General features: G+C 43.3%; 3 protein-coding genes across 3 annotated transcripts; 2 read left to right on the forward strand and 1 right to left on the reverse strand.

Moving 5' to 3' along the window:
- Nucleotides 1-2509: 2509 nt before the first annotated feature.
- ATG10 (autophagy related 10) lies at nucleotides 2510-62264 on the forward strand. The gene is made up of 8 exons (XM_058824067.1): nucleotides 2510-2544; nucleotides 4516-4641; nucleotides 8865-8984; nucleotides 40021-40147; nucleotides 46538-46635; nucleotides 60105-60202; nucleotides 60472-60585; nucleotides 60947-62264. Exons 2-8 carry the CDS (start codon nucleotides 4528-4530, stop codon nucleotides 60957-60959), a joined length of 684 nt encoding a protein of 227 aa, XP_058680050.1. The 5' UTR covers nucleotides 2510-2544; nucleotides 4516-4527; the 3' UTR covers nucleotides 60960-62264.
- A 3361-nt stretch (nucleotides 62265-65625) lies between these two features.
- RPS23 (ribosomal protein S23) lies at nucleotides 65626-67381 on the reverse strand. The gene is made up of 4 exons (XM_058824110.1): nucleotides 67312-67381; nucleotides 66909-67068; nucleotides 66032-66152; nucleotides 65626-65823 (listed from the first exon to the last, which is right to left on the reverse strand). Exons 1-4 carry the CDS (start codon nucleotides 67313-67315, stop codon nucleotides 65677-65679), a joined length of 432 nt encoding a protein of 143 aa, XP_058680093.1. The 5' UTR covers nucleotides 67316-67381; the 3' UTR covers nucleotides 65626-65676.
- Nucleotides 67382-87184: 19803 nt separating this feature from the next.
- LOC131571217 (V-type proton ATPase subunit S1-like protein) lies at nucleotides 87185-100466 on the forward strand. Its single transcript, XM_058823850.1, has 8 exons — nucleotides 87185-87189; nucleotides 88606-88646; nucleotides 89467-89551; nucleotides 90368-90390; nucleotides 92087-92282; nucleotides 96222-96272; nucleotides 97198-97441; nucleotides 100164-100466. The coding sequence occupies exons 1-8, from the start codon at nucleotides 87185-87187 to the stop codon at nucleotides 100464-100466; spliced, it is 948 nt and encodes a 315-aa protein (XP_058679833.1).
- Nucleotides 100467-144179: the final 43713 nt, after the last annotated feature.

Consider the following 144179-nt stretch of genomic DNA (forward strand, 5'->3'; position numbering starts at 1 on the left):
AACCCAACGACTCTTCCCTAAGATAATCCAGAGAGACAGTAACAAAGCTAAAATTAGAAATCAGGAGCTGTAGCTTCCAAGGAAATGCACATTACGTGATGTTTTTTCATTACCACATGCATTTACTGTTAGCAAAAATGGCCTAGAGAGAACACTCTACAGTGAAAAATCCTCCCCTAAAACTCAGGGGTGGGTGACAACATGATGGTTTACTCAACAGATTAAAAAAAAATAAAAACATTTAAAAGAAACAGTAAAGAATCATATAAACAATTCTGATGATTAAATAAGGGCTATAGCATCATAGCCTATAATGGCATCACCCGAACTATGGAGCTGATTTTAAAAATTATGTATGCAGTGAAAATACCGTTCCATGAGGGTACCATAATCTGTTCAAATAATACAATTAATGCAACTAATACACATTATACAAATAATAATTCTCCAGAATAATGAAGTAAAACTTCATTTATATAACCACCTAACGTTGAAAACTGCAAGCTTAAATGGAACATTTCATTGATCACAAGTGGTGAAAATAATCTTTGCACATGAACTCTGGTATTTATTTGAAGGACTTGGCTGCTAATAGGAATTTTAAGAACAAAGAGAGACGCTTTAGTTCAGGAATATGTGAAAAGAAAAGGAAGAAAAAGGAAAAAGGAAAGGAAAAAGGAAAGGAAAAAGGAAAGGAAAAAGGAAAAAGGAAAAGAAAAAGAAAGAGAGAGAAAAAGAAAGAAAAAGAAAAAAGGAAAAGGAAAAGGAAAAGGAAAAGGAAAAGGAAAAGGAAAAGGAAAAGGAAAAGGAAAAGGAAAAAGGAAAAAGCAAAAAGGAAAAGAAAGAAAAAGAAAAAGAAAAAGAAAAAGAAAAAGAAAAAGAAAAAGAAAAAGAAAAAGAAAAAGAAAAAGAAAAAGAAAAAGAAAAAGAAAAAGAAAAAGAAAAAAAGAAAAAGAAAAAACAAAAAAGAAAAGGAAAAAAAAAGACAAAAGCTTTGGCCCTCCTGAGCTCTCCACACCCAGCAAATTACAAGGAAATTTGTAAGTGCACAGTTGGGAAAATGTCACACCACAACCCACCATTTGCATACAGAAGCTTTCCCTAGTAGTGTGGTCTCCAGACTGGCGGGGTAGCTGTGGTTTACTATACACACAGCAATCCTAGAACTGTTAAAACAGCAGGTAAAACAAATATTTTATGTCTATACTCTTGTAGTGCATTCTGTGCACACTACCTTGGACTGCCTAGCTGTGCCAGGCAAGACTTTACCACTGGAAAATATGTTTTAATAGACTCTTTAATTTAAAAATAATTCCAACAGCATTTGCATAGCAGAACGGCTTCAATGCTCCTCCCAAATCCTCAGACCTACAGGCAATTACAGAAACAGCACAGCTGGGAAATGGAAGGAACCCTGGAATACATGCTGGCACCTCCTGGAAATAGCATAGGAATGGCCTAGGAAGTGCTCAGGTGACCCCCCTGCCATGTTAACTCCACACCACCTCCTCCTCAAGGAGTAACATTATATATTTATACAGTGGGGACAGGAAGGTGACTAGGCCTGCTATAGCTGAGATCTTGGTGTTAAAACAACCTGGGCTGGCTGCACGGAGGGCTGGCTGGGCACCCGCACCGCTAACCGGGCTGCAGTCCCCAGCCTCCCTCACGGCCTCCACCCCCCTCAGGCGCCTCCGCCCCGTCCCTCCCTCATGGCTCCCAGCCCCTCATCCCTCAATTCCCGCTGCCCATCCAGCCCTTCATCCCCTCCAGCCCTGCTGCCCCTTGTCTCCGCCACCCTCACCCTACTTGTCCCCTTCTACCCTGCAGCCCCTTCAGCCTTCACCCCCTAGAGCCCCCCATTCCCTCACCCATCTCTTTTCCTTCACTCCTCTCATTCCTTTTATCCCCTCGTATCCCTTTCGTTCTCGGCGTCCCGCCAGTCCATAGTCCCTATCATCCCCCTTGCTCCTTCATTCCCTCATCGCTACCATTCCCCCATTCCCTCATCCTTCACATTCCCTCACTCCTTTATCCCCTCATTCCTTTATCCCCCTCACTCCTTCATTCCCTCATCCCCCCATTCCCTCATCTCTCTCATTCCCTCATCCCTCACATTCTGTCATTCCTTCATTCCACTCCCTCACTCCTTCCTTCCCTCATCACCTCATTCCTTCATCCCTCTCATTCCCTCACTCCTTCCTTCCCTCCTCCCTCTCATTCCCCCATTTCCTCATCCCCCCATTCCCTCATGCCTTCATCCCATTCCCTCACTCCTTTATGCCCCTCAGTCCTTTATTCCTTCACTCACTCATTCCTTCATTCCCTCATCCCCCTCATCCCTTCTCTCCCGCATTCCCGCCCCCACCGACCCGCACGCACGCGCACTCGGCCCCCGCCACCCCCCCGGAGCGGCGGGGCCGCGCATGCGCGGCGGGGGCGGGGCCGGCGCTCGCCGGGAGCGGCGGGAGGAGGAGGAGGAGGAGGAGGAGGAGGAGAAGGAGGAAAAAGAGGAGGAAAAGGAAAAAGGAGGAGGAGCGCACGGTACGTGAGGGGCGGCGAGCGGGGCTGGTCCCTCCCGCTCTCCCCGGCCCTGTCCGCCCGGGGCCGGGAAGACCGTGGAAAGGAGGAAAAGGAAAAAAATCTGTGCGGGTCTCGCCTGGCCTCCAAGCAGCCGGCCTGGCCCGTGTCCGAGCGGGACGGGCCCGTGCGGGTGGCTCGGGGCTCCTTCACGGAGTGTGGAGAAGGGAGCACGGCCAGGGATGCCATCAACGCCCCCAACATCGCAGGGGCTGCCAGAGCACGGGCCAGGCTCTGCTCGGTGCTGCCAGTGCCAGCAGCAGCAGCAGCGGCCATCGAAGAAAGGGCAGCGAGGGGCAGGGCAGCGGGAGGGAGAACTTGTGTGCGTGGAGGGACGGCAGAGCCCTGGAACAGCTGCCCAGGGAGGGCCTGGAGTGTCCCTGTGTGGAGCCATCCCAGCCCCAGCCGGGCACCTTCCTGTGCCCCTGCCTGGCCAGGGCTGGGCTGGGAGCTCCAGAGGGACATTCCAGCCTCAGGGATGTGGGATTCGGTGATTCTTCACAGCTGGGATTTTCCAGAAGCACGCATTTTCAACCCTGTGAGGGAGCTGTGTGCTCTGTACGTTTTTCAATGAGGGCGGTTTGCATCCCTTCATCAGGGCTGGGGCACTTGGGGAATTGCAGAAGCACCTGCACAGAGCCTTGGGTTAACTGCTGCTGAGACTAATGTGTTTCAAGTGCTAATAAATAACTTTTGTCGTGGGCAGGCAGGATGATGATGTGGCTCAGGTTCAGATACTGAAAAATAATGAGCATTGTGTGACATGCTGTGTCACTTGTATTCCTTGTTAAGGAGAGGTGTGATCTGGTTGTAGTAGTTACAGGTTTTTGTTGTGACAGCCACTGACGGGACAAGGGGAATGGCTTTAAAATTGGAAAAAAATATGTTTGGAGTAAACAATGGGAAGAAATCCTTCCCTGTGAGGGTGGGCAGGCCCTGGTACAGGGTGCCCAGAGCAGCTGTGGCTGCCCCTGGATCCCTGGCAGTGCCCAAGGCCAGGCTGGACACTGGGGCTGGGAGCAGCTGGGACATTGAAAGGTGTCCCTGCCCATGGAACAAGATGATTTTATGGTTCTTTCCATCCAAACCATTCTGTGATTCAATGGTTTGTGGTGCTGCCTGATGTCCACGAACTCATTAAACCAACTCTGTTTGAGACACATCCTCATTGAAATGGGCAAGGGGGGGGCGGGCAAAAATGACCAAAGAGAAAAATTTCATCTTCAAAACCCTGTGAGAAAACCCTTTGAGGGACAGGGAAGGTTTTGAAGCCACATTTTTGGGCTGCACTGCACTGCTAAGGAAATAGATGTTAAAAAGTGCAGCTCTGGGCTGCCCAGTACAGGGAAGACACCACAATACTGGAACCAGTCCAGCAAAGAGCCCCAGAGATGATCAAGGGTGTTTGGTGAGGCAAGGCTGGGAGGAATGAGCCTGGAGAAGAGAAGGGGTCAGTGGGATCTTCTGAATGCCCATAAATACGTGGTGAGAGGGAATAAAGAAGATGGAGCCAGACCTTCTTCAGTCGAGGCAACACAAGAGGCAGCAAGCACAAACTGATAGGTAAATGCTTCGAGGTAAATAGAAGACAAAAATATTCCCTGCTGTGGTAATTGAGCAGTGAAACAGGTTCCCCAGAGAGGCTGTGGCTTCTGCATCCTTGGAGATAACCAAAACCCAGATGGAAACAAACCTGAGCAACCTGCTGCAGCTGACACTGCTGAGACCAGGGGGAATGGACCAAAGGTCTCTTCCAGCCTCAGCTGTTCTGCTGATCCATGATTCCCTGATGGAATTGAAGAAAAGTCTTTGACTTATTTAAAACAATAGTTTTGTTTTTTTTTTTTCCCTATGCCTTATTTTGCTATTCAGCTGCTGTAAATTAGTGAAATTTCTTGGTGATCTGCCAGCACTGACCTTTGGTTTGCTCTGCAGGTATCCTGTGGCATGGCAGGTGAGGAAGACTTCTTTTTGGAGGAGAAGAGATTCAGGCAGTTCTGTGAAGAGTTTGTTAAGCATTCACAACAGATAGGAGATGGCTGGGAGTGGAGAACTAGCAAGGTAAAGCAATCAGAGTGTTGGCTTCTAGAGACTCTTGGTGGGCTTTTTGAGCCACCACAACCTGAAACATCCTTTAACTGCACGGGTGTGTTGAGGTGAGGGCTTGGGCCAGTGCAGGTATTGAACAGGGCTGTGGATCTCTGAATCCTGCCCCTTTTTCAGCTCTGGGCAGAACCAGACAATGAATGTGGTGTCGCTGTGAAATAAAGTCCCTCCTACTCTGGGCAACTGTGTGTGGTTTTATATCCAAGGTTCATTTTAACCCTTCAGGCTGAAATAGCATGTGGTCTTTTTCTAGATCCTTGGCTTAGTGCTTTCATTACAATACCTGTCAGTTGCATACAGCAACCAGAAATACCTGCCAGTATTAATGATCAATTCTCATTATTTGCTGCTTCTCCATAACTTTCAAACCTCTGCAATAATAACTACATATTGTTTCTAGGTCATTAATCAGAATTTTAAATAGCACAGGGCTAAGACTAATCCCAAAGGACCCCATTAGAATCACTTCTTTTATGATGATTTACCCATTTTTTAAGTTACACTTTGAGATCTGTGAATTAATAAATTTTCATCCTATAGCATGTGTAAGATCAGTGTGGAATTGTTTTAATTATTTTAAATTTCCACTTGTGGAATCCACAGATATCTTAGGAAATTCTGAGCATGCATTGTTCCAACTTGTATGTTTATCAACCAGACACGTCTTCTGAAATTACACTGACAAATTCTGTTTTCTTTAAGAAGAATGCTTTTGCTATACATATTTTTTCATTTACTGAGTTCTGTATGACTTTTGTTATTTTACTCAGGCTAATGTCAAACTAATATGTGTATAGGTACACAAATTATCCAGTATATGTATTATAGCATATAAATATATATTTATACAGTATATAAAAATTTATTGTTACAGTATATGAAGATGCATTGATACATGCTTGCTTTCTCCAACATGTAGGTTTTCATGTTCTATTATTTGTGTATTCTATCTTTCTGTTGTAGAAAATCTGCTACTCTAGGTTTTGTTTTGTTTTGTTTTTTTAGAGTTTAATGGCTTCAGTGTTTTCCCATGTTTTCAAGAAATTTTTTGGAGAAAAGTCATGCTTTTTCCAATGTATGCCATCATTTTTACATGTGTAGTTGTACATTAATATTTGTAACCCTTCCATCACAGACAATCAGAATTTCAGTAAGAGGGAGAAGAGGGAGGACCTTGGACTTAGATTTGTTCTATTGAGGAGTTTTTATAAGAGTGCAAATATTAGCCAAGTGTTACAATGCACCCTTTCTTACAGAAAACCATTTGAAACTTTAGATTTCAGTTCAAGGCTATATTTGTGAGGATTTATTCAACAAAGAAAGATGCTCTGAGCCTCTACTGGGAATTTAATACATGGGTCAAAGTCTGAACTTTCTGTGAAATAAGAAGCTTTGCTGGAAATAGCAGAATGAGATAGATTTTTGTTCTCATATAAAAAAAAAATTCTAAGAGGGTTGTTTTCTTTTTTTCATGGGCCAAGTTGGTGACTCTGTGATTTCAGTGTGTGATAAAAACCTGGCCATGGAGACCATCCATTTACAGTGTGGAGTCTGAGAAGAAAGTTTTTCCTCAACAAGATGTCTCATTGTCTTTTTTGCCCCCTTTTTTTTTTAACCAGTATATGTGTTGTGGGAAGTTTGGGGCACTCTTAATTTTGCTGATGTAATGCACTTGGATCCCATTCCTCATTCCTGACTCACGTGAATAGACCCATTGATAGCAGTGAGACCACACAAGTGAGCCAGGCTGCTAGAGCTGTGTTCCCGTGTTTTCTGTGGAGATTAAATTTAGATGATGAAATACTCATTGTTCTCGTGGAGCTGGCTCTTGGTGCAAAAGCTCACATGGCCCAGGCAGAACCCTGTATTTATAGCTGTAAGTGAAATGTTCCAAATGATGTTATTTTTATAATGTGTTTTCTTGGTTTGGTTTTTTTTTTCCCACTGGAAGAAAGCTGTAAAAAAGCCAAGAGCACCTCTCCTGCAGGAGCTGGTGGAGCTGAGCTTGGGTGCTGCTGTTAAGGATGAATGGTTAAATCTTGCTGTGGAAGTCGAGATTTAGCTGAGGAAAACAAGGCCCTATTTGCTCTCTGCTTTGTGTTTGTTTCATATTTGGTGAGGTTAATCCAGGTAATCATACCAAAAGCTGCATTAGTTCCCTTTGGCTTTTGGTACAGCTGCAGGAGGAAGGGACTCCCTTAGCACATTAGTGGGATCAGGGTTCTGGCTGCAGTCGTAATTTATAGGGGTATAGAAGAGTGCAGAACACCACTGAGTGCAGCAGGAGGGATGCTGCCACAGAGACTGCTGGCTCCAGGTCTCCATCCATCCATCCATCCATCCATCCATCCATCCATCCATCCATCCATCCATCCATCCATCATCCATCCATCCATCCATCCATCCATCCATCCATCCATCATCCATCCATCCATCCATCCATCCATCCATCCATCCATCCATCCAGTTTTCTCGTGGCACTCACAGAGTGCAAGGGCTGTGAAGTTTGGCTGCACTCTCCTGGGGGGAAGAAGCGGTTCAGGGAGGAGGAGGAGGCTCAGTGCAGCCCTGCTCTGGCACAGCTCACTGTGCCGTGGGGCATTTCCCCTCCGTGGGTGGCTGCAGCCCTTCCTCTGCTGCTCTTGGTGGGACAAATACCTGTGCAGGGATCTGTCCTCCTGCTGGCACTGGTGGGAAGCTCCACGAGCAGCCGCTTGAGAGGAGCGAGGAGATGCTTGAGAGGGAGTTGAGAGTGAGAGGAGTGGATTTTCCATCACCAGTTTAGGCTTAGCTTTTCTTTCACCATTCTCTGCACACTGGGTTCCTCCCTGCACAGGCTGCACTTGGCTCTGCAGCCAAGGCTTGCAGGAACTTTTGGTGGGTTTGTGTTCTTAATGAGATTTGTTGAGAAAATAAGGCATAAAGTAGAAGAAGTGAGCAATGTAATTGGCTATACTGTTATTCATGCTTAAAAATCAATGGGAAAAGTACACGTAGAGTGCATTACCCTTTTTTTAATGTGTGAAACTTGATCAGAACAAAGTAAACAAGTAGCTCATAATAGGTTTTGGAGGTATGTTTAATCTACAGTGTCTTTGGAAAGAGAGAACTAGTGTGTCAGTATAAAACCTGTGGTGGTTTAAAGGTAAAAATAAATGGCATAAACTGTGTCAGCAATGACAAATTAACCAAAGAGTTAAATCATAGTTAAATTTGCAGTCTTGTCTAAAAATTTAGTGCTATGTTAATTAATTTTGTAGTGAGACTGTTTTGAATAGAATCCTTTTCCATCAGATGTTGTGCATATGCTGTTTGTCTAAAATAAAATGTAATGAAACAGCTAATAAACTCCCAATTTATTTGTTTCCTTTGAGGAGTAAATCCTCAACGTGCAACTACTGTTCTTTGTGTTCTGTACTTGCTTTCTTCCTTTCAGAGTGTACCTATTATTAAGCGTTTTCTCTCCTCTTGTTCCTAATTAGGAAAAATAAAATGTGCAGGTAGACAGGCCAGTAATGCAGGAAAACTCCTAAACCTTTCTTCTGCCACTCTGGGATTGTTCAAGGGCACTTAACAATTGTGGGCTGTGTGGCCTGGGAAGCAAAATGATAAAATGGGAACTGGGAGAAGGCACAGCTTCATCTGTTTTCTCTTACATTTCACCTCAGAGGTGATCAAGAGAGGAAACAAGTTGTGACTCTGCATACATAAATTCTGAAGTGGTTTTGTTTTCTTTTGCTTTCAGAACTTTGTAAAGTTAGAGGGGGAAACAGAGCAAAACCAAACCAGCCTCGCAAGAGTTGGGACGTTAATCCTGGCATGAATGCATTGAAATAGGTCAAAATCGTTAATAGCTCCTCATCTCTTCATCACCTTGGTGCACTGCCTTCCCGTTCCTTGGCACTTATCCTGGTCCCCAGGGTGCAGTTGTCTTATTCCATTAATAGCTGTATTAAACTTTGTTTTTGCTGTTGAGGTCTTTGACTTCCTTCAACACCAAGAGCTGGTGTAAACCATCCGTGAGAAGGTGCTGAGGAGCACTGCAGTCATCAGTGCCTATAAAAAGACTTGGAGCCTGTGCCTAAATACCATGCTCTGTTTATTTTCTGGAACAGTGAAGGCATTTACCATTTTGGTTACAGAAAATGTCTTTTTTCTTTCTCTTTTTCTGAACGCAGGACCTTGGTGATGGTTATCTTAGTAAGACACATTTCCAAGTAAGAAACAGACACATCCCACCAGACCTCAAGGAGAAAAACAATGATAACAATGAACAAATATTATTTGCACATGTAGAAGTAAGTACACATTTTTGAATTTATGTGTTTATAAAATAAGTAATAAAAATAAAAACCACTATGCTAGTAAGTCCTTCCAGCAAGACTTCAGATCTGAAGTAACCAGTGGCTTTTAATTAGTTGTCATACAGTTATAGAAAAACTAATTAATACACCTCATTGAGTATTGGTGATGAAAATTGGAAGAAATGAAAAAGATTCCAGCATCCTTTGTGTAGGTGTTCTCCTCATAGGATAGTATTTCTTGGCATTTTTATTCAATAACATTAAAGAAACTTTTTTTTGTGTGTGTGTGTTTGGAAAAAGGTTAATCATCAACATTTATTTATCTTAGAGGTAAATGTTAGTTAAAAGAATAAAGGAAACTTTGAGGTTAATACTCGCTTGAAGTGATATTTATTGAATAAGACTTTTATACTCAATGGTTACTTTTCTGCTGTGGAACTGTAGAAAAGTAGTCATTGAGTATAAAAAGTAGCCTCAGACTTAAAGACTGAGCAATTTCTTAGAACTGGTGGGGGGCAATGAGGTGTTCCTGAAGGAGAATAAGTGTCTTTCTTCCAGAAAATGAAAACTCTGGTTGCACTGATCTGAATTATTATTTGCTTGCTTGAGTTTTCATTAGAGCGCCAAATTATTGACTAATCAGGATATAAATGACAGGGATTCCCTCCCTTTTTGTGTTGTTACCATAAAAAAGAAAATAAATCTTGGATTATAATAGACTGAAAGCAATGTATTGTGTATGCTATAAGCTGTTGAATAGGTGGATGTGGTAAACTTTGCAGTTACCTTTTTCTGCAGTTCCTTTCCTTTTTTCATCAGCACTCTGATTGCATTTTTTTTCCCCACTGAGACTCTGGTACATTTAAGACTTTTCTGGTTTGAAATGAGTATTCTTTTGGCCTGGTTTCTGAAGGAAATGGCACTTAAAACAATTGTGCTATTAGACTGTGATACAGTAATTTCTACTGATTTTTGAGCTCACTCACAGATTTCAGCTGCATTTTAAAGAGGGATAGATATCCAAGTCGTTTAACGAATAGCTGAGGCATTTTTCAAGCTTTTCTTTAAATTGTATTCTCGTTTTTGTAGAAAGAAGGTGGGTATCAGTGCTTCAGGGGTTGTTATTTAATTGTCATTAACAACAGTGTTTGTATACTTCAGTCCTGACTTGTAACAACAGATTACTGTTTATATTGAAAATTGCTTTTGATTATTGTGACCTTTTTTTTTCCCCTTAAATAATGAAGCAAGTCTTCGTTATAGAGTGCATTGTAAAAGAACACCTGTAAAAAGCTATTGAGTCCTTTTCTGGTGTCAGTTACAGAAAATATCATAAAGCAAAAGAGACTTCAGAGTCTCTAACACACTGACATGTTAAATACACTGAAATATTATAACAAATAATACACTGAAATAAGATTCCAGGCCAAGTTTTGTGATTTATCAAGATGCTGAAGTGAGCAGTCCTAGAGATATTTGGAAAGATTTCTTTGTTTTGAGCCACAGTAATGTGCCTGTTGGAAGGACCCTCTTGGAGAAGGAGCCTTTGTACCTGTCGTGTAGGAGCAGTAAAGATGAAGCGTGAAACAAGAGGAAGGTCTCAGAAAATTATGGAGGTTATAAGACCATAAGAAAAATAATTTACTTTCTTCTCCAAAATATTCAATGCCTAATAGATATGATGTAAAATTTACATTCTACATTGAGCTGAAGGGTTACCAGACTGTTAAGGTTATTTAATCTATCAAATAGGAAAATGAAATTTGCTTTGGATATGTACAGTAAAGCTGTGTGTTTAACACTAAGAAATATGAAAATGGTGACTGTAGAGAGGTTACATTTACTTAGGCACAGTAGTTCCTGTGTAAGATGCATGTTCTTTTTCACAGATATTGAGTGCTAGAGACCAATTCCACTCTTAATAACAATCTGTTATTTAAATAGGTGTTAGGTTTTGGTTTTTTTTTTTTTTTTTTTTTAGTTTTAGTATATGTTGTACCCAGGTTTTGGTTTTTTTTTTAGTTTTAATATATGTTGTACCCATAAATCACATGGTGTAATGGAATTACTGCAATCTGTTTGAGTAAGTTATTGAAATACATTCTGATGAAAAGCAAAAGTTGTCATCTTGGTGGAGAATGGAAAGGTTTCTTCTGCCTCTATGCATTCAATATTTACTCTTTTTTTTAATTAAAAAATTTATTTTTATATATTTGGAGCTTTAAAAAGCTCTAAATAGGAAATTAAATTTATTTTGTAAAGAAAATCAGCCATTCACTAATAGTTGCATATTTCACAATTTTCACTTCCAGAGTTACTGTTATGATTTCTCTATATTGTGTCTCTGTTATTTGTATCTTATTGGAATATTTCCATCTGACTAATCTGATCTCCTCCAAGGTGTGGTAGATACGATGCATGGGCATATAATAATATAATTAACCAGGAACAGTAAGAAAGGAAAAATAAGGAAATTAAGATCTGAGTAATCAACATTCATTGTTAGGAACAATCAGTGTTGACACAAATAAAAAAAGAATGTGCTGTGGAATATGCAAGGGCATAAGAGGCCAGAAGATTTTCCTCCCCTCATCCTGAAAATCCAGTTCAAAGGTTAGAAATAGAACATCTGTTTTGGCTGACAAGGTGAAATTTTGGAGGAAAATCAGAAGACAGGTTTTTGAAGTGAAGTTATGGGAAAGTTATTCATAGTGAGGATTTAACTCCTGTGTAAGGGATTGAACCCAAGACACATCAGGAAGGAGGTGATGTAGAATAAATCATAAATATATCCTGTTGTAGTGGGGTACATTTAGCTGTTAAAACTGCAGGGGGGCAAAATTATCATTGAAACCTAATGATACGATAAAGAAAATACACAAATAGCCTGAAGGAACTTCATTCAAATAGAAAATCAATTATCAGTTATCACAGTTTCAAAAATGTTCTAATCTTATGGGATCTACTGGAAACCTGACCATTTTACTTGGAGTTTGTGTCACTTCATTGATTAGCATGGAGGGTTAATGTTTCCAGCCTTCCATCTCATTGATTGGTGTCTAAATATCAGGAGCCTTCCTGGTGAAGGAGTGATGAATAACTTTGTATTCTGGTCTTTTCCACAGAGCGGTCTGTATTATGTGCTGGTTCCTTTTGTACAAGTTGTGTTTTCATCTGAAAACCAAGAATAAAATTCTATGTGGGTTTCTTTCTGCTTATTTTAGATATCTGCAATATAGAGCTTGTCACTTAAATCTTTGTTTCAGCCTGAGGAGGTAAAAAAGCATTTTTGGGTATAAATCAGTTGACCTAATTTAGGTGTCTCCTCTAAGAGAGGATGAGTCTAAAAGTGAGTGTTTTTCCTCGGGGGTGATCAAGGTTAAGCTACACGGCTGTAGATGCCTGCAAGTTGTCATGTGAGCCCCCTACAACAAAAGGTGGCTCTGGGCTCCTCACAGCACTGGGAATTTGTGCTGGTGACTTCACTGGAGCTGAGATTTCACTCTGATGGTGGAGCTCATACTTAGCTGAGGGTTGTGTTTTGTGAAGTAGCAACTTAAAGACAGTTTAAGGAAGTTTGTCTTTTTGTACTTGGCAGTGTCTCAGTTGTCAAGCTGTTTATCTTAATGAGGTGCCTGGGGATCCTGTGTTAGGCAGACCCTATTTTTCCATTTTTCCTTCCTCCTGGAAAAGGATTCACACTGCTCTTCTGGAATGCCATCCTGTGTTTTTTGTGGTTTTAGTTTAATCGAGATGTTTATTTCAACATTCTGATTGGTAAACAGAAACTACTAATGGCATTGTGACTGATAATAAACTTCAGGCCAAGTTGGTGAAGGATGCTCTTCAGACCAGTGAGATGAGATTCAGTTCCTTGGATATGAGCTGAAGAGCCATAAACCTTTTAGAGTCTCTTCCAAAAGAATAAAAATAGCCTGAGATGCAAAGCAGGGGACAGATAGGAACACATGGGCGCCATTTGAAAATTTTTAAGTTGCCATTTTGTTCTGGTTAAATTTTTATTGAATCAGTCGTTGCCTTCTGAGCTGTTCTGACTTTATGCCAGCTGAGTGTCATCTGTACTTTTCCACAGACAGCATAAATCTTGTGTAACCACCATAAAGTGTTCTGGCTAATTCAACAACAATCTTCAGTATGTATTCTTTCTTGATCCAAATCAAATCTGTCCTCCCAGGACATCTGTCAGGGTCTTTATCAGTGAACATGGGACTGTGTCTTCTTTTCTAGCAAGGACAGAACAGTGACATGCATTATTTTATGAATTGTTGATAAGGTGAAAAATACTGTACAAGATTCAAAGTGAAGGTAGTTCTCCTGCCTCAAAGAGCTTATACTCTAAACGAGTAAAATGGGAAAATCTGGATTCACTTTATGCATTCCCTTTGTTTGTTATTCAAATAGCCCAAGGGAAGCAATAACTTGGAGTAATAATTCTCAGTGTGTGGTTTGTCTCAGCTCCTCTGGGTAGTGCAGAAGAAGTGAGTCAGCATGGAACCATTCCTGGAGCTGGAGCCACCGCCACTTTATAAAGGAGTGGGCAGGTTGGGAGTGCTGAAGGTCTGTTCATACCTGATACTGCCTTTGGAAAACGAGCACTGAGCCCCAGCAAAAACTGATGAAGTTGTGCATTTGCTGCATTTTGGGCTCCACCTTTACTGGCAGCTGTTCTTGAGTGTTGGTGAGGTTCTGCCTGATGGGGGATGTGGAAATGAGTCTGACATCTTTCTTAAAGGTCCTGATTCCATGATTTGCTGTTCAGCTGTGCTTTTAAAATTGTAGAAAATAGAAAACTACAATTTTTAGCAATTATTGGTAATTTTTTCTCTAAACAAATCCAGTATTTTTACAATTAGGAACAGGTCCTTTTTGTTTTTTCTGTGCAAAAATAAATAAGGTTAACACAGTGTAAACATTTGCATAACCACAGTATTTGTTGGATGGTTAAGTGAAAACCCAGCAAACAGTGCTTAAGGAGAAAAATGTAAATACATTTAATAGAATCCAGCATTCACTGCAGGAAATAATGGAAGTACCTTAGTAAAGAGGAAGAAAATCAAGTATTGCACACCCAAACCATCAGTTTGTAGTAAATGTGTCGGGCTCAAGAGCAATGAAGTTTCTTGTGTATCAGCACTGTTTTCAAATGTCACAGAAATGAAACCCGAATGGAGACCTGTAAGAAATAAGTCAAGAAACCACTTATGCAGAAGAGTTCTAAAGTGTGTTACAAAAACACACTGAAGATCCTCGTGATTTTGCTTAAAAATCTATTAATCTGAAAGTGGAATTAGCCTTTATTAAACCACAGGAAAATGTTCCAGTGTGGATTTTATTAACTGTTGTCTGTATGGAAAGGCTTGGCAAAATAAAGGCATTGTTTAGAAATATCAGGGCTTTGATGGAGGCATTGCACCCCTTCCTTGAGCTGGAGAGCCTTCAGAAAAAGCAGAATTCCTCAGACAGAAGCCACCTGAGTCCCAGTCCTGCTTTGGGGCTCCTTCTGTGCTGGGATGCCTGAGTCTTCATGGAGGAAGTTTAAATGCTCCTGTGAAGTTCTGGAGGCACGGGAGGTTTTTGTCTCCCACACACAGACCTTTGTGCATCATTTTCTGCATGTCACGTTGGAATCCTGGCAAATCTCGTTAGCAGTAGTTACATTTAGTTTCCAACAGCTTTGATGACATGCTGTTGGCTTGACTGTCGTTGAGGGTGGTGGGACCCTGATCTGAATTCTCTATCTTGCACATTCTCTGATTGCTGTTCTGTTTTACCCACTAATAACTTTCCACAAATCTTAGGAAATGTATCAAAAGCAAGTATATAAGCTAATTATGATGCTTTTTGGAGAGCTGAAGGAGGACTTTGTATGACCCCCAAAAGTGATTCATTTGCTGTTTAGATGTTAGCATGGAGTGATTTCAGCTTTTTATCTGCCATCTTGGTATTCAGAGCTGTCACTTAATATTAGAAAAAAAATGCTACATCAGACACAGGAAAAGATGCTCTAATTAAGGTTTGGTAACTGAATGTGACAGTTGAGTTGGAGTCAGCCTGGTTGAAGGCATGATGTCATTCCAGCACAATGTCTTTCTTCTGCAGCAAATAAAGCTTCATTTCCTGTGGAACACGCTCTGAGGCTGTGGGGAGCGAAGGGGATTTTCCCAGAATCTGAACTTTGAGAGAGTAGCTATGCCAGAGACAGAACTATTTATCAGCTCACCCTTTTGTCCTGGTGATCCTGTGTTTTAGATATCAAGAAGGGGTATTGTTGTTTTGTTTCCATTTGGTGCATTTTCTCATGATGTGTGGAAAGGTGTTTTGAAAAACCTTTACAGTGCTTTTAGATCAAAATCAGATTAAGGTATTTACACTTTTTAAATTCTTCAAGTTAAAAGTTAATGAAATAGTTCTGGTTTGATTTGATGTCATAAATGTACATTTTGCTGGGAGTAATTTATTATTATGAGGTTGTAAAAAATAGTTTTTAAAATTTGTGCCAGAGCAGACTTGAACTGTGGTTGTCTTCACACAGTAAATTAGGTTAATTTACCTTAGAACTGTGTGTAATTTCATATACAGCAGCAGTAGCAGAGATATGTAGGCCACACAGTCACTCACCTATGTGGACTGTGTGCCTCCCCTCTCAACTTGCTGGATTAATATGATTTTTTACAAATCTTGGTGACTCTTCCATCAAATGTTTTGATGCTTGGCATGCCTTGATAGCTGGGCAAAACATCAAGAGATCCCAGCTTCTGCAGTTTTATCAGTGGAAAGGCTTGTGAGAAATTAAAATCTGTTTTTCTGTTTCCAATTTAAAAAATATTACTGCTGTGGTCTTAATAGGAGAGACAGTTTTGAAAAAAAGACTTTTTTCCTTTCTTGTACTGTTCACCTCCTCTCTCTCCCTCCTTTTTTCTCTGCAAAAAATGTTCAAAATGCCGTGAATGGGGGAGATACTGAACTGATGGCCATACCAACAGTGCTTAAGTTGGCACATTTGGCCACAGTTTGGCTTCCTTTTATTTAATATATCGAGCTAATACATGTTGTAACACGGTACCACTGTCACCGTTCCTAAGCAGTGCTGTGTGCCTAGGGATAACAGGAATGAAGGCTTTGGTGGGGATCTAAATTCCCCAACTTTTATGCAGTTTTGATATCAAGACACTTTAGGATGCAGTGGAACATGATTCATATTGGTCATAGTTGCTCACAGTTTTTTTAATCACTGAAATACACACATTGCAGAAGGATTTTGCTCCAAGCACATGCATTGGGTTGTGATGTTTAATATCACAGAAAGATTAATGTTAACATTCTTGCATTCCTGAAAGGAAATCTCCAGTACGTTTGTAACAACCTGACCATGCCAGGTGTGGGTAAATTTTGTAGATAAATACGCATTTTCAATACTTAACGACATTAATTCACGAAGGGGAGGCACGGCACTGTAGTGTTTGTCAATACTGTTTTACCACAATAGAAACAAAATCACAATCTGGTCAATTGTTAGTATTTTACTTTTAATGGTGAACCTCAAAACACTTCATGTTTCCAGTCATGCATATATGCCTGCTTTTGTTTCTCTTAAATTAAAATGTACTGGTTCAATGTTATGCTCTAATTTTCTGGGGATGATGATGCTCATCTGTATTGGAACAATGTTTTTATTTTGGCCAAGTGCCTGTGTTTTTAGCAGTGTCATATGATTATCTTTCAGTGTGTTTGGATTGCTTGCCTGCAGCACACAGGTCGTGTTGGCTCAGAGTGAACATTGCAGATTTAGGGCCTCAGAGTGGCTTCCTGAGAACCAGGCTAAATGGCCAAACTTCCATATGTTGCTGCTTTGTGGAAAATTCATGGTTTTGTCCTTTTAGCTGTGAGGTCCAACTGTGAGTTTTGTTTCCTTCCCAACACCATCTCACTCTCATTGTCTCTCAACTCTCGAGATACATGAAAAAATGCTTTTCTCCCCTTTGTTACAAAGAATGGTTGCAGTTTTCTGCTCTTGAAAAAGATGCAGTCTCATATTTTCTTTTCCCCCCTGCACGATAAGATTTCTTTACTATACATCTTTTGGTTAGCTTTATTAATTAAGAAGCAGCCACTGCGGGTTTGTGTTAATACTGTAAATAAAGCAATTCAGCTTTTTTCTTGAGGTCAGAATGTGGTGTTTCTTGAGAACATTATGGACTTACATTGTGTAATCAGTGTGTGATTTTGAGGTCGGGTCCTTTCTAGATATAACTAAAGAGCATTGACATTAACTGAAACTTAGGAACTTGTGCAGGAAAATGTGTTCTAGAGTTACAAATTACTTTTCATGAATCATAAAAATATCTTTATTTTTCCCCATATAGACCAACACACAGAGAGAAGACACTTCTTTTTTACCTTGTAGGAGTCAAGACTTAATATATATACTTTAAAAACATGTCTATATATAAAGTGTGTAAATAACATAAGACTTTTTTCGTACTGCACTGGTACTCAACATAATGCTGCCAATGCAGAGTGCTAAAATTTGGTACTAACGTGATTATGAATGCCCCAATTCCAAAATTTCTGTTCTAGTATATGGCAGAAATTAATTTGGTTCTGTCAGCTTCCATGATACAGGTGTTTTCCTAAATGAGCAAGACAATAGATCTTTAATACAGAGCAGGGTTTTTTTTTTTTTTCACTTGAGTTAAGTTTGTTAGTGTTGTGTAATCTTTCTGCCCTGGTTTGCCAGGGACTAGTTCAGGCAGCACTTGAACATACTTGCTGACTTCTTAAATGAGACATTCACTTCTCCTGAGTGCAAGATACTGAGAGCACATCCTGAACACAGGGGACATTAATGCTTGGCAGTGGAAAATACTCTTCTTGACCTGAATGGATGTAACTGGGAGTATTTTGCTTAATGGGTGGCTTTCTCACAGATGATCTGTGGTGGTAGCAATGAAAATGAGTTATTTGTGTTGACTCAAACATCTCTTACCACCATTTTTCTCTGAGTTCTGAGGAAGATATAATGTCGTACACTAAATAAGATTTAAGTTTGCTGTTTGAAGAGGAAAACAATAAAGTGTAAGAACTCACTGAGATCATGAGATAGATATTTTTCTGGGATTAGTGATCAATGAAGTTGTGGAAAGGCAGACGTGTCTGGTATGGGAGAGAGGAAGCTGAGAGACAAAAGACTTGTGCTGTAGGTCGTACTTTATAACATAAGCTTTGTGTCCATCTAGTGATTTTTGTAATATGATCATTAGTGTTTCCATCTGTATTTTGTGTTTTTCCCTATTTGATAGCTTGCCAATAAAATTTCTTTCCCAGACAGCTGAACCTAGCTTGCAGACTGACAGGGCACAGAAAAACCCCCCACCTTCAAAGGAAAGCACATTAAAAAGCTCAGAAATCACCCGAAAGCGTTAACGGCTCTGTTGGCTGTTACACGATGGGATGCAGGAATTGCAATAATGTTCTCTTCCATCTGGTGCCTGCAAACTTGCTGTTTTCGGAGGCATTCACTGCTGTAGCAAACTGTTCACTTATTCATTCTTGTGTAGTTGCCCGCTATTCTTTGGAAAGGACTTGGGTTGAAAGCGGCTCGGTTCTTTGTTGCAGAAGTGCTCAGTGTCAAACATATTACAAGGAGATGTCAGTCCAAATGCAAATACCATCAGCTCTCAAAGCCTCTCCGCATGTTGTGTATATTTGGAATGTGCTGTGAAGGTGTAGTCCCAGGAGCGAGGATCTTGACTGACAATACTCAAAGGGAAATCATGCAATATCTGTGCCAAAACGTCTATCTCAGGCTGAAATTTCGATTTCCGCTTTAAATTTCCTGGCTTGTGTTAGCTAACGTTACAGCCTTGGTTCTCCTTATTTTCCTGGGATCTTGGGGGTTATTTTCTTTGTTGCATCTGGACTGGTTAATTTTCAGGAAGGTGAGGTAGCAACTGAGTGGAAGGTGTCACTCTGAGAGGGAGGAATGGTGTGAGGAACTAAAGCAAGTGAAAACACGTTTCTTATTGCCAGACCATGAGATAAAGGAATTCATGTATAATTTCTGAGCACAAACCACTCAGAAATGTCCAACTCTTGGTCATCCCTGAACATCTAAAGCCACTGTGTTCATACAACAGTAGTCTTTGGTGATGTGTTTGTAGCAAGAAGGGTTATCCATCACCTGTCATACCTTATCCTGTCCCAGAATTTAAATTAGTCTCTTCAGTCCTGCAGTGTTGACCAGGTAGATTAATTTATTAATAGTTTTCCTGGAAGTATTACAGGAATTCCCAGCATTCTGCCTATTTCAGTCAAATATTATGTAATGATATACATTTATGTAAATCTTGATGTTGATTTCAGAAATTGTGAGCAGTATTGGGGTATGCTGAGATGACCTTGGAAACATGAATTGCACTATATGTAAATTTTCAGGTGCTGTATGATGTGCCTTTGTCTTTTTCAGCTTTTTTTTTTAAATTTCTGGAAGGGCTTGGTGCTGCCTGTATTGTGTGTGGGGTCTGGCACTGCTGTATTTCCACGTGCTGCCGGTGCAGTTCTCAAACACCAGCCACCAGGTCTGCTCTTGAGGCCCTCAGGGCTTTTAGGATGAAAGCTTAGCTCTCATAGGCAGGTATGTGGGAGCCAGTGGTTGTGCCTGGATTTGACTCAATTCCTTTGGAAATGCTCTGGGGATTAAGATTCTGTTTGTCACCACAGTGTATTACTCTTGAGGTTGTTTTGTGCTTTTGAGTATCTGTCAATTAAGATATTATCTGCTTGAGTTCAGGCAGCAGCCACTGCAGATGTGGATAGATGGTCATGGTGACCTTCAAAACCAGTTATTTCTTCATCAACTAGCTTGGAACTTTAGCCCTGAATATGATTTAATGATTTAATGATGAATGTGATTTAATGATTTAAGTGTCTAGCTTAAGCAAACTGAATTCCATCTTCCAGCTTTGTTAGTACTTCAGTTAGTGCTTGTGTAACTTTTTTTTCCCCTCCTACATACTCAGTAAAATCCATACTTTGGGATGCTGGTAGGTAATACTGATCTTTTTGGAAGGGAGATGTGTCAGAAGAATTAAATTTGTTACCTGGGCCATACAATTTCCAGTAGTTGTGGAAGCTGAGCTGACCTGGACCTTGGCAGCACTGAGTCCTTTGCCTCTCTTCAGCAGAAGCTTCTGAGCACAAATGCTTGGGAAAATCAAGCCACGTAGGCACTTAAAGACAGCAAAGCCAATCTGAATGAGAATCTCTGATTTTGATGGTGTTGTCCAAGATTTAGAAGCTAAGGCAAAGTTAAGCTGCACAGGTTTACAAGGAAGAGCACAAGAGCTAGAAAAACTTCCTGTGTGAAATCCTGAAACCTAGCAGGATGCATGGAATATATTTAAACATCTCCTTTGCAGGATTCCTGTCTTTCAGCAGAGTCACAGCGTGTGTTCTAATACATGTAAATGTATATTTAATTAGTCCAGTGTTTAAGATGCTGAAGTGTAGTTAAAAATTGAAGAAAATGTAGAATCAAAATTTTGATCCCATGGTAGAAAAAAACATTATTACCATTGCTATGATTACTACTGTCCATTTAAATACAAATGTAAATGGCAGACTATCTCATAAGTTCATAATTTTAAAATATTTCTAATTACTGCCCATTGTTAGATGCTTAAATTCCATATCCCCCAGTTTCTGTCCTATATTTTAGAAGAATAGAAACACATTTGCTGTGTAAGTTCAGATGTAGTTTTTGTGTAAACCATAACTGCACAAATTTGAATTCTGAGAAAAATGTTAAACATTGGAAAGATGAGACTGCAAAAGGTCTGCTACGCCATGGTTAGCAAGGTATAACGCTTTCCTTTGGATTGTGTTAGAAAACCTGTTTTGATCTGTTTTTCTGTGATGTGTGCTTCACTCTCTGCCCTTGCCCCTTGTCAGAAATTCTTTCTGTGGAGTGATGCTAACCCCATTTGAGCAAAGTAAAGGGTTTTAAAGATAATTAAGCTCCTGCAAGTTTTATGGAGGCAAGTGGCTGAGTGGAGGACAGGCCATGAAAGTTCTGTGCCTGAGGTAATTTACTGTGTGCCAGAGAATCCACAGGACCAAGGCCTTTGTAAATGTCCCAGCTGGGGCAGGAGCCCTCTCCTTCCTTGGGCCTAACACTTGATGCAGATCTGAAGGATAGAAAAATCAGCCACACTAAACATTTCAAAGTAATTCCAGGTAGTTCTGGGCTTACAGTACTTAGCAAGCAACTTGATAAGCAATTTGAAAATATTTTGTCATCTGAATTTGAGGCAATACAAAATAATAAATATGAATTGATTAACGAACTATTCTTGTATAAAAAAAGAGACTGCTTTTTTGCCATTGATTTTCCCCCCCCTCTTTCCTCAAGTGCCTGTGCTTTGGGAAGACAGAGAGTGCATTTGATGGAATGTGAGTAAAGGCACCATTGTATTCCTGGAACAATACGCAAAGTACATGGATATTAAAACATTGCATTCTTTGGGGGAGCCCAGCTTAACTGTAGCTGATACAACATTTGTCCCTGTGAATGGCTGGTTTGAATCCTTCTGAACAGTGAGAATACCGTGGCAAGGTATTTCTTTCTCCACTGCTAACCAGATTTGTGGTATTGGACTTTATTTCCTGTGCCAGGCTTTTTACCTCATCTGCCAGCTCTACTGATTTTCTTTGTCTCTGCTGCCACAGTAGGGTCTCATTATAGAATTTTACTTGAAACCCATCTCTAGAAATACCTCTAAAAATAACTAGACTTTAATGTCCTTTTTAAAAAACGTCTTTCTGAAAACTGCTGAGATAATACTGTGACAGAAATCTTGGTGGAAAAGAAGAAGTAGAGAAATAACTTGAGTGGGGTGGTGGGTGATCTTTCTCTGTTAATGCACTTCATTACCTTAAATTGTAATCCCTGTTCTGGTACACTTAGTTTTCTGGAAGGTGTTCTCACACTATTTCAATTAGCTGGTACTTTCAGATTTTGTCCATTTGTATTTTAAACTGTTCCTGAGAATTCCCTATTACCTGGCAGCTCTGGATCACAGGCCTTGTTGCCATGTGTAAACAGCTGTAGCAGGTGTTCCATCATCTCTTTTTTCAGTCATGTCTGGGAATCTTGCTGTGGTGAGCTGTTCCCTTACATATGTGAGGCCCTTCATAAAGGACAGCCCTCCTCAAAGATGTAAAAAATACGTAATTTAAAAGCATTATCAGTTTTCTTTAGTGGTTGAACAACATTTAATGGACATGCATGAGTAATACAACAAAGTGCTGAAGCAAATCAAATCGGAATCAAGTGCTTCAAAGTTTTTAAAATAATAAATATTAAGAACTGAAAACTTGACACTTTGAGTTGAACTTATTAATAATTTGTAGTCATAGAGGGAGGGAGTGAATGGATGAATAGAAAGAAGTGTTTAGAGTAGGAGGGAAGTGAGCTGATGTAATACTTTGGTAAGGAGGGGGATGAGCCCATTCTAGTATCTTACAGACTTTTTTTTTTTTTGGTAGCTTCATAATGCCATAAATGCAATTGCAAATAGTTTAATTTTCAGCAGCAGGAGAGCACAAGGGTGGGTTTTCCCTGTCTTTTTTTTTTTTGTTTATCCCTGTCCATTTTTTGAATTGTATTTTACTTAAATTTTCCGCTACCACTACAAGAAACCTGATACTAAAAAATTTATTTTCTTTGTAGAGTAGATACAGCTGTTTTCAGTTAGTCCTGAAATGAAATATTTGTTCTTAAATAATAAGAAAAATACCAAAAGCTTCTTCAACACTTCTCTCAAAAAATAGCTTAGGGATACTTGTTGTGTGACTATAAGTCAGTTGGAGGGGTTCTACAATTTTTTAGTTTAAAAAAACACTTGAAACAAGTTTTGAGTAGGTCACTAATTGGATTTGAAGTCAGACTTGTAGAATTATTTTTTCGCACTAATGTGTTGCAAGTGGCTTGTTGATAACTATGGCATTATTAAAATCAATTACTATTCTGGTTATTATTTCTAAAAATTGTAAGGGTCTGTGGTATGTAACAGCTCAGAATTGTGTTTCTTAATGAGCAAAACCTGAAGCTCCTTCAGAATTGGTTTTAGCATGTAGTAAGAATTACAGAACATCTGGCCTGAGAAAACAGGCTCAAAAGGACATATCATTAATTGATTCTGTTTGAAATAAATAGATGGACAACTTGAGTGTTTATGTTTCTTAATTTCCAAAGGGCAAATTTTAAATTCTGGAAGAGGTTTAATGGTTTTGACTGAGGCATGCTTCACCTTTCTTCAATGAAATGTGCAGGATAGTCTGAGAAGCAGCCATTGTACCAAGATCATTAGGAAAAAATCCCCAACACTTAGGAATGGCACAAAAATATAGTTTTGGCTTATTTAGAGTCAAGAATTTTCAGAAAGAGAACCTGCTTTACATATGGAAAATAGGTCTGAAAAGATGCTGAGACAAATACCAGAAGGTTGTTTAACTCTGCATATAGCAGTAGTAAAAAACGAGAAATAAGCCCAGGGAAAATATTGCAGACAAAATTATATTTTACTTTGTTCACCAGGCAAATGGAAATAAATTCCTATTTCCAGTAAAGATCATTTCAGATGAGGCAGGATGTCTGGTGAGGATGGGTCTGATGAGTAACTACTGTAGATAGTAGATGCTTCAATCAAGGGGGAAGCAATTTTTGAAAGGAGATCATGCAGAAGAAAGTAGGAGATAACTTCTACCCTAGAATTTCTATCAGGTGTCAGGAATCTGTTGGGTTTTCGGGTTTTCTCAGTTTCCAAATGCAAAAAGCTATATATTCGTTAGTCTAGCATCAGTGGTATTCAGAGTTTTTGAAGAAATCCCTAAAGGAGATTTAAGTAAAGGTTGAATATGGAAATAGGATGGAAGGCAAGATGTTAAGAAGGAAGTGGATGAATTGAACCATTATCTACGATCTGGCAAAATAACTGAGTGACTGGACAAAGACAATTCAGTGCTCCTCATTATTGTAGAGTTTAGTAAAACTTTTTATCAATGGACCACAGGAAAGCAGAGCTGTGTGATAACACGACAAAAATTCACCCTCGGACAAATCTCATGTTTTAAGTTGCAGTTTCAGGACAGGGAGTTGGAGAGGGTTAATGAAATTTGCTCATGTCAGAATATCTGGAGGCATTGTCAATACAGCAGAAGGTAAGAAATTCCTGTGGAGAGAGCCAGAGGACATCTAGGACTGGCACAACAGAGCCAGGGTGAAATTTAGAGGTGCAAAGTTTAAGGTCACGTACTTGGGGAGCAGGGGTAAGGTAATGCTGCTTCAGAAGCTCGAGGCTCATTAGTTGGAGATGACTGAGGAGGAGAAATAAATGGGTGTTTTAGTTGAGCATAGGGTTACTGTCAGCTGCTCATGGGCATGAAATAAAGACAGGCTTAGGTTCTGTCTGTCTGCTGTTCTCTCTGATGGAATTGGTATTAAACAAGGATGTTGAGGACTTGTCTGTCATGTTGTATGTTTAATTACAGCTACTGAAACAACAAATAAAGAGAATTGAAATATAGTGGGGTTTTTATGTTGATTGGAAAAATCAGATTGGGAAAAGAGAAAAGACTAGAAGAATTCTTGCTTAGTGGTAAAAAAAGAAAGCCCGAAAGGAAATATGGTTTATCTGTGTTAATAGTTTGGGCAAAAAAGGTTTGAAATGCCAAAGAATGAAAAAAAGCTCCTTAAACCAAACTATCGTGTTGCCATGAGAATTTACAGTTATAAACTGAACTTGGATAAACATGCAGTAGAATCAGAGATGTGGGATGCTAAAATAGCTTTCCAAAAGAAGCAATAGTATCCTGAAGTCATTTAGTTTGCAGATAAAAGTATATAAATCTAGAAAAAGGCATTCTGTGAAGTTTGATACCTGTGGTAATGAGATACTGAACTTCATCACATAAGGAGGTCCCTTAGCCTCCTATTTTATAGATCTTTGCTCATTTGTGTAATCTGTGGCTGCAGTGCAGGATGCACATTTAGAGTTAATGCCTTTGTTTATATGTAAAATCAGATTCTGCAAGGCTGCTTGGAGAGCAAGGAAATCAAAGCAGAGATTGCACAAGAGCGAATATTTTCCCTGTGCGAAACAGGACCCTCATCTTTACATAGCTCTGTGAGAGAGATTTTCACTTTTGGCCTAGATAAAGGGTCCTGAAAGCCTGGGATCTGATTCTGAGAGTGTGTGATCCTCAAAATCCCTCAGATTTTATTCTTTTTAAAAGCTGTCTCCCGAGTTCTGTTTTCATGTGAAGTTCAGCTAGGAGTTTCTTCTTTTATGTCCTGATGGATTAAAGAAGAGAAATGCTGCAAGGTTAGTCAATTACTTCACCTTTGTTTGGAGCAGAGAAACACTCTGGTCTTTAAAAATGCGATTATTAATGACACACAATTTTAGATTATTCATACCTTTAGATTTTTACCTTTTCCTTGGTAATCTTGTTTCCAGCTCTGTTACCGATAACATAGTATTTTCCTTTCCTGGGTGGAATTTGCTTTCATTTTTCAGTCATTTGGTGTTAAAAGGACCAGAACTGACAGACTGTCTTCTTCAAGGAGGATGTGTAACAGGAAAGCAGCAGGGATGTAGAACTTGAGATAAGTTTGGGATTTTCTGGAGCACTGGAGGAGTCCTGCCAACTGGAGGGGTCCACATGAGCCCCTGAAGTCCCTCAGGTGGTAGGAAAACACCCTGGCACCATCTGTACAGAGTGCCTTGGTTGTGGTTTATACTGAAAAAAAAAAAAAAAGAAGCTAACCCTGATGACAGAATTATAATTTTATGTGATAAAATCTAATATTAATATGCTCTTTTTAGGTTGATTTTGTCTGAGTGACTCAGACAGTTCCCAGTCGTGACTGGCAGCCAGTGGCAATGATATGAACACTGTCATGTTTCCTCATTGAAATGGCAGGGCTCAGAGCAGACAGCATAATTGTTTCTTTTCTGCACAGGTTCAGATGGGATTGCGCTGCTTTTGTTCAAAGGAACAAGTTCATGGGACTAAAGAAGTTATTGTGCAAAATATTGGAGGCAAAAGACTTAGGTGGAGGGAAATGTAAATATAAAATATAATGAGCATTAAGTTGTGCTAAACATTGGCAATCAGATTCTAAACTTACACCTTAAAACCAAATTAAAATCTGTAATAACTTTTTTTCACTTCCCAACATGGCATATGCTTTTTCTTCAGGCTTATCTCCATAACTAAGAATTCAATACTACTATTTTTTTTTCTATTTTAGGTTAGCAAAGTTACATGTTTCTATCTAGCATCTGATTTTTTCCTTTGCCCATTCCAAATTTGGCTTGGTTCTATGTCTACTACTTAATACTTAATTACTTACAACAATTCCTTTAATGCCTGTGTGATTAAGAGATAAATGGAAAAAAAAAAAAAGCTATTTTGAAAGCACCTAAAATTAAAGGGATGAAAGACACAGAAGTTCTATTGAACCATGGAGCAAAGCAAATACATCATAGCCGGTCAGCCAGTTCTGAAAAGCTATGTAACCCACTCATCATCCTTCATGATTTTAAGGAAATATATGTATTTTTAGTTTTTGTTGTAAAAATCATATTTCTCCTTTCTTTCCTGTGTTTGTCTTTCCTCCAAAGACTATATAAAGAATTGGTATTTTCTTCCACAGAGGAAAATGTGGGAAAAGAGTATGTTCAGATGTGTTCTAAGTATGCTTTTGGCACCTGTTTCTGTGATTAATGCTTTTTTCAAATTTTCAAAAGTATTAACCCTCCTAGTGTTGAAATTACATTTTCAAGTTAAAGATAAAAACAAATTTTGCATTTACTGTTGCTTTTCTAGAGACCTGTGTTTGCACTGGAAGTTACTTACTGGCATGGTAATATTATTAATTCTACAGACACAGTTACAGTGTTTTCCTGGGTTGTATCTCTAAAAGTTTTATACCACCTGAGGAAATGAATAAATTTTGGTGTTTGCTAATGTGGGTATAATTTCATTCTGTTTGTCAAGGTTGCTGGAAATGGAATTCTTTCTGATGTGAGGGTCTCCATGCTTTGAAAATATGTCTAATAGTTCACAGAACTATTGGCAGTGATTTTGTTTTTAAATAAATGTTTAGCACAGAGAGTTGTTATTCTTCAAAAAGTGATTTGTTAGATTGTTTCAAAGCACAGTTTTTACAGCTGGTAAAGCTGTGAAGGTGCCGGGGTGTGTTCCAAGGCTGTCTGAGGCACGGTGATGTTGTCCTGTAATTAGAGGTACTCCTCCCCTGTGGTGGAGCATCCAGCATGTTTTTTACCATTTTCAATTGTAAAATTAAACTAAAAGGACTTTTAAAATATATAGGTATTTTACTACTGAATGATTACCCATCAATATCTGATTTAAATTTTGGAATGTTTGGATTTGAAAGCAAAGATACCTAAAATATTTGTTGAGTACCTTACTGCCATCACTTGTTTTAAAAGTTGCTGATGTTCCTAAACAGAATTAATTTTGAAGTTATTTTACTGAAATAGTGAGCTGTGAAGTCACAAATTAGGGGTGGGGGTTTTTTTTGTGTAGGGGTTTTTGTAATGTTTGGAAATACTCAGCATTTTGGCAGTAGGGATCAGGATAACTAAATTATACTCCCTGTTCTGTTGTGATTTTGAAATGTACATTTGATCAAAGCTTTTCACTATTTTGTCTCTGTTTTCACTGAGTAGCTCTTGCTTGTAGGGGGTAGAAGCAAACAGAATGAAATAACTTCATAAAAGTAATCTTGATGTAGAATATTCAGTGAGCTCTGTATTGTCACTTTGTATTGGAAAACCTTCTTAAAATATTCAATGAAACCATTAAGGCAAGAACTTTACCCTGAATTAACGTTTACTTTCCTTTCAGCTATCCCTGTGTTAAACAGCAAAAAAAAATCTATTTAAGACTTTGCCTTTCCTGTTGTGTCTGTGTCTTCTTGGGTTTATTACTGAAAATTTTGCCTAACTTCTTGTAAGGGTGGAGCTACAAGATAAGCAAACATGGTGCAGCTTAAAAGTCATATCACTAAAGACTGTTTTTGAGGACAAAAAACCTCAGGACTGAGCTGTTTGATATTTGTGATACAGATGGTCAACTATCCTTGAAAGTTAGAACAAACTTTGGTCACATCAGAACTGTGTATAATCAGTGTAGTGGTCTGCATTCCTCTGCCATCCTAAAATTGGTTGATAATGAAAACAAGAAAACTGGGGTTAAATTTCTGTCTGGCTTAATGTTACATGGATTTTCTGTGACTGTGAAGTGGCATTATTTTTCTCTTTTTTCAGAGTTATGACTGCAGTTTTAATGAACATTCATTTTTCTTTTGCTAAGTGCTGTGTAGATACTGGACTACAGGTGAAGGTGTCAAGAGAATTTTTGTGTAGAAAATCAATTTTCTACAAACTCATATTTTTTTCAGGAACTTCATTTTCTGGTTAGACAAATGAATTAGTTCATCTAGGATCAGATGAAAATGTGACAAGGTTTTAAACTTTTCTGAAAGTTCTTTTTTTAGCAAGTTTAATAATCTGCTGCATTGCCCAGCAGAACTGTATTTTTAAAATCTTTTCCCACTAATGCCCTAATGCACACTACCAGGATTATCAAACTGAATGTCCAGCTGATTCCGAGCGAGCCAGTTCACATTTGTGTGGCACACTTTAATTTGGAAATTCTGACATTTTCTATTTTAATATTTACCATCTCAGACCAGAAGGTTTTTGTCCTGTGAAAAGTGCTCATGTTTAACTTCTGTATTGATTAAAGAAAAAGACAAATGTTAAAATCCCGGGGTTTGTCGCGGGGTGGAAACGGCGGCGTTTGGGCGAATCTCAGCATTTCTGGTTCTGTGCTCTGGGTGTAAATCACGGCCGAGGCAATGAGCGCTGTGCAGAGTGTGTGGGATCCCGGGTGGCAGCAGGGAATGAGGGGCATTCGTCTTGTGATTTGTTGGCCCTGTCAACAGTGGTGTGACAGGGGAGAGCAGGGCTGAGATCAGCTCGTGGGCAAGCTCAGCGTGGCGGGGCTGGTGTTATAAACTCCATTTCCTGCCACGGTTTCCATCTCCTGCTCTATCGACTGTGCTGCCCAGCTTTGTATCATCAGCAGAATTTGTCAACAATCTCCTGCTTTTGTGCGTGGGCTGTGGAGGAATATTGTAACTAAGATTACTTTACAGCCCAGCTGTGGAGGTGCTTTGTTAGTCAACTGTCTCCTGGTCAATAATTCTCTCTTTAGCTTTTCATGTTATTCTCTCCCTTTTCCCACTTTCTTGTGTACTACATTTTGAACATAATCCCCATCTTCTGCACTTTAAAGAACTGCTTCCCATTTGGCCTGATATCAAATATTTTACTGCATCCAGCCAGATTGAATCTCCTGCATTTCCTTGTCCACTAATTCAGTTATCTTATCAGGGGAAGGTATCAGGTTCCTTTGGCTTGCTCTTTCTTTGACAAACCAATGTTAAGTTTTAATCCATTTTCTACATAGCTCTGTATGATGAATTGTTCTTTCCTTCAGAAATTGTTCTAATCCCTTTTGCCATTTGTAAGTACCACTTGAATTTTGGCAGTTCTTACTTTCTTCTTTAAAGTTAAGCTTCAAGAAGTAGGGTTTTTTTGCTTGCCATACCTCTTTTTTCTTCTCTGTAGGGGTTTTCTTTTCATACTCTTGGTATCGTTTGTGAGGTGGTTATTCACTCAGATCTGCAGTGTTACCTATATATAGGTATATACCTATATATATTGTTTTCAGTAGTTCAGGGTGAAAATTTTAGGAAGTTTTTATATCTCTGATTTAAATAAATTTAAGCCTCTTTCAAATTCTAGTCCTTTCCCATTTAATTTTTTCTGCTTTGACTCATGATCTCCCTTATTTCTCAAATATTTTAAAAAATCTAAAATAGATTTAGAAAGCTTATCATGGGCAGTTTCTGAACAGATGCTGACTTCAGGAGGACCCATGAAATGCCTGTTCTGTGGTTCTGTGGTCACCATGACACGCCAGAACATATTTCCCTCTCCACCATACAAAGATCTGTTACAAAATCCTGACTGCCTCTTCTTGAACTTGTAAAATTCCTGTCTGATCCTAGAAAGCAGAGCATGCTCTTGATTTTCCATTCAAGACATTAAAATTTCAATAATCTCTGCCAGTCTGATGGCAGATGAGATTCCCACCTGACTTGGTGTCTTGCAGTTGGTTGTTTTGGAGAGATTGAGGAAGACCCAGCAGTCAGATAAACTTAATATCATGTATGCACCTATCTTCATGTATTTTTACTTGTCTGTAATTGTGATCTTTGAGTCGGATTTATTTTATGTAAGCAGCTATCCTATAATCATCTTAGAACTTTGGTAATCCACATTAAAATATTTTTGTTTGTTAATTCAGGAAATTTAGGTGAAGAAATAATACCAACATTGCATCCAAAACCACTAGAAACATAATTTCCTGCAGTTTGTTTTTGTGGGTTTTTTTTTTTTTTTTTGTTTGGTTTTTTAAATGTGTTTTTTTAAACTTTTTTTAATTTATATTTTGCTATTTCTTTATCTGTGCTTTTATTCTGTTTAGGTAACAGGCAGTGTCTTGCACTTTCCTGCTTCAAAGCTCTTAATTGTACCAGGATCCTGTAAATATGAGTGCCCATGGTGGCTTTTTATTGAGAGAGGTCAGTTTTGTGTGAATGCCTATCAGTATTTGGACTCGATGGTTTTAGAGGTCTTTGCCAGCCTAAATGGTTCCATAATTCTACAAAATCCAAAGGCAAAATCCAGAGCTTCTTTCCTCTGGGAAAAAAGTCTGCTGTAAAGAAGAGTTCCACATACCTGCACTCACGCTGTGCATGGGTGTGTAGACGTTTACAAAAACAAGCAAATTGATATAAAAAGGCCTCATTAGCCTTTTTTCTGTAAATTGGGTGGAGTCCCCTGGAATTCAGTTTATGAAAGACCCTGGTAGCTGGTTTCTGCAGTCATTAATTCCTGATCCACTGATGTGTTACTTCCAGTCTCAGCTAAGTCAGAAACTCCTCTGTTACCTGAAACATGATGGAGTAGGGACTCCAGCAGTACTGTTTGAAATATCATATGGACACCAAGCCTTTTTTCTAAAAGTATTCATTCAGGGATTGCAGTTGAGATGCAGAAACCTATAAACTGAAGTTAGAAAAAAAATCAATTAACTTGTCTTTGATTTTAGTGCAACACTACCATTTGTAGCCTGTGCTTTATGAATTAAGCCATTGTATGGGATGCTAAAAATATATCAACATATTTTTAATTGCTTTTTCTTCCCCAAATTCCCCTGGTTTTGCACTTGGCTGAAGTTTAATATTTAGGGATGCATGGTCCTCGTTGTCTCCAGTTGATTCCTTTACATTACCAGAGGCAATTTAAGTAGTAAATATCTTGCTGTGGGACCCTGTTTGGGGTACAGGCAGCAGCATGCAGTACAATTAAAGGTTCTTGCAGCAAATGTTTAGGAAAATACTTTCCAAGAGATCTGCACATGATTAGAATTACTGAGTGCTCTCCTCTCTGGCTTCCTGTTTTGGAATTGAATGCCTTCAGGACACTTGGAATATCTCAATTTGGAGAAGCAAGAGGAATTTAACCAAGTCTGTACTTCATTGTCTTAGCTATGATTTCAGTTAGTTGCAAATAGGGATAAATATATGGAATAATCCCTGAGATACCTTAATCAAATGGAAGGAATAAATTATAGAGCAGCTTTTGAGGGAAATGAGAGCAGATAAAATGTCCCAACAGTCAGAGCCACATTCTGGTTCCTTCTCTGCACATGTGTACAATTAGTGGCTCTTTCCTTGCTTCTTGTTTCCCATCCTGTGGGATAATGAGTTTGAACGTTTTTTGGAACAACTTGCTAATTGCTTGAAGTATTTTATGTAGGTTATTTATGAAGTTTGAAGGGAAAATTTGATATGTTTATTGAACAGTTGTATACAGAACAGTTTCTTGAGGTCCTTCCACCTAGTTCTGAGCGATTCAACTACAAGAAAAATTCCTTGAAATGAGATTAATTTATTTAACAATTCAGCCATTATGCTGATTTATTTGGTAAGAATCCATGAGCTTGGCCAAGTGCAGTTATGTACCATTTCTTGGTGTTTTTGACCTTTCTGCCACAGTGGTGTTGTCTGGTCATTGTGCTTGTGGGTGCTGTCCACCCCCTGTTTCCCACCACATACAGCAGTGGAAATATTTGGGTATTCTTAATTCTGTACTGGGCTTTCTTGTCAAATAAAACACAGTTTGAATGGAGACTGTTGGAAGAGTCAGTGTCATTCCAGACAAAAACATTGTCAATAATTCATGCAGATTTTCTACTTGGCTTTAAAGAAGTGTAAAGCAAATTCAAAGTGGTTAAGTTTGCATCAAGACTTATTATGTACCACATTTCTGGAAATTGAAAAGACCATGTAAGACTCCATGGCAGTTTTCCTTTGAGATCAGATTAATAAAGGAAGTATCTCCAGAAGCCACTGTGAATGTCTCCAGTATATACATTTGGTGTGTTTGTGATCAGTGACATTTGATAACTTTGTGTTTGTTACTATTTAGAATATTCTTACAGAATATTGTGTTTGAAAATGAACTTTAGGGCTTTTGACCTGCTCCAGTCTGAGTTCAGAGTTTTGTATTTTCTTTGTAGCAGTGATTACAGAGTTGAAGTTAAATGCATCCTTATTGTATCATTTATGAATACAATAAATAGGTTTTAAGAGTGAGCAAAAGCTGAACATACTTAACTTGGTAAGGTCTGCCCCTCTTCTGTTAAAAAATGTAGTTATTATACTTGGATGTTTCCAAATACAATCACTGGATCTTAAAGTGCTGTCATTTTTTGTCTAAGTGTAGGAACAAATTCAGGTTTTCTTTCGGAGATTTTAGGAGTAACTTCACAACTATTTTTAGTAATTTTGTAATTATTTTTAGTGATAGCTAAAATTTTTGAATTCACGCTATTTTAAATGTGAAATAGATCATTATAATTTATTATTTTCTGTTTTCTTAAAGAGAATAACACATGTGCTTTAGCCCTAACATGTAGGTAATAGGATTGGATCTCTCACATCCAAATAAGCCAGTTCTAATTAAGCCACATTGTTTATGATTATTGTTTCTAATGGTTGTGCTTATCTAATAGAGTCTATGGCCAAGCTTAGGTTAGCATCTGAAGTAACTTTCAAGATGTATCATTTTGTCAGATATTAACTTAATCAGATGCCATTTCCTTTTTCAAGTGGTCAGCATCCAATTGTTTTATTTCTAGCAGTAAGTCACTGTCCTGGTGTCAGAGCTGCTCCCTTTGAGAGTCCTGGGTGGGCACAGTGCAGCCATTTCTAATTGCAACCCTTAATTTCAAATGCCTTGTTTTTACAGCGCCAGATTTTGTGATAATTTGAGCATTTCTGTCTGTAACTTTTTCACCAGAATTACTGTTAAACACTGTCTGTCAGTCTTGGCATCGTTTTCATACAGTTTCCCATCTGAGAAATTAATGAGGATTTGAGTTTGTCTTCTAAAAAGTAAAGGTTTGTAGGCATTTGCTGTCAGTCTCCCTGTTGAATTAAGCGTGGCCAAAACTGGGTTGCTGCTGTGATTCACAAAGCAGAAATAATAATCCTTGTTCTAAAAAAATAAAGCTGACCTAAAATACAGCTGAACTGCTACTGTTGTCTTCTAGTGTAGCATTTTTCCCCCTTTTTTTGCCTGTTGTAAAGCACAGAGCCCCGTCCTGGAAGCACTTCAGTTCCGAAGAAGCAATAATCTTGTGGAATAGTACTTAACCTCAGAGCAGCAGCTTACTCCAATTTGTGCAAATGGAAGATAATGACAAAAATGATGGGAAAATCCTTCAAAAGGAGGCTCAGGGGGGACCTTGTGGCTCTGCACAGCTCCTGCCTAGGGAACAGGGACAGGAGCAGAGGGAACAGCCTCAGGCTGGGCCAGGGCAGCTCAGGGTGGGCACCGCAGGAATTTCCCCATGGAAAGGGGGCTCGGGAGCTGCCTTGGCACTGCCCGGGGGGGCTTGGAGTGCCCAGCCCTGCAGGTGGCACCTGGAGGTGGCACTCGGAGCCCTGGGCTGGGGACAGGGTGGGGATGGGACACAGCTGGGACTCAGTGTCTGAGATGGATTTTCCACGCCCAGTGATCCTGGGATGCTGTGATTGTTCCTGGGAGGCAGGTGGCAAAGATGAGAGGGGACAGGCACCACCATCTCCCACTCACTGCTCCTTATCCCACCATAGTTCCATGGAAAGAAGACTGCTGTGAATTCCTCAGCCTGAGGAATAACACTGGCATAGAACATTGGTGGGGGCCAGTGGAGGTGGTTCCAGGTGGGGCTGTTCTGATCCCCTGTAAGGTGTGTTCATAGCTTCAGGGAGAGCTGCCCTTCAGGAGTTGTAGTTAGTTTGGGTTGGTCCATCTTCCCTCAGCAGATAAGCTGTGTCCCTCTGTCTCCTTGGATTTCTTTGTCTCATTTCTCAGATTTCTTGTCATTCCCACCAGAAGAGGTTTCCGAACGCACCATGCCTCTGTTCCAGCCTTGTACTCTCTACATGAAAACAAGAGAAAATGTTTCTTCTGTGGGAGGAGAAAAGCCACCAAATTCTACATTTTATATATGACAGGAAGAATGAGGAGTGATTTTGTAACAGCTCCCCACCTTTATATGAAGACAAAATTCACAACTGTTCAGTTTTCACGGTCCGTTGCTTCTTTTGCTTGAAAAGGCTTTCCTTTCACTTGTGATAGTGCTTTTGAAGCAATCAAAAGACAAATCTAATTTCCAGCTGTTAGAAATGATTGTTCATGCATGAGGAACTACTGCAGTGTTATGTGCCATATCTTTTTGGGATGGAAGTCTTGGTTTTGGTATTTTGGTATTCCGTGAATAACAGAAGGCTTGGGGTTGGGGTGGGGTTGAGGGGGGGGAATTTTTGTGGGAAAAAGTTACTTTGAAAATGACTGGATGTCATGGCCAGGGTGCTGAGTTCAGTCAAAAGATTTCCCTTTGGAAAATGATGTATTTCAGGGATCCACTACCTGTTTACCTTGACTCTACTGGTGACATAGTGGCTTTTCAGGGCAGCTGTGTCTTGCAAAAGAAGGCTCCTTGCACACAGTATTTTAGGCATCACCAAATGATTTAAGAGCCACTTTCTTTCTCTGTTATTGAGTATTTAACCAGGTTCTTCACTTGGATGACTAAATTGTAAGAAGTCTTAGACAGTGGGGAGGATTTTCTAGCTGCACACGGAAGATAAATCCATAAGATAACTTCGTTATGCTTCAGACCACTTCTGCTTTCCTTGTGTTTTCCTCATCTGTCACTAGTGATGTCAGCAATAGAAAGCACCTGGAGGTGGTTGGATTCCCCATGTGCCCTTCACTTAAGAGAGCAGTTTATCAATGGTAATAAAAATGGTGCAGCTGGTAGTAAAGGGTTTTGTACAACATCCACATTACACTGAAATTCTTCAGGGAGATACCTGCATTTTTACAGGCTGTGGTAGAGTGGGCTACTTTTGATTAGAGCCTGTGAATTTGAGCACGGTGTGAGCATTTAGTAGGGATGAAAAACAGTGACAGTAAGTAAATGCACTCAGTGTCCCCTCCCCAGGCAGGGTCACCTTGCTGACCACTGTGACCCCACACTGCATGGCCAGTGACTAGTGGTGGCAAAGGCACCACAAGGTCTGGAGGTCTCGTTTGAGTTTAGAATCCTGCACAGGAGGGACCAAAACCTGTAGGAAAATGTCCTGCAGAGACTGGACCTGCAGGGGCAGCAGCAAGAACTGGATCTGGAAGTTTGGATGCTTGGGAGAACAGGCGGGAGGAGAACAGAGATAACATCTCACCACGTGGCCACGCCCTGCTCATCAGCCTGCTTTAGTTCTCTCTGATGAACACTGTCCTCCCGTTCAGTTTCCTTGTTCAAATCCCCCTGCTTGCCAGGGGAGGAGTGTTGAAAGAGCTGCTCCTGAAAGTTGTTGTGTTTCGGTGGTGGCTCTGCACCCCTGAAGAGAGAGGAAGAATGATATACTTTCTACTTTAGAGGCTGAAATTAAATTAGATCTGAATGCATTCCAAGCAATGAAGGCAAATTTGCCTATTAATCTGGGTTGCATCTCCTTTTTCCCCTCCTCACTCTCAAAGCAGCATTACCAGTACCTGTGCCTGTGTCACCTCTTCCCAGTCCTGCTGTGTTCCTGCAGGAGCATCTCCCTGGAGCCTGGACAAGGCAGGAGCAATCAGAGGCCACGGCAGCAAGAAAGGAGATGTGGAATGTGGGAACTGGGAAAAGGCAACAGTGTCTGGACGTCCAGGAGAAATGTTTATTTGTGCCACTTCTCCTATCTTTTCCCCCAAAAGGGGGCCTGCTTCGTAATTTCTAAGGGAATTCAGGCCTGAGCAAGAAGGTCTGGCTCAGTGGGCCTCTGAAGGTGAGGTGGAGATAGGAAAATGTTTGGTGTCAGGAGGGAAATCCATTTTTTTAGGTGATTCTGTCACCTTTCCACTTAACCTGTCTGCCTTGCCTTTCCTTCATGGTCTCCCTCCAAAGGCACCTTAACCCACACCTCCCTGCTGCCCTGCTGCCCTAAACTACCCAAAACCACAATTAACTCTCTCCTGCTGTCGAATTAACTTGTTACCCCAGGTTTTAAACTTGCCTACCTCATCAGGAGGAATAGAAATAGTACAAATATGTTATTTTGCCTTCAGAATGACACCTGACAATGTTTGTTACCTATTGATTTAAATAATTTAGCATTTTAAAAGGAACAAATCAATTTAATTTGTTTTGGGGATACTTAAAGGTTGAGGACAATTTTATATCAATTAAAATCAGTGGTAATTCATTTATGATGGAACTAATGTAATTAATTAGATACTTGCTGCTTATCTTCTTTCTAATACATACATTGCTTTTAAACATCTGCTCAATAGTCCATTATGATAGCACAGGAGTGATTTTACCTGAGAGCAATAAAGGAGCAGATGCTTCCTGATGACAGCTTCCCAGTTTATTTAGAAAACAGCCAGTCAGTCCTGGATTCACAGTTTTAACTTGAAGCATGGCAGGCATGCAAGTAAATTTCAAAATCAGAAACAAAAAAATTGAGAAACAAGTTTCTTCATATAATTTTTAATTTCAAATAATTTTTAATAATTTTTGCAGTTTGGTTACAATGCCTTTTTTTGTTAGTGTTGTATATGACATTTTTTAAGGCTGATGTTTGTTTTTTCTTTTGTTTTGTGGTGTCTGTACATGTGAATGTTTTGCAGCAGTTACAAAACCATCCAAATTTAAATTTGATTTCAGTGTTGTCCAGTGCAGCAACTACAATTCAGCATCAGCTCAAAAAGAGTCAGAACAACAATATAAATAGGAAAAAAATGAGAACAATTATTCAGAGAAAGAGTTAAAATAGGCTGTCATGATATATTTAAAAATAAAGTGTCAGCTTTGCTTTTTAAAAATAAGTTACACCTGTGTTTTGTATTTATGGCTTTATCAGTAGCTGGTTAAAGAGTGAAAATGAGGTCTTGTGGGCTGATATAAAACTGAGGCTCCTTGGTTCTAGTGACCCATTTGTAGATTTTTAGCTGTTTCTAAGATCACCTAAAATGACTGTACTCGTTTTATTCATCTCATCAGCAAAGTTCATCTCATCAGCTACAGAGATACCATCGAAACTTGCAGGCTACAAAATGTACTTTGCCTGCAAAAATACTGTGGGCTGTACTTGCAGAGACTGTAAAGAGCACGATTGCACATCAGTGATGTGTCTTTTCAAATCGGAAAACGTGAAATTGCTGTTTCCTGAGAGGAAGGGGGATTAGAGTAGCCCTGAGAAGGATTCAGCTATTTGCTTTTGTGTGCAGATCTAAAATAGTCACAAATTAATCATTTTACCATTATATACAGAATGCAGTGTATGCAGACAGTCTTTTTTGTAGAACAGTGGTATTTAACACAGGAACAGGTAGGGTTGCCATTTCCAGAAGTATCTTTTAGGGCAGGGTAAGCTGGTGACTAAGCAGGAGGCAAGGCCGTGGTATCTGATGAAACATTAATGCCTGAGAAGCACCATGTAGGCTCAGACTCCTTCTCTTCCCCACCCTGACTGTACCTGGGTTTGGTTTTTTTGTTTCCTTTTCCCACAGGCTGCTGATGGTCTCTTTTGCTATTCTTACTGAAGCATTAATCAATTTTAAAGAAGGGTCAGTGTTATATAGAGAACAATTTTTTTTTTAAGCTGTGTTTTACATATAACCACTGAGTATGACTTGCGTGAGGTGGGAAAGAACATCCCTTCTTGGTCTGTCAGTCATGAATGTGGGAACTGGGAATGTCATACCTGTCTTTGTCTGGCCTGTGGCATCAGGAACAGCAATCAACGCTGTCCTTCTGGCAGGTTGACTTCTTCACATACAGTTTTTAAAACTCGGTTAACCCAGAAGAGCATGTTTTCAAACATTCCCATTTAGTGCTTTAGGCACTTGTTTCCCCATAAGCAAAATCAGCCGTTTCCCTGCAGGCATCTGGGATTTACCAGGGAACCTCTGCTCCGTGGCCATCTGTGATCTTCTCGCTTTGTGTCCAGAAATGTTTGGGCAGTTCCTTGGTGTGCAGCTCCCCAAGATCTGGGCTTTCACTTGTGGACTTGTGCCTCTGCCTCAGCAGCATCTGGGTGCCCGATACATGAAATCTGGGGAAAGTTACATCAGGAAAAAAGCCTGAAAGTATCTTGAGTGTCGTTACTGTTAAAGTTTATCAGTTTTTATATTTTTTTCATATATCAATTCATCCATTGCTGACTGGATAAAGGATGTGGGATAAAAATGCAAAATATCTTTAAATTTCTGGTGTGTTGTATGAGCATAATGATCAGAGGATGCTGATCATTCTTCTTCTTTTCTGCTCAGTCTTTTTCTGTTTTGCTTGGACAGATACCATTAGCCAATATTCAGGGTTGCTTGGCAATAGCCAAGTCATGAAATGCACACCCAGCCTGTGGGGCATTATTGTTGCTTAGTTCATGCATGTAAATTTGGGGGTTTGAGCACTGAACAAGTCCACACCCAGAATGTCTTCTTGGAAAGTTTGTTCTTATGTTTAATCTTAATGGCATTATTAATTTAATGGTTACATTTTCAGAGACATTGAGTTATGACAGCTTTTAGAAAAGTCCAAACAACTGTGTGCTTAGCACTGTTGGAATATTAATTTGAAATGTTGTGAAATTCGTGCTGCAGCTGTGGTATATCTCAATGCAATTAGTTTCATCTATTTTGATTTGTTTCAAATCTACCATAAACTTTAGTACTTTACAGCTGGAATATACACTAACAGGGGAAAAAAAAACGTTCTCAGTTTTATTATTACATTTTATGTTATTAATATAATTACATTATATGATACATTTTATATTATTAGTAAAAGCAACTCATGGCAAAAAGCCTTTAAAGAAAGTAGATCAGAGGATTTTTGGTGGATACATTTGATTTGTCTTTTGGCAAGCAAAACCGGATTATTTAAGGATACACTTCTAAAATGGACTATACTGAATGTAATGAGGACAGGTACAGCTGTAGTCCCCTTATTGTGCCAGTTCCTGTGCCGTGAAGATTTTAGAGAGAGCAGCTTAGAATGATCTCAATTCTGGAATGGCTTGCAGAGAGTTTGTGGAAGGGAGTGTGTAAGATGTCTGTAGGTTTCAGACCTCTCTGATTTTCTTGCTGGCGTTGAAAAATTCCCTTGTGGGTTTTCACGAGCAGCGCAGTGGAAGCGGCGGCCGCCGTTATTTCTGTTGCGCGCATTTACTGAGCCCATGACAATTTCCCCGGGCACAGCAGCAGGGGCTGACGTGCTGCTGTGGCCTCGTGTGTCGTTGCAGGAGCCCTCGGATGAGTGCCAGGCCGCCGGCGTGTGCGGCACAGAAGAAGTGGTTCGCTACGAGTACCACGTCCTCTACTCCAGCAGCTACCAGGTGCCTGTGCTGTATTTCAGAGCCTGCTTCTTGGGTAAGGCCAGCACACACCCCACGTGCTGCGTGCACTGGTGTTGGGAGCCTTGTCTTAAGTTGAGGAAGAGATGTAATAAGAAACCAAGAGGTGAGGCTGCTCACCAGAGGGTTTTTCAGTGCTCTGGACTCAGAGCTCCAGGACCGTGGAGGAGATGATATCATCTCAGCCCGAGGGAGGCTGATCTTTGGCTCCTGGCATCTTGCCTGTGGTTGACTGAAACTGCCGGTCATTTTTCTTGTTCTTTTCTTGAAATGACTACAAAAACTTAGTGCTGCAGGTTTAAACTGGGCTGGGCAATCAGTGGACATAACCACAGTGCTTGAGCCACAAGGCTGGGGTCTAAATGTGTCTTTTAAAATGTATGCTGTTTTCTGTTTAAATTTGCTGCTTAGGGGAAAATAAAATAATACCAATAAGGTATTGACTTATTGTTTTGTATTGAAGCTGGCACTTGAAACAGTCTGATCCTGTCCCCTCCCTGGTATGTTTATCTTGCTACCCACAGCTCTGTGGCTGTAGCCACTGTGATTTCAGCCCCCATCCTGTCAGGGCAGGAGGGAGAGACACTCAGCCTCCCAGGGAGGCCACTGTTGGTGTCACTTCTTTAATCAGCAGGCACAGAGTGATCACGCTGCAGCCCTGGCTGTGCTCTGTGCCCCAAGCCTGTGTACCTGTGCTCCAGGGGCACCTGGCTTGTGCCTGCAGGTGGTGTGGCCAGCAGGACCAGCTTGTGGCACCTGGGGACAATGTTGAGTGATGAGCATGGCTGTGTTGGGTTAAGCCTTGGACTCGACCATTTTAGAGCTCTTTTCCAACCTAAATGATTCTGTGATCAGCATCTTCTGTGTTTTGAATAATATCTTAACTTTATCTAGATAAAGATGTCTGAATGTTGCCAGTGATATCTTTTCCTTTTTAATTAAAAAGTAGCTTTAAGCTGCTTTGAATGTGTTTGGTAGATTTAATCACCCTCTGCCTTATATTGTTTAATGGTTTCTAATTTTGCAGTGTTAGCATTTCGAAAAGCACTTCAGATTCAAAATTGAAGAACAGATTCTCTTCGGCTCCCTGGTGGAAAGATTTTAGTCTGAGGTGCAGTTTCAGGAATGGATAATTTGGGGTAAATTTTCAGAGTGGGACATCGGGAACTGGGGACATTGCTCTGCCTTTACCACCACCAAAACCCCTTTGCACACATCCTATTGCAAATTTATTTCCAGCATTATTACAGGCATTTACAAACGTGCAGTGCTTTTGCCTTTGAACTTATTGTGCAGACAGGAAGATGAAGGTAGTTTTGCTGTGAGAGACGGGTTAGCCTATTTGTGGTCCTGAAAAATGTCATCTGCTTGATTTTTGCTGAATTTATAGTGCAGTGTCTCTACAGAAGAGGACGGAGATGGTGCAGGTAGAGGAAGTAGGACAGTATCTCTACTGTACTGTACTTCCATGTAATTAGTATTCACCATAAGCAGTTAATCACCAGAGAAGAGCTCACAGAGACAAAACAAGTTGTTTAGCTTGTCAGCACCAGGGAATCGGAGGTGTTGAAACATGACTCCTTATAGCTGGAAGTGGATATTACAGGAGCCAGTGGATGATCTAACGCACAGTCATGGTATTATGTGCCAACAGCTCCCCTTGCAGTATAGAACTGTAATTGCTCCTACAAGTACAATTATCCTTTAAAACACTTCTTGGGAACCTTTCACAATGGAAAACAAGGGCTTTTTTTAGATGCTTCCGAAGGTCACCTGGGTTCTCTTCAGCATTTTGCATTCTCTTTTAAATTGTAACAATATCTGACTCTTGAAGGCAGTAGGATACTAAATGCTGGCAGTAAGTGTGTTTCCTACAGTGTTACCAGCTGGTATTCTCTGATTTTAATTATGGGCAGCTTACTTTTGAAAATGAAGGATTCTGTCTTCCCTGCACATTGTTGGTCTGCCTGTGCTGTGCTGTCTGAAGGTCCCAAAGTGGGATTTTTGGAAATGTACAGCTGGCACACAATCACTTGAGATACCTGAGCAGAGTATCCTTTGTCTTGTCCCAAACCTGCTGTGAGGAAAACTCTGGGAAATGCCCTGAGTTTTTTTTCTCTTGAGCTAATAGTCCATGTGATGGGCTCCTCACTTCGTTTGTCAGACAATCAGCAATGCTCACTGCATTGCTCACCAGCGCTAATCAAGGAACAATCTCCCCAAGACTCACGTCAATTTCCCAGTCTGAATTCCTACCATTGTTTGTAGGCTCAGTAAGAGGAAGGGTTCCTCACAAGTCTCCTGTGAGCTGCTCCTGGTTCTCTTGGGATCCTGCCCATACTGATCCCCGTGCTAATTAGAGCTGGCTTCTGTAATCCTTCCAGTGGTTCCACAGCCCTGCCCTGTCTTGCCTTCCCCAGCACAGGGCACAGAGCTGGAATTCAGAGCTCTGCTTCCTCCTTGGCAGTGTCTGCAATGCCCATCACACCTGGGAGACAATGATTGCTCTGTTCAGCCTGGCTGAGGCTTTTGCAGCATTCACCTCCTCCCTTTGTGTAACAGCAGCTGATGCCAGCCTGTCCAAATCTGCGTTCCAGCAGACGCTTTACAAACTTCTCTAGAATGCTGGAATCAATGAAATCCTGCCTTTCTCCTGCTGCATGTGAGTGCAGCTTCCATTTACCTGGTCTCTCAGCCCCTCCTAGGAAAAAGGCTCCCCGTGGAGTTGCTGGGGGGATTTTCCTGTGATCTCCAGCTTGGTTGGCATCCTCAGGAGCTTGTTCCAATGAAGACATCCAGTTCTTACTCCTCTCCGCTAGAACTGATGTTCAGGCATTACAGATCACTTCTTCTGCAGAAGGGAAAAAAAGTTGCATTATATCCTTGCCCTTGCTGTCTAAATTGGATTAAATAACTTATTTTCTTTTAACTCGTCTTTTGACCTTTTTTTGTTGTTTGTGAAATAAAGTTTGCTACGTAAGGTGGTGCAAGGTAAGGTTTGAAATTTTGATTGCAACACAAATAAAACATTTTGAGAGACATCTAAACTTTCTTATAATCTCAGGGGATGGATTTACAGGGAAGATGTTGTTCTGTGCAAGGACAAATACTTCAGTTGAAAATAGTGATTAAGCATGATGAGACTGTCTGGAAAGGTGTTTGGGAACATTATAGGGTACAAGAAGATATTTTTAGGCAGTGTGTATATACATAAGAAACATTTTTCACTGCCTCATGATACTTGCCACGTGGTATTTATTCCTAATTTCACACCTGCTGAAGTCACAGTCAAGTGTCAGGAGCTCATGGCAGAGGCTAATTTCTCCCAAATCAGCCGTGTGCCTGCCATACCATCCAGAAACGGAGCCCCTCTTTCTTCCCCTGGCTTCTGAGACTACCAAATAGGTAGTTGAAGAAATGCATGAACCCCTGCTGATATCTGATGTCAGCAATTAGCCCTCTTGGAGACAGATGGTGTAGGCAATTATCCTTCCCCTTCAATGCTGGCATCAGCCAGATGGGCTGAGCTAGGTCCAGTAAGCTTTCTTTAATCAGCAGAGTATTTTCCTCTTTTCCTACTCTTTAAGATGTCAAGGAGCTTCAGTCTTTTCCTGAACCATCCCCGTCTGAAGCCAGGCATTCAGAACCCTCTTGCCATACATTAAAAAGCCCACAGTGAGGTATCAGCAGCACAGGTGAGCACAGGCAGGAATCACCCCTTGTGTGTAGGGAAAATAATGGCTTGTCTCACAGTTCTCCTTTTCCTGCAAAGGCAGAGGAAGCAGCAGGAAAGCTGGCTAAACACTGAAAAGAAAGAGCAGGACTAATGGGAGTCAACAAGGACTGCACCCTCACTCCTCTAGAGAAGAGAAAAGGAATGAGGTTTTCAGGCTGACCTGCTCAAAACACTCTGTCAGCTCAGTGGCAGCTAAATCCCTGCCAATAAAAACCATGCTAATCAGTGGTTAGAGAGAGGGAGCTTCTGAGATAGGGCAACTTCCTCCAACCCTGAAGGCATGACTTTCTGTATTCACAACCACATTGAGCCTGACTGAAGTGCTTTCCAGAATACAGATTTACTTCCTGAGCTCAAAAACATGTAACCACCGTGTCCTTTCTCAGAAACACAGCTGCTCTAAAGACTATATCCTGTAAGAACTGGTTTTATTGTGGCTTTGGACATAACTGAAATTGAATAATTTCTGTGATCATATATTCTCTTCAGCTGTAGGAGTTTTTTTTCCTCATTTGGTAGTGGTTTTTAATATTGTTTCTTTATAAAATACATCAGAATGAAGCCTCAACAATTTGTGCACCATTTCACCCAAAGCCTAAAATAACCTTTAACTGAAAATCTTAGAAATTGTTAAAAGCTTTTAATTGGGAATCTCTGAAATTACTAAAAGCCCTCACTACACATGAAGAAAATAGAATACAGTGACTTGGGAGGCCTGAAAATTTTCTCTGAAAATAAATATGGAATTCTGTCTGCCTAAAGAATTTCTGCTCTTTGCAGAAATTAACATCCAGCTGAGAATGCAGCTCCTGTGTGGTCTGACAGCCTCACCTTGCTGCTGTGAGAGGGCACTCAGTATTCTGCCTTTAACTATTTCTTATTTGTGAGGATGTGATTGAGTTAACCCCAGCTGGGCAGTCAAGATGCTTGTCTCAGAAAACTTTGTTGTAGCCTAAACAGTGTAAATAATAAAACTATCCCAGCTGAACTTGGGGTAAGCCTTGGGACACGCAGCAAGCTGTGTCCTTGCGGCTGGATGGTGACTAAATAAATGCATGGGTGTGTGAATCTGGAGCTTTCACCTTCTTCTCCTGCCCCTTCTCTTGGCTTGGTGCTGCTGTTTCCTTCAGGTTCTGGTTGAACTTCCCAGCTCAGCTCCATCCCAGGGAAGAAAAGAGGCACAGGGAAGGCAAGAGGCTGCTTGGCTCAGCAGGTGCCACAGTGGCCCTTGTTGCCAGCAGCAACAATTACTGCCTGCTCTGTCAGACCAGCTGGATGTTTGAGGTCTCTGTGGTTGTAAGAATGTGTAACAGGGCTGCAAAACATGTGAGAAGGGGGAAGAAGGGGGTAAGAGAGCCCAAAGAATACAGATGTGTGTTTAGAGCACGGCCGGGAGCTTGTGAATAGAATGAATTTGCCATGTGGTAAAGACAAAACTTGTTTTTACCTATAAAATTGTTAATATTTCAGTAAATTCTGATAATTTATAAAAATGGGACTAACAGAGTCAGAGTAATCCGTTGCATGTGTACGTGCATCTGCTCAGCATTATTGTAAAAATTCTCAGAGAAAGGTGTACAGAGCATGTCTAGAGTGGCAAATCAGGTGTTGCACTAGAACATGTGTTATTGCAGATTTTACACTTGGGCTTTCTCTGCTGAGAACAAAATTGCAGATATGCATGGCATTTCATATCACCTGCACACAGGTGATCTGAGTGTAAATACACCCTTCTGAAATAAATTTATGCTGTTGTAGCAAATTTCTTTGTGAATGTTAGACTGTCCCCAGGACAACTCTGGTGTCTGTCATCACAAGGCAGTGGATGTGATGGTCTAACAAGTCTTACCTTCATGAAAATAGTGTGGAAAAGCTGATTAATATGCTGTTACCCCCTTAGAGACTTCATTTGCCATGTGATTCTACTATATGGTGCTTCGGGACTTCCTGGGTTTTTTTATATATATGTGCAGAAAATAAAACAGAGGCTGTAGGCAGCTGGTTTGAACTTGTGTCTAAACATGGCATTCAAATATTAATTGTGTGAATAAATCTTTTTCATTTTACAAACATGCAAATGTCAGTAGAATACAACTGATTATCTGAGGATGATGGTTTCTGACACCTGACAAATGCCAAGATAAAGCTACTTATTGAAAGTCTATCAAATACTCTGTTTGCCATAAACAAATATTCATTAAAATAGACATGCTTATTTTCTAAGTGCTTGACACTAATATCTTGGCATAATTCTAGCATCACAGCTAAAAACCTGATGACGTAAAGCTATATAAATGCAACTCAAGAAAACATTGTGGACACACAAAAATTTTATCTGCAGAATTTTGTTCCTTAGATTTTCTTCACTCTCTCACTATGAGTTGCATATATTGACAGTAGATGATTCTTCATTATGTTATTTTGTGGTTTTAAATCCACCTTACCAAAGCTTTGTTTTACAAAGCCAGTTACACTTCACACCTTACAGTCAGCACAGTGAGTTGTTACTCTCAGGTGACAGAGAAGAAAACCAAACAGGGAATTTAGGGTGGTTCTATGTGCACGTTCAGCCAGGATTTGAACAGATTTCAGTTTTAATTTTGCTGTTCTTGTATTAAAGACACAGCATGCACAAGAGCTTTGGCTAAAGGTGGTTGTTTGTTCCTCCAGATGGAAGGCCTTTAACTCTGGATGAAATATGGGGGAGTGTTCATGCATCCTATCAGGCTCGTCTGCAGGAGGGGCCCTGGGACACTATTACACAGCAGGTGAGAATCCTCTGGTCCTTCATGAAGTGGGGGAATGAAATATATGCCTTGATCCTCAGTGGTCTTAATCCTCCCTTGCATAGAAGGGAAAAAAAAAAAAAAAAAAAAAAGGATATGTCTGTATCATGTCGTGCTGAACCATTTACCAGCAATAGTTTCAGTCCTGGATTTTGAAGGATATATAAGTATTCACCATTTAAGGCTTGCTTTGACGGTATCTCACATTTAAAATACTTCTGCAAAGCCAGTCCTCAAAAATTCAGGCAGTTTCTGAGTAATTGTGAATTTGGGTAAATACAAAAGCAGACTTGTTTATGTAAATAAAACATATCAGTGTAACATTTCTCGGATTGTCTGGTAATCAAATTACCAAAAAAGACCGTGTGTAATTTTCAGTTTTAAATAGACTTGCAGTCTTCAGGATTGAACAAGAGAAAATTGGTTTCCTATCCTAAAATAAGCTGGTGCTGTCTAATAGCTCAGAGCTGAGCTGGTTGTTCTGAGGTCTTCCCTTTGCTCCAGGTTTCATGAACAAACCTGACAAAGAATTGAGACTCTCCAGCTGTGAGTTTTTTCCCCATTGGACCAAGATACTAATGTGTCTTTTCTCCCTCCCCTTCCCTTGCTTGATTTTTTTATTTCAGCTGTTTCCAGGCACTCAGGTCTCCTGCCACAGCAGCATGACAAAGATGTGACATCCACCACGTCCTACAGGTGCTCCCTTAACTCAAATAACACAGTTTAATTACAGGATGCCTCTTTGTAGATGATGCTCAGCCATGGGAACACAAGCAGAATTCTTGTTTTTTGCAGCCACATACTATTATTTATCTTATAGCAGCTTCCTGAGAAGCTACCAAGCCATGGGTGTTCTGGTGATTGCTGTGCATGTGTGAATTCCAGTTGTGAGCTGGCAGCTTCCTATACTACACACTTTTCACATGAAGCATTAATTACCTGGTTTGTCTGTGAATGAAGATGAGGAAACTGGGTTTTAATAACTTAATGTAATAATGCAGCACTACTGAGAATAAAGCATAAATGGGATGTTTGGGATGTGTGAAATCAGAGTTGTGGAAGCCAAAAGGAAATTCAGGTCACTCTCACACGGGGATTATTTTTGCTTCTTAAGGGACAGTAAAGTAAAAACTGTCCTGCATCTAATAACTGGAGGTGTGTGAGGGATACTTACACACAAATTCCTGCAGAAACACGAGTTTTGGGTGGCAGAATGTATGGAGTGATGAGTCTGGTTCTGGGACACTCTCCAGAGGTGGTACAGTCAGCTGTGAGTGCACTGACAAACACAGGAGGAACATTTTGGAGAAATTAGCGGAGATAACAGCTGCAAAATGTGACTTTCTGTGAAATAAGGAGATTATGGAAGATAATGAAAACTAGCCTGCAAGCCTCAGATCAAAGCAAGAGTCAGGTCTAGAAGAAAAAAACCTGCTTTTCTCTGTCAAATGAATCAGGGTTCTGAACTGAAATACAGTTTTGTCTTGCCTTGCTGCTTTTCTGCTGACCCATTTTGTTATGTGGGTTAGGCTTTGCCTGCAGGGACACAGATCCTATAATGCAAGTCACTGGGCAAACTCATCAAATCAGGCTTGAGCACTCAGTGCACATGAGTAGCAGAATAAAAAATGGTTTAGGATTTTAATCCAAAAGAGATACAAATTTTAGATGCTACAAGCACTCCACCACTGGGAAGAAAAATTGAGTTTGCCAAGGGTAACATGTATGTTACTTAACTTTTAACTAGAGCTAGCTGATGTGCACTGTGGCAGGCCAGGAAAAGAAAGGCTTACTGACTTTTTGGGACTTTTTTCCCCCATATATTTTATGAAATGAGGGTGTCAGACCTGTGCACATTTCTGATACAACTACATTTTGGTGTATACTCCCTGTGACAGAATACATCCATAATGAAATACATCTCAGGAACTGAGACAAGCTGCAAAGAGTGGAGATATTTGACATGTGCAGATTTTAGGTAATATTTGGACTTTTGTAGTTACTTTTGATAATGGTGGAAAGCTATGCTCATTTCCAGAGAAAGCATCCTGAAATATTTTTTCTGACTAGATTACTGCAAAAAGCAGAAGTCAACTAGTTACCTTCTCATAAATAAATTAACATGATACGGTTGCATAGTATTTTATAATGATAATTGATAAATGGTGATGATTTAATTGCACTTCCTCTAGTAATAATCTTAAAATGCTCAGATGAAGTTCCTGTGATTGGCTTTCTTGTGAGTTAAATCTCCCTGGGGTCTTCAGTCATCCCTTCTCTACATCCGGCGATAACTTGCTTTAGCTGTTTTAAATAATACAAATCAATTAGAACACACAGCTGTTTAACAAAACTTCCAAATGTTGCTACAGGTCTCTGTGGGTATTTCCTGATGACTTATAATGACATCAATTTAGCACACCTGGTAAGATGTGTGTGAGCTGGAAGTGGCTTAATTCTGCAATGACAGGAAAATTAAGGAGTATTTATGGATTACTGTTGCCTTCCAGAAATGTTGCCAACTGTGATTTTCAGCTTCTTTTTAGGAGGATTCAGAAGTGGAATTACAGATACCGCAGCCCCATCTCCTAAATTGTTTACTTGTAACTTCGTGGGTGCTTTTTAGTGTTATTTATGTCTACTAGTAATTTAAATACCATATAAACATATATTATATGTATGATGTATAGTATTTATGTTAGTTATTTATAAGATAGCATACACAAATACATAGTAGTACTGTCTAAACAGCTCAAACTTATTGGGCCCTCTGTGTGTAATGAAGAAAATAAATAGCAGGTGTAATGGGCCAGTTAAGAAGGCAGCAGCCCAAAAGTGCCATGGTCAAATGCTAAATGGTGAGGCGAATTGAGAGAATAAAATTTCACAAGAACAGGAAAGAAGTTAAAAAAAAAAAAAAAAAGAACAGAAAGTGGAAAACAGAAATGAGACAAACGGGGACAAATCTTCCCCAATATGAAGGTGATCATACTTTGTCACATAGTAGTGTGTGGGGTAAGAACCAGGAATTAAAAAAAACCACAACAGATAACTAATACTGAGTTAATTTGTAGAGGCTGCACTGGACCTTATATCATTTTGGAAATCTCAGAAGGTGGGTGGGAGATGTGAAGCAGCAGAGGGAGACTCTGGTTATAGCCACAACCTCTGGCTGTGTGGCCCTGATTGGGTGTTCTCTGTGGAGTTGGAAGTGCAAGACTGAAAAGCTTTTATTGTTAGGATGGATGTGGGATAGGCATTGTCAGGGCAAGAATTTTCACCCTGCTGTGGCTGAGGGCTCCACACCTGTTTGGAAGTGCCTCCATCAAGATCCAGGACACTGGTGTAGCCTTCACATCCAGGTATTTTTTCCACAGAGTGCTGGATTGATGGATACAGTCACCTACTAGGATGTAAAATGAGGCCCACTGATTTCTCAAGCATCTTCTGAAATTTAATTATAGTGGAATAAGGGATTGGAAAAAAAATGGGTGAAGGCACTACTGATTCTTTGCAATTTTTTTGCCCTGATGGATATTTATAAAAGTGCAGACAAAGCAGAAGGACTTCAGCAGGGGGAGAGACAACACTCTGACAGATATGTTTTTAAGACTATGATGAAACTGAGTATTGATGTAATTAATTCTATGAACACAGGTGCCCAAGTTAATTTTTGATTTTTGTTACTTCTGCTAATCCGTGCCTTCCTTTAATGTTTTCCTGTGTGGAAGCAAACTAGCTAGAGAATTTTGTAAGCTGATGAATGAAGCTGATCACAGGCAGTAGCATCACCAACAGCTTTGTTTTTAACAGAGTGATGTTGTCATAAAGGCTGACCTTCCCCTGAGGAAACAAAGTCGTAAACACAATCAAGAATATGTGCTAAGGCTTAATCAATGCTTAGTGGTGATGGAATGTAAAACCAAACATCCAAGGGTAGAAATCGAATTGCATTATTACAGGAGGCTCAGGGGCTGAAAAAATACCCCATAAAACAAGGGCAAAACTTGGTGACTTGAAGGTCCTGCAGAAATAGTCTGAAAAAATTAATCTGTGAGTCAGGATTCCAAAGGGCTCTGGAAGCTGTGGAGCACATGTGTCCATACATGACTCCTTTTTTAACCACCCCTGTTCAGATGCAATTACTTCTGCTACCAAAGTGCTCCCAGGCATGGGAGGGGACACATTTCATGTGTGGCACCTTGGTTCTGGATTTGCCAGCAATAAATCAGCATTTTCCTGGTTTAGCCATTTACTGTTGCTGCAGAGAAAGTAGCTCAGACCACTCTGATACTGGCGAAATCCTACATTTCTGAGTAGTGAGTGGTCAGGAATTTTGCGTCTGTTTTTTCTCAACCATTCATTTCTCAGTTTCATCTAAATGAGGTGGTTTTCTTCTGTCATTTGATACTTAGCAGGTAGTTTTAGTATGTCCTTTTTGTCATATCAATAATATTCAACCAAACCTAAACTACAGAAATCACAGCACAGAACTGCACCTATTCTGAGTTAATCCAGAGTCTTTTTCAGCCAGGAGTTAGGAATCTGGAGGATACATTCTTTATAGTACCTCAATAATCCTGTCCATTACATCACTTAATTTATAGCAGTGTTAACAGGAAAATCAATAAACATTGTTTCTAAAATGTCAGGGATGTTAATAGTGTGATTTAAAAGAGGAGAAAGATTCAAAACTCTGAACAGAACACATTGATACAGTGTTGTAGAGGCACATCTTGCTGAAAATGTGATAGGGAGGATTTAAATCATTACGGCTCAGTCATTTTGAAAAATGTGGTAAGGTATCTATTCTTAGACACACAAATCTTTCTTGCCATATTGTGGGATTTTGCTAAGTGGGGGTGGCTGTATACAGTATTTCTTAACAGAAGGTTGCTAGGATCGCTCCTAACGAATTTGAGTTGCATCAACAGTTGCTATGGATCCCCTGCTAATATTTTTGGAAAATTATTAGTACAACTTCCTGAGAAAAGGGAGTCCTACCAGTACAGACTGGAAAGCTATTTGACAGGGGAAGATACAAAGATGGAAAAGCTGGGTCGGTATTTATTTCCCACTAAAATCTTCTACAATGTGTTGAACTCCTGGGGTTTAAACCAAGCTATAGTATTGTACAGGCTACCAAGGAGGTTTTATTTTAAAACTGATTATTAATTGAGCCACTGGTTATTAATGTTTAGCTGCACTACAGTTGAATCATGCTTTTCCCCATAAGACTTCATGGACAATAATCTAGTCCAACTAATTTAATAGAGGGAGAAGACCAAATAATGAACTAATACTAAATGTAAATACGGAAGTTTAATGGATAAAAAGCTGACAGAGGTGCAGCTGGTGGCATCTGTCACAACTTGTGAGAGGCATTTGACAGTGTCTGACATGACATCCTTGTCTCTGAGTTGGATAGCCATGGGTTTGGTGGATGAACCCCTGGGTGAGTGAGAGATGGGGCTGAGTGGTCACACTTGGGCAGTTGGGGTCAGCGAGTCCATGTCCAGGTGGAGACCAGGGACGAGTGGTGGCACCATGGGGTCAGCAGGGCCCAGGGTAGGGTATTCCCCTGCACCAGCGCAGGCTGGGCCGAGCAGAGGGAGCAGCCCTGGAGGAGCCCTGGGGGTGCTGTGGGGCTGGGCTGGGACCCCAAAGCCAGGGCTGGGACCCCAGAGCCCCGAGCCCAGAGCCCGGAGCCCAGAGCCCCGAGCCCAGAGCCCCGAGCCCAGAGCCCCGAGCCCGGAGCCCAGAGCCCAGAGCCCAGAGCCCAGAGCCCAGAGCCCAAAGCCCAGAGCCCAGAGCCCAGAGCCCCGAGCCCAGAGCCCCGAGCCCAGAGCCCGGAGCCCCGAGCCCAGAGCCCAGAGCCCAGAGCCCAGAGCCCAGAGCCCGGAGCCCCGAGCCCAGAGCCCAGAGCCCAGAGCCCGGAGCCCCGTGCCCGGCCCAGCCCAGCGGGGGCAGCAGGGCAGGGGCCATTCTGCCCCTCTGCCCCTCAGGCAGAGCCCACCTGCAGAGCTGCCCCAGCCCCGGCCCAGCCCAGCAAGGAGCTGCAGCTGCTGCAGCCGGGCCAGAGGAGGCTCCGGCGCGGGCACGGGGATGGAGCGGCTCCGCCGGCACCAAAGGCTGCCACGGCTGCCGTCGCTCACCCGGGCACCAGAAGCTTTGGCCCGAGCTCGGGGCGGCCTCGCGGGGCCCGAAGGGGCCGCGGCAAAGATGGACACGGACGATTGCCGAGGGCCGCGGGGACGGCGGCCGGGGAACGGCTCCCGGCGCCGGAGGGCAGGGCCGGCCGGGATCTTGGCAATGAGGAATTGTGCCCTGGCAGGGTGGGCAGGCCCCGGCACAGGGTGCCCAGAGCAGCTGGGGCTGCCCCTGCATCCCCGGCACTGCCCGAGGCCAGGCTTGGAGCAACCTGGGGCAATGGAAGGCGTCCCTGACATGGCAGGGGTGGCACTGGATGGGCTCTGAGTTCCTTCCAACACAAACCATTCCAGTATTCTGTAATAATTTACATGAAGAGATGAAAGCAGTATGGAGTTCCCTGCCAGTTTCTTGGGCATAATTCAGGACACACTTTCAAGTCTCAGTACTATTGTTACTTGAGTTACTCTGAAATGAAAATTCAGTAATATTTTCCATGCAGATTCGTAATTAATCGAACAAATTACAGTGTAATAGTATTGATTCTCTTGATTATTTTTTACTTCTTTGGAAAAACGTGTTTCAGTGCTGTGCATTGCATTTAAAGATAATTTATCTAGCAATGGTTCTGCTTCCAGAGGGCTTTCCAAGCAGGGATTTTTGGAGTAAGTGGTAAGAACACCTTCCCTGCCTGGTCTGGCATTTCTCCTTGTAAGCTGAGGTGGATTCTGAGCTGCCTTCTCCCCACTTGACTGCTGGCTGTTCACTTCTGGAATGAATCTGCGTACTGAACATTCCCCCCTTATGGAAAAATCCTAAATTACACACCACCATTGACTGCACAGTATGAAAGAAGTGAGGATCATATGTGGCACACTCAGATCCATTTGAAAGGCCACTGGAGTTGCCACAGGGCATTGTAAACTATATATTTTTTTACTTTATTAATGCAAAAAAGCTTTTTAAGTGCCGCTGAAATGGGAGTTAGGTATCTGTGCTAACAGGAAGCAGTTTGTACCTAAGCACCTGCGCTCTGGAGTGGTGGCAGCAGATGGTGTCAGCAGTTCAAAAGCATTTAGACAAATTCATGAGGCCACTTGTCCATAAATGGATGCAAAATTACCTGGCAGGAGTGAGTCCTGCAGTGCCTGGGGTGCAGATCTGCTGGAGCAATGCAGGGGGAGTGAACCACAGAGGGAGCCCAGGCTTGTGCTGTCCCAGGAAACACTGCTGCGGCATCCTCTGGAATCTCTGGGGTTATGGGATGAACCCTTTCAGGCCACTTTTGTCCAATGCCAACATGGGTTTGGGGTTTTTTGGGTTTTTTTCCCCCTTATAAATTTTTTTGTGGGTTTTCTTGGGTTTTTTTTTTCCCCCTTATAATTTTTTAATCAGGGTAGGAAATCTGTCTCCAGTGTCTTTTCCATACTTCCACAGCTTGTTGGATCGCTCAGTTTTGCACCTTAGATGAATCTCATAACTTAAGAACAGATTTTAAATAGTAATTAATTAAGACTATATGCTACATAACTAAAATGGTGACAACTGAATTAATCTACTTTTGGCAAGCATGGAAGAAGAATCATCTGTTTATTTTCTTAGGAAAATGGCTGAGATGCCATTTCTTGACAATGTAGCTATGGACCTGCCAATTTTTAAGTATAAAGTTTTCTTGAAAAATCCTAAATGCATAAGTTACGTGCTTGTGAGAAGCTTTAAAGCCTTAAATGAAGCTTGTTAAGCTTTAGAAACATGCCTGAGTGTCACCTACTGCTTTGATTCCTCCTGTTCTTGAAATTAATAATTCAAACCTTATTATACGTATATAAAATAAGTAATTATGGACCAGCATTGTTGGCTATTCTTGATTAGTGTTTTGCTTGCCCTGCATTACCTCTCCTGCCTTTCAGGCATCTTCTGTTAGCTATTTAATAAATTAATTAAAATAAAAACTAATTACATTTAATAAAATAATAAAGTTATAAAATTAAAAAAATAATCACCACCTCTTCAAAACTGTAAATACTCCCAAATCAGGCAGAATTGGGGCATAAAATATGAATTACAGAGTCACAGAGTGGTTTCGTTTGGAAGGCACCTTTGCTGGGATCCATGATGGATTTGAAGCAGCAGATGCAAAGTGGTAGGCGTGGTTCATCTCAGAGAAATTCTGGCTGTGTTCAGTGTCCTTGTATTTCTGTGTTGCAGGATCTGCCAAAGCATCTCTGCTTTCCTCAGGGAAACGTAGCCATTTAATTGCCTTTTCAGCTTGGACTTGGTATTTGATGAAAGAAGGACAGGATCCAGCTAGATTGGCTGCGTGGTGTTGGAAGTGGTGAAGGTGTGAATAAAAAATCATCACTGAGCTTGGTTGTGGGTCTTTGGGAACACACAGGAACGGGGACATTAAATCATGGGGCAGCTGCAGCTGCTGCCTGCAGAGAGCTGGGGTGTAAATCAAACCAGCCTCCCCCACAAAGACAGGCTCAGTGACCACAGAAATCTCCTTCTCGGGGCTGGTTTGCACTTCTCTGTGTTGTCAGGGTCCCTTCACGCTTGCCCCTGCTCGATGCTGGTGCAGATCTGCTTTGATTTTCTGAGCAAAGCAGGAGAGCAGTGCCAGTGGCACTTGCCAGGTCATTCCTCAGCAGTGGCAGAGGCAGGACAGGTTGTTCCACCTCCAGCTCCTGGGTTTGGTGGGGTTTCTGTGTTTTGTTTCGTTGCAAAGCTGGGGAAACTTGCCTCAGTTATGCCTGCAGGATGAGTTGACTTCTGGTTGAGAGTTGAAGTCAGTGACCATAAATATATTTTATCTGTCCCAGGTCACAGAATCCCAGACTTGGTTTGGGTTGGGAGGGACCTGAAAGTTCATCCTATTCCACCCCTGCCATGGGGAGAGACACTTCCCACTGTCCCAGGCTCCTCCAAGCCCTGTCCAGCCAACTTCCAGGCATGCAGGGGCAGCTCCAGCTGCCCTGGGCACCCTGTGCCAGGGCCTGCCCACTCTGCCAGGGAACAATTCCTTCCCAAAATCCAGCATAACCCTCAGTCAGTAGGATGGAGAAGCCCTGTGCAAATATTCTGCTACCAACAGCTTTATTAGTGTGATTTACACCTTCTGTCAGGATTGTAAAACTTCCCTGTGTCATTACAGTTCCTTAACGTGGTGCTTGCAGCATAGTGATTCCATGGTAATAGATTTTCCATTGTAGTAATTCCATTATTAGAGGAAAATCCCTTTGACCTCAAATTGCACAGGTTTGAAGTTCCATGTGTGCAGTTGCTGTTCTGCCTGTGGGACTCAGGGTCAGTCTGAAGAGAGAAATCTTCCTGCCCTCTTTCTGAATGTGTGGGCTTGGGTTATATTAACAAGTAAGTTACTATTGATGTGTATGAAAATAAGGAATAAAAAAGAAGATAGACCATGAATTCAAGAACATAAATTACTTATATAATCTTGAGTGAAGAATTTTTACTTAAACTCAGCTGTTTGTTTCAGTAAATGTGGTCAGGAATTGGAAGAAAGGGAAAAAGTTATACCCTCTTTATTAATTGCATCACTGTTTCCTTTTCCTAAATGGAAGAGATTATGGGGGGCATGTTTTATTAATTCTGCCTTCTTTTTCTGACCTGGAAACTGCTGTGAAAATGTCTGGAATAAATTGGCACTGGCTGTGGTGTTTGCTGGTAGGATCCTGCATGAACTTTTTGACACCCCTGTGTGAATTTATTTTTGCAAAGCAACATCATGCAAACCAGGTTGGGGAAGAGGCAGTTTCAGGCACAAATCCCCTGAACTATCATCAGTGGAGAGACCATAAATGTTGTGATGGATGCTTGAAGGCAGTTTAATGTAGCACTGGAGAAAATAGAAGCCATTACCCCTGGAAGAGCTCCAGTTATGACAGAGAAAATAAATGGTGCTGTTACAAGAGATGTACTGACAACAAAATTCCTGCTGGCTGGGGAGGAGAGCAGAGCACGGTACAGAAACCTACAGACAATTACCCCTTATCTGAAGTAATGTTTATTTTTGGTTTAAATCCGACATGGAGACTGCTTGATAAAATGATTTAATCCAATCTGACGGAGGTTTAGTCTTAATTATACTTGTGCTTGGGAACTGCCCGGTCTTTGCCACTGCTCAGATCAGTGCTGAGACATTTCCCTGCACAGAGCCTAGGCTGGCATTCCTGAGCAAAGCAGGGTCAGGACAAGGGGGAACAGCTTCCCACTGCCAGAGGGCAGGGCTGGGATATTGGGAATTGGGAATTGTTCCCTGGCAGGGTGGGCAGGCCCTGGGATGGGATTGCCAGAGCAGCTGGGGCTGCCCCTGCATCCCTGGCAGTGCCCGAGGCCAGGCTGGACACTGGGACAGGGGAAGGTGTCCCTGCCATGGCACGGCTGGGATGGGGTGAGATTTAAGGCCCCTCCCTATGGTGGCGTTCACAGGGGTCCCAGGATGAGGGAAGAGATGAGAATCTTGACTCTGTGTTTCAGAAGGATGATTTATTATTTTATGATATATATTATATTAAAAGAAAATGATATACTAAAACTATACTGAGAGAATAGAAGAAAGGGATTTCATCAGAAGCCTAGCAAAGAAAGAAAAGGAATGATAATAAAATCTTGTGACTGACCAGAGTCCCAACACAGCTGGACTGTGATTGGTCATCAAGTAAAAACAACTCACATGGACCAATCAAAGATGCACCTGTTGCATTCCACAGCAGCAGATAATTATTGTTTTTCTTTTCCTCTGAGGCTTCTCAGTTCTCAGGAGAAAAATCCTGTCAAAAGGATGTTTCATAAAATATGTCTGTGACACCTCCCAACCCAAACCGTTCCAGAACTCTGTTATTAATTTTCAGTCTATCCCATGGAACATTTTGTGTCTTGCATCCATCTCTATCTCCCAGATTTTTTTAATGGGAGAGGCTGAGGCAGCAGCTACAGCAGCAGGCACAGAACATCCTCACACATCTTTCCTGCATCACCTAGGAGAGAGGTCTTTCCACAGAAAATAAATGAAGCCACATTTTGAGCTTCCCAATTCAGCAGAGCTGGTGCCTGGCTGTGAAAGTATTCCTTCCCCATCCCAGCTGGGTCAGACTCAGAGGGATATGCAGATGTGTGATGGATTCCAGCATGTGGTGCTGAACAGGCACTGCTGTAAATCAGCCTCATAGCTGGATAGATCCAAAATCATAGACAGATCCAAGGAAATAATGCTGTTGATTTCAAATAAACTGTGTGTCAGAGTATTACTGCCCAGAAGAGTTGTGGGCAACCTGCAAATGGGTTCTTGCAGTGCTTGTGGGAATTGACTTGAAACTCTCACACTGACTGACTGGAAAAAGATTAATTGTAAACAAGAAATGGATGATTGTTACATATTGTTTGTACTGTTTTGATGTTTTTTCTTCATGAAGTCCCAGTAGGACTGTGTATTTTTGGTGTAGCTGGCACAGAACCAGCCTCGATGAAGGGTGGAATTGCTGCCCTCATATTTTCCTCAGGTTTATATTTCAGTGCATGTGGAGTGTCGTTGTTCTGCCAGGTGAGTGCAGCAAGCAGTGAGCTAATGCTAATGAAGCTGATGCAGCACAAACTTTGATTTGTTTTCACCCTTCTGACGGTGTTTGAGAAGGACTTGGGGTTCATCCCACCACAGGCACCTCACCCTCTCCCAGGGCAGGCTGGGGGCCTGGCACTGAGAGGCTCTGTAGCCCATTACCAGTGCTGAAATCACGCAGGGCTTTGATAACCCCGGCATTTTTATTGGCAGCTTCCCCAGGCTGCCTGCTCAGAGCTGCTGTGTCAGTGGTTTCACCTTGAGTGCACAGCAGAGCCTCGCAGGATGATGCCATTGTCTGCAGGACTGGGGAGGGAGCATTGACTGAATCAGAGCTGATGCTCCCACAGTGTTTTCCCTGATGCTACACAAGCTTCTCATACCACCTCAGCCTTCTCCCTTTTTAAATAAAGGCTGCTCCTTAATGGCTCTTGGCTCAGGATTTCTTTTTCCTTGTACTTCTGTGATTTTCCTGGGAGTGTGTGTCACATTCCTGTCTTGAGTAGCATGAAATTCCTGCGTTTGGGAATGTTTTCAGTGTCACTCTTGTCATGCAAGAAGAGGAAGGGCTAAAAGAAGAAAGATGTAGAATGTAAAGGTAATAAACTGTTTGAAAAGGTCACGTCTGGCCTGCATGTGTCACTCACTGGTGGTTTGCTGTAGCAAGGAGTGCAGGGCAAAATCAAAAACTGGGGGTCAGGACGGTTGAGAGTAACTTTAGGCTGAATATTCAGCTTGGGGAATTATCTTCATGCCTTTTTAAGGGAGCTGAGTCACTTAAACCCAGGTTACTTCTCTCTTCTTTCTGAGAGTTTGTGAAGCTTGCTGAATTTTTTTGCACAATTTACGGTTTTTACTTTGTGTAATAGCTTTGTAAATATTATTAGCTATATACTTTTTTTGCTGTCTTTAAGGTGTACCATTTGTACAATCCATGTATTTTCTGGGATTATTTGGAGGCCTAAGTTAATTTGAGCAGAATATGAAAAGGGGGTTTTAATTCAAAATATTACTCTTTCTCAAAGAAAAACTGCATCAATTCACTTTTGATAACAGCAGATGGTAGCATTCTTATGCAAGTTATCTGTTTGCAGTGTGAAACAAAGCTTTCTGAACACCCTTTTTTTGTATATTCTGAAGTTTCTGGGAGTTCTTTAAAATTCTCTTAGACATAAAGGGCTTGATGCTCATGAGAACATTTTCAGCACCAAGTGGAAGTTGAAGCCACCTTGAGGGCACTTCCTTCTCCTTCTTGCTGTCTCTCCAAGCAGAACCATGTGTGTTTCCCAGCACCAGCCTGAGAAGATGCCAGGGCTCGGGGTGGTTGCAGACCTTTTTTTCCTGAGGGAAATGGGTTTTCTGTATTGCATTTGCACAGACTGTGGTTTGTACAATAGCTTTGCCTCTCTGCAGCCAGTTAATGCTGATACAGTAACTTGAGTTACTTCTGCAAACCATTATGTTTTAACTAAAATAGTGGCCTAGCCTGGTTGCTGATCTTATTTCCCTTTCAACAGAGGAGAATGTATATTATTGATGTGGAATATATACAGTGTATTTTAATTTGTCATGACTGTGCTAGGAAGAGCAGTGTGAGCTGAGATTCTGAAGTGAGAGAAGTTGCATCAGGGGCTGGTTGCACCCTGCCTGGTCTTTTCCAGATGCACGTGATGAGTTTTGTGTTTTTCCCTTCCATGACAAAGCAAATTCTGTTCCCTCTTAGGAGCACCCCATCCTCGGGCAGCCTTTCTTTGTGCTGCACCCCTGTCGAACCAATGAATTCATCTCTGCTGTGCTGAGAGGCTCACGGGAGCAGCACAGGTGAGGGGCTCTGCTGGGCTTTCTGCAATGCAGGTAAGGTCAGTCAGCTGCAGGGTGGAAATGGACAAAGCTACTTCCTTAGTGCCAGCAGAATAAGATTTCTGTGTTGTCACTTCAGGCCTGAAAGTTAAAATACATTTGTGATAGGAAAAGTGAAGGAACAGCCCCATCTGATTTGTGACTGTTTAGTCTGTCTGTAGTTCAGAAAAAGCTGGGATAATATAATTATGGTGCTTTTTGTGGTTTTTTTTTTTTTTTTTTGCCCCTAGACACACAAATTACATCACGCTGTGGCTCAGTACTGTAGGCCCAGTTGTGGGCCTGAATCTGCCTTTGAGTTACGCAAAAGTGGCACCTCAGCAGAGCACAGCTGTGGCTGAAAGGTAAGAGAAAAGGAAATCATCCTTTCCTCTCCCACCCTCCTGTTCCAAAGGTTAGATGGATAAATGGCAGAACCATCTCCTCCTCCTTTGAAGCTCTTGCTTAATTTGGGACTCACCTTTCAGTGTTTTGCTTACCTGCCTGCGTTGTTGCCTCACTTGATTTGCAGTGAAAATTTGAGAGGTGCTTAGCCTATTGCTGACACCCTTCATGAGTCCAGAGCGTCCCTGAGCTCCTGGAGTCTCTCTCAGGTGTGGAGAAGTGTTTCATATTGGTTCCCCCAGCACAGGATTGGGCTCTGGCATAACTGCTGCAAGGATTTTGAATTAACTCCTTTTTCTGTGTTTGCTCTCCCCTCTCCAGGGCCCTGAGCTGAAGGACTGGGAGTGGTTAGGCTGTGATAAAGCTGCTGCAGACCTCCCTGGGGGTGAAATGGAAGGGTCCTCCCTGGCTGCTCAGCCATGCCAGAGTGGAAATGGTTGCTCATGGCTGTTTTTGTGGCCAGAGCTCACCACTAAGGATGTGGGAATTGGCTGCAGCTGTGGGAGCACCTCCCCAGCAGCACCCAGACCTGAGCTCCCTTGAAGTCACCCATGTCCTGCTGAGGCTGCACACAGATGCACAAGCCGGAGCCAGAGCTGCTGGATCCACTGAACTTACCTCTAGAAAATCTGCACCAGCTGTGGGGCGGAAAAAGCAATATAGAAAAATGCTTGCGGGACGTGGTGTGAGCGTGTGGAGCCAGGCTATGGGCTGGGACTGGGAGGCACCTTCTCCAGCCCGTGTTCCCCAGCACACAGAACGCCCTCATCCCGGGAATGTCCCCACACGTCACACCTCAGGGAGCAAAGGGGGTCAGGGCTGTCACACACAGAGCCCTTGGAGCCTGCACGGAGTGAGCAGGCCCAGCTCTGCAGCTCAGGAGCCTGGAGCAGCCCTGTGGGAGCAGCTGGCTCTGCCCTGCTCTGCTGCTGCCGCGGAAGCTCTCCGTGCCCCTGGGAGCTGCTGCTGTTCCCGAGCAGTGTTCCTCCTTGCAGCTGTGGTGGTTCACAGGTTTGCTCCCTGCCCTGACAGCTGTTGGGCTTTGGGAGTTGCCTGGTGGTGCTGCCACGGGGAGCCAGATGATGAGGAGCTCCCTGACCACCCGTCCTGCCTTCTCTCCCACTCCCATTTTGTTTGCAGTGTCAAACAGAGTCTGAGCAGCTGATGCTGGAGCACAGATTCCACCCTGCAATTGTCACTTGCACGCAGAGTCTAGGGCGTGCCACGTCAGAGCTGGGATTTCACATTTCCAGATTCTCTTTTTTCAAATTATGTTTATCATTTCCATTACTTGCCATTGGTGGACAGGGAATACAGAGTGCAGTCCTTCAAATTCCATGGGCGCAGAATTTGTTTGCCAGACATTTGGAATTAATAATGAAAGCACATAGTTTATTTTGTTCTGTGTCATATCAACCTGAAAAGCCATTTTCCCCATGTAAGATTTACAAAATATGGCCTGCAGCTACATTGATTTTTTTTTAACACTTTTGGTAACACATGCTTGATAATTGCATCCACAGCCCATTTTTAAATCTAAGTGAGACTTAGACAGGAGGAAGAGCCAACAAAAAGAGGTAACAGCAGGTTTAAGAGCTGTTAAATGTTCACCCCTCCTCTGTCATCTTCATTTGTGATACCCTGGAACAGTAGAAGCACTCAGCCTTGAAAATGTGGAATTTATATGTAAAGGAAAATAAATATTTGTATTTTACACTGAACAAGTCTCAACGCCTATTGCTTTCTACCCTAATTCACCATTTGAATGATGAAGAAAGGATTATTTGACCAGGGCATTACACTGGGCTCAAACTACGAGGTGACAAGTGCTGTGTCTCATCAGTATCAATGTTTCCCTGAAATTTGCCTGGAAAACTAAAATTCAGCTCAGTTAGTAGAAATACACAGAGGTTAGACAGAGAAACAAATACAGGCTAACATAAATATTTGGGACCAAGGAGATAAAAAAGCCCATTTGGATATCTCCTTTTTAATGCCTGGGGTGAGAGGTGAGCAACCAATTTCCTGTTTACATTTATGCCTTAATGACTTAGGATATCTTAACTGAATTTTTATGCCTGAAAATTATATATATATATATTTCTTTTTTTTAAATCAAGCGAATTGTGGCACTGCTTTGTGATTATGTTTTATGTCATGATTCATTATTTAGTTAAACTATTGAAGATCCTTAGACTGCGCTTGGGTTTTGTCTACATTGTCTGAACTCTTGCATCCTACCAAGGAGAAAATTTCCAGCTTAGATTTGTAAATTTGCTCAGTTGTTCATCTTTGCTGAACTGGGAAGACACGTCAAGGGAGGTTCTTCACTTCTGGGGACTTCTGTAAGAGAGAACAGTCTCATACCTGCCTGGGTTGCCAGAATCATCAAGAGGAATTAATTTCATGTGTTCACCTAGGCCAAAAAATGTGTTTTTCTGGGGAGTGCAGTTGGTAGCCACATACATAATCCCTCATTTATGTCAGCGTCACCAGGTAAGAATTTAACCCCCTGCCAGGAGATTTGAGGTTGCCTGGCTTTGCTCACTAACAGGAACATTCCTTTCCAGGCAGGAAATGTGGAGCTACTTAATTACAGCTAAATACAGCTAAGTAATCAGTATCAATTCTTGCTGCAACTCCATGAATTTCAGCGAAACTTTCTCAAAAACTTCCCCCCCCCCCCCTTTGCTATGATGATGGTTTCATGAGTCTGTTTGGACATCTGTATTTATATTGCACACGTATAATAAATTCAGTGCCAGCACAAAGGAAGGACGATTGCTCTTCCCTCTGAATGGTGAAGTTACAATTATTTCCTCAAAAATACTCTCTTGTAGAGAACAGCGTGTGTATGGGTATTTATACCTATTTTTAGCAACATGTGGGCTTTTAAAAAGTCTTTCAAGGAATTCAGTGCATTTTTTAGGAATAAATTCTTACCACCTAGAATAAAAAAAAAAAAAAAGCCTGAAGCTGAGAGCTGCAAAAGTAACCCTGTATTGAGTGCCCAGGATTAGGGAGGTGTCACACAGGTTTTATCTCTTGGATTTCAGGAAAATCTTAAAAACCCTGCACCGCTGAGGAAGCTTTCAGTTCCCCACTTGAGAGGTTGCTGCAGCTGTCACCTCCCGAAGACAAATTCACCTTAAGGCAGAGGGGATTTCACTGCTGTGTTTGAACAGAGAATGGATTTACGGAGCACCCTCTTAACACCTTCCTCAAGTGTTACAAAACAGCACCTCCTGTACCAGCGGTATTGTTCAGTCAGGTGTTGCTGGTGTCAGATGGCTGGCCAGCTGCTTTAATAAGTGAAAATATTAATTAGTTTTGGTGATGAGGTGGAAAACGTGGCCAGCTGTGGATTCTCCTCTGCCTGGGAGGATGTTGGGTTATGTAACACGTATTTTTTAGGCTCTAAACCCCTCTAGCAGTGATTTGGTGACGTTTTGCTGAGCTCATCTTTCTGTGAGTTCTTCCTGCAGGGTCCAGGTAACACAAACTATTCCTGGGCACAGGCACAACCTCAGAATCACAGGATGGCTGGAGTGGGAAGGGACTCGGAGCCCATCCAGTGTCACCCTGCCATGGCAGGGTCACCTCCCACTGTCCCAGTGTCCAGCCCGGCCTCGGGCAGTGCCGGGGATGCAGGGGCAGCCCCAGCTGCTCTGGGCACCCTGTGCCGGGGCCTGCCCACCCTGCCAGGGAACAATTCCTCATTGCCAAGATCCCGGCCGGCCCTGCCCTCCGGCACCGGGAGCCGTTCCCCGGCCGCCGTCCCCGCGGCCCTCGGCAATTGTCCGTGTCCATCTTTGCCGCGGCCCCTTCGGGCCCTGCGAGGCCGCCCTGAGCTCAGGCCAAAGCTTCTGGTGCCCGGGTGAGCGACGGCAGCCGTGGCAGCCTTTGGTGCCGGCGGAGCCGCTCCATCCCCGTGCCCGCGCCGGAGCCTCCTCTGGCCCGGCTGCAGCAGCTGCAGCTCCTTGCTGGGCTGGGCCGGGCACGGGGCTCGGGGCTCCCAGCTGTGCCCCACAGGGCTGCTCAGCCCAGCCCGGATCTGCTCTCCAGCCTCTCCACAGCCCCCGTTTGCCGGAATTTCCCCGTTTCCTTTGTCACAGCCCACTCAAGTTCTTGTCTCGAGCGTTTCCGTTTCAGCTGTCCCCTCCCCGCTCCTGTCGCGACACCTGGTGGCGCCACGGCCTCACGACAGCGCCCGATGAATATTCCCCCTCTGCAATCCGGACATCCAGAACCGCCATGGGGACGGTCCCCTTCCCTTCTGCCTCCCTCCACGAGCTGGACTACCCAAACCTCTGGGGAATTCTGAACGTATTTTAGATTTCTCCTCCATTTTAATATAAATTGCTGAGTTCTCACATGAATTCCTATATAAATAAATGAATTATTTGAATCAGAGCCTTTCCATCAGCACACAGTTGTAACAAGGGAATTGTTCAGTCTGACTTCAAGTATTTTGAGGTTTGACTGCATTAAGGAACTGCTCAATTATGCATTTATCTGGCTAAGCAGGTAAAAATTCAGACATAAAAGAGCACAGTGCTGCTATACTACAACAGGTGTCTTCAAATTGGACAGACTTGCCCCAAAATAAGCACAGTTAATTTGAGTTAATTTGTACTCAAGAGGTGAAACTCTGGGTTGGGTCCATGGTTCAATCACCCCTTGAGGGCCCAAACCCAGTGAGTTCTGTGCCTGTGCTCACACCTGAGGCTGCAAGTGCTGCCACAGACACCATTCCCAGCACTCCAGTAATGATTTTTCACGTGAGAAAGGTTTTTTTTTTCACAATTATGCATTAAAATTCCTGCAGTTTGTGATGCCCTGAGGGGTATTTTGATTCCTGATTAGTATCCCCAAAAGAACATTAGGATTTGGGCTTTTTCTTTGGCCAGATCTAGGCAGAAATTAAATTTCTTAAATGAAAGATTTCCGTGCCTGCCCCATCTCCTGCATCAACCCCCGAATAAGAAGCAGAGAACTCCTTTAAAACCTTAATAAGATTTTATTTGTGTTCCTGTCAGCCCGGTGAGCGTTTACGACCTGGGTCTCTCCTTCTTGCCCTTGTAGAGGGCCAGCAGGGACACGTTGGCCACCTTGACCACCTTGAAGCGCACGCCGGGGATGTCGCCCACGGCGTGGCCCTTGCGCCCGAAGCCGGCCACCAGCACCTCGTCGTTCTCCTGGGACAGGACAGGGACAGAACGGGACAGTGAGCGCCAGAGCCAGCCCCACGCGCCCCTGAGGGAGCTGCACCTGCCCCAGCACCGCCTGCAACGCTCAGGGTGCCAACCAAACCCACCAAACCATCGCCAGACTGAATCGGTGCTAGGGCAATGAATCTGATTTTCACGCTTCTCCTCGCAAGGTTTTAGGGCGCTGGGCAATTACCTCGATGAAGTTCAGGCAGCCATCGTTGGGGACAAAAGCTGTGATTTTTTTGCCGTTCTTAATGAGCTGGACCCTGACACATTTCCTGATGGCAGAGTTGGGCTGCTTGGCCTCGACCCCCCTGCAAAGGAAACCAGCCAGCAAGGAAATCAGTGTGGGGGACCACGAGGGGCATTAATTAAATCAACCTTTCTACCTCGTGTTCACTGTAAATTGTACTCAACACCTGTGAGATAGTTTAGAAGTACTGAGTTAGTAATTAATATATATTAATCTAGATTTAAGCCTGAATCCATAAAATACCACTTCCTATGCCAAACAGAAACTGAGATAATCTCCAGATTAATTCGATAAAATTAAAAAAAAAAAAACAGAAAGAGAAATCCCAGAACTGAAACCAAAAAACACTGCCTCAAAACCAGAGCTGTGGCAGCAGCATCCTAATGAAATTTGTAAATTCTTTAAAAGTAGCAAAAGAAGGAGGAAGTAGGTAGGATCTATGATACATGAACATTATTTCCTTTCCATTTGTGCCAAAAAATCCTGATTATCAACTATGCAAAAAAAAAAAAATTCCGATTTTGAACTACAATTCCCTTTTAACTTTTTAAATAGATTTATTTTCTTTAAGTCTTGCCACAAATCTTGGTTTTCCCTAATTTTTGCTAAAACCCCACACGTTTCCCATTCTGCTGTAAGCTGTGTCAACCCCTCCCATTCTTTTTAAAAAAACGAATTCTGACCCAAGATCTTTATTCCCCCCCCCCCCCACCCTTTTTGGAAAAAAACACCCCGAATCTCCGTTTTTCCCCATCCTTCGCGTGAGCAGCATCCCAGGGGCTCTGGGCCGCCCATTCCATGTGGGAGGATCACCCACACTTTCTCCAGGACGATGCCCTTGGCGTGGGAAGCGCCCCCGAAGGGATTGGCCTTCAGCGCCGTGCCCAGGTGCGCCTTCTTGTACTGCTTGTCGTGCCACTTCTGGTCCCGGCGGTGGCTGCGCAGCTTCCGAGCGGTGCGGAGGCCTCGGCACTTCCCTGCAGGGCGAGACGGGGCCGACGTGAGGCGGGGAGGGAGCCATGAGGGGAAGGCGGCCTGAGGCCTATGGCGGGCATGCGGCGGGTAATGGCGGACGCGGCCTCACGGCCCGCGGCGCTGCCCGCAGCGCGCACGGCCGGCTGCGGAGGGGCGCGCAGCGCCTGCCGAGCACCGCGGGGGATCCCGCAGCCCCGCTCCCAGCCCCGCTCCCGGCCCCGGCTCCACAGCAGAGCGGTTCTCACCCATCTTCTCCGCGCGGCTGCCGAGCGAGAAAAGAGGGAGGAGGTTCCGCGCCCGCCGCCTATAGCCGCGCCCGGCAGGACCCGCGCGGGCTGCCCGCGCCGCGCCTGACACAAATACCCACCGGCGCCGCGAGGGGCGGCCCGCAGGGAGCCGAGAGGCCGCGGGTTCGAGTCCCGCCAGGGCTGTGCAGTGAGGACCCCTCCCTCTAGGGAGTGCGGGTTCGAGTCCTGGTGCGGCCAGTTCCTTCAGGCCTCGCAGAAAATCGGGAAAGAAAATTGTGTAACCAGAGCTAGACACGGAAAATCAGTGTGGATTTATTACCGTACTGCCTGCGTGAGGGGTGTCTCTCATCCCGTTACTCACACCGAGGTGCTCGCTTTTGTAGATCATATACAGTTTGTTACACAATGTGATTTTTCATTCCAAAGGGTTTACACCCGTTTCTAAAAAGCTTTCTACACATGCCAATCAATGTCACAGCCGTTAATGCACACGCACACGTCTGCTCCAGCTCTTTTCACCCTCACCTGGCCACAGAGCTGAGGCGATATGAAAAATGCCAATCACTTGTTTTTTAAATTTTTAGAAGTTTAATAGTAATAAAATGGTTATAAAAATAGAAATACAATTATAATAATCATAATTTGGAGAATTAGGATTAGGACAATACGAGACAATAGAAACAAAGAGTTACGGATGTCCAGATATCTTTTTCTGGGCAAAATAAGCGCAAAAAAGGATCCCCGTTAACAGAGGATTAACTCTTAAAAATAATAACCTGTTTTATATTCATACACTTCATCCATGATGTAAAAATCCCATTCAAACTCAGGATTCTGTCTGGCCAGTGCCAGGTTGTACCTCTGAATCCTGACAGCATCTTCAGGACTGAGCAAGGCAGGAATAAGTTCGTTTCTCCTGACAATGGAGCAATAAATTCCCTTTCTATGAAAGATTCAGGTGTCCTGCCATCTCACTGCGAGTCCTTTCTTTAGAAAAAAAAGTATCTTACACAGCACAGTTTCTATTTTAACATTTTTTATAACTTAAAAATATATTTAACACACTACTCAAGAGAATTAATACAGCACAACTTCCTAACATAACACAGATAATATTAATTTTAATGATTTCCAAAAGCCTATCATAAAATGCACATTTTTCACAGGTGATGTCCGGCCTGGCCCTGCCTGCTTACCTTTGCTGCCAAACCCAAGTGCCCAGCCTACTCAGAGGAGCTCCTGGTTACTACTGGTGTGCAGAACTGCCCATAAAAGATCACCTGATTGTTATCACTGACAGGTAAAACCGCAGGGTTTGGGGTTTTTTTTTTTTTTTTTTTTTTTTTTGGTGTTTTTTTTTTTTTTTTTGCATGGGCTTTGTTTCCACAGAGGCCTTTGGGCGTCCCTGGAATGGAGGGCTGGAGTCCCAGAGGTCCTGGGTTCGAGTCCCATATAGGGTCTGGGCTGGGCAGGGACTGTCCCCAGGGCCTGGTGAGGTTTGAAGCAGGATTTCTGCCTGGAATGAGCCTGTGCTGAGCTGGGATCCTGCTTTTCCCCCAGGGGGGAAGCAACAGGCTGAGAGAAGATGGCACAAAGTTTGTGAAAAATGCGTGTTTTATGATCGGCTTTTGGCAAATATTAAAATGTATTGAATAAATATTCAACACATTTATTGAAGGTTATATGTGTTATGGTAGAAAGTTATGCTGGAATAATTCTCTTAAGTAGTGTGTTAAATATAGTTTTAGGTTATAACAAAATGTTAAAATAGAAACTATACTATAAGATACTTTTTTAAAAGAAAGGACTCACAGTGAGATGGCAGCCACAGGATACCTGAATCTTTCAGAGAAAGGGAATTTATTGCTCCATTTTCAGAAGAAATGACCTTTTCCTGCCTTGCTCAGCCCTGGAGACACCATCAGGATTCAGAGGTAGAAGCTGACACTGCCCAGACAGAATCCTGTGTTTGAATGGGATTTATGCATCATGGATGAGGTGTATGAATATGCAACAGGCTGTTGCTTTTAAGGGTTAATTCTCTGTTAACGTGGGTCCTTTTTTGGGCTTATTTTGTCCAGAAAGAGGTACCTGAACTGTCCGTAATTCTTTCTTTTTATCGTCTCGTATTGTCCTAATCCAAATTGTCAAATTTTTATTACACTAATTATATTACTATTTTTATAACCATTGTATTACTATTACACTTTTTCAATTTTAAAAACAAGTGATTGGTTTTTCTCACACAGAGGTTTCGGGTTCAAGTCCTGCCGAGGGTCTGGGCTGGGCAGGGACTGTCCCCAGGGCTTGGGGGGCTTAAACAGCATTTCTGCCTGGAATGAGCCTGTGCTGAGCTGGGATTCTGCTCTTCCCCCAGGGAGGAAGCAGCAGGGTGAGAGAAAATGGGATAAAGTTGCAGGAGAAGTTCAGGTTGGATACTGGGAGAATTCCTTCCTGGAAAGGGCTGTCCAGCCTGGACAGGGTAGGGTCCCTGTGCAAACCCAGGGTACCACAGGGAATATTTCTGTGTCTGCTCTGGGGTGCCCTGACCCCCAGGGCAGCACTGACTCTGACCCTCATCCATGCAGAAAGTTTCCCAGACTTCAAGATGGACTGGAACCCACAAAAGTGGGAAATAGATTATAGAGAGCAGTGTGGGTGTGTCTCTGGGTGAGAAATTGAGGGTTTGGGGTTTTTAGTGTGTTGTGGATGGAAGCAAGGTGGAGGGCACAGGGTGTCGTCCTGGGTTTCTTCTTCATGCTGCTTCTTCCTCCTTCTCCATGGGTTTGGGTGGCATTTTGTAATTGGGCAGAAAATCTGCATTGTGGGCTCTGTGGGATCAGTTATTGGGTTAAAAGGGAAATAATCCAGGTGTCAGCTCTTAATTGCATGGTTTAGTCTTAAAAGACCTTGGAACAAGAGATTGTTGGCCATTTTGTGGAGCTTTTCCAGTGTGCTGAGTGTGGACAGCATGCAAAACTCTAGGTAAGATAAAAAGAAACAAGAACCTAAAGATCAAAAAAATCCAGTGTTTCTCTCTTTCCTGACACAAAGCCACCCCTTGGAGGGCCCAGCCTGAGTCCCAGAAGTCGGGGAATCAGCAACAGGTACCCCAACAGGTCCCCATCGCTGGGGGGATTCAAAAGCAGGGTTGGGGACATGGGCGGGGTGGCCTTTGCCATGCTGGGACATGGTTGGTCTGATGGTTTCATGGGTCTTTTCCACCCTCACGGGGTCTGTGAGCACAAAGCAAAGCACAAATATATTGACAGTTGTTCTATTCCAACTACTACAAACACACATGCCTTCAGTTAAAACAATACTTACTCATTTAAAATACGATACCTGCTTGTAAGCCTTAAAACACAATGCACAGAGCTGCATTATTAAGCTTAAAACTTCCTAATGTCTCACTAAATACACTTTTCTACAACTTAAAGACTTATTCTAAACAAGCGTTAATACACAAACCATTGTTCTATTTGTCTTTACTTTTCTACTTTTTACATAATTTTCTGCTAACCTGTCTCATAACTACTACTGAACTCCAATCACAGTTCTGCTGTCTCTAAAGCCTACCTTTTGCAGCTTCCCCAAAACCCTCTAGTTTTATGGATTCCCACAGGAGATGGTTGGGCTGACTGGTTTCATGGGTCTTTCCCAGCCTCACTGGCTCTGTGGTTCTTGCTTGCAGCTTTTCATGGAGTCCTGGAGTGGTTTGGGTTGGGAGGGACCCTAAATCCCATCCAGTGCCAGCCCTTGTGGGGGTTTCAGTTGTGGGTTTCTCTAGGTCTGAAGGCACTTGAGACAGTAATTCATGTTCAGACTCAGGTGTTTATTATTTCTTATCAGTAAAACAGTCTCACTGCTCTGAGTTCTGCAGCTTTTCATTGGAAGGCACAAAATGGCCAACAATCTCTTGTTCCAAGGTCTTTTAAGACTAAACCATTCAATTAAGAGCTGACACCTGGATTATTTCCCTTTTAACCCAATAACTGATCCCACAGAGCCCACAATGCAGATTTTCTGCCCAATTACAAAATGCCACCCAAACCCATGGAGAAGAAGGAAGAAGCAGCATGAAGAAGAAACCCAGGACGACACCCTGTGCCCTCCACCTTGCTTCCATCCACAACACACTAAAAACCCCAAACCCTCAATTTCTCACCCAGAGACACACCCACACTGCTCTCTATAATCTATTTCCCACTTTTGTGGGTTCCAGTCCATCTTGAAGTCTGGGAAACTTTCTGCATGGATGAGGGTCAGAGTCAGTGCTGCCCTGGGGGTCAGGGCACCCCAGAGCAGGCAGAGATATAATTACATATAAATAAAAGGAAATATTCCCTGTGGTGCCATGGGTTTCCACAAGCCCTGCCATGGCCAGGGACACTTTCCACCATCCCAGGCCCCATCTCACCTAGCCTTGCGCACTTCCAGGGATCCAGAGGCATTGTGATTTTTTAATTTCTGCAACTGCTCCTGAGCAGATCTGCACAGAGTGAAGTCCTGTAGCAGAAACAAGCTCATATTTCTGATTTCTGAAAGCTGCTTCAGTCCACGCTGCCAAGCTGCATCCATCCAAATCATGAACGTTCCCTTCCCCTTTTGGGAATGACTCTGAAGAGGCAGTAATCAGGTATAAACACATCATTTTTAACACAGCCTTTGCTCGTGGCTGAAGTGGAAAATACTTTTGTATTTATGTGTTTGTGTTTACACAGTCCTGGTTTTACATTCAATCTTTATATAATAACTAATAAAAAAATTCTAAATATTATAAAAAGCCAACCTCCCCCTGCAGAAGAAACTCCAAGCAATCCCAAACAGAACCATAAACGCCATCAACACTTTGAGAACAAAACATTACTGTTATAAAAGACAGCTCTTGAAGATGCAGTTCCAGGGTTGGAATGCAGTTGTAGTTTGGTAATTTCAAAACCATTTTGTCTTTGTGAAAATGCTGCAGCTTTGCTTTACAAAGCTAGGAATACTTAAAAGCTGACTAGGAAGACAATTGGTGAATATAACATAAGTATACCATGATAAACTGCTATTTTTTTGACAAATATTCATTAAAAGGTGAAGATCTGGGAAAGAGATGGTTTGCCATGGAGCTGCTATGGGGTTTGCTCTTTCCTTTTAAACTACACCAGAACTTTGGGACAGTTCTGTTAAGAAAAATTTTCTTTGTTTCATCACTTTCTTCAAAATTACAGGTTTTTTTTTTTTTTGGTGGTTTTTTTGGTTTGTTTGTTTGTTTGTTTGTATGTTTTTTAAATCCAATATGTCATGTTTTAACCCCAGACTGCAGCTAAACACCACACAGCCTCTCCCTCATTCCTGGAAGGGAATTGTACCAAAAAATGGGCTCAGATAAGAACAGGTTACTAACTGAAGTAAACAACAGTTAAGAGCACATGTCTGATTTGAGACAACAAATAAGAATAAAGTCAATATTCAGGCTGATGGGTGAGAGGTGTGCAGGCACAGGTGGCCTCACGGTGTGTCCCTGGAGGCACACGGGGTGGGAACAAGATGACCATTAGTGTCCAACCCGAATTATTCTGGTTTTCTGGGACCCACAGAGAGTCTGAGACTCTTTCCTTTTCTCGGATCTCCCCTCGTTGGCAAGCCCTCAGGGCAGCTTTGGAGAGAGCTGCCAGATAAGCGCTGCTAAAATTAAATGTCTCGGTTGGCCAAGCAGACAAATCCACCCAAAATCCCACCACTTATCCCGAAACTGCAGCTCTAATCTGATCTCTGGTGCCTGGCATCCCGTGGTGCTGCACAGCTGGGTTGTGACACACACTGGGGTTTTTGTGGTTTTTTTTTGTGGGGGACAAAAAAAGGTAATCCTGGAATCCCAGACTATTTTGGGTTGGATAGAATCTTAAATCCCACCCCCTGCCATGGCAGGGACATGTGCTTATTAATTTTTGTGCTGTTGTGAGGCCCCCAGGATGAGGTGAGGGATGAGAATTGACTCCATGTTCTCAGAAGGCTGATATATAATATAATATAATATAATATAATATAATATAATATAATATAATATAATATAATATAATGATTGTATATATGTATTATATTTATATATAAAAATAAATATATGTAATATAAATTCTATATAATATATAGAATATATAATATATATAAATTATAGATCGATTAGATATATTTATAGATTAATAAATTGTATAATATATAATCATATATAAACATATGTATTTCTATAAAAGAATAGTATATAATAGAATAGTATATAATAGAATAGTATATAATATAATAGTATATAATAGAATAGTATAGTGTAGTACAGTATAGTGTATTATATTATAATATATTATATTTTAATATAATATACAATAATATAATATAATAATTATTCTATTCTATTCTATTCTATTCTATTCTATTCTATTCTATTCTATTCTATTCTAAAACTATGCTAAAGAAAGAGAAAGGAGACATCAGAAGGCTAGACAAGAATGAATAATAAAATCCTGTGACAGACTCAGAGAGTCTTACACAGCTGGACTGGGATTGGTCATTAATTAAAAACAATTCAAATGAAACCCACCAAGGATGGACCTGTTGGTAAACAACCTCCAAACCACATTCCAAACAATCAGATAATTATTGTTTACGTTACTTCTCTGAGGATTCTCAGCTTCTCAGGAGACAAATCCTGGCAAAGGGATTGTTTAGAAAAATATCAGGGTGACAGGGACACCTTCCAGTCTGCTCCCAGCCCCAATGTCCAGCCTGGCCCTGGCCATGGCCAGGGATCCAGGGGATCTCTGCCAGGGATGCAGAAAAGAGTTGTGAAAGGATTAATTTTTGCATCCTACCCCAAAAGGGTGCTTTTTGGCCTGGTTAGTTTCCCAGAGGGAGGATGGTGCTGGAACTGAGACAAGATTTTTGTGAATTTTAAGGCCAGTTTTCTCTCCTTGCTTCCTTGCATTGTCAGTGCACTGTGAATCAGAGCAGCGATGACCTGTTAGATTAAAAAGGAGATGTTTGAAGTGGCTGACACCTCACACTTTGGTTAATTTGGGAAGCTTTGTGGTGACCTGAAATGGCACTGGGAGGTAACTGCAAGCAGCTGGAAATGATTTCTGCTGTGTGTGTGTGTGCCTGAGGAGGCGCAGCCGCAGGGATGAATTATCCATCTTTGTGCCATGCCAACGCAGCCTGTGCACAACTCCTGCAGCACAGCTGTCACCCCGGGCTCTCCATGGGTGTCCATCTGGTCACTCTGTGTGACAGGGGTGGCTGGACAGCGGTGACACACCGGGGGTGGCCCTGTCACTGTCTGACTGCTTCACAGCCCTGACAGAGAGCTGTGAGCCTTGCACTGACTTCAACTGAATGTAATCACACTTCCTGCGAGGCAGATTTAAAAAAAAAAAACAAAAAAAAAACCCACAAAAAATAATTGTTTAAAGCACAGTAAGAGCCGCAGTGCCTCCTTTAGAAGGAGGAGGGAATGTCTGGGCTTGGTGGGAGATGGGGAGCAGACAAGTGGCACCTTGCTGATCCTCGGAGGGGGAGTTCTGCATCAGGAGTAACCACAACCAGCGCCACATCTCCAAATTGGGGGGGGGGGGGGGAAGGATGACAAACAGCAGTTTTCTTGGAATGCTGGAAGCTTCTGAGCCCAGCACTGACCATTTTCAGCCCAGCACAGCCCATCTTGCAGGCTGCAAACAGCAGGACGAGGGGGAGCAGCCTTGGGCTGAGCCTGGGTGGGCACAGCAGGAATTTCCCCATGGAAAGGGGGCTCAGGGATTGGAACTGCCCAGGGGGCGTTTGGAGTGCCCAGCCCTGCAGGTGGCACCTGGAGGTGGCACTCGGAGCTCTGGGCTGGGGACAAGGTGGGCATGGGGCAGAGCTGGGACTCAAGCATCTGAGAGGGATTTTCCACCCTCTGTGATCCTGGGATTCTGGGATTCTGCTGACTTCCCACTGACTTTGCCCTACAGGTGGTTCATTTGTGGCCACAAAAAGTTCAAGGATGAAGCTTTTCCTGGTTGATTTCTGTGGGAATCCACAAAATTAGAGGGTTTTGGGAAAGCTGCAAAAGGCCCCAGAGACAGCAGAACTGTGATGGGAGCCAAGCAGCAGCCATGAGATTGGGCAGCAGAAAAATTATTTAAACTGTAGAAAAGCAAGGGCAAATAGAGCAATGGTCTGTGCATTAATGCTTGTCTAGAATAACTCCCTAAGCTGCAGAAAAGTTTATCTAGCAAGATATTAGGAAGGTTGAAGCTTAATAATGGAGCTCTGTGCATTGTGTTTTAAGGCTTATAGGTATTTCAACAAAAACCAGGCAAAAGTGCGACAGCAATTCAGAAAAGGAATCACAAGAGCTCCCCCAACCACGCCCTTGTCAGGACTGCTGTGTGCAAAGCTCTATTCAGAATTTGTTACAAACCCCAGTAACCCAGAGATGCTGATTTTGTCATCATTCTTCACCAGAACGAGGATCTAATTTATTTTCAGGTACCAAGTGTATTTCATTATGCTTGAACTTCATAACAAAAGCAGCATTAAAAAAGAAAATTTTGATTTGTTGTTACTATCAGCAAGAGTCAAGGGGTGAGAAAAGGCTTTTACTCTTGCTCTGTGCTTCACAAATACTCCAGTTGATTGCTGATTATTGATTTATTATCACTACCCTGAGCATTAATATATAACAAGAGTCACTTGTTATTTATTAACTGATTTATTCTGGTTTAACCTATGCTGGCAGTTTGTTGTTAGGTGTTTCTCTGCAATCCCCCCATTTTTTCTGAGCCAATTTGAAATATTTTTTCTGGTGTGAAATGGTGGTCCAAGAAAGCAGGTATTGGTAAATTGATAAATGGAAACACAGTGGGTGGAAATGCAGCTAAAGGTGCATTCAGATCTTCATCTGGGGTGAATCTGTGTTGAATTTACCCGTGGCCAGCCGTGTATTGTTTATGCCACTTTCTTTCACTTTCTCTGCCCTGAAAGAACACTTTTTTTTTTTTTCTCCTTTTGGCCCCTGCTGGTTTGTATTTCAGAGTTTTTATTTCTTAGCATTTACTCCCAAGTGGATGAGGAATGCCTGGGGAGTGGATGCACGTGGATCAGACCTCCAGGCACCACCAGAAAGCCTCTCTGTGCCTTTCCCCCCATTTATTTAGGAGCCAGCAGTGCTGAGGCATTGGACAGTGACATTGGTGACCTCACAGTGCTTAGAAATGTATGTGACGCTTCTGTCCATTCCCTGGGCTGCTTAAATTTTTTAAAATGAGCCCTGTGTCCATTCTGGTTTAATTGCTGTAATTTCGGCATCCTGCATTGCTGGTGCTTCTCAGAAAATTTAGGGCTATCTTCAAGTGGTGTTTGATAAATCCTACATTCCCTCATCTCATTTTTCAATCTGGGATTGTCACATAAGCATCTTTACTCCTCCTTAAATTGGATAGAAGCCGCTCAACTGAGGACAAGCTGTTGGGGGATTTCTCAGATACCCTCTGCATCCCAGAAGGAGAAATGAATTAAGATGGCAAATCCTTTTTAATGATTACAATGCTAAAGCCCCAGTCATTCTCCAATATCTGAAATGCCACTGGCAGGAGCTCCTAATCAGCCAAGTGAAGCTTCCCTGGTGGTGCCATCAGCAGGTACAGGGCAGGGCTGGGTGTCTGATGTCTGCAGGTTGGTCTATGGCTGTGTCCTGCCTGATATTTGAGGATTTTTGTTGGGAAGGATGGAAGTTTGACAAGAAAGTCTCACAGATATGTGTGCCTAGCAGAAAGATTTTTAAATGTAGAGTCTAATGAAGAATAGAGATGGAAGCCAGTTTTGATATGGAATAAAAGAATTGCTGAGCCAGTCTCACTGGATAACCAAGGAGGCAAAGGGTGTGCTGGTTAGAAGGGGTTTTATGGCTTAGAGCAAAGGATAAACCCACCCCAAACAAGAAGATGTTTTCACCAAGCAGAAAGAGAGCACAGGCAAACAAGGCAGCAAATGTGGCAAGTGGAAAAAAGGTCTCAGAATTTCCCACTGCAAGAGAACTGAAAAACAACTTCCAGCTTAAACTGTAATGTACTGACTTTGGTGATTGGAGAACAGCAACAAGAATATGGTAATTACAGGAGTTATGATGGGCTACAGATAATAGTTAAGGTATAGATTGGTTCTACTGTACTAAGATGCTCAGCAAAGAAAAGTACATAATGCATTGTAACCAAAAGAAAAGTACATAATGCATTTGTAACCAAAAGTATAGAATGCACTGTAACCAAAAGAAAAGTCTGTAATGCACTGTAACCAAACCCAAAGGGTGTCCAGGCTGCCTGCAGCTGGAGCTGACAGCTGTGGGCACAGCTCTGTCACCCACAGCCCTGGGCTGCTGTGACACCTTGGATGGAACAAACTGCATTTTGGAGAGTCCCTGCAGTCCCACACCCCTCATTCAGCTCTTACGGATTTGGGAACTAGATGACCTCTAAGGTCCCTTCCAGCCCAAGCCATTCTTAGGGGTACCAGTGTGTGTGACCCACAAATCTCTGGAGGATGACCCAGACAGAGCCAACCCCCTGCAGTCACAGGGATGTGTGGGGGCTTTGGTGTTTTGATCTGTCAGGAGCCAGGACATCCCTCTGTCTGTCCCGAGCAGCCCAGACCCTGCCAGAGACCCTGGCACTCACAGAGCCCAAAATGCCCCTGTGGGTTTGATTATGACCCATGGAGCAAATTACCAACCTCAGATGAAGATCTGCAAGCCACGAAAGTTTAAGAAGAATGACAGTGAATTTATCACAGGGTGGAAAAGCAGATTTTTGGGGTTTTTAGAATGGGGTTCAGGGGGCAAGATGGAGGGATCTGGGCAGGTCCAGCCTTTCTCCTTCTTCTTGGCCTCCATCTTCTGGGTGATGTTGGCACTTTGGGATTGGTTTAGAGTAGCAGCTCCCTGTCTAACGCAGGTGATGGGTATTGGGAAGTAACTGTAAATATTGTACATGTGGTTTTTAGTATAAAAAGATAACACTGCCCTGGGGCAGGCAGAGTGCCTCTGACTGTCCTGCTGGATGGACCTGGGCAGGGCAGGAGAAAGAATTTTATGGACAAGGAACAACAAACAACCTTGAGACTGAGAAATGAAGAGCTCTGACTCCTTCTTTGAGGACTGGGCTGGGAAAAAGAGACTTTCTAACACATCTCAGGGTCACTGTGAGCAGCCAGAGACCCCGACATTGATCTGAAACACCAAACTGCAATTCGGTGGGCACTTCACAGCTGTGGCCTGGCCTAGAGCTTCCCACTGCCCAAGGGCAGGGCTGGCTGGGATCTTGGCAATGAGGAATTGTTCCCTGGCAGGGTGGGCAGGCCCTGGCACAGGGTGCCCAGAGCAGCTGGGGCTGCCCCTGCATCCCTGGCAGTGCCCGAGGCCAGGCTGGACACTGGGACAGTGGGAGGGGTCCCTGCCATGGCACTGGGTGATTTTTAAGATCCTTCCCAAGCCAAACCACTCAGTAATTTTAGAATTCAAAGCACCAAAACAATTGGTCCAGGGAGCTGGACATGCATGAAATTAATTAGTGCTGAAGAAAGGAAACTGCTTCCAAATATTTGGGCTCCACAGCTTGCAGTGCCTTGCTTTCACATCAGTTAGGTGGAGATATTTAACATAACATCTATAACTTAACATTAACATCTATCTCATCCCTATTATCTTTAGGTGACATAAGATAAGACTTAAGAATACAGGCAATTCTTTCTGTGAACAGGAGAAATTCCAGAGTTGCTCGTAAACATCACCCTCGCCTCCCTTTAAGGTTAGGGTTAATTGCAGATGGGAAGTGACTCTCAGTGTGATTTTGGAGCCCGTCTGATCCTGTTCCCTCTTCCCCCTGAGCAAGCAGCTCTCTCTCTCACCCGGGGCCAATTTCCCCAGACTGAGTGATGATTGCTTCAGGAGATACCTGGGAGGTGCAGGGGCACACAGGGGGCAATGTCAGCACAGCGGGAGCGGGGATGGAGCGGGGATAAAACGGGGATGGGTAAAGGAAGGAGAGGGGATGGAGTGGGGATGGAGAGGGGTATGGAGCCAGGGATGGAATGGGCATGGAGCCAGGAATGGAGCGGGAGTGGAGCAGAGATGAGGCCAAGAATGGAACCGAGGATGGAGCAGGGATTGAGCAGGGATGGAGCGGTGATGGAGTGGGGATTGAGCCGGGGGTGGAGAGGTGGATGGAGCAAGGATGGAGCCGGGGATGAGGTAGGGATGGAGCTAGGATGCGGCCGAGGATGGAACTGGGGATGGAGCGGGGATGGGAGCAGGGATGGAGCCAGGGATGGAGTGGGCATGGATTGGGTATGGTGTGGAGATGGAATGAAGATGGAGTGGGAATGGTGCCGGGGATGGAGCCGTGACGGAGCTGGGATGGAGCGGGGATGTTTTTGGGAATGGAGCAGGGCGATGCAGTGGGAATTGAGAGGGGATGGTGCCGGGATGGAGCAAGGGTGAGGCAGGAGATGGAGCCCGGGATGGAAGCGGGGACGGAGTGAGGTATGGAGCCGGGGATGGAGCCGGGATTGGATCTGGGATGGAGCCGGGATTGGAGCCGGGATGGAGCCGGGATTGGAGCTGGAATGGAGCCGGGATTGGAGCCGGGAATGGAGCCGGGGATGGAGCCGGGATGGGGCCGGGGATGGAGCCGGGATTGGAGCCGTGATGGAGCCGGGGATGGAGCCGGGATGGAGCCGGGATTGGAGCCGGGATGGAGCCGGGATGGAGCCGGGATTGGAGCCGTGATGGAGCCGGGATTGGAGCCGGGATGGAGCCAGGATTGGAGCCGGGGATGGAGCCGAGATGGGGCCGGGATGGAGCCGGGGATTGAGCCGGTGATGGAGCCGGCGATGGAGGCGGGATGGAGGCGGGATGGAGACGGGATGGAGCCGGGATGGAGCCGGGGATGGAGCCGGGATGGAGCCGGGATGGAGAGGGGATGGAGGCGGGATGGAGCCGGGGATGGAGCCGGGATGGAGCCGGGATGGAGCCGGGATGTCACGGGGATGGAGCCGGGATGGAGCCGGGGATGGAGGCGGGATGGAGCCGGGATAGAGCTGGGATGTCACGGCGATGGAGCCGGGATGGAGGCGGGATGGAGCCGGGATGTCACGGGGATGGAACCGGGATGGAGCCGGGATGGAGCCGGGGATGGAGCCGGGGATGGAGCCGGGGATGGAGCCGGGATGGAGCCGCGATGCCGCGGGGATGGAGCCGGGATGGAGCCGGGGATGGAGCCGGGGATGGAGCCGGGATGGAGCCGGGATGGAGCCGGGGATGGAGCCGGGGATGGAGCCGGGATGGAGCCGCGATGCCGCGGGGATGGAGCCGGGATGGAGCCGGGGTTGGAGCCGGGATGGAGCCGGGATGGAGCCGGGGATGGAGCCGGGATGGAGCCGGGATGGAGAGGGGATGGAGGCGGGATGGAGCCGGGGATGGAGCCGGGATGGAGCCGGGATGGAGCCGGGATGTCACGGGGATGGAGCCGGGATGGAGCCGGGGATGGAGGCGGGATGGAGCCGGGATAGAGCCGGGATGTCACGGCGATGGAGCCGGGATGGAGGCGGGATGGAGCCGGGATGTCACGGGGATGGAACCGGGATGGAGCCGGGATGGAGCCGGGGATGGAGCCGGGGATGGAGCCGGGGATGGAGCCGGGATGGAGCCGCGATGCCGCGGGGATGGAGCCGGGATGGAGCCGGGGTTGGAGCCGGGATGGAGCCGGGATGGAGCCGGGATGGAGCCGGGGATGGAGCCGGGGATGGAGCCGGGATGGAGCCGGGATGGAGCCGGGGATGGAGCCGGGGATGGAGCCGGGATGGAGCCGCGATGCCGCGGGGATGGAGCCGGGATGGAGCCGGGGTTGGAGCCGGGATGGAGCCGGGATGGAGCCGGGGATGGAGCCGGGATGGAGCCGGGGATGGAGCCGGGGATGGAGCCGGGATGGAGCCGGGGATGGAGCCGGGATGGAGCCGGGGTTGGAGCCGGGATGGAGCCGGGGATGGAGCCGGGATGGAGCCGGGGATGGAGCCGGGATGGAGCCGGGGATGGAGCCGGGATGGAGCCGGGGATGGAGCCGGGATGGAGCCGGGGATGGAGCCGGGGATGGAGCCGGGATGGAGGCGGGATGGAGCCGGGATGCCGCGGGGATGGAGCCGGGATGGAGCCGGGGATGGAGCCGGGATGGAGCCGGGATGGAGGCGGGATGGAGCCGGGATGCCGCGGGGATGGAGCCGGGATGGAGCCGGGGATGGAGCCGGGATGGAGCCGGGATGGAGCCGGGATGGAGCCGGGATGGAGCCGGGATGGAGCCGGGATGGAGATGCAGCAGCGGCCCCGCCCGCAGCCGCCGCCCCCGCGCTGTCCCGCCCCCGGAGCCGGCGCTGCTGTGCCGGGCGGGCAGCGGCTCCCGGCCGCCCCATGGACCGGATCGCTGCCCTGCGGCTCCTGCAGCTCCTGCTGGTCCTGGCCAGCACCGCGCTCGGCCGCTCCGAGGAGCGAAACCCCGCCGCGAACAGGTCGGTACTCGGGGCGCAGGGTTTGAACAATTCTGCCCTTCGTTGACAACGCCAGGACGTGGCTCTGCTTTCCCCTCCAGGTTTGAAAACACCCCGGGCTATTGCAGAGTGTTATTATTTCTAATTTAAAAATACATTTTATTATAAATAAATATATATCATAAACATATATATTATAAACATATATTATAATTACATATATATAAATTAATAATATATATTTTATTAAAATATCAATTATTTTTAAGCAGGCGATGTGTTGGAGATGTAACTTTGCAACGATTTTGTGAACGTTGTTTAAAATCGGGCGTTTTCTGTGCATCCGCCCTAAGTTTAATTTATGTTTTATTGACTCCCACACTGATATTCCCTGGGAAAAGGGAGTTATAAATAGCATGACAGCAAGGGTGTGAAAACTACTCCAAGAAGCACAGGCACGGAAATATTCTGCTTGCGTGGAATATCTGAAGTGTGAATGCAATATTGCAAGTGAGTATTAAACTTAAGAAATTACTGGAGGTTTGGGTTTATTATTAGTGGTGCTGTTTCACTCTCTGACGAAACACAAACTGTGAGCCCAGATCATAGCACGGGGAAGAGGGGACTTTGTGGAGCCAAGCACTGAGAAAGTGAGAGCAGCCCGAGCTGTGTGAGCTGAATGATGCCCAAAGCCACCAAATAAAAGAGACAAAAACACAGAGCTAACATGCTGGTGAGGGTCGCAGCTGCCAGTGAAATCTGTGCAAAATTTGAGGCAGGAAGGACATGTGGTGATTTGCCTAAGCTTGTATTAGGAGATCTGGTAGCCAGTTACCGATAAATGCTACAATATGTTTTCATTAAATAGCCTGCTTGCTGCTCTGCTCTGCCAGCTCTCCTATTTCTTGCTGCTCTTCTTAAATAATTTCACTTCTTTGTCTTTGAATCAGACCAAAATCCAACAGATAACGAGCAGTGGAGCATTTCCTGAACTGTATTGCAATAAATATTAACAGATGAAGTCATGATCCTGATGCCAGTGAATCAAATGGGAATTTTGCCTCATTGGGAGTGGGATTGTGTCTGCACAGTGTAAATTTGCTGGAAGTTTTCTGAGCTCAGTTTCTCTTGTTGTGTTAAAAATGGAGGCTTGATGTGATCTATCAAGCTTCCATCTATCTATCTATCTATCTATCTATCTATCTATCTATCTATCTATCTATCTATCATCTATCTATCTAACCATCTTGCTCTGATCCAGACCTTGTTGGACACCCATTAAATTGCAAATCAGCCCCAGTAATCAGTGCTTTATGAAACATTTATGGAAATCTGTCTCCCTGTGCCAAATGTGTCAAATCATTAAAAAAAAACCAGAGGAGTTGTGGTGTTTCTAGATATTTCTTATTGATGGAACTTACAGAGAGGCATTTAAAAGCCAGTGATGTTTTTGGTCAGGATGTTTCTTAGAAGGAGACAGCTCTTTCCTTGAATCTGGTCTCTCCAAACTTACACATTTATGGCATTAATAACTTCACTGCAATTCCTTATGTTGAGTGTCCTTAGGACCACAAACAGTGCATTGCCCCCAGGTGCTCCTCACCTTTCATAATTTAATTTTCAGTGCGTTTGAGAGGTCACATGTGATTTTTATTAATTAGCTGTAACCAGTTCAGCAGCCAGTGAGGAATTCTGCAGCTGGAGATTGCCAGTCTTAGGGAGATGGCCCTGAAGTAATGGAAACACGGAAAATTTGAAATTTCTGTAATTTGCAACACAGCACATTTCTGTAGATGCAGAGTGCATTTTCCCGTTAGGTGTAGTTTATCAGAACTGAGTGCCAGGATTATCCATGTGGTTATTTGAGTGGAGGAAATGCTGTTTAGTCCTCAAGACCTGCAGTTTTGCAGACAAACAATCCGGACTTAGTTATCTTATGTAGATGGATAATGTCATCTGATAAGAGGAAATTTGCACTTCTTTGTACTTATAATCCCATTTAATTGGGTTTTACATAGTGACTAGTCATTCCAGTGCTTTGTATTAGGGCTAATCCGATTTCATGTGGGCTCCTAACATGCTGGGTGTGGTAAATTCAAGGTACAGCACACGTACCTTGCAGGGTACACCTGGGAGCACCTGGGAGAGCTGTTTACCAGTGGGCAAGGGAAAATGTGGCTCATCAAAACATGCTCCACTTGTGATCAAGTGAATCTGAAATTTCATAGCAAGAGAGGCTGATGAAAGGGTCTATAACACAAAGTGCTGGAAATTATTTGCTGTGGAGAATGCTCTAGTGCTGGCTAGTTTATTTTCTCTTACACACGTAATTACCGTTTTTATAATCAAAAGGGAATTGATATTTTTTTAGTGTGTAGCTATTTTCTCTTTTCTCACTTTCAATGCTTTTATTTCCACGGGGACACCGTCCAGCTGAGGGCCGCAGGGCTCTGCTGCGTGCGGATTCCCCTTTTTGGGGGATGGCCTTTTTGGGTGGAAAAGCTGCTGTTTTGGCATCCCCAAAACCAGGAAGGGATTGTCCCTGTGTGCCAGCCTGGCTGTGCCATGGGGAGTGATGGATTTCCCTTCCTGACGGCCCTGCTTGCTTCCTGCAGGACTGCTAATTAACAGAGTAATTAGCAGGAGGCACCTCCCTCACTGTGCCTGGCGTGGGGCTGTCAGGAAAATTAACCCACAAACAGCAGAGGTTTATGTCCAAAAAGGAGACACAGGAGTCCTTTGACTTTATTCCAATAAAGGCAGAGGCCATGGGGCATCCCCTGGGGTCTCTCACATTTTTGGAGGACTCAGCCTCCTTTTTATCCCAGTTTCCCAGCCACATTTCCCTTCTCTCTTTCCCCATTTCTGAGGCACTTGAGAGGTTCAGACTTCCCAGAACACCTGATCCCAAAGATTTCCCTCTAATGCACAACCCTCCCTTTTCATTTTTAATTCTTATGGAATTCAGGGGTTTTCCTTCCCCACTGTTTCTTTCATCTTTCAATGTCCAATTTAATTTCTCAGCCAACCTAAAGTTTATTTGTAAAGGCAAATCTCTTTTTCCATTCATCCATCAGTGGGATTCTCCCCATGGTTTCTTTTCTCTCTCAGTGCTGGTTTTATCCACCAGCAGACCCACAGCTTGTCTGTGAAGACAAATCCAGCATTCCTCTCAGGGCTGAGCATGTTCACAGGTCTGTGGTGGCTCCTGGGTCACTCTCTGCTCTGCATTCCCCATGCAAACATGAATATTTCACCAGCTGTGCACATTCATCTCTGTTGGAGTGCCTTCATGCTGAAAGCAGAGATGTGACATCTCTCCCACAGCGGCTGTGGAGGAGCCAGGATTCCTTTTTCTTAATGGACAGTCACAAAAAACAGAATTAACCTTTCCTCCTCCATAAACAGCATGGAAACCTGTCAGGGAATGGAAGGAATTGCAGAGATTTACAACATTCTTCTTCCAACACCAATGTTGTAGTCCAGGTGGTGATTTCCAAGCTGGAGTAAATCCAAATAGTGTTTAATTTAATTATGGAGAGGAGCTACAAGTATAGCTAAGCATAACTATATATATATATAAATATATATATGTATATAGTTACCGTATATGTATATATATATATATAAACATGTATATATATATGGCTCACCCTGGAGACCCAAGCTCTGACTGACTTTGCCATCCCAACAATTCACCCGTGGTGAAGTTTACACATAAACACTGAAAACTGCTCTAATTCCTAATATTTCGGTGTAAATGTTTCCTCTTTTTTTTTTTTTTTTTTTTTTTTTTCCTGCTGTGGTGGTTTGGAAAAATGGTAATAAAGGGGGTGAGGGAGGAAGATGGAAGTGTGTTTCCATTTGGAAGGTGAGGCAGGACACCAAGGGCAGTGTGTGCAGGATCTGTGGGCTCGTGCTCACCTGGATGTCACAGACATCTTTAATGGAAAATCCTTTCCTTGGGATTTTTCCTCCTGAGAAGCTGAGAGGCCTCAGGAACAAAATTCAAACATTGATTATCTGCTGCTGTGGAATGCAACAGGTGCATCTGTGATTGGTCTCATGTGGCTGTTTCTAATTAATGGCCAATCACAGTCAGCTGGCTCAGACAGAGAGCCAAGACACAAACCTTTGTGATCTTTCTTTCCTATTCTATTCTTAGCCAGCCTTCTGATGAAATCCTTTCTTCTGTTCTTTTAGTATAGTTGTAATGTAATATCTATCATAAAATAATAAATCAGCCTTCTGCAACATGGAGTCAGATCCTCATCTCTTCCCACATCCTTAGACCCTGTGAACACGGTCACAGCTGGGAAAGTGGGAATTCTGCTGATGGAAGCCTTGGGGAAGGGGACAGAGGCATCACAGGAGCAAATCCATCCCCTGAAGGGGGATGGAGTCCCAGGGAGGTTGCTGGAATGCTGAAAGTGTTCAGGGACTCATGGAGAGGACTCTGGCCCTGAGGCAGTCCCTGGTGTCTTGGGCTCTGATCTTTGGGTATTTGCTGGAATTTGTGAATCCACTGGGCTTGAGTCTCTGGCTGGGAAAAGCTGATTTATCATTGGCTGGGGTCTCTGCACAAACCACAAACAGGACAGGGCTGTTGGGAACTGCCTTGAGCTGTTTGATTTTCCAGCATCACTCTCAGTCCATGGCTACGGCAATGGAAGGTGCCAGCAGCTCACATCCCAGGCAGCAGACACAGAACTCAATGTCACAACTCACTTTATGAGTTTTGTGACCAATCACACAAAGCAAAAGCACATTGACAGTATTTATATCTGTACAGTGTATATTCTATATTGACAGTAGTTCTGTCCAACCACTATGAGCACAGGTACCTTTGGTTAAACAGTGCTGGCTTATTTCAAATGCAATACCTGCTTGTGAGCCTTCAAACACAATGCACACAGCTCCATTATTAAGCTTCAACCTTCCTAATATCTTGCTAGATAAACTTTTCTGCAGCTTAGGGAGTTATTCTAGACAAGCATTAATGCACAGACCATTGCTCTATTTGCCCTTGCTTTTCTACAGTTTAAATAATTTTTCTGCTGCCCAATCTCATGGCTGCTGCTTGGCTCCCATCACAGTTCTGCTGTCTCTGGGGCCTTTTGCAGCTTTCCCAACCCCTCTGATTTTGTGGGTTCCCACATTGATTCTGCTGACACCAGCTGAGGACTTAGGCCTCAGAAGAAAATCAAATGCTGTAAAATGCACGAGCCTGGTGGTTGTCACTTGAGATGTGCCTCACCTGAGTCCAGCCTTGCAGTGACTCCTGTGGGATTTGTTATTGCCTGGAACTGTGAGAGCCTGCATGAGGTATGTGGGACTGCAGGGGCTCTGCAGAATGCAGTTTATTGCATACAAAATGCGGTTTATTGCATCCAAGGTGTCACAGCAGCCCAGGGCTGTGGGTGACAGAGCTGTGCCCACAGCTGTCAGCTCCAGCTGCAGGCAGCCTGGACACCCTTTGGGTTTGGTTACAGTGCATTACAGACTTTTCTTGTGGTTACAGTGCATTATAGACTTTTCTTTTGGTTACAGTGCATTATAGACTTTTCTTTGCTGAGCATCTTAACACAGCAGAACCAATCTATACCTTAACTATTATCTGTAGCCCATCATAACTCCTGTAATTACCATATTCTTGTTGCTGTTCTCCAATCACCAAAGTCAGTACATTACAGTTTAAGCTGGAAGTTGTTTTTCAGTTCTCTTGCAGTGGGAAATTCTGGGACCTTTTTTCCACTTGCCACATTTGCTGCCTTGTTTGCCTGTGCTCTCTTTCTGCTTGGTGAAAACATCTTCTTGTTTGGGGTGGGTTTATCCTTTGCTCTAAGCCATAAACCCCCTTCTAACTAACACACCCTTTGCCTCCTTGGTTATCCAGTGAGACTGGCTCAGCAATTCTTTTATTCCATATCAAAACTGGCTTCCATCTCTATTCTTCATTAGACTCTAAATTTAAAAATCTTTGTGCTGGGCACACATATCTGTGAGATTTTCTTGTCAAACTTCCATCCTTCCCAACACACCCCAAAACTGACATCCCATGGGATGAGATGTCACCATTAGGTTGGATGTGATACACACACATGATCAGGGTCCAAGAAGAAAAAAGTTTTTTTATTCTGCATGTTCTCCAGCTTATATACTCTTAACAAAGCGTGATCTTAAGTCATTAACTACATCACAATAACTGCTTATATTCAATGGTGCAAAGCAATTAACATCAGTATAATTGGCAAAAATTACAGAAATTTAATAAGGTAATACAAAATAATGCAAAAATAAACACAGAAATTTAATAACATATACACATGTACTTATGCACGTAGTCAGCTTACAAAAATTGTCATGTATCTTTTTTAATCTGTTTCCATGCTGACAGCCTTGTCTTCTTCCTTGCTATGGATACACTCAAAAATCATCAGTTGTTATTTCTGCTATTAACTCGGCTTTGTCCAGCCCCTCCATAGGGGGACAGTGTGGTGAGGACATGGGAGTGCCTGTCAGGGCTGGTCCAGCTGAATGACCCCTGAAAATGGGACATTTTTAGCCAGGCTGCAGCAGCTTTGGGACATTTTCCCCTGTTCCTGTGGCCTCCACCAGCCAAGGACCCAAGCTGCCTTTGGAATGTTCTGTGGAGTGAAGCAGCCACAGATTTCCCCATAAACTCGCTGCAGACTTTGAATTCAGATGCTGCATCATAAATGTTTTTCTGCTCTCTCCTAGTTCACATGAGTTTTCAGATCAAGATTCTCTCCAGAGAGCTGGTAAGGCTTTTGTGGGGCTGAATCCCCACAAAATTCTGGTTCTGTTATGGTAGATTTTATCCCTAGATGTCGGAGACTCTTCTGTCATGTGTTTTGTTGAAGCATAACCCTCTTTAAAAATACCCTTTAAAGGATTTGCCTGTTAAAATAACAATTCACTGTCCAACTCTGAGATGCAGCGAGAACGTGGAAGGAAAAATCTTTCACCATTTTTTTTTAACCAAATGAAAACAGAGTTAAGTGCTTGAAGGATGGGGCTGTGAGAGTGCCCATGAAATGACCTGTGCTTGTGAAACTTCACCCTCCTGGCAAGGAGGAGTTGGGATGTCAGGGAATTTGTCACAGCTCCCTGTCCCTGGCAGTGCAGGGAGAAAGTTCCCAGCACAATTATCACACTTTTGCCAGGCTGTTCATCACCTTTTGATGAATTTGCTGCACAGAGGAAAAAAAGCAGCTTTTAATGCTTTTGAGATGAATAAATACAGATTTAGACTGAATCCTGTAATTTTGGGGCACTGGAGTTCCTCCCGGTGAGGGTGGCAAGGTGTCCAGTGAAAACAAGAGGAACTTTGGTGAACAAGAAAGGTAAATTAGAAAATACATGTAGTGAAGGCAGTCTTTGCTGCCAGTCAAGTATTTTCCATGGCAAAAGCAGTAATTCTGACATACACATTTTGTGCAGGGATAATTATTGTTTGCATAGGAACGTGGAAAATTTTGTAGATGTGTGTTTTTTATAAATGTGTGTTTTTATAGATGTGTGTTTTTATAAATGTGTTTATAAAATGCTAATAATGAAATAACACTCCTCCTTCTGCAGGTCAGCATTACAATGGTCGTGTGAAGCCAAAGTTCAATCTCAATCAAGAGGCAATTGCACAGGTAATGCCTGGAGGGCTGGATCTGTGAAGTCTTTTCACAGCACATTTAGGTCTTCCAATTTAACTACAATTCTGAATTAAATGGGATTTACTGTGTTCACAAGAAACACCCAACAGAACCTGTGGTACAGTTCTGTCTCACCACTTCCACAAATACTCTCTGCTTTTCTGCAGTGACACCTCGGGTGCTGTTGCTGGTGCTGGCTGGCCATGTTTTGGGACAAATTCCTTAAATCCACCTTCTGTGCAATGGGATTTCTTGTTCTCATTTCAGCCGGTGCTGAAGGAACAGCTGGAGCAAAACTTGAGATTTTTAGTGAGAGCTTTTTACCTGAGACCAGGCTGTAGGTCTTGTCAAAAACTGAGCATAAAAGGGTTCCTTACCAAAAGTGATGCATTCCGATGTTGGGGACATGTTGGATAAATCTCTCTCATGTGGGCTTCTGAGGAGACAGCCCTGCTATTTATATAAACACACTCATAGCCACTCAGCACATTTCCTGGCCATCATCATGCTTTGCTTTCAGCTTGTTGCTGTCAGTGCTTGTTAATTTTAATCCTGAAACATCCTTGTGCCATATGTAAGGTCCAGTATCAAAAGGGATCTTTCAGGGTCTGAGCTGAGAGTTATGATTTGCTGATCTAAACAGCACACACGCAAAAACATCTCCCTTTAAGCCAAGACAAAACTTTGGGGCTTAACTGTGTCCCTTCTGGAGCCTGGTGAGATGCTGTTTATGACTGGGACTCAGGAAACCTTTTCTGTTTTAATGTGAACTTGCAGTCATACGAAATGGTAAAAATGCACATTGTGTGTGTTATCTTATTTGGATAGGACAGAGGTGGTCACTGGAAATCTGGGGGTGAAATTTGAGAATGGCTTTTATTTTTTGCAGTTCTTTCTCACCCCTGAGTCAAATTGTCTTGCCTCACAGCCAAATTGTCTTTTTGAAAATTGAAATTTGGCTATGAAATTAGGCTCCCAAGGGTTGGCAGTTTTATGGTGTGTGCAGAGGACACGGAAGCTGCAGTCCCTGGGTTTCAGTCCTGATTTTGTAAAGGCAGAGATCCCTGCCTGATCCATCCCATTTGCAGCAGGTGTTTCCCTGTTTTCAAGCCACGGTGAGCCAAGCTGCCTGCAGGTAGGTTAAATTCAGATATTTCTCTCACCTGGGCAGCTGCTCAGAGTGCTTCCAGCATGGTGGGCTGTGTCCTTGGCACGGCCTGGGTCCTTTCCAGTGGGCTGAAGCAATTCTTAGAGGTGCTGTAGAGAATCTGCACCTTCTGGGCTGGGGCTGGGTGCTCTGTGAGGTGCCATCCCCATGGTGGGAAGGGGAAACAGCCAGTGCCTCTGCTTCCTCAGGGCTGGCTCCGATTTCTGGTGACTCATTGTGAAAAATGCCAATCACTTTTATTTAAAAGTTTAAACATTTAATAGTAATAAAATGGTTCTAAATACAGTAATAAAATTAGAGTAATAATGTTTTGGACTATTAGGACAATACGAGATAATAAAAACAAAGAGTTACGGATGGTCTGGGTACCTTTTCTGGGCAAAATAAGCCTGAAAAAGGACCCACGTGAACAAAGGATTAACCCTTAAAAGCAACAGCCTGTTGCATATTCATACACCTCATCCATGATGCATAAATCCCATTCAAACACAGGATTCTATCTGGGCAGTGTCAGCTTCTTCCTCTGAATCCTGACAGCATCTTCAGGGTTGAGTGAGGCAGGAAGAAAGTAATTTCTTTTGATAATGGAGCAATAAATTCTGTTTCTCTGAAAGATTCAGGTGTCCTCTGGCTGCTATCTCACTGCGAGTTCTTTCTTTAAAAAAGTATCCTACATAGCATAATTTCTATTTTAACATTTTGTTATAACCCCAAACTATATTTAACACACTACTTAAGAGAATTAATACCAAAATAACACATACAATATTCATTTTAATATTTGCCAAAAGCCAATCACAGACCACAAACAGGACAGGGCTGTTGGGAACTGCTTTGAGCTGTTTGATTTTCCAGCATCACTCTCAGCCCATGGCTACGGCAATGGGAAGATGCCAGCAGCTCACATCCCAGGCAGCAGACACAGAACTCAATGTCACAACTCACTTTATGAGTTTTGTGACCAATCACACAAAGCAAAAGCACATTGACAGTATTTATATCTGTACAGTGTATACTCTATATTGACAGTAGTTCTGTCCAACCACTACGAGCACAGGTACCTTTGGTTAAACAGTGCTGGCTTATTTCAAATGCAATACCTGCTTGTGAGCCTTCAAACACAACGCACACAGCTCCATTATTAAGCTTCAACCTTCCTAATATCTTGCTAGATGAACTTTTCTGCAGCTTAGGGAGTTATTCTAGACAAGCATTAATACACAGACCATTGCTCTATTTGCCCTTGCTTTTCTACAGTTTAAATAATTTTTCTGCTGCCCAATCTCATGGCTGCTGCTTGGCTCCCATCACAGTTCTGCTGTCTCTGGGGCCTTTTGCAGCTTTCCCAAAACCCTCTGATTTTGTGGATTCCCACAGCAAGGAGCACCCTGGAGCCACCCTGGGCTCCCCCACAGGCCCCTGAACGTCACCATCAACGGCACCCCCTGCATCCTGTTCTGGGCCAGGAGGATCCTGATCAGGATGGAGAACCACACCCAGCTGGATCTGACAGACAGGACCTTTGGAGCCCACGCCACCGTGGATGTTGGAGACTCAAACTGCAGCGAGGACAGCGCCATGTAAGGGGAATTCTGCTCTGCTGGGGGAGCTGGGGGCAGGCAGCTACTCTGGGCAGTGAATATGGGAGTGGAGCCTTAAGTTTTAGTTGTTATATTTTTCAAATCCTGTGCTGCTTTAGGGTATAACTCTAAGCTCCATATAGAGTGTTAGTTACTGTCTTCACGTTTTGGTCAGACAACACAATCCCTTTGAAACTGAAGTGTGACTGTGTTCACAGGCATCCCAGGATGAGAGAAGAGAGGAGGATCTGACTCCATGTTTCAAAAGGCTTGATTTAATATTTTATGATATATATTACATTAAAACTATACTAAAAGAATAGAAGAAAGGATTTCATCAGAAGGCTGGCTAAGAATAGAATAGCAAAGAATGATAATAAAGGTTTGTGGCTTGGACTCTCTGTCCGAGCCAGCTGACTGTGATTGGCCATTAATTATAAACATCCAACATGGGCCAATCACAGATGCACCTGTTGCATTCCACAGCAGCTAATAATTGCTTACATTTCGTTGTTGAGGCCTCTGAGGAAAAATCCTAAGGAAAGGATTTTCCATAAAAGTTGTCTGGAACACTCAAGGACACCTGTCTTGGTGTGAACAGACAGGTGTCTGTTAAGGAAGGCAGGAGCCTCCCCTGAAATGGAAAATGTAAACCCCCTCACCTTGAATTTCTATAAATTTTAAATTAAGGGGCTCTCAGGCAAAAATATGAGAGCAGGAATAACAGTACTTTAATAGGGAAGAAAAAGAAAAAGATAAAATGAACAATGCAGTGCACTAGAACAACACTGCCAGAGTCAGAACCCAACCTGACACCCTGTGGCTCAGGGTGTTGGTGGCAGTCCCATTGGAAATGTGGCTGAGCCCTCCTCCAGTGCCAGGGGTGGTTCTGCTGGAGCAGGGGGATCTGTAGAGAAAGATGTATTCTTCCTCTGAAGATCCAGTGGGAGGAGAGACAGCTGCTGCTCCTCTGGGGAATGCCGTGGAGAAAGCCGTGCTGGTGTCTCAAAAACCTCTGGATTATATCTGGGTAGCAATGCTTGGCTCCTCCCTCTGGATTATATCTGGGCAGCAATGCTTGGCTCCTCCCCCTGGATTATATCTGGGTAGCAATGCTTGGCTCCTCCCCCTGGATTATATCTGGGTAGCAATGCTTGGCTCCTCCCTCTGGATTATATCTGGGCAGCAATGCTTGGCTCCTCCCCCTGGATTATAATTGGGTAGCAATGCTTGGCTCCTCCCCCTGGATTATATCTGGGTAGCAATGCTTGGCTCCTCCCTCTGGGCTCACACCTCCCAATGGGATGCTGTAGTTCTTCTCAGCCATGCAGGGACATTCAATAGTCGGTTATCAGCAGGTGTCTCCCCAGATGTGGAAGAGATAAGGAAGGCTGCCTACTGAACATAAGACAGCTGCCATACAGATGGTAAATAGAACAAAATTTGCTTGGTAGTCCAGGACAACACCCTAAAGCCTCAGGCCCTGAAAGTATAAACAAAAGTGAATTTAGGGAGAGCAAACTGGGGGCAAATGACTTCATTACCTGAAGATGGAATTGAAGAATTAACCCCTGAAATGCAAATGGTCCAAACTTATAACTGTATGAAAAATTCATGACCATTGTCCGTCCAGGGTGCAGCCTCTGGGAGGCTTTTGACAGCCCAAGATGCACCTATTGAAGACCTTTAATAAATACCCACTTTATTCTCTTGATCTTGTCCAGCTCCTGTTCTAGGCAGCCACTCCAGGGCATCAAGAGGCCCAGGTTTTTCTGATGATGTCCTGCCACTGTGGGCAGCAAGGATTGTGTGGTTTAAGCCCAGCCTGTTGTGGGCCCTCAGTATTCAGTTTTTGCAGTGCTGCAGCCCCTCCTGGGGCAGCCAGGTCTGCTCTCAGTGCCCATGGGGCTGGAGCTGTTGGTCTGATCCACCTCCAGCTGTTTTACACAGCTGCTCATGGGGTTGGAGAGGGGATCCTGTGCTGAATGTGGGGCATAGGTGCTGTGTATAACTAATTATCCCTTCAAGGGGTGTGTGCCAGTGATGAGTTTTTGGGAGTATGCAAAAATAGGGGCAGACAGAATGAAGGCTATTAAAAGTGGTTATATTTATTGAAGGGACTTCATGTGCATTTTGGGCAGACACAGCCCCTCAGGGGCTACACCCAAAATGGACCCTGAGATTTTCACACTTTTATAAGTTTGGTCCATTTGCATATTGGAGGTTAATCTAACAATTCCAGCTTCAGCTAATGAAGTAATTTACCCCAAATTTGCCCACCCAACTCACTTTTGTTTGCATTTCTGGGCCCTGAGGCAGTGAGGTTGCCAGGCCTGGAGAGGAATTGTTGTGTCTGCCCAAAATGGGACAGCAGCAGCTGACCCTGAATGTGGAGTTTGGAGTTACACACTAAAGAACTGCAGGATCGCAAATACATGAAAATTATAAAAGCTAAAATCCCAAGACATCACCAGCAGTGCTGCACAAAGTTCTTTTTCAATTTCACTTTTAACTTTCTGGTAACCTCTTTGTCTGTGGTTACCAAAAATGTGTGTGCACCTTGTGCTGTACAATCACAAAGTAGGTTTTACCTCTTTGTGATTTTACAGCACAAGGTGCACAGACATTTTGGTGAGGTTAACAGAAAGCTAAAAGTGAAATTGAGAAAGAACCCAGCATCACAATGCTCAACAAGGCAGTTTGAATATCACATCATCAGCACAGGAACTTATCCAGCACTCTTTTGACAGGGAGAGGTAGAGAATGGAATGAACTTATATTAAAGATAAAAAAAAAAGTGATAACAAACATTCCCCCCCCTCCTCTGGCCTACAATTTGAAAATAATCTTAGTCTGATTAGTAAATATTTTAACAGAAATAAAGACTTTATTTTCTAACAGAAAATAAACTAAGGCAAAATTAAGGGTTTCAGAACACAGGGAATGGTATCAGATATAATAATCCAAGCTGCATTTTTGTTTTATTTTTAGTTGAATGGCACATGTACCCGTGTCTAATCCTCAACTATCTCTGACTTACATTTATAATAAAACAAGGGATGGTCTGGATTCAGTGCCCTGTTTTAGGGGACCTGTGTAACCCAAGAAGTCTAGATCCCCTAGGAAATTGTGGGGCTGTTTTTTACTTTTTTTTTAAAAAAAATTTAATTTTTAAATATTTTTGTTGGATTTTTGTTTGTTTTGTTTTGTTTTTGTTCTCTCAGTTAATCTTCAAATTTAATTTTTGAGGCCTTCCAGAATCTGTGCGCTTTCACTATGTTTTCTTTCTGTCTTACTTGAACAACGAGAATCTCCATGCAGGTTTTAAGAGGCAAAATATTACTTTTAAGCGAGAAGAATTTATTCAACCTAATCATGTATTGCATTAATTAACCTGGGAGGGCCTTTACCTTATTGAACTTCAGGTGCCCAAGGCGGTGCAGAGCTGCCTCACAGCCGGGGCATTTTGTGAGGAAGGAAATCTGAGCTCTCACCTCTGCTTCCTTTCATGTTCTGTTATTTAAAAGGATGGGGACAAGGTGTCTGTTTGCACTTTCCAATGACAGGCAGGGGTGATGCTTGACTGAGATGTGGTGGCTGGGGGAGGAGAGCAGATCCACTGAGCCTAATGGTCAGCTAGGGTGGGAAGCAGTGGGATTGAGTTTTGTTGGAACTTAAACATGGACTTCTATTCTTTCTTGGTGGTCTGGGCCTCATTCCAATCAGCAGGTGAATGAGTACATTTCGTTAGAGGAAGATTTAATCCTTTCAGTTTTTTGGTTTTTTTTTTTTTTTTTTTTTTTTTTCTCCCCACTGACTTTAAGGGTAGACTGAGCAAAAAATTCCATGTATAACTGAGCTTAATCTTTTGTGGTGCTTTTTTCTCTGAAGGTCTCTTAATCTTTTTCCTAGCCTGATGTTACTTGCTTTTTGACCTAGGCTTTCCCTGAAGTTTGGTGACATTGGCAATCTAAAGGGACTTGTTATCAGGTAAGTTTATATAATGAAATCCTTACCAGATAATAACATAACACAAATACATTGTTGTGCAATTGTGTGGGGAATGAAACAGAGTGTGTTTAAGCAAAAATAATGTGAGAGAAACTTGTATAACTGAAACACCTGCATTCAGCATGTCTGTCACCTGACTTGTTTTATTAAGGCTTTTTTTTTTCCTACATTAGGTTTTCTACTAGTGGAAAAGTTTGGGTCATCTCTTTTGTGCAGAATCTTCCTGTGTTTGAGATTTTAGCTGAACTTTGATAGTTCACTATGGTCTGGGTATCACACCACTTCATGTTTGCTTCTAGGTGATAGAACTGCATTTCAAGAGAATTGACTTTCCATACACTTGGTGGTGGGGGGTACAATCCCAGTGTCACATTCATATTTTTCCAAGTATTTAGCCAAAATCCCATCATGTTCTTCTTGCTTTGTGGGAGAAACCAAACTCCTTGAGCTGCTCCAGGGAACAACCTCAAAGCACAGAATCCCAGGATATTTGGGGCTGGAACCCAGGGTATTTGGGGGTATTTGGGGCTGGAAACCAGGGTATTTTGGGTATTTGGGGCTGGAACCCAGGGTAATTTGGGGACATTTGGGGCTGAAGGGACCTCTGGAGATGATCTGGTACAATTCCCTGCCCAGGCAGGGTCCCCTGGAACGGTGGCAGAGAAGCTGAGGCTGGGATGTCTCCAGACAATCCAGGCCCTTCCTGGGCAGCTGTTCCAGGGCTCTGCCACCCTCTCCCTTTCCAGGCTCCAAGGAAGGAGCAAGACCTCACATAATTCCAATAATTCTGATACAAACTGATCACGCCGATGACTCTGACGCAGTTGCTCACCGCGCGAATTTAGTGTCGGCAACCCTCTGACTGATTTTCTCCTTTCTCCCCGCTCCAACACGGCCTCCCCAGGCTCCTGTTGACGACCAGCTACTACCAGCTGTCGGTGCAGAGCTGGTTCAGCCTGCAGAGGCTGCAGCTGCTGTACAACCACTCGGTGCAGGCGACGTTCAATGCCTCGGGGATCCGCGCGCCCGCCGCGCACTCGTTCCGCTGCCAGCGCGTCAGCAGCCTGCAGAGACACGATGCTCTGCTGGTGCCCGGCTCCGAGCACGACCTCTCACACCTCTGGGAGATCACCTTCATCGACTTCCAGGTGATGCCATTGTCTTCGTTTGGAAAGGCAGGAGTCTGCTAAGGAAGGCAGGAGTCTCCCCTGAAATGGAGAATGTAAACCCTCCCCACCCCTCCCAATTGCTATAAATTTTAAATTAAGGGGCTCTAAGGCAAAAAAATGGGAGAAGGAAATAACTGTTCTTTAATAGGGAAGAAAAAAAAATAAAAGGATAAAATGAACAATGCAGTACACTAGAACAACACTGCCAGAGTCAGAACCCAACCTGACACCCTGTGGCTCAGGGTGTTGGTGGCAGTCCCATTGGAAATGTGGCTGAGCCCTCCTCCAGTGCCAGGGGTGGTTCTGCTGGAGCAGGGGGATCTGTAGAGAAGGATGTATTCTTCCTCTGAAGATCCAGTGGGAGGAGAGACAGCTGCTGTTCCTCTGGGGAATCCTGTGCAGAAAGCCGTGCTGGTGTCCCAAACACCTCTGGATTATATCTGGGCAGCAATGCTTGGCCCCTCCCTCTGGATTATATCTGGGCAGCAATGCTTGGCCCTTCCCCCTGGGTTATATCTGGGTAGCAATGCTTGGCTCCTCCCCCTGGATTATATCTGGGCAGCAATGCTTGGCCCCTCCCCCTGGATTATATCTGGGTAGCAATGCTTGGCTCCTCCCTCTGGGCGGAGCATCTCACAATGGGTTATTGTTAATATAGTTCTGATCAGCCATGCAGGGACATTCAATAGTCTGTTATCAGCAATGTCCCCTTCCGAGGGAGGTGTGAATGTGGTCACTCAAAGAGAGAGATAAGGCAAACTGCCCACTTGACAAAGGTGATCTGCCATACAGTTGGTAATTTAAAACGTCTTGCATTGCAGTCTTCAAAGGCCATGGATTTCAGACAGGTGGATGCCATGGATGGGTTGAGGGGAGTTTTTGGACTTCTCGGGAAAGGCTATCACCTTCCATGCGTAGTTTACACACTTGTGCCTCACCTTGTGATGTTTTTTGGGCTACCTAAAAAGAGAGGCCAGACAAAATTAAGAAAATAAAAAGTGGTTATATTTATTGAAGGGTCTTCAGGTACATTTTGGGCAGACAGAACCCTCCCTCAGGGGCTACACCCGCAAATGGATCCTGTGGCCTCCATTTGTGTCCCCACGGCCTCTGGACACAGGCCCGGCTCAGCTCCAGGGCCCGGCCTGACAGGCCTGTATCAGACCCACAAAATATTTTTACCTTTTATGCCTTTTTGGGGCTACCTAAAACCAGAGACCAGACAGAATTAAAGGAATAAAAAGCTGCTATATTTATTGAAGGGACTTCATGTACATTTTGGGCAGGCAAACCCTCCCTCAGGGGCTACACCCAAAAATGGACCATGGGTCACAGGTTTTCAAACTTTTATGTTTGGTCCGTTTGCATATTTGGGCTAATCTAACGATTCAAACTTCAGCTAATGGAGTCATTTACCCCAAGTTTGCCCATCCAACTCACTTTTGTTTGCATTTCTGGGCCCTGAGGCAGTGAGGTGCCCTTTCTGCCAGGCCTGGAGAGGAATTGTTGTGTCTGCCCAAAATGGGACAGCAGCAGCTGACACTGAATGTGGAGTTTGGAGTTACACACTAAAGAACTGCAGGATAGCAAATACATGAAAATTATAAAAGCTAAAATCCCAAGGCATCACATGGAGCACAAAAAGGAAACTAAGACTTTTCCTGTCCAAGGAAATTAAAGGCTGTTTTTTTGTAGTCTTTCTGCTTGTGTTCCCTCTAGTGGTGAGTGAATTTGATTTCTTGTTATTACATCGTTTTGAGCTGAGCTCTCACACTCAGCTTCAATAACAGCACCACACGCCCAGGCACGGGATTCATCTCACTTCACTTTTGGTGCCTATAGGAATTTTAACCTTGTGCCCTGATTATAGTCACCCCAGCCTGCCTCTAAAGCCACTGGATAATTCCCCTGACCCATCTTAAGCCCTTATTTTAGGATGAGATTAATAATCTTCTGAAAGCGCCAATTCTTCTGCGCTTGACAATGAGGGAGCCTAAGATGGCAGGACTAGAGTGCCTTTATATACCTGAGTCAGGGGGCACGAGGAGCTGAAAAAGGAATGGAAAAACCTTTTGTCACTGTGTGAAAAATGTCCATGGACTGATTTAGTGAAGCAGAGTGCTAAAATCCATATTAGAACTGAAGCCAGGTTTTATTCACCTGTTGGTGTTTTCCATAGCTGGGTGCAGCTCCCTGTAGTTTCTGTAGTTTTGCTGCCACGTGCCACCCATGTGGGACTGGTGAGAAAATCTTGTCGTAGGGCATAGGAAAATAATTTGAGAATATTTCCTGGTTTGTCATGTCGGATTTTGTGCAAAAAGTCTGAAGCAAAAACTCTGGGGACTCTCAGCAAATGATGCTGGAGATGCACAGTTAATATGAAAGGTAGCATGCCTGCAGCTAAATATTGCTGAGACACCAAGAGTGAGTCTTGGTGGAAGGTTCTGTTTGAAACACAGCTGCAAATCCTTTGGGCAGCAGAGTGGAGGGGATTAGAAGAGCTGGCAGTTTGAGGAGACTGACCTGGATAAACTCTGAGCATTAGCTCCAGCTACCAGTGGGAGACACAAATTTGTGCAGGTCTCAAGTCAGAAATCCTCACTGCCATCAGGAGCAAATTAACGAAACACAAGGTAATGAAAAACAAATTAATGAAACACCCGTACTTTATTTAACATGTTCCCTCTTGTCCTCTCTGTAGATTCAAGGTTTTAACATCCAAGAAGGACATTTTGCCTACGCCAGGGACTGTGCATCCTTCTTCTCCCCAGCAATCCTGATGGGCTTGGTGATGTCCCTGATCCTGCTGCTGGTCCTGGCCTATGCTCTGCATATGCTCATCCACCTGAAATCCCTGGACAGGCACTACGAGTGCAAAGCTCCTCCTGCCTATTTTGCACAGATGAAGGACAGTGACATGGGAGATGAGAAGGAGCCCCTGAGAAACAGTGGAAATGAGCCCTATGAACTCAGGAACCAGCAGTTTGGTAAAATCTACATTTAGCAGTGTCTCAGTGAAACAAGAGGTGTTTTCTTCTGCTGGCACTGTTGTATGTAGTCTGTGCAGATTTTTCTACCACCTGATGAAAAGAAAAGTAGGTAACAGATTGTTTTAGCCAGTTATTCACTGGTAATCATCTCGAAGATGCCTTGGGAATGAAGGTGAGAACAAAAATAATCCATTGTGAGTTAGAGATATTCATGTTGTGGGACTTTATTCCTGTAGCAAAAAGCCAAAATAGAGGCTTCATCCAGCTTACCAAGTCCTGAAGAGAGAATCTGTACTGGACACTTTGAAATGAAATAAAGGTTAAAAAAACCCCTCAAACCAGACTCTTTGCATATTCTTTCAGAAGGCAAAATTTTCCTTCATTCTATATTTACTCTGTGTCCTGACAAAAGAGCACCAGTTTCTTTCTCAGGATGTGTTTTCTTTTTATTTCCCAAGTCACACCCCCTCCTTTTTGCCCCCATAAACTCCTTTTCCTGCTCTGGAATCTTCAGGGCCACTTGAGGTGTGTTTCTATCCACTGCACAGATTAAATGGTGGCTGCAGGGCAGCAGCATCCTGGTGCTTTCCTGTGTTTAAGCTGGAGGTTTATCCCAGGATCTGATGGGAAAACACCAGACATCTGCTCACAGAGGCTTTACCCCGTGGCTCAGCTCTGTGCCAGGAGATGGATTAGGAGCATTATGTGCTGTAATTCCAGGTAAATTTATTTTCTAGCAAATCCCATCAGTCTCCCTCGGGACTTCTACCTGAATGGAGAATGACAGATGGAAAATAGAAATAACAAGTGAATATAAACAAACAAATGTAAACAAACAATATAAATAAACAGAGAGGTGGAAGGTGCCAGCAAGCAGTGAAAAGGATACTGTGCTATGATTTTCACTGCTGCTTCTGAGAGTTTAGGATACTGCCACCCCACTCATCCTTTCCTCTGTTAGGGGCAAAGTTTGGGAATTCCAAATTAGCCATAATTTGGCCCTGATTTCTTGCAAGTCACAGCACTGTTCTCATCGCTGCCGTGCTTTTATGTTACAAATAATGGGAACTACAGCATGATGGAAAATCAATCAAAACCACATTTGCAAGCAAAGGGCTTTTTAAATTTTAGATTACAGGATTAATTTGTTGTTTGAAGCCTTTGCAAATGGTGCTGCAGAGGTCATTAAACGCCCTGAGAGATGTCCACATGTACTCTGTTTATTAGTACAGGTGACACACAGACTAGATGTGGAGCCCTCAGAGATTACTTCATCTAGGAAGGCACTTCAGAGGGAAAAAAAAAAAAATCTTTGACACATAACCAGGTGTAATAGACAAGTTTTGAGGACTTGCCAAGGCTGCCTGTGGCCAGCTGCTGCCAAACTTTTATCTTTTCCATGAAGAGAGCAAGCAAAAGCAGGAATGTCTGAGTGGGGCTGGCAGGAGAAGGTGAAAATTAAACCCTGCCCAGGTTGGTCCCCTGTGAAAAATGCCAATCACTTGTTTTTAAAAAATTGAAAAATTTTATAGTAATAAAATGGTTATGCAAGTAGTAATACAATAAGGGTAATGATGTTTTGGACAATTTGAATTAGGACAATATGAGACAATAGAAACAAAGAGTTACTGATAGTCTGGGTGCCTCTTTCTGGGCTAAATAAGCCCAAAAAAGGACCCACGTGAACAAAGGATTAACCCTCAAAAGCAACAGCCTGTTGCATATTCACACACCTCATCCATGATGCATAAATCCCATTCAAACACAGGATTCTGTCTGGGCAGTGTCAGCTGCTTCCTCTGAATCCTGATGATGTCTCCAGGACTGAGCAAGGCAGGAAAAGTTCATTTCTCCTGATAATGGAGCAATAAATTCTCTTTCTCTGAAAGATTCAGGTGTCCTGTGGCTGCTGTCTCACTGTGAGTCCTTAGGAAAAAAGTACCTTACATAGCACAGTTTCTATTTTAACCTTATCTTATACTTGACACACTACTTAAGAGAATTAATACAGCATCACTTTCTAATGCAACACACATAATATTCATTTTAATATTTGTGAAAAGCCAATCACAAAATACTCATTTTCCACATTCCCTGTCCTGCACACAGAGCTGGCTAATGCTGGGCACCACGGTGCCAGGGTGCCAGGGCCACACAGGAGATGTTCCTCGTGCTTTGGAGAGCTGGGCTGTTGTCCTGGATTGCCAAGCAAATTGTGTTCTGTTTGCCATCTGTATGGCAGTTGTCCCCTGTTCAGTGGGCAGTTTTCCTTATCTCTTCTACATCTGGGGAGACACCTGCTGATAACAGTTATTGAATGTCACTGCATGGCTGATAAGAACTACAGAATCCCATTGGGAGATGCTCCGCCCAGAGGGAGGAGCCGAGCATTGCTACCCAGATATAATCCAGAGGGAGGAGCCCAGCATTGCTGCCCAGATATAATCCAGAGGGAGGAGCCAAGCATTGCTACCCAGATATAATCCAGGGGGAGGAGCCAAGCATTGCTGCCCAGATATAATCCAGAGGGAGGAGCCAAGCATTGCTGCCCAGATATAATCCAGAGGGAGGAGCCAAGCATTGCTGCCCAGATATAATCCAGAGGTTTTTGAGACACCAGCACGGCTTTCTCCATGGGATTCCCCAGAGGAACAGCAGCTGTCTCTCCTTCCACTGGATCTTCAGAGGAAGAATACATCCTTCTCTACAGATCCCCCTGCTCCAGCAGAACCACCCCTGGCACTGGAGGAGGGCTCAGCCACATTTCCAATGGGACTGCCACCAACACCCTGAGCCACAGGGTGTCAGGTTGGGTTCTGACTCTGGCAGTGTTGTTCTAGTGTACTGCATTGTTCATTTTATCCTTTCAATTTTTTTCCCTAGTAAAGACCTGTTATTCCTATTCCTATGTTTTTTGCCTTAGAGCCCCTTAATTTAAAATTTATAGCAATTCAGGGGGAGGGTTTACATTCTCCATTTCAGGGGAGGCTCCTGCCTTCCTTAGCAGACTCCTGTCTTTCCAAACCAAGCCAGCTGTCCTGCCTGGGGCTGGGGAAATAGAACCTGGCACTGTTCAGAGGCAGCCTGACAAATTCACAGAATTACAGAATCACAGAAGTTCAAGACTGGAAGAGACCTATAAGATCATCAAGTCCCGTCGATGTTCTAACTGTTCACTAGATCATGGCAGCAAGTGCCACATCCAGTCTTTTTTTGAATTCTTCAAGGGATGATGACTCCACCACCTCACTGGGTAAATGATTCCAGTATCTGACCACTCTTACTGTGAAATATTTGCTTCTTAATTCTAACTTACATCTCGCTTGACACAACTTGAGACTGTGTCCTCTTGTTCTATCTGTTATCGCCTGGAGAAAGAGACCGACCCCCAGCTCACCACAGCCACCCTTCAGGAAGTTGTAGAGAGCGATGAGGTCGCCCCTGAGTCTCCTTTTCTCCAGGCTGAACAACCCCAGCTCCCTCAGTCGCTCTTCGTATGGCTTGTGTTCCAAGCCCCTTATTAGTCTCGTTGCCCTCCTCTGGACACGCTCAAGTAACTCGATGTCCCTCCTAAAGTGAGGGGCCCAGAACTGGATGCAATACTCCAAGTGAGGCCTCACCAGTGCTGAGTACAGGGGAAGAATGACCTCTCTGCTCCTGCTGGCCACTCCATTTCTGATACTGGCCAGGATGGCATTGGCCCTCTTGGCTACCTGGGCACACTGCTGGCTCATATTCAATCGACTGTCAACCAGCACCCCCAGGTCCCTTTCCACCTGGGCACTATCCAGCCACTCCGTCCCCAGCTTATATCGGTACAGGGGGTTATTGTGGCCGAAATGCAGTACTCGGCACTTGGACTTATTGAAGTTCATCCCGTTTGATTCTGCCCATGCATCTAACCTTTCCAAATCTCTCTGGAGAGCCCTACACCCCTCAAGCAGATCTACACTCTTTCCCAATTTAGTGTCATCAGCGAATTTACTAATAAAAGACTCTAAGCCCTCATCCATATCATCAATAAAAATGTTGAACAAAACTGGCCCCAGCACAGACCCCTGAGGGACACCACTGGTGACTGGTCGCCAGCTGGATGCAGCACCATTCACCACCACTCTCTGGGCCCGGCCATCCAGCCAGTTCTGAACCCAGCAAAGAGTATTCCTGTCCAAGCCACGGCCTGCGAGTTTGTCCAGGAGTATGCTGTGGGAAACAGTGTCAAAGGCCTTGCTGAAATCCAGAAAAACAACATCTACAGCCTTCCCTGCATCCAATAGCCGGGTTACCTGATCATAACAGGTGATCAGGTTAGTCAGACATGATCTACCCCTCCTAAATCCATGCTGGCTGGGTCTGATACCCTGGCCGTCCTGAAAATTTTGCATGATGGCACGTAATATAAACTGTTCCATTATTTTGCCAGGTATAGAGGTCAGGCTGACTGGTCTATAATTGCCAGGATCTTCCTTTGCACCCTTTTTGTGAATGGGTATCACATTGGCCAGCTTCCAGTCATCCGGAACCTCACCAGTAAGCCATGACTGTTGGTAAATGATGGAGAGTGGCTTTGCAATCTCATTTGCCAGCTCTCTCATTACCCTGGGGTGGATCCCGTCTGGTCCCATAGATTTATGAATATCCAAGGATTTCAATAGTTCTATAACAGCCTCCTCTTGGATAATGTGGGGGCCATTCTGTTCCCTAAAACCAACGACCAGCCTAGACGGACGGGAGTCTTGAGGGCAAGTCATCTTCCCATTAAAAACCGAGGCAAAATAGGCATTGAACACTTCTGCCTTCTCCTCGTCTGCAAATACTAACTTCCCACCTTTGTCCAGTAAGGAACAAAGGCTGGTCCTACCTTTCTTCCTACTATTAATATATTTATAAAAACATTTTTTATTATCCTTAACAACAGTCGCTATCCTGAGTTCAAACTGAGCTTTGGCCTCCCTAATTTTTTCCTGCATACTCTAGCAGCCCTCTTGAATACTTCCTTGGAGACCTGACCCTTTTTCCAACTCTGATATGTCCTCTTTTTATTCCTAAGCTCCTCCAAGATCTCCTTTCCCAGCCAGGCTGGACGTTTGCCCCGTTGACTGATCTTTCGGGATACAGGAATGGTTTGTTCCTGCGCCCTCAAGATCTCTGCCTTGAAGTATGCCCACCCTTCCTGAACTCCTTTATTTTTAAGGGCAGCTTCCCAAGGGACACTCTGAATTAATCTCTTAAACAGGCCAAAGTCCGCCCTCCGGAAATCCAATGTACAAGTTATACTGGTGCTCTTCCTAATATCGCCAAGTATTGAAAACTCTATTAATTCATGGTCACTCTGCCCAAACGACCTCCAACCCTCACATCTCCCACCAGCCCATCCCTATTTGTAAATAACAGATCTAATGTAGTCCCTTCCCTGGTGGGTTCATCTACCAGCTGTAACAAAAAGTTATCTTCCATAGATTCTAAGAATTTTCTGGATTGCCTCTTTACTGCTGTATTAAGTTCCCAGCAGATATCTGGTAGATTAAAATCACCAACAAGAACAAGGGTTGATGGTCTAGAAACATTACACAACTGCTTATAGAATAAATCGTCTACTTCTTCTTCTTGATCGGGTGGACGATAACAGACTCCCAATATGATGTCTGCGTTGTTGGCCTTCCCCTTGATTCTTATCCATAAACATTCAACACCTTCTTCCTTTGTTTCAATTTCAATGGCATCGAAGGTTTGCTTAACATAAAGAGCTACGCCACCTCCTCTTCTTCCTTTCCTATCTCTTCTGAAGAGTCTGTATCCAGCCAATGTAGTACTCCAGTTATGTGAGTCATCCCACCACGTTTCCGTGATGGCAACTACATCATAGCTTTGCAGTTGTACCATGGCCTCCAGCTCTTCTTGTTTATTGCCCAAACTGCGTGCATTGGTATACATGCACCTCAGCTGGGCAACTGAGTTCACCCCTATCTTACGCTTACAATTCTTGGGCCTGTTTCCAGTTAGCTCAGCTGGTTCCCCTTCCCCCTTCAAGCTTAGTTTAAAGCTCTCTCAATGAGGTCTGCCAGTTCATGAGCTAAAATCCTTTTGCCCTTAACTGAGAGGTGTACCCCATCTGATTCCAGCAGAGAAGATGCTGTAAAAGTTTCGCCATGATCATAAAATCCAAACTTATGTCGATGACACCAACCCTTAAGCCACTTGTTGATGATACGGATTCTTCTGTTTCTTTCATCATTTTCCTCCGCCACCAGAGGGACTGAGCACATCACTACCTGTGCTCCTGCCTTGCCAATTACCTGACCCAGTACCTTAAAGTCCTTCCTGATTGCCTTAATGCTCCTCTTCTCAATCTCATCACTGCCAGCCTGAAGTATCAGCAGTGGATAATAATCAGAGGGCTGAATCAATGTAGGAAGTCTCTCTTCACTGTGAGTCCCTGGTGTGAGGTCCTCACCCTGCTGAGCTGCCCTTCCCAACCCTGAGGTTCTTGAGGCACAGGGCAGCCTCTTCCTCCCACAGGGGTAATTTCTCCTCCTGACTGGTGTCTGATGGTGCTGCCAGGATAAATCTGACCTGATAATTAATTAATTAATGCATGGCTTAACTGGGCAAATCAATACCTTTCTTGTGAGAGGTTCTACAGGAGTGAGATGGGGAATGAGGGAATTTCCCTGTGGTCCTGTCCCTCATTCCTCATCCCCTTTTCCAGCCCAGCTGTGCTCCCTTTGCTTTTCCCTGGTTTTCAGGGTGGATGTCTGCTGGCTGAGTGCTCGAGATGCTCAGCACTGCAAATCTCCAGCATGAGCCAGGACAGATTTTTGGGTGCAGATTTTCAGGGTTTGTGTGTGTGTGTCCCTCCCAGCCCCTCCTCAACAAGAGACAATAATTAGTACCTGATAACTTAAAAGGAAAATCTCTGAGGTTAAAAAAAACCCAACTAAAAAAATCAAACCAAACCAACTCAACCAATCAAACAACAACAACAACAACAAGAAAAAAAAAAACCACCAAAAAAAAAACCCCCACAAAAAACCAAAAAACCAAAACAACCCCCCACAAAAACAACCCAAAACCAAACAAAAACAAAAACCCCAAAAAATCCAAGGATAAAAAATTCTTTCAGTTTATCAGCTTTTCTAAACCATGACTGGGATGTTCTGGGGAAAGGAATACACATAATATTCTCCTCTGGCCCTGTGGCATCACAGTTCTACTCAAATGACAGAAGGATTTAGAAAGGATAAATACACTAATTGAATTAGACAGGAAATAGACTGCTGGTCACAGGACTGGAAGGATGAGCCTTTATATATATATATTTTTGTAAAGAATTAATGATGCTTTGGTGGAAAATACACCAAAAAATCATCTTAGTTGTAGTTTGTGTTTCCTGGTGCCGCGTGTAAAAGCAAGCACCTATGGCTGAAAAACACAAAATTGTGCATTCTTATATTTCCAGTAAATGTGAGCCAAAAGATCCTTATCAAAGGCACGTTTTGGAACAACAGAGACATTCCACCGCCTTGGTCCTTGAACAGGAAAATTCAAGCTAAAATTATTTGTGTGCTACAGAAATAAGATGCAGTGGCACTAACAGACTGGTTTATAAAATACAAGGTTTTTCCACATGCACAATTCCGTTTCTGCATGAGAACACCTCAGGCTTTCCAATGTGTATGTGTTCACTCACACAAATACCTTACAGCATCTTTTTAAAACCAGTTCAATGTTCCAAATTCAGGGTCCCATCCACTCCCATTCAGAGCTGAAAGGAAAAGTCTCACTTCCTTTAACTCAAACAGGATAAATTTCACAGACTGTGATAAAGCTGAATTGAACAAATGAAAGCATTTGTTCTTCATACATTCCATGTGCAGTAGTTAAAATGTTGTGTAATTGCCCCTCACCCCAATATTTGGCGATTTCACATCGGCAGGAAACTCGATATTCTGGCAGCACATTAAGCACTGTTGCTCGAGCTGAAGTGGTGGAGTTTTGGCTTAGCATTAATTAAAAATGCACAAGGAATAATCAGAGCCATTGTCTCTGTAAAGGCAGGGAGACAAACCATGAACCACCAGCTGGCAAGCAGCACTGAGCTCCAGGGAGCCAGGAGAAATAGATTTATTTCTTCCTTCAATGTTTTCAAATGGTGGCATTTCACTCTCATCCTGGAAACACTGATTCTTGTCACAGGAGCTTTGGTATTTCTGCTGTTTTCCTTTTAAATCAAGGGTTTTCAAAAAAGCTGGGTGCCACCTCTCATTTCAGAAACTTTCCCCAAGAGCTCAGGGGGCATTTTCAGGGTTCTTCACCATTACTGAACACCCTCTGAGGTGTCCTCCACCTCCAGGGAGCCTTGTGACATGGCATTTAACTGGTGGGTGACAGGCCTGAAATCTGACTTAATGGTTCCCACGTCACCCCTTAATTTGTTCACTGTAACAATACAGTAAATCAATACAAAATTTGATGTTATAGGGCAAAACCTGTGGGAAATCAGAAGAAATTGCCCAATTTTATATATATATATATATATATATATATATATATATATATATATTTGCACCTTTTTTTCCCCTTCAAGCTGATAACTTATCATAAATCAGAAATTGCAACTTGTTTCTCCTGAGTCAGTGTCAGTAGTGTAAAATTTGCTCATGACTCACATTATTATTATGATTTATTATTATAAATATACATAATTATAATTTATTACTATAAAGAGTTTCAGTTCCTATAAATTTTGGAACAGCCTTCCTGAACATTTTGCAGCTCTGTCCGAGTGCTTTTTCTGGGAGAGTTTCTTGGTTCTGGTGCATCAGCATGCTCTGTGTTATCTGCCTCAATATCTGAACTGGTAATTGCAAATAATTGAAGGTTTGTGATATAACTGCTTGGGAATATGGAGGAATTTTCACTTGGGATGGAAGCCGGAAAAGGAGGTTTCCCAGCTGAATGAAGCAACGCTTTTTTGTTTGGCCCCATGATGTCCCTTACACCATTGAGCTGACTCTCAGGTGTCCTGGAGCCATTTCTACATGTCTGCAGTGGAGAGAATTCATTATCATTAAAAAAACCCCCAGAAAACAAGCAAAAAAAACCCCAAACCATAAGCATCCAAAACCAAACCAAAACAAAACAAAAAAACCCAAAAAAACAACCAACCAACCAACCAACAAAACCAAACAAAAGAAACCCAAAACCAAAAAACCACAAACCCATAAAATAACACCAAACCAAAACCACACACACTAAAAACCAAATGTGAGTTTTTTCAGCTCCTGTTTCCCATTGTTTTCTTCAAGCTAAAGCCGGTCTTTCCAGTGAAAAGGAATTTTCAGCATTTTGTCTTACCAACAATGAGCAGGTTTTTCACTCCCAGCTGCAGCTTTCTGTCACAAAATATCAATCAAGGCTCTTCAAGAGACTGAAAAGCTCTGTTCCAGTTGTTCCATAACTGCACAGATGTGAAGCCTTGAGAGAAAGGGACATTTTTAACTTCGCCTCTTGAAAAAACCCCACATTCAACCACTCTGCAAACACAGCCTGTGAAACGGAGAGTGGGGTCGTGACAAATCCTGCCCCTGATCAGCAAAATTAACTTGGTGGAAATCCCTAAACCTGCTCCCAAATAAGCTCATCCTCAGCATTAATGTTCTTCCTTTTCAGATCTGTTCCAATTGGCTCGAGGTGCGGCACAAGGGAAAAAAAAAAAATCTTAAAATCCCTTTTGTGTCAGGGCTGTTGCAGAATTTCACCTGGGGATTTTTAAGGGTTGAAATGGTTTGCACAAACACAGTTACTGTGAAAGTCATGGTCTGCCAAGGTCCCCAGGGTAGGCCATGGAGCCCCTGGAATTTTGCAAAATTCTGGAATTTTGCAAATATCTCTGCAGGGAAAATAAAAAAAGGTGCAGAATTACACATATAATCTTGCTGCAGGCTTGGGAAAATTAATGGGTCAGCAGCAGAGGGGAAATGACAGTGTAAACCTCTCCAAAGGCAGATTCTCCATGTCATTAAAGTGATCAAGAAATCTCCAGTTCTCCTGAAAATCTGCTTAGTGAATTACATAAATCCCTGGTGGCAATTTGTGTGGAAGTAGCCGGAGCATCGTTCTCCAATGTTGCCTGAATCTGTTTGGTTCTGTTCCTCTGAAGACATTTCTAGGCTGCAATATTTTACAACATTTTCTTTTTGTTCTCCTTTGTTCTACAGAACAAATTTTAGGGGGAACTCTCACTTTATGCGCAAGACGTGCAGGATCTAGTCTTGACACTGGGACCTCACAAATTTCTCTTCTATCCTTCCAAACTGTGAAGTTGCAGAGGTTTGTTGGGTTAATAGAGGTTTGTTGGGTTTTTCTTGGTGGTCCTTTAAGAGGCCTGAATTATTCTAATAATGCCTGAATTATCCTGACTTAGTAAAATCTCATTGTTCCCCAGGACACGCGGGGAGAAATGCCTGGGAATTTTGAAGGAAATGCAGGTAATAATTGAAAGATGAAAATTATGGAGAATGAACCCCCCCATAAACAGAACATGCCCAGAGCTTTGCTGGGTTGTGATTAACTCCTTGTTCTGCTGAATGAGTTATGTATTTATTTACTTCGTTGAAACAAAGGAGAAATGTTTATAACTTTTGTTGTCATTCAACCCATCCACAAATGCCATTCTGTCTTTCTATAAGTAGATATATAGATGTATTTCTATATCTATATGCACATATCTTTCTATATGTAGATATATGCTATTCTGTCTATCTCTATATAGATATAAAATGCAGTTTATTCTGTTAATCTTTGAGTGTAAATGTGTGATTTTTTTTATTGCAGGTTTACAAAACCCAGTAGAACCAACTCCAAATGCCATTGAGCCCTAGGAAATTTTGTGCTAGAAGTGTTTGGCTCATATTCTCTCCAACGGTAAAAATTTTTTTGAGGAGATGTCAAATGCTGATATATTAAGGACAGCACCAGCTGTTGCTTGACAAGCCTAAGTCACAGTTCAGGGCTCATTTGAGCAGCAAAATTTCACTGTATCATTGTCTTTATCAAAATTGGAGAAAAGGATGCTCATCTCCTCAGCTGGTGCGCAAACCATTTGAGATGCTGTTTGCCCTGCTTTGCCTAATTTATCCCAACCACTTCTGGCCACTTTTAAAACACAGGAATCTGACCGAAATACTGGGGAAGCCAGTGGGGATCTCTCCAGTGGGCTTTGGGGCTGGCATGGAGGGGTCACAGCAGAGTGTGGGGGACAGTGGGGACACCAGGTGGGAGCTGTGGTGACCCCAGCACAGGTGTGCCACCTTCCAGGGGTCCCCCCAGCAGGAACAGGAGCCCCTGGCCCTGAGTTTGCTGGGAAAGCTTCATTTCTGTTCCCTCTGCCCATCTCAGCCCTGTGATGTCCCCTCCTGGCTGTCACCCAGGAAGATTGGCACCTGCCCTGATCCTGGAGCATCCCTGCCCGTGGCCTTGTCCCCTGTGCTGCCACACAGGGCTGGTGACACCCTTCCCTCTGCTGGCTTCCGCTTCTGCCCTTGCCACGCCACTCCTTGATGCCTAGGCTTCCAGCTTTTGTATTTTTCAGGTTCTGTGCTCCTTTAGTGTGTAATTCTGAGATTCATATTGGGGGGTGGTGAGCTCTGTGCACAGAGCAGGGAGACAAAACAATTCCTGCTCTAGCTGGGGAACAAATGACCCAAATCTCAGCCCAAGAGCACAAACACCGTGGGCTGGAGAGGGAAAAACAAGCAGGGTGGGACTGCGTGGGCTAAAGCTGGACTTGGACAATGAACTCCATTAAAAAAAATTAGCAAAAAAGAAGTGTAAGACCCTGTGACCTGTTGTCCGTTTTTTTGTAGCCATTTTGGGTTGTGCATCCCAAGGTGCATCCATTGAGGCCTCTCAAAAAAACCCTCCTTTATTCCTCAGCTCTGTCTGGTCTCTGTTCCAGCTCAGCCTTCACAAGGCTGCCTGGCCTCCTCCGTGGCTGCTCACCAGTTACACACCCGTTACACACCCGTTACACACCAGCATCAGCTGTGGGGCACTGCCTCACAGCACAGCAAGGGATTCTCCCTCCTCTTCCTCCTGCTCTTCCCTCCCCTTCTCTTCCACCTGAGTGGAATGGGGGATTTGTCTTTCCAAACAAGCTGTGGGTCTGCTGGCACTGAGAGGAAAGAAACAATGGGAAGGATTCCACTGATTGACGAATGGAAAAAGAGATTTGCCTTTACAAATAAACTTTAGGTTGGCTGAGAAATGAAATTGGACATTGAAAGGTGAAAGAAACAATGGGGAAGGAAAACCCCTGAATTCCATAAGAATTAAAAATGAAAAGGGAGGGCTGTACATTAGAGGGAAATCTTTGGGATCAGGTGTTCTGGGAAGTCTGAACCTCTCAAGTGCCTCAGAAATGGGGAAAGAGAGAAGGGAAATGTGGCTGGGAAATTGGGATACAAAGGAGGCTGAGTCCTCCAAAAATGTGAGAGACCCCAGGGGATGCCCCATGGCCTCTGCCTTTATTGGAATAAAGTCAAAGGGCTCCTGTGTCTCCTTTTTGGACATAAACCTCTGCTGTTTGTGGGTTAATTTTCCTAACACTCCCAACCTCCCCTGAACCCTGAGTGGATTTATCCTTGACAAGCCTCCCCTCCTGCAGGTTTATTTATTTATTCCTTGGGGTCTGAGCTTCGCCTGCTGTCAGATGTGATTTCCCCTGGTGCTGCTGCGAGGCACAGGGGCAGCCACCAGCCCCAGGCTCTTCTCCCTCTTCCAGGAGAGGCTCAGGTCATGGCTGTGATGAGCGTTGCCAGTCTGGGGAAGGCAGTACATTTAATAAAGGAATGCAGATGTTTGGGGAGCAGGCAGCTCTACTACAGCCCCAGCCTGATCACAATTAAAGGCGTGGGAAATGGGTTTATTTTCCTCCTCACATCCTCGTGGCAGATGATTGTGTCTCACTTTAAAGGAGGCTGTTGTGTGGCAGAAAGGGTCTGGAGTGTGGCGGTGGAAACTGCCAAGCACATGAGGAGAACTTTAAATTCATCAGGAATATTTATCATGGGAATTTGAACAGGAGGAGGAAACACCAGAGCACCAAGAATTTTATTCAGAGATGCCAGAACAGCCAAACAAGCTTTTTAAAATTTTTTTTAAAAAAAATTATTTTCTCAGATAAACCCTTTAAGGAGATGGGGTCCCTCTGCAGGGTTGTGTCTCTGGATTTATTTGTGCCTTGCACAGGTGTACTTCAGGGGTGCAGAGGGATGGGGCTCCTCTGCCTGGCCTCACCTGCAGGAACTGGTGTTGCTGATGATGAGAGGGACAGGGACACTGTGAGATGGTCAAAAGAATTCAAATTTATTGTGGGCAACCCATGTTTATGTACTATTTGAGGAAGGCTACTAATATTTTACTGCAATAATTTTTCTAATCATCACATTAAAAAACTTATGTATTTTACAACACCTCTTGCTTGCAGAAGTCTTGATGTAATTTTCTTTTCTGATTTAATTCCTGATTTAAGTCCTGATTTAACCTTCAGCTACGTCTTGGTTTAATCCTCCAAGTTCTGTTTCCTCTTGCCAAGGCATCCTGTTTATCAAATCTCTTGTGCTAATGAGGTCCAAGGTCCATCATCTGTCTTGTGTGTCCCAAATAACTGGGAAATGGGATTCTCCAGCTGCAGAAACTGGAACACTCCAGCTGCAGAAACTGGGACACTCCAGCTGCAGGACCTGGGATTCTCCAGCTGCAGGAACTGGGACCCTCCAGCTGCAGGAACTGGGATTCTCCAGCTGCAGGAATGGGACACTCCAGCTGCAGGAACTGGGATCCTCCAGCCGTTGGAATTGGGATTCTCCAGCGACAGGAACTGGGATTCTCCAGCTGCAGGAACTGGGACCCTCCAGCTGCAGGAACTGGGATTCTCCAGTTGCAGGAACTGGGATCCTCCAGCTGCAGGAACTGGGGCCATCCAGCTGCTGGAACTGGGATTCTCCAGCTGTTAGAACTGGGATTCTCCAGCTGCTGGAATTGGACCCTCCAGCTGTTGGAACTGGGATTCTCCAGCTGCAGGAACTGGGACCCTCCAGCTGCAGAAACTGGGATTCTCCAGCTGCAGGAACTGGGATCCTCCAGCTGCAGAAACTGAGATTCTCCAGCTGCAGAAACTGAGATTCTCCAGCTGCAGGAACTGGGATTCTCCAGCTGTTGCAATTGGGATTCTCCAGCTGTTGGAACTGGGATTCTCCAGCTGCAGGGACTGGGACCCTCCAGCTGCCCTGGGGTTCAGCCCCTCGTGGATGTGCCCATGCTGTGCTCATGTGCAGCACAAGGACAAGGTGTTCTCCTCCTTTCCCTGGTGGGAGCTGTCTCTGTGGGCTGGTGGAGCAGAAGAGGGGATCTGTGGCTCTGCAGGTGGGGATGCACCATTTCTCTGAAGTTGGAAAAGCCTTCCCAGGCCATGGAGTCCCAGCTGTGCCCCATCCCTGCCTTGTCCCCAGCCCAGAGCTCTGAGTGCCACCTCCAGGAATTGCTGGGACACCCCAGGGATGGGCACTCCAGCCCTGGAAGAAAAGCCCTCTGAGTTGTTGAGTTTGTGAGGTCTCTATGACAAGGTGAAGAGATGAGAATCTGACTCCTTGTTCTCAGAAGGCTGATTTATTATTGTATGTTATTATACAAAAGAATACTATTCTAAAACTACACTAAAGAAAGAGAAGGATACGGACAGAAGGCTTAACAAGAATTAATAAAAACTGAATAATAATTAAAAAAACCAACTGGTGATTAATAAAAATCACCTTGTAGCTGACTCCTCATCAGTCACAGCTGATGGTGATTGGTTATTAAGTCAAAACAATTCACATGAAACCAATCAAACATGCACCTATTGGTAAACAATATCCAAGTCACATTCCAAAGCAGCAAACACAGGAGAAGCAATCAGATAATTATTATTTTAATTTTTCTCTGAGGCTTCTCAGCTTCCCAAGGAGAAGAAATCCTGGCGAAGGGATTTTTCAGGAAATGTGACAGTGGCAGTGAGCAGCTGTCTCAGAGCCTGACCCACCACCCCTGCAAACCCACACTCCTGCACCTTCCCCTGCTCTCAGATCCTGCAAACACACCCTGCCCCAGTGCCCAGCCTGCTGCAGGGACACCTTCCCTGGGCTTTGCTAAGGACCCAGAAACATTTAGGATCTGCCAAATCACATTCCTCCAGGGCACAACACGGGAAAAACCATTATTTGTTAACAGAGCTGGATTCACAAATCCTGCTCTGAATCCCTGCAGGATTCCTTTCCCCGCAGGTTGATGACATATCAAAGGCAGCTCCTGCCAAGCCAGGCTCCTGACACCCTGCCTGCGGTGCCAGAGCTGCTGAGTGGCTCAGGATTGCTCAGCTCTGGGCCAGGACGGATGACTCTGTGTCACCTGCACGTGGGGACAGGGGCAGCCAGGTGTCCTCCAGGATGTGGGGACGGGAGGGATGTCCTGGTGTGAAAAGACAGGTGACTGCTGAGGAAGGCAGGAGCCTCCCGTGAAATGGAAAATGCAAAACCCCACCCCTTGTGGGAGCCCAGGGAATTCCTCTGACTGCCCTGGAGAACCTGAGACCCTGGCAAGGACCCCTGAGACCTTGGCACAGAGCCCAAGATCCCTGGTCCTTTGATTTAGCCCTTGGAAAAAAACAATTACCAAGTTTATATGAAGGATTCCAAGCCACGAAAGTTAGAGTGATAGTGAATTTATCACTAAAAATAGATTTTTTGGGGGTTTTTAGAATGGGAGTTCGGGGGCAAGATGGAGGGATCTGGGCATGTCCAGCCTTTCACCTTCTTCTTCTTGGCCTCCATCTTCTGGGTGATGTTGGCACTTTGGGATTGGTTTAGAGTAGAAGCTCACTGTCTAACACAGGTGATGGGTATTGGGAAGTAACTGTAAATACCGTGCATGTAGTTTGTAGTATAAAAAGATAACACTGCCCTGGGGCAGGCAGAGTGCCTCTGACTGTCCTGCTGGATGGACCTGGGCAGGGCAGGAGAAAGAATGTTATAGGTAAGGAACAACAAACAACCTTGAGACCAGAAAATGAAGAGCTTTGACTGCTACTTCAACAGCCAGGCTGGGAAAAAGAGACTTTCTAACACATCTCAGGGTCACTCTGACCAGCTAGAGACCCCGAGATCCTCCCTCTGAATTATTGTAATTTTGAAGTTAAGGGGCTCTCAGGCAAAGGTACGGGAGTAGGAAAAAGAGTTGTTTACTGGGAAAAGTAACAATAAATTAAAAAATAGTGCCGTATACACAAGCCACAGCCAGAGTGATCACAGCCCCTGCCCCACAGCGCCAGGGCGGTGCCCCAGCCCCATGCCACGGGGGCTCAGCCCTCCTGCAGTGCCAGCTGTGGCTCTGCTGCAGCAGGGATCCTGCACCAGGGGGGAGTTTTCCTCTGCAGCTCCAGGGCTGCTGCAGATGGGCCTGGGCTCCCTCTGGCCGTGCAGGGCAGCAGAAAGCTGCTCCTCTGGCAGGGCAGGGGGCAGAGGCTGCTGGGCTGTCCCAAAGCTCAGATTGGATCCAGGCAGGAATGCTTGGCTCCTCCCCTGGGCGGGGCATCTCCCCATGGGATGCTGGGATTGGATCAGCCCTGCAGGGACACTCCCTGGCCACGGACAGAAGGTGATTAATGATGAATGGGCCGTGGACAGAAGGTGATTAATGATGAATGGGCCGTGGACAGAAGGTGATTAATGATGAATGGGCCGTGGACAGAAGGTGATTAATGATGAATGGGCCGTGGACAGCAGAGAGCTCCTGGAGGGAGGATTGGCTGTGGGAGAGATAAAGAGAACTGCCCCATGGACAGCAGAGAACTGCCCCAGCTCTGGCAGGTGGGAATGGAATACACACCCCCAGCTAAATCTTGAATTTCCAACCCAAGACAAGGGAAAAGAGAGACAGGATGGGAAAACACACCTTGGGAGTGGCAAATCCAGACCGTTTATCCAGAGGGTGATCAGAAGGATCCCAGGAGATGTGGCTGCATTTTCCATCATGGAGCAGGGTGAAGGAGCCTCCCTCCTTGAGGTCTGTGCCTGGCACTGACCCTGTTTTGCTCTGAGGGATGTTTTATGGAGAATTTTGCAAATTGCAGCTCTGATTCCACTCCTGGTGGCTGAGAGGCAGGCAGTGTGTTCAGCAGGAGATGGATTATGCCTATATATAAATATATAAATATTTTATATAACCATATAAAATATTTATATATCTATATTAATATTTTTATGATTTATACATATATATTCATATTTATTAAATATCTATTTATGTATATTTATATATTTATATTATATATGTAAATATAAAACATTTATATATTTATATTTATGCATTATATTATAAGCTATATTTATTTATATATTTACTATATTATTATTTCTAAATAAATATTTTTGTTATTTAATAAATAATTTCATATTAATTAAAATTATATAATTTTATTTTGCAGCTGGAAATATTATTTTGCAGTGGACTAGCCTTGCCCTTGCTGATACAAGGGGCTGGAATTCAGAATTTACTGCATCTGCCATATTTTGCATAAATTTCCCTCTCTGTGTCTTACATTCCCCTGTGAGTTTTTCCAGGACTCCAGAGAATATTGAGGAGAGAAAGGGTGGTTAAAGTTTCCCTGGCTGACCCTGCACCCACCACCAGCTCTGAGAACCCAAAAATTAAGCAGGTGTCCCCCCAAAGGGTGCACTGATGGCAGCATCCCTTGTCAAAATGTCGTATAAATTTCTTTATCGTTGTGAAACACTGTGGAGTACAGAAATTCCACACAAGATTTATGGAAAATTGAGTGCACAGAAGCTCCTTCCAGAGGGTGGGAGCAGAGAAATTTTGTGCTAGCTTTGTCCACATCAGGAAACCAAGAACTCTGGCAAACTGCAGGCATGTGCCGGATAAACCTCTAGACTTTATTTTGGTCCAGAGACAAAATGGAACAAAAAATTAATAAAATCTGATTTATTAATAAAATTAATAAAATCTGATCTAATGATAAAAATTAAAAATGAAAATATTTAATTTTAATATTTATTGTATTACATTTATTTAATTTTAATATTTAATTTCTAAATTATTAAACAATTTTTATTTTTGCCTCTTCAGGCAGCTGAGAGCTCTCATGCCACCTCCACATCAAAGCAAAAAAAAAACCTGTTGGTTCTTTGGCAAACTGGAGCTCCTGTTGGAAGCTGCCTACTTGAAATTAAAGCACCGCAGCACCGGTGCTAAAAGAGCAGTAACACTGAAAGGCAACAGCTTCATCTGCTGTTTCTTCTCTTTCTGCCTCCCTCTTAGGTACAAATCAATGTTTCTTAAATTTCTCAAGAGGTCACTAATTAACACCTCACTGCCCAGATGATTTTGGTGCTTGCTGATCTCAGGGCAAACCTAGACATCAGAAAATGGATTTTTCCTGTTAATTAGTGGATTTTCTTGAATCTAAAGTAGCCAGTGTTAGGTCTCCAGGGACAAGCTTGTTTGCATGGGCTTAGTAAAACCAAAGTAACTGCATTTCTGCAGTTTTCTGAACAAAAGAAGTTTTGCTTTAGAGCATTTAATTTTTAGTTATATTAATTTATATGAATATATATAAATATATGAAATATTTATAAATATATAATATATATGAATATATAAAATCTAAGTTATATAAAAATTAAATAAAAATTAAATTATATGTAAAATTTATATAATTACATATGAAAATATAAAAATTATATGACATATAATATATAAATATATACAATAATTATAAATATATACTATAAGTAATTTATCTATAAAATTATACTTAATTGAGATTATTAAGAATTATAAAAATTATCTATAATTTATATAATTATACATAAATAAATATAAATATATAAAATATTTATAAATATAAATAAATATATATGAACATATAAGAATTATATTTATTTTTAGTTATATTATTTTCAGTTCCATTGATTTTTACCAGGGTAACTTTGCCTTTATCTAAATAAAACTGGTTTAAATAGTGATGTGCCAGGGTTGTGGAGCCTCACTCTTTGGTTTGGAGGTGAGCAGGTTCAGCTGCAGATGTAAAGATGTGAGGTCAAACTTTGTGTCAAGGCCATTTCCAGTTCATTCAACCTTCTCCATGCCACAAGCTGCACAGGCTTTTGTATTTTTACTGTGGATTCAGGGAGAATTTTGCTCTTCAAGGCAGCTTCTGTTTGGACTAGATCAAACAGAAAGTTGGAACAGACTTTTTTTTTAACCAATTCAAAGGTCTAAGCAGCTGAATCTTCTTGAATTAGACAAAAAGTACCAACAGCTGCACTGTTGGGTCATCTTAAACCACTAATTCTCAGATAATTCATATTACTTATTTTTAAAATTAATTTTTAACCAAAGGTACCTGTGCTCGTAGTGGTTGGACAGAACTACTGTCAATATAGAATATACAGTGTACAGATATAAATACTGTCAGTGTGCTTTTGCTTTGTGTGGTTGGTCACAAAACTCATAAAGTGAGTTGTGACATTGAGTTCTGTGTCTGCTGCCTGGGATGTGAGCTGCTGGCACCTTCCATTGCCGTAGCCATGGGCTGAGAGTGATGCTGGAAAATCAAACAGCTCAAGGCAGTTCCCAACAGCCCTGTCCTGACTGGGATTTGTACAGAGACCCCAGCCAGTGATAAAAAAGAATGAACAAGAAACTCATCCAAAAATGTTTATTTCCATGAATTCCTTACCCTGATTATGAATAGAAAAATTTTTTGAGGTATCTTTTTTGAGCTAAATCAATGGAAATGGTCAAATAAACAAGTGCCCTCAGAAGCAGACTGCTGGCTTGGCAGAAGGTCCCAGAATGGTTCTCCCTGTGTCCTGTCCCTTTTTCCTGTGCCTGGAGCACAGTGAGAGCTCAGGGGCTGCTCAGGGGAGTGGGTTTGGCTCCCTGCAGTGAAAACTGGGTTTGGGAGAAGCAGACACCTTCCAGCCATGGGATAGGGCCTCAGGTGGGGATGGTGGTAACACAGAATCCCCACAAAATCCCCACAAAATCCCCCCAGAATCACAGAATTTGGGATTAGAAGGGCCCATAAAGATTTTCCTATTCTTCATTCAGCATCAGGAGTCTTTATGCCTTAATTAGTCAGTTATGTCCTGTTCTTGCCTCCTTGTTTGTTCCTGCCCCAGTCTTTCTGCCATCTGCCAGTAATGTTTTTAAATATTTACCCTGGATCATTCACAAAATGTTGTATGGTATAGACTCTATAAGTAACTTCTATAATTTGCAGTAAAAGCCCATCTTGTTTTTTGGTTTCCTGTTTATAGTTACACTTAAAAATCTGCCATTTAATGAATTCCATGTGTGGGTTCTTTTCTTTTCTTTTCTTTTCTTTTCTTTTCTTTTCTTTTCTTTTCTTTTCTTTTCTTTTCTTTTCTTTTCTTTTCTTTTCTTTTCTTTTCTTTTCTTTTCTTTTCTTTTCTTTTCTTTTCTTTTCTTTTCTTTTCTTTTTTCTTTTCTTTTTTCTTTTCTGTGCTCTATGTCATGTAAAAGTGTTTGTATATCATTTGTGTAATCTAATATCATTATTAGATTGACTGAAATGTTTTGCATCATTATTTGACACTTCAAATTTTCTCTTGACCCAAAGATTTTGTGAGCTTATGATTAATTCCACAAAGAGCAAATTTTAAAATTCCAAAATGAATAATTAAGTTTTTTCAGACTGGAACATTGAAAGTTTGTGTCAAGCAATACTCTGGTAGCAAAATGCCATTTAAATGAACTTAAGGATTTCCTAAATCATAAAGACACTTGTAGTACTGTATTCAATAAGCTGAGATAAAAAATAATTATTTTTATTTTGCTTTTTAAGGAAAATGCTATTTCATACACTTTCACCTTGAAGAATTTGCTTCTCATCCTTCCCAGTTTTATATGGGATGTAAGGCTGATGATTGATATGTAGGAGCTTGGAGAACTGTGATAAAAAAATGTCCCATATTACCAGTCAGGCAAAACCCCCACTACAGATTTAGCCTGAACAAATCCTGAATAAATGAAAGATTTAGAAATAACATGACATGGTTAATGGAAGTCAACGAGGTAAAAAAAAAAAAAATAAACAGAAGATATGGTGGACTACCCTGTCAAGGCTAGATCATTATCATGGTCTAATTAAGAATAAGTTGTCAAATGCTTATTTAAAAGTCAATAATTTCTGCCTTTCGCTGCCTCTGCCAGTTCTAGTGTGTGAGCCATCAGAATTTAAGTGGAATGGAATGGAATATGATAGAAATAAAATATAGAATGGAATGGAATGGAATGGAATGGAATAGAATAGAATAGAATAGAATAGAATAGAATAGAATAGAATAGAATAGAATAGAATAGAATAGAATATCTTGAGCTGGAAGGGACCCAAGGGTCACCCAGTGCCACCCGTGCCCTGCCCAGAGCCCACCCTGGGCATCCCTGGAGCACTGTCCAAGCTCTGCTGGAGCTCTGGCAGCCCCGGGGCCGTGCCCATTCCCTGGGGAGCCTGGACAGTGCCAGCAGTTACCCTCTGGGGGAGCAGAACCTTTCCTGATCTCCATCCCAAACTCCCCTGGCCCAGCCCCAGCCGTGCCCTGCTCCTCTCCCTGTCCCAGAGCAGAGATAGGAGCTGTCCCTGTGCTGCCCTTGGGAGGAGGCTGTACAGCCCCATGAGCTCTTTTGTTGCCTTGCCAGGGCTGTTATTTATCCTGAGATCTGTTCTTCCTGCCCCGGGTTTACCCACGGGTGTATTTTTAGAGATCAATCCCGCTCCCTCACTTTGATATGCTAAGCAAGCCTTTCCCATATCCTCCCCAGTTGTCCAAGCCAGCTATCCAGCCAGCTCCACTTCCATTCCCAGCTCCTCTTGGAGCACAGCTGGCTCAGCAGCAAAGGCTGTTCCAAATGAGGGCTCATCCCTGTTTAATGAAAGAGCATTAATGGCTTACCTGCCTCCTGGACGCCTCCCCCGCTAAGCCAGGGGATGCATTTCCCTGCCTTTGATGGTGGGGAGGGTCTGCTGTGCTCATCAGGGCAACAGGCACATTTTGGGATGCCTGAACAAGTGACCCCCAGCTGGTGTTTGCCCTGCTCCAGCCAGGCATCCCCGCTGTGGCTGCACAGCTTTGTTGAGATGTTTTATTGGTGCGCAATGTGCAAATCAGTTGTGGCATTCTGGAGCCGCTTGGTGCCTCCTTGTCACACACACATTTTCTGAAAAATCCTTTTGGCAGGATCTTTCTCCAGAGAAGCTGGGAAGCTTCACCTTCTCCATGTTTTGCTGCTCTGGAATGTGATTTGGAGAATTGTTTACCCAGCATGTGAATTGTTTTTACTTGATGACCAATGACAGCCACCTGTGTCAAGGCTGTGAGCAGTCACAAGATTTTATTTATCATTCCATTCCTTTCTATTCCTTGCTAGCCTCCTTTCTTCTATTATTTTAGTATAGTTTTAATATTTTCATTTTATTTTAATATGATATATATGTAATAAAATAATAAATCAGCCTTCTGAAACATGGAATCAAGATTCTCATCTCTTCCCTCGTCCTGGCACCCCTGCGAACACCACCACAAGGGTGTACAGATGAGGTTGCCCAAATAATTGTTGGAGGGGTTGTGAAAAATGCCAATCACTTGTTTTTAAAATTTTGAAAGTTTAATAGTAATAAAATGGTTACAAAAATAGCAATATAATTAGAGTAATAATAATTTGGACAATTTGGATTAGGACAATACGAGACAATAAAAACAAAGAGTTACAGACGGTCTGGGTGCCTCTTTCTGGGCAGCATGAGTCCAAAAAAGGCCCCACGTTAACAGAGGATTAACCCTTAAAAGCAGCAGCCTGTTGCATATTCATACACCTCATCCATGATGCATAAATCCCATTCAAACACAGGATTCTGTCTGGGCAGTGTAAGCTTCTTCCTCTGAATCATGATGTTGTCTTCAGGGCTGAGCGAGGCGGGAAGTTTGTTTTTTTGGATAATGGAGCAATAAATTCCCTTTCTCGGAAAGATTCAGGTGTCCTGTGGCTGCCATCTCGCTGTGAGTCCTTTCTTTAAAAAAGTGTCCTACATAGCACAGTTTCTATTTTAACCTTATCTTATAACCTAAAACTGTATTTAACACACTACTTAAGAGAATTAATACAGCATAACTTTCTAATATAACACATATAATATTCATTCTAATATTTGCAAAAAGCCAATCATAAAATATACATTTTTCACAGGCAGTGTAGTTCAAGTCCTGTGGGAAGTGGAGAAATTTTTCCAGTGCCTGGGTCTGGATGAGAATTCTCCTTTGACAGAAATTGGGTGCTGTAGAAGGATTTGAAGTTTCAAGCACTGGGAGCTGTGAGGCACTCAGAGGTGAGGGGATGAAGTGGAGAACTCGAACTGAGGACATTCTGGAGATTTAACCCCAGTTTAAATCTCTGCTGCCCAGTGCAGAGCTCCCATCCCTGCAAAAGGTGAGTACTTGCAAGGAAAGAGTTGAGATCTCCCTGGGCAAATGCTCCCTTTGTGAAGAAACACAGGGAAAGCAGAGGTTAAGGAGGAATTTAAAGGAGCCTGCAATAATTTTAAGTCCAAACGAATGTACAGTGTCAGTATTGATTAAACTAGGGCGGTGTTAGACTTGGCAGAAATAAAGCCTCTTTGCTTAAACTACAGAAACCAAAGGAACCATGAGAAAAAAAATGAGTGGGACAAGTTCAAGGGCAGAACTTTATGCGGTGAATTTAAGAGTTAAATAGATGTGGCCACAGGTGGGAGAATTTTGTGTCAGAGTGCAGGGGAGGTGACAAAGCACAGCCCAGTGACCAAGGCAGGAGGAGGATGAGGATGCAGAGGATGAATGTTGCCATGTTTGAACAACACACAGGCACTGAAATCTGAATGGAGAGGGATTATTCTTTGCACTGGAAAGATTGTCACTCTAATTTTTCTCTAGAAGAGTCCTTTTTTCCTTTTCCTTTTCCTTTTCCTTTTCCTTTTCCTTTTCCTTTTCCTTTTCCTTTTCCTTTCCCTTTTCCTTTTCCTTTTCCTTTTCCTTTTCCTGTTCCTTTTCCTTCTCCTTTCCTTCTCCTTTTCTCCTTTTCTCCTTTCCCCCTTTTCCCTTTCTCCTTTCTCCTTTGCCCTTTCCCCTTTTCCCCTTTTCCTCTTTTCCTCTTCCTCTTTTCCTCATGGACATCCACGCCCAATGAAATTTCAGGAATTTCAAAGGGACGAGTGTAATTTCATAGAAACAGAAACATAAACTCAGAGCTTAAGTCACTATATTGCACGACCAGCTGCACCAATTTCATAATCTGGTTGCCCCTTTGCATCAGTGAGTTCCACCAGCAGATTCAAAGCGCGAGGGCTCCATGAGAGGAGAATATTTGGCTGAAGTAGACATAATTCAACACGCAAACTCGGTATCATATTTTTCACTTCGCTCTGGAATACCCTGAATGCTTTACCTGGTTCCAGTCATAGGTGTGGTTTGCTTTCTTGTTTTTGTCTGTGTTATTTGCGCAACTGGTGAAGGAAAACTTTGGGCAGATTCATCAGCAGATTCACCTTTTTCTTTTTGTTCACTAGTGACAGCGCTGCATTGAGAAAAACATAAATATTTCCCAGTTCTGGGTTCTAGTCCTACCACGTTGACAGAAGTATTTGCTTGATTTTATGTTCTGCTAGAGAGAAAGAAGCTATTGTTATATGCATATAGGGAAGCAAAAAAAAAAAAAAAAAAAAGGTGTTGTTAAAATTAGTATTTTTCTCAGACTAAGAATTCTGGATTGTATTTATTCAACAACAACCACAGCAACACCACAAAATGAAGCAAACAGCCCCAAAGCAAAAAACCAAACAAAACCCCTTCAAAAAGCCAATTCACTCCCCACCCATTGAACAAAAAAACCAAAACCAAAACAAAAAAACAAACCCCCAAAAAAAACCAAATGACAAAAATCAACCAAAAAAGCCAGAAAGGATTCTAGGTAAAGCCTGCATGAAAATCACTTTTGATGAAGTATAAGATCTGACAAGTGAACCAGGTCAAGCAGCACACATTATCTCTTCTGAGTTCTTCTGAGTCATGCTTTTAATTTAATGCTAGCTCTATTTAAAGCTCACTTTTTTGATCTTTATTTTTCTTTTCTTTTTTTTAAATTTAGGAATGTCTGATGAGCATTGGAAAAGCAGTAAATTGATTTGCAAGAAAAATACTCAACAGAACACAAGATCCCCTTCATTTTCTCACACTTACAAAAGTTCCCCTTTTTGATATATGTAATTGCAGATGTATAATCTGATTGTATATTTTATAATAAAAGGAGCAAGAAGGTGGGGAAATTATTGATGATTTCACACATTTGTTACCATGAAGGAGGGGTGCTGACCCTCTGCTTCTGCTGGTGATTTCATGAAGCAGAAATGGTGGTGGGTTAAAAACCAGTATGATTTTTGGGTTTAAATCTGCACTTAGTTGAACTCCACTCAAGTTAAAGGAAGGTTTGTGTTCCAAGCATTGTGCTGGGCAGGAATTTTCACCCAAGTGAAGGCAACACATTTTTATAAACCAATTATTTGGTTTATATGTACACCCACATTGCTAATGCCACCCTTCTCTCCATTCTGGGTAATTCTGTCCTTCTTAAAAAGGCCTTTGAGTGTTTGATTCAGGGAAACTCAGTGAAAACAAGGCTGGTCACTGGCTCAGGACCAAAATCCTGGCACTTTCAGCTCAGCCCCTGGTGCAGCCCCTCTCTGGCTGCACGGGCAAGTGAAAAGGACCGTGATCAGAAAGCTGTAAACCATTCTTGCTGTCTTAACTTTGGCATGGGATGGCTGAAGGGTTTGTGATTTTTACAATGAGACCTTCATCTCAGGCTGGTTAAAAGCTGGGGAGCAGGGGGGGGAAAGAGGAGGAGAGGAAATTGTGGTTCCAAGTTCACCTGCGAGCGCGACCCCGGCGCTGTCTGCATCCGGGTTCTAATTAGACAATATTCCTGGTCTAGACTGCAGCCCTGATTAAAACCAGACCTGACGCTCTCGTTTGAAGGAAAATTGAGTTAGCCTTTATTAACTTGCAGTTATTAACTCCACGAGGTACAAAGGAATCATTCAGCTGGAGCTATTTTTGGGTTCTGAGCCATAAACTCTTTCCAAGACCAAGCTGTACGTGGCACAGCGTGGCCAGCGTGGCTGTTTCCTCAGCATTTCATTAGGAGCCTGCCCCCAGACAGAAATGGCTGTGGCCACCTAGGACTCGCCACAAGAAGGTTTTTTCTCCAGCCACGGAAGCTCAGCATAGTTTGGGGGGTTGCTCACTGCCCATGGTGGCCATTGGGGATGTGCTTGGGCCACTATTGCTGCTGGGGGTCTTTGTACAAATCCCAAACAGGACAGGACTGCTGGGAACGTGCCTTGAGCTGTTTGATTTTCCAGCATCACTCTCGTTACATGGTGGTGACAATGGGAAGATGCCAGCAGCTCACATCCCAGAACTTAATGTTACAACTTACTTTTAAAGTTTTTTGACGGATCACACAAAGCAGAAGCACATTGACAGTAGTTCCATCCAACCACTATAAGCATTGTTTAACTAAAGGTTATTTCAAATGCAATACCTGCTTGTGAGCCTTCAAACACAATGCACACAGCTCCATTAGTAAGCTTCAACCTTCCTAATATCTTGCTAGATAAACTTTTCTGCAGCTTAGGGAGTTATTCTAGACAAGCATTAATACACAGACCATTGTTCTATTTGCCCTTGCTTTTCTACAGTTTAAATAATTTTTCTGCTGCCCAATCTCATGGCTGCTGCTTGGCTCCCATCACAGTTCTGCTGTCTCTGGGGCCTTTTGCAGCTTTCCCAAACCCTCTGATTTTGTGGATTCCCACAGGCCACCAGGCTGAAGGACTGCTCATGACAGTGGCACAGTCACCTCCTCTTCTTCTTACCCCCAAATGGTGCTTCTGGTTGGTCCTGGAAAGAAAAAAGTTTTAAAAATTAGTGAGTAGATTGTGGATCAGATCAGAGCCTGGGTGAAGATCAAGCAACCCTTTCTAACCTTCTGGTCAAAAAAATTTATCAGCAGACCCATACTGTTAAAGAAAAGCCACCAAATATTAGAGGATGTTTAAGGGTGATGAGAGGCACCTTTGAGGAGGAGGGCCCAGGTGATAACTGCAAATTCAGCTAATGTATAGTTGGAAAATTGTGACTGTTAGGAAAGTTAATCCACAAACAGCTGAGGTTTATGTCCAAAAAGGAGACACAGCAGTCCTTTGACTTTATTCCAATAAAGGGAGAGGCCATTGGGCATCCCCTGGGGTCTCTCACATTTTTGGAGGACTCAGCCTCCTTTGTATCCCAATTTCCCAGCCACATTTCCCTTCTCTCTTTCCCCATTTCTGAGGCACTTGAGAGGTTCAGACTTCCCAGAACACCTGATGCTAAAGATTTCTCTCTAATGCACAACCCTGCCTTTTAATTTTTGATTCTTATGGAATTTAGGGGCTTTTCTTCCCCACTGTTTCTTTCACCTTTCAATGTCCAATTTCATTTATCAGCAAACCTAAAGTTTATTTGTAAAAGCAAATATCTTTTTCCATTCATCAATCAGTGGAATCCTCCCCATTGTTTCTTTTCTCTCCCAGTGCTGGTTTTATCCACCAGCGGACCCACAGCTTGTTTGGAAAGACAAATCCACCATTCCTCTCATGACCATTCTAAACATTTGTATTTCAAAAAGTTGGTAAGCACATTCCCACAGCAGAACTCCACAAGCCTCATGGATCCTAAATCACAACTATTCCCATTTTTTTCCCACCAAAGAGCTTAGGGACCTGAGCTGAAGTGCATCCAGCATCTGCTGGTGCTTTGGGAGGTTCGCTCCTCAGCCTGTTGTGGGGTTATCCATTGGCAGATGAACTCCAGGCCCTTCTCCAGAAAACACTGAGCTTACAGCTGTGTGCAGAACTGAGGGTAGGTTTATTTAATCAACTTTGTTGTAAGAGTTTTTAAATTTTTTTTATTCGTGCAGCAGAAGATGTCTTTACATCTGGAGGGGGAAATCCTCTCCCCAGGCTGCTTTCTCCACCGGGTTTTGCCCTTTAATTTAGTGCCTGCTAACAAGAGGAAATCTGTATGTCAAGGACCAAGCACTGGATATCTCTTTTTGCATTTGATTTAGAAGTCTGAGGGTTTTCCTGTCCTCTGGGCAGCTGAAGTTCATGGCGTCCATTTGAATTTGTAGCTTGCTCAGGATCTGACATCCCATGGGACCAGAGCTGCAGAATTCCATGAGGACATTCCTCTTTTGTCAGGTGAGGCTCAGGTTCAGCATGAGAGGTTCAGAGTAGATATTGGGAATTTGGTTTTTAGTGAAAGAGTGATCAGGCATTGGAATCAGGTGCTTGGGGAGGTGGTGGGGTGTCGGAACCCAGGACATGGCTCTGGCTGCCCTCAGAGCCTGGCAGGGCCTCAGAGGCCTGGGCACGGAGTCAGACACCCGTGCCTTCGATTGTAACCCATGGAAACAACAATTACCAACTTTGTGTGAAGATTTACAAGCCACAGAGGTTTGAGTAGAATGTTAGTGACTTTGTCACAGGGTGAAAATGGAGAATTTTGGGGTTTTTAGAATGAGGGTTCGGTAGGCAAGATGGAGGAATCTGGGCCTGTCCTATGCTTCCTCCTGTTTCTTCAGGGCCTCCATCTCCTGCTGGGATGGTGGCACTTCTGGATTGGTTTAAGGTAGAAACTCACCGTGTGACATAGGTGACATGTATTGGGAAGATATGGTAAATAAAGTACACGTAGTTTTTAGTATAAAAAGATAACACTGCCCTGAGGGCGGTGAGTGTGCCACAATCCAACCTGCCAGACAGACCTGGGCAGGTTAGAGAAAGAATGTTATAAACAAGATACAATAAACAACCTTGGAAAGCAGAACTGACGCATCTCGGCTTCTTCTTCGGTCGCTGGGCAGGGAAAAAGAGACTTTCTGACACCTGGGGGTCATCTCAACACCAGAGACCCGAGAGTGGGGTCATTATCTACAGATGTGGCACTTGGGTTTTTGGGGTAGTTATGGTGGTCCTGGGCTGACAGGGGGATTGGGTGGTCCTGAAAGTCTCTTCCAGCCTTGATGATTCTGTGACTCTGTAAATATGGGGACATGTGTTTACAAAGAAAAACTAAACCCCATCTATTTCATGTGCTTTCTTTCTTTCTTTTTTTTTTTTTTTGTTTGTTTGTGTGGGTTTTTTTTCCTAATTAATTCCTCTCACAGCTTTTTGTCCCATCTCAAAAACATCCTGAAATACGAGGAATTTAAATTTTCTAAAATTTGAATGATTTCAATTTCCAAATCAAGCGGGAGTTGCTTTCTTTTGCGAAGAGGAATAGACAGGGAAGAAATTCAAAATGATTATATATATTATATAATTATTATATAATTATATATATTATAAAATATAAATTTTTATATTAAAAATATATATGTTATATAATGATATTATAGAATATTATATAATTATTCACTACACAAATGAGATTTTCCCTGGAAAATACCTGCAGAGTCACTGTGCTTTGGACAGATTTTGTCTCAGGGGTCAGAGTCTCATTTGAGCCTGGGATACCAAGAACAGCTGGTGGGAGATTGCAGCAGGCTGCTTTTGTTTTTAAAGCACATAAATGACCACACAGATGTAATAAATTGCACATAACCTTTATACTCCTGAAAAAAAAAATTATTTTTTCCTGTGAAAATTGATGGCATTGCCCAGTAGCAGCCTGTGCTAATGGAAAACACTCGAAATCCATCAATATTGTTTAACCTGAGACATTTGTGTGGCAGAGTGTCAACACCTGCCTGGAGCCCCATTCTTCAGGGTGATTTTGGTGATGAGGAGAAGATGCTCAGGTGAAATTCCTGTCAGGCTGAATCAGCACAGGGAAAGGGCTCTTGGCTCCTCTGGGTTCAGGGTGGCCTGAAAAATAAAAGAGGGAAAAGACCTCTCCTCTGCTGTGGCACTGATAAATCTTCTGCTGGGCATTTCACCTGGCCCCTCACAGTTAAGATCTGGCTATTAAAATTATTAGAGAGATGCCTCTGCCCCAATTAAGGTGCAAACGAGACCATATGTTGAAGTCAATAATATGGATTATTATTTAGCAGTAAATGTGAAGGTGAGAGGGAGATAAGAAAAAGGGGAGGGGAGGGGGTGGAAGAGAAGGAAAATGACAGAGAAACAGACCAAGCAGAAAAAATATCACCACTGTGTAGATTCTGATGAAGTCCTGTTGATTCAATTCCTCTAGTGCTCCTGGTGGCTGCAGACTGCATCCCTTGAGAGGTGGAGGGGAGAATCCAGGGAGCACAAGCTCTGCTCAAATAAATTAAAGAAAACCCAATAAAAAATTTCAAAAAATAAAATAAAATAAAATAAAATATTTAAAAATTAAATAAAATAAAAAATTCTCCCAGAAGCTCTGCTCAAATAAATAAAAAACCAATAAAAAACAATAAAAAAATTAAAAAAAATACACAATAATAAAAAAATTCAAAAAATAAAATAAACTACAATGCAATACAATACAATACAATACAATAAAATAAAATAATTCTCCCAGAAGCTCTGCTCAAATAAATAAAAAAAACAATAAAAAACAATTTAAAAATTTAAAAAAAATACACAATAATAAAAAAAATAAATAAAACACCACCACAAACCTGAGTTTGTGTTCATCCAGGTTTGGGGGGGAACACCCAGGGATCCCCACAGGCCGGGGAGTTTCACACTAGGCACTGGAGTATCGTTGGCCATGGGACACCTGGGTGATGGATGGAGGATGAGGGATGTTCCCTGAGTCCTTGGCAGCTTCTGAGGGGTTGCAGGTGTCCCCCAGGTCAGGCTCAGGTGTACCTGAGCCCATCATGGCCCATCAGAGGTGAGGCCCTTCATCCTACCCGTGCTTCAGAGCAGAGATTCTGCAGTCAGACTGTAAGGGAGGGCTCTGCCATGATAAAATCAGCCCACCTTGAGTCTTACCAGCCTCTTCCCTTACCTGGGAACCCAGTTTGCAGCCCAGGTGCAGCACCCGGGAGCTGCTCTGTGCATCACCAGCACAGCAGAGATTGTTTGAGCCTAGTGCGGGCTTGCCCAGCCCTGGGTCCAGTGCTAGAGTCATTAATCTGAGTCCAAACTTGCCCTTTCACTTCCACACAGGTTGTCTCAGTTGTTTTTTTCCCCATGGTTCCACCACTCCAACTTGCCACCTGTCCCCTGAGACACCCCTAAGTTTAGGGGCCCTTTCATTCTGCAGAAAATGCGACACAATCCCAGAGCCCAAACTGCTGCAGGCTCCCAGAGCTCAGCACCCTCCTGTGCCCTCACACAGGGCCAGAGACCCTGAAGAAACACCAAACACCTTGGTTCAGACACTGCTCCTGGTCCCTGTCATTTGGGAGGTGATGTGTGGGAATCCTTAGGATCAGAGGGTGTCAACCTCTGCCACATTTTCTGAAAAAATCCCTTTGCCCAGGATTTTTCTCCTGGGAAGCTGAGAAGCTTCAAAGAAAAAGGAAAACAATAGTATGTAATTTGCTTCTCCTGTGTTTTGCTGCTTTGGAACGTGGTTTGAAGATTATTTGCCCGCAGGTGATTGTTTAATTTGTTTCATGTGAATTGTTTTTAGTTAATGACCAACCAAAGTAAAGCTGTGCTATATTGACTGTCAAGTCATGAGATTAATTTAGTATCTTTGTAGCCTTCTGTCTGTATCCTTTGTGTATTCTTTAGAGCAGCTTAGTATAGCATAATATAATATAATATGATATAATATAATATGATATAATATAATATGATATAATATAATATGATATAATATAATATAATATAATATAATATAATATAATATAATATAATATAATATAATATAATATAATATAATATAATATAAATTAGCCTTCTGGAGTCAGATTCATCATTCCTCCTTCATCCTGGGGACCCCAAAAATTCGACAGGAGGGTTTTGGGAAAGCTACAAAAGGCAGAACCCAAAAAAAACCCAAGGCAAAACCAAAAACCACGGTGTGGAGCTGGTGATGCAGTCCTCACACTGTCCCTCCGTGCAGCAGCAGAGCAGGAAAGAATTGATGATGAAAGCTGAAAGTGTAATAATAATGGAGCTTGGTTGTCACGTATGGAGCAGGAGACAAACACAGACTAATGAGAAACAGAGTGGCCTGAGAAGGAGGCAGGAACAATGCCTGTACTATGGGGGGAAACATGAGAAAGGCAAATAAACTGCCAGCTGCAGGAGTTTATTGCCAGGGGAAAAAAAAAAAAAAAAAAACCCAAACCAAACCATTTTGCAAACAATGACAGAAAAAGACTGGAAGTATGTGCCAAGTGGAGAGTGACAGTGACATCTCCTTGGACAACAAGGATTTCACTGCTTCCCACTGGGCTGGGGCTGCAGGAGCAAAGCCAAGAGCTGGATTTTGCCCAGCTAGAGGCTTGCATGGAGGCAGGCTCAGGCAGGCAAGCTCCACACCTGGCTGGCAGTTTAATGGGGTTCAAAAGCAGAATTATTCTGGGTAAGCTCCCTAAGGTGCAGGTGCACAGGACAGAGGGGAGTGATCAGAGTAATTTCAGGTGAGTGGCAGCTGAAGAGGTTGATAACGTGAGTATCAAGAGCCAGTGATGGTCACAGTGTGCAGCTCCTGTGCTTTGACAGACAAAAATCTTGGTGCACTTTTTCCATGTGAAAAAAGTTCAGAGCTCTAGCTCTGAGCACTTTGCAATATGAAGGGTGATAATAAAACTGAGTTTTATCATGTCTTTATCGATAAAAGCTCCATCAATTCCTTATTGCTTTCCATAATCTTAGCATATTTTCCCAGTTTCCTTGCATATGTGCTTTTCATTTCCCTGAAAACCATCTCCTGAGCTGAATTCCTCCCCATGGCACAGGCATGACCCAGTGCGTGCTGCTCCCTTCTCCCTCCCTCTGTGCCTCCCTGATTTCTGCTCCGAGCTGCACTTTTGGCTTCTGACTTGTCAAATGCATTTCTTAGGCATCTTTCTTTGCCCAAAAGCCTCTTCCAGGAGGGTGCAGTGTCCCAGAGGTGTTTGTGACCTTCAAGGACGCTGATCTCAGCTGCTCTGGTCACTCTCTGCTCTCATCCTGATTTTTTCTCACCATTGTCCACCCAACCTGCTCTCCCTGTAAATACCCTCAGGCAGGAAACCCATTAGCAGATGGATTCCCTGACCCCCTCCAGAAAGCACTGAAGTTACATCTGTGTGTAGTGTGCACGAGGGAGGGAAGGTTTATTTATACTGCTTTGTTGTAAGATTTGTTTTTTACTTTTTTTTCCCCCCCTCCCTTTTTTTTCCCCTGCGGCGGAAGATTTCTTTACCCCTGGAGGGAGAAATCATCTCCCCATGCTGCTTTCTCCATCTGGTTACTGCCTTTTAACTTAGTACCTGCTAACAGGAGGGAATCTGTATTTCCAGCACCAAGCACTGACAGAGAATGGCTCTTCAGGCCTCCAGCTGGAGTGAGATCTCACACCGAGGAGGGGGAGACACATCCTTTGTTTGGGGAAAAAAAGGGAAAAAACCAGGCCCCTGAGGGAGCTCTTTTCCATCCAGCTGGTGGAAACAAGGTGCAGGCCAGGTGTGGGGCTGGTCAGGAGCCAGGCAGATGCGGAAGGGCAAAAATTGGAATTATCCCACCAAAATGTGTGGGGCAGAGCAGCCAGAGCAGTGAGGGTGGGAAAGCCAGGGACAGAGGGGGCACAGCCAGCCAAAGCCATGTTTTCAAACCCGGTTTCCATATGGGAAAGGGTAAGAAGCAATCCTCAGGAAGGGTCCTAGCTGTAAAAAGTGCTGGAGTTCTGAATGGAAAAGTCTCATCTCTCCTGCTGTTCAAACACAATGGGGGGAAGGGAAATGGAGAAAAATAGGAGTGCATCGGGCAAGTATCTGATTTCTTCATCAATTACTTCCTCTAATGGGAACAGCATGCCTGGCCCTGAGTTCTGGCTGGCTGCTGGAAGGGTGACAGAGCTGTGGGGTCACCCCACAGAGCTAGCCTCCCCCTGCTGCTGCTGCTGCACAGGGATGCTCTCCTCATGCTCATCCACAGAAAATACAGAAATTAACTTTTTAACACTCTCTCCCCATTGCTGGACCAGACCAAGTTGCTCCCCTGGCTGCTGTGGTTTCCCCCTCACTGTCAGAGCGCTGACCTGGTTCCTCACTGCTCCCACACCAGGGTGGTGTGCGTAAAACCTGGTGGAATTACAGCTTTTAACAAGTGGTATTTTTATTATAATGCCCCCCTCTCCTTTTCCATGGTACTGTAGGGACTGTGAAGTACCAAGCACGTCGCCTTTTCAAAAGTTTTGCTTTTCAAAGCAGAAAACTTACAACTTAAACTGCGATCAGCACTTTGTTCTGCTGCCTGTTAATAAATTTCTGAGCTGCACAATCCTTGCAGAAGCCTGTTGACAACACACATGCATTTATTAGGAATGAAAATGATACCTAGCAGGTTAATCTTTGCAGGAACAGCAGGACATCTCCAGAAACGGCAGAAAAAACCCCTAAACTGGCGCTGGTGGAGCAGCAGAGGGCATCCACAGCCTGCGTTTGGAGGCTGGAATGAGGGGAGTGCTCACTGGCACTGCTCAGCAGGACAATGCTTCCTTAACCAGTGCATGGAAACCCTCAGAGCACCCTGAAACTGATGCCTCAGGTTTTATCTTTGATATTTTTCAGGTTCTGTGCTGCTTTAGTGTGTGAGCTTCATATCAGGGGATGGTGAGCTCTGTGCACAGAGGAGGGAGACAAAACAATTCCTGCTCTAGCTGGGGAACAAATGATCCCAATCTCAGCCCCAGAGCACAAACACTGTGGGCTGGAGAGGGAAAAACAAGCAGGGTGGGACTGCAGGGCTAAAGCTGGAATGGGACAATGAACTGCAAGGTGCAAATGGAGCAGAACTGATCCCAGGGACAGAGCCCGTGCCCGCTCGTGCATTTTGGGGCCATTTTGGTTCATCTTGGGTGCAGCCCTGGCTGGACTCTGGTGCTGCCCAAGGTGCATCCATGGAGGCCTTTTAATAAATCCTTGATTTATTCTTTAACTCTACCTGGTCTCTGTTTTAGGGCAGCCTTCACAAGGCATCACAACCCTGAAAGAGTCAGCACTGAGGAGCATGAAAAATATGTAAAAATAAAAAAAAAAAAAAAAAAAAGTTAAAACCCCCCATAATTAAGGCTGACCTAATGTTCCTAATAAATAATAATTTAAATAATTCCATTATTAGCATTTTAGGGGTACCCTTCTCATGTTACTTGGTACACCTGTTGGGTCTCTGTGCTGCCCAAGGTGCTGTAGAAAAACAGCACTCTGTTGAAACCACAGTAAAAACACAAACTTAGTGTCTGTGTTGGCAGGGCTCAGTAACATCCAGTTACAAAATACACCAGGGATTGCATCACGTAATTGTGGGTGCAGTGCTGGTAATACCTATTTCTATAAATGCTCAACTATGCTGGCATTGTTTTTGAGGACGCACCATTTCTAATAATTTTGTTGTATTTTTTTTTTTAATTGAAGCAACACATATAACACGTATCAACACATATAACACGCATCTTCCTTGTAAATAAATTAAAAACAGGGCACACAACATCCTGGTAGTGGAAAAGAGCGGGCAATGTGTAAAGGCGGAATGAGCAGGGCAGGTCACTCTCCCTGTGCTGTGCTGCTGGGGCTTTGCTGTGGCTTAAACAAAGCCATGTGCTGCTTGCAGTGTGGTTTGAGTTTGTGCTCACGGAGTTTGCAGTGGAACAATGGGCTGGGCAAATGGGGAGCAGCCCCTGAACAATGAGCAAGCAGCAAGAGGGAGCTGGGTTGTTTTAATTCCCATCCAAAATCCCAAAAGCCAGCCCGGCTTCTTGATGGAAAACAAAAATAAAAAAAGCTTGTGAAGCTGCTGGTACATTGTCGCCTATGAGCATCCTGGAAATTGGATTCAGATTTTTGGGAAGGTTCAGTGGATGGAGCAGCACTGGGTGGTGCCAACCTTCCCCCACGCTGTGGCCTCGGCTGTTTCCTTTAAAGGATTTTGTCACAAATGGAGGTTTCTAAGATGGCTGCAGACAGAGACGTTCAGAAATCTGCCCCATGTGTACAGCTCTGAGCAAGGAGTCTGGGGAAAACAGAAACAAAGAGCACTGGATCGTTTTCCTGTGTTGTGAACACTCCTTCTTGCATTTCACATCCTCTAAATTATGATTAAACCACACCATTTCAGCATCCCATGTTCCCCCAGGGTGAATAGCAGTGCTCCTGCAGCCTGAGGGCAAGGTTTTTTCATCAATACAGACATGAGGAACCCTGGCTTGCACAGGAAAGGCAATGAAATTCTTCTTCAGGCAGTGAAAGTGGCGACCATGACCCTTAGTTGTGATAGATTTATCCCACTCCCAGGGATGTGAGGCAGTTTCCTCTTTGCCTTTCCTCCTCCTGCATTTCAGAGAGCAGAGAAAGAGGAGCATTGCTACAATACTGAGGCCAGCGCAAAAATACACAAGTTTTAGCATATTTTTTTTAAAGATGCTTGCATTTCCTCTGATTCTAAATCCCCCAGAAACTGATGGTTTAACTACAAGGGCAATGCTCAGCGAGGAAAAGCAAATGAAGACAAAACCACACATGCCAGTGAAATAAATGGTGCCTGAAATGCGAACTGAATGTCTCCACAGTTCAAAGGAGCTCGCAGAGGCACCAGCCCTGCCCTTACATTTCCTGTCCCAGGATCTCATTTGTCACCAGCTCCATTTCCAGCCAGGCTGGGGGCTGCTTTCTCAGGAGCTGAGGGCAGCAGGGGCTGGGGGCTGTGGGAGCCTCAGCTGTCCTGGAGCGCTCCTGATGCTTGGTTTCTCTCATTTCTCCTCCTGCATAGCACAGAACCCAGCCCCAGCATCATCCTGGGGCTGCCAGGGGTGGGACACTGAGGCCTTGGAGGGGCTGCTTGGAATAGAGGGTGGACAGAGTTTTAAAAGAATAAAATTGGTGTTTATTAAAGGCCTTCAAAAGGTGCAGCTTGGGCAGTCAGAGGCCTCCCAGAGGCTACACCAAAAATGGACAATGGACAGGAGGCTTTCACACAATTATAAGTTTGGTCCATTTGCTTTTCAGGGGTTAATCTCAGGTTTTAGCTTTGATATTTTTCATATTATGTGCTGCTTTAGTGTGTGGGTCTGGGTTGACATTATAGGATGGTGAGCTCTGTGCACAGAGCAGGGAGACAATCAATTCCTGCTCTAGTTTGGGAACAAATGATCCAAATCTCAGCCCAAGAGCACAAACCCCGTGGGCTGGAGAGAGAAAAACAAGCAGGGTGGGACTGCAGGGGCTAAAGCTGGAATGGGACAATGAACTGCAAGGTGCAAATGGAGCAGAACTGATCCCAGGGACAGACCCCGTGCCCGCTCGTGCATTTTGGAGCCTTTTTGAGTTCATTTTGTGACCATTTGGGTTCATTTTGTGTTCATTTTGGGGCCATTTTGGTTCATCTTGGGTGTAGCCCTGGCTGGGCTCTGGTGCTGCCCAAGGTGCATCCATGGAGGAGATCCTTTGAATAAATCCCTGCTCTGTTCTGTAATTCTGTCTGGCCTCTGTTCTAGGCCTGCCTTCACAAGGCATCAAATCCTCCAACTCCAGCTTTGGGTAATGAAGTGATCTACCCCCAGTTTGCTTCCCCCACAACTCCCTTTTATTTGTACCTTTTGGGACCTGAGGCTGTGATGATGACCTTGGTTCTGAGGCCTGGAAGGACTGTGTTGTCTGACCAAAATGTGAGGACAATAACTACCACTCCATATGGAGCTTGGAGTCATGCACTAACGCGGCACAGGACTTGAAAAATATAAAAGCTAAAACCTTTCGGCATCAGGATCACACCAAACAAGGCCTCAAGTCCAGGCTCTTCCCCAAAAGACGCCAAATGCTGCTGACTTTGGTGCTCTCACCAAGATTCTTTTTTTCCCCGCCTTCCCCTGACTTTTCAGCATCATCTCTGCCTACAGGGTGACAAGGTGACAAGGATGGCAAGGTGAGGTGAGTCCCTCACACCTTTTGGGCTGCCAGGACCTGCTCCTGCCCCCTGGGTGCTTGGTGAGCCCCAGGTGACACACCTGAGAGGAGAGCCTGAGGTGCTCAGGTAAAACCCAGGTTTGCGATGATTTCAGGATTTCTGATGATTTCTGGGGCGTTTCATCAGGCCTGCCAGGGTTTTGCTCCTAAATTCCAGTAGAACTCCCTTGGACATAAATTGGTTTTTACATCACCAGGGCATGTGAGCACTTGGTTACCCTCCAGACACAAAGAAACCTTCAGGATTTTTTTTTGAACACATGGGAAAGATTATGTCAGGGTGAAAATGTGGGAAGGGAAGGAAGTGGAGCCCAGCATATTTTCCAGAGGTGTGGATAAGCGTGGAGATTTCATGCCATTCAGTCAATCATTATCTTTTATCTCCTCTGGAAAGCAAAACACCACTAAAATGGAAGTGTTAAGTTTAAACCCTTTTCCAGAAAGCTGGATTTATCCAGAGGGGATTTTTTTTTCCCCCTGGAAGCAAGGATCAGTAACAACTTTTGTGGGAATTATCCAGCTCCTATTGCTGAGCTGAGTCTTCTTTCTTCCTTTCATGATTACCTTCTCCCAAACACTTTTTTTCTTTTTTTTTTTCTGGAAAGGTTTTCCCAAATGGAACTCTTCAAAAGAGAATAATTCTTCTTGGCTCATGGACCCAATTCCCCAGTGTGTTGGTTAGTTGGATTTGTTCCTTTTGTGTAAGGTACCAAGTAGAAAAAGACCAGTTTTAATATATTTTCATTATGCTCTTTCATGTTTTAATGCAACTAGCAAATCATAAGATAATGGATACCTCCTAAAATTTGGGGAAAATAAATCTATCCCCAGGATTTGGGCTCCAATAACTGGGAGGTGATAAGAGTCTGGAACAGAGAAAAAAAGGCAAGGCTTACATCCTTGGCTCTGATGTGGTTGTTCTCCTCTCAGAGGATGGGCAGTGCTTTTTAGGACTGATGGATATTATCTTTGTTTATTTTGACTGAATTGGTCTCATTTCTCAATTATCAAGATAGAGGCAGGCCTGGAATATTTTGAACAAGAGAAAAAAAAAAAAGAAAGAAAAAAGAAAAAAGGAAAAGGACGAAAAATAAAAACATAAGTCCAAGTAGCCTTGGCATTATTCTGGTCTACTATTTTTTTTTTTTTTTGTCTAGAAGCATCATTGTGGATACAAATGGATTAGCACATAATGTTGAAATATTGTGAATATGCTGACATCTCATTGTTTTGCTCAGGAAGTAGTTTGTCATTGTTACAAAAAAAAAAAAAAAAAAAAGAAGACATGACTTTTTCAAAGCTAATTGAGTGTGTTGCAATTTTTACAATCTTGAGTAAACCCACAGCATCCCTGGGAGCAAAGCCTGAAGGCAGGCAAAGATCTCTCTTGGGAACCCCTTCCAGGCTTACCAAAGCCAGGTCTAAAAATCTGGGGCAGAGCTGAACATCCTGGTCTGCCAAGGAGGGGAAATCCCCAGGGAGGGCAGGGTTTGGGGTTAAATTATGGAACTTTGTGAATCCTGGAGACTCCTGGCAAAGTCGCCTGAAAAAACACCTGGAGGTATTTGTATCACTGCTGGGAATCCCACCATGGGATTGTGAATCACTGAAAAAAAAAGACAACGGCATTAAATTGGTTGAGAGATTCATCTTTTGTAACCAAAAGGATTCCTCCGTATCCCTGGCTTTATCTGCTCCTCCAGAGCTCTGCTGGTCTGTGCAGAGAGCAGGAGACTTCCAGGTGGAGCAGAGCTCCCTTCCCTTCCCTTCCCTTCCCTTCCCTTCCCTTCCCTTCCCTTCCCTTCCCTTCCCTTCCCTTCCCTTCCCTTCCCTTCCCTTCCCTTCCCTTCCCTTCCCTTCCCTTCCCTTCCCTTCCCTTCCCTTCCCTTCCCTTCCCTTCCCTTCCCTTCCCTTCCCTTCCCTTCCCTTCCCTTCCCTTCCCTTCCCTTCCCTTCCCTTCCCTTCCCTTCCCTTCCCTTCCCTTCCCTTCCCTTCCCTTCCCTTCCCTTCCCTTCCCTTCCCTTCCCTTCCCTTCCCTTCCCTTCCCTTCCCTTCCCTTCCCTTCCCTTCCCTTCCCTTCCCTTCCCTTCCCTTCCCTTCCTTTTTTTCCCTTCCCCCCCCCCTTTTTTTTCCTTTTAAAATACAATTTTCGTCCTTTATGGCACTTTTTTCTTTTCCAGGCACCCAAATCCACCCTAGAGGATCACAGGCACTCCTTAAAATGTCAGTGGGATGCTCCTCAATCCCACAAACATCCCATTTTCTGTTGCACACATTCACCCCGGGGCGAGCAGCAATCCCTTTGAAACAAGGTGATTTAAATGAGCTCTCCTTCCTCTTCCATAAATACCTGTAATTTTATTAATATTTAAAACAATCTCAATCCACCAAGGTGGGTGTGCCCCTGGAAAATCCCAGTGTTTGGACATCAATGGGAGTGACCATTCCCTGTCCCTTCTATCACTGGCTGGGGTCTCTGTACAAATCCCAAACAGGACAGGGCTGTTGGGAACTGCCTTGAGCTGTTTGATTTTCCAGCATCAGATTCATTACATGGTTATGGCAATGGAAGGTGCCAGCAGCTCACATCCCAGGCAGCAGACACAGAACTCAATGTCACAACTCACTTTATGAGTTTTGTGACCAATCACACAAAGCAAAAGCACACTGACAGTATTTATATCTGTACACTGTATATTCTATATTGACAGTAGTTCTGTCCAACCACTACGAGCACAGGTACCTTTGGTTAAACAGTGCTGGCTTATTTCAAATGCAATACCTGCTTGTGAGCCTTCAAACACAACGCACACAGCTCCATTATTAAGCTTCAACCTTCCTAATATCTTGCTAGATAAACTTTTCTGCAGCTTAGGGACTTATTCTAGACAAGCATTAATACACAGACCATTGCTCTATTTGCCCTTGCTTTTCTACAGTTTAAATAATTTTTCTGCTGCCCAATCTCATGGCTGGTGCTTGGCTCCCATCACAGTTCTGCTGTCTCTGGGGCCTTTTGCAGCTTTCCCAAAGCCCTCTGATTTTGTGGATTCCCACACCTTCTGTTCTTCCTCACTTGCAGGGAGTGTTTGGATGCAGCCCTGGACTCTGCATCCCTGCCTTTACCTGCCCCTCCAGAGCTCTGCCCTGATGCTCTGGTGGGTGGGCTATTGGATATTCAAATTGGGTTTCTCTCATTGCCAGAAAGAGCCTCCTCTGCATAAAATAATACAAAAAAAAAAAAAAAAAAAAAATCCCATGACTGGGCATGTGAGCTCATGGCTGCAGCCCAGCACATTGTGTTTGCGGGCAGATTTTTGTCCCCAAAAGACAGAAAACAACAACAGAGGTGCCAAACCAAGGGCAGCTGGGTGCTCACTCGGGGTTGGAACCCCAGACACACCTTGGTGCATCTCCCACATCCTTTGGATTGCTCTCAAACTCGATCCTTGGGGTGGACAAAAAACCAGCCCCACAAGGTTTTTTCTGGCTTCATGATCCCGAGGAAAGGGATGTCTGCTTGGAAGTCCCTCACTGATGTTCCCACTGGGGGCTGGACTCTGAACTGAGGTTTTTTCTGGGGAGGAAACCCCAGAAACTCTCATTTCTGGAGAGGATCAAGCAGAGGGCACCTCCTCACTGGGAATTTCCAGGGCGTGTGGCTGCACAGGGTGCTGGATGATCTCATGAAAGTTGGATTAACTGATGTTTTGAGGTGCTGTTCCACGCCTCTGTGATAAAATGTATCCAAAATGAGAAGAAACTTGTGGGAATCCACAGAATCAGAGGGTTTTGGGAAAGCTGCAAAAGGCCCCAGAGACAGCAGAACTGTGATGGGAGCCAAGCAGCAGCCATGAGATTGGTCAGCAGAAAATTTATTTAAAAAGTAGAAAAGCAAGGACAAATAGAACAATGGTATGTGTATTTAACGCTTGTCTAGAATAACTCCCTATGCTACAGAAAAGTTTATTTAGCAAGATATTAGGAAGGTTGAAGCTTAATAATGGAGCTTTCCTGAATGTTCCTGGAAATAACTGCGGAACATGGGTGCCTCGGAGGGGCCTGCAGTTAATTTTAATGTGCTCAGGAAGTGGAAGCTGTGACACCTTCCAGGGGAAAGCTCTAAACCAGCCCAGCTGACTCAGCCAGAGCGTGCTGGTCCCAATTCAATTGCCTTTTGTGGACTCTCTTAAATTGGTTTACATTTGCTGTCTTTTGGCGCATGTTAAATCAGAAATAAATGTTAAGTCAATAAATAGTCTTCTCTTGGCTGGAATAATAGAGCTTTTAGGAGGAAGACTGTTATGTGCTTTTCCAGTGCCTAAGAAAACAGAGGTCTTATCTCTGTTTAAGTAATAATTATAACCTAAAGTTGTTTATTTGACTGCATTTAGCCAATTGTTTCCATGCAGATGGAAGTAGATCTCTACAGCTCCCCTGTATTGATTTATCCTAGATCACAGGGCACTGATTTCTGCTCCAAACAACAGAATGTTGATAGCAAATGAAGGACAACATGTGGAGGAATTAATTAATTCCTCTATTTCATATAATTGTGTATATAGCTGTGATTATCAACAATTTTAGGGAACAAAAACCCATTTATGGGTAACAGCAACAACAAATAATGAGTGTTGAGGGTCATGGCTTTTGTCTTGTGGCATGACCTCTGTATTTGTCCCATTCTTTTGTTTTGTGCCAATCTGAATTAATTAAATTGGAACTGGTGGCAAAGTAAGATGATACTGAACATCAAAAATAATACTTTGCACATTATTTTGGATGAGTTTCTGCTCCTTCCTGGGCTGAAGCTGAAATAGATGACAGTAGTTTCACTGACTCTGAACTCCAGGATTGTAACTGACAGCAAAATCTGTCTGCAGATTCTGTTTCTATTTAAAATGTGTTGGAAATGTCAATGAATTCCCATCCTTAGGATTAATAGCTAGGAACATTTCTGTCTTTTAACAAACCAAATGCATTACAGGAGACATCAGAGTGAGAACGTGGAATAGAGGTGGTTGTGGGAGAGGTGGTGGAATGGCTGCACCTAAATTTCCTCTGTCTGAGGGACCTTGGTGTTTTTCATCTGCCCTTTAGTAGGAGTTGGACTGTGATGATCAGTCCTTCCATTAGAAGCACTGTCCTTCCAATCAATCCTTTCAGCTTTTCCTTGTGACTTTCTGTGCCCTTGGAAGTAATTTTTCACTTCCAAGCTAAATTGGAAACAAAAAAAAAAAAAGCTTCAATTGAGTCATTAAAGTTAAATAATAAAAAATGCTGCAATTGAGTCACGAAAATGAAAAATATACATGAAACCAGGATTGGGCATTTTGTTTCCCTTTGGTGGCAGTGAAAATTGAAGGCAGTTTCTTTAATAGCACATTTAAACGCTTTCTTCTGCAGCTGACTTTGATGCTAAAATAATAGAGAAGAGATTAGGCAAAGAAGAG

This window comes from Ammospiza caudacuta, chromosome Z, assembly GCF_027887145.1.
Source record: "Ammospiza caudacuta isolate bAmmCau1 chromosome Z, bAmmCau1.pri, whole genome shotgun sequence".
Lineage (NCBI taxonomy): Eukaryota > Metazoa > Chordata > Aves > Passeriformes > Passerellidae > Ammospiza > Ammospiza caudacuta.

Coding starts and splice junctions, on each gene's coding strand:
- LOC131571217 (XM_058823850.1), top strand. Junction 90,391..92,086: donor TGGTCACTGGAAATCTGGGG/GTGAAATTTGAG, acceptor CACAGCAAGGAG/CACCCTGGAGCCACCCTGGG. Junction 97,442..100,163: donor TCACCTTCATCGACTTCCAG/GTGATGCCATTG, acceptor TCCTCTCTGTAG/ATTCAAGGTTTTAACATCCA.
- RPS23 (XM_058824110.1), bottom strand. Junction 66,153..66,908: donor GGCATCGTCCTGGAGAAAGT/GTGGGTGATCCT, acceptor TTTCCTTTGCAG/GGGGGTCGAGGCCAAGCAGC. Junction 65,824..66,031: donor GCTGCCTGAACTTCATCGAG/GTAATTGCCCAG, acceptor GTCCTGTCCCAG/GAGAACGACGAGGTGCTGGT.
- ATG10 (XM_058824067.1), top strand. CDS start 4,528: ATGGCAGGTGAGGAAGACTTCTTTTTGGAGGAGAAGAGATTCAGGCAG. Junction 8,985..40,020: donor TATTATTTGCACATGTAGAA/GTAAGTACACAT, acceptor GTGTCGTTGCAG/GAGCCCTCGGATGAGTGCCA. Junction 60,203..60,471: donor GGCTCACGGGAGCAGCACAG/GTGAGGGGCTCT, acceptor TTTTGCCCCTAG/ACACACAAATTACATCACGC.